Source organism: Pezoporus occidentalis, unplaced genomic scaffold (genome assembly GCF_034315485.1).
Source record: "Pezoporus occidentalis ecotype Australia unplaced genomic scaffold, CSIRO_AGI_Poc_V1 ctg50, whole genome shotgun sequence".
Taxonomy (NCBI): Eukaryota; Metazoa; Chordata; class Aves; order Psittaciformes; family Psittacidae; genus Pezoporus; species Pezoporus occidentalis.
Window position 1 is genome coordinate 2,258,094 of NW_026915836.1, and position 140,806 is coordinate 2,398,899.

The following is a 140,806-nucleotide window of genomic DNA, read 5'->3' on the forward strand; positions in this document are numbered from 1 at the left end:
GCAGTGTGATAGGCACAGTACCTCAGCAGCCAGTGGATATATATATATTGTTAACCTGATTTTGACTCTTCAGTCTAAATGAGTTGTTTAACCTCTTGAGTTTGGGCTTCCCTGGGTACTCATGTTTTTATTTGCATTTACGAATTCATCGCTGATGGCTGCAGAAGTAAAGCAGCACTTACAAGCCATTCTCAAGAGAAGCAGCATTTTACATTCCGAGCTTTGCTAGAGCAATGGTACTAGAAGCTGAAATGAGACATGTTAGTGGGACTCGTTGCAGGAATGTTCCCTGCATAACTAACCTACAAGGGCAGAGAAATACTGAGCACCATGTAGGCCACTGATTTGCTTATGCAAATCCTCCACTGCATACTTAAGCAATATTTATACCTATTGTAGAACAGTGTAAGCTGTGATGCAGTTTGCTTTTTCTTCATTACTGTAACTTGAGTCTATCTATTTGCCCCCCCCCCCCGCTTTTTTTTTTTGTTCTGGTTTGGGTTTTTTCACTGCTCTGCAGAAAGTCAAACCACAGGCAACTTTCCTCTACAAACAAATCCAGTTAGTTAAGATTGTGGACAGATTAAGATGTTCAGACTCCACAGAGATGCCTGGATGGAAATCCTTTAGGTTAGCTAGTTCTTATTCAAAGATACACAAACAAGAATGGAGGAGAGCAGCACATTTCACCTGGGGACCGGTGGGTGGAGACCACCACATAATTAGAGGTTTCTCCTTTATTATTACCCTTGGAAAGGCAGGGCCAGATAAGCCAGGATACGACCCATTACCGGCAAGGACAGGTATGTAGGTCAATGTGTCATATGGAAAGTCTCAGAGCAGAACTTGAGCAGCAACCTGCATGCTGTGGCCCAGATCAAAGGAGAAACTGGGGACACCTTCAAAAGGAGCTCTGGCCACAGATCAGGGAACAGCAAGAGGCCTGCAGTGCAAAGGAAAGCACCATGCCCAGCTTTCTCCTCCCTCCGGATGGACAGATGGCCGTCTCGGCTGCTCTCGGGAGATAGCTGATGAAAAAACCTCTGAGGATGAATTCCTGGCATTTTGCAGGGCTAAAAATAGGGAGGACAAACAGGTGCCGGGGGTATGCATACAGCTGCACGTACAGTGTGAGTGACTTCTGCTTGCTCCCATTCTTCCACGTTCTCTTTCATCCAGAAAAAACAGAGTCAAGAAAAGAGAAGGGAACAAAGATTTCTCTCCTAAGGCATAAAACACAAATGAGGCAGACAGCAGGGTGGATGCAGAGGTTTCAGACATTCATTTCTGGGAACGGGTTAGGAGAGATCTGAATCCAGCTTCAGCTGGGTGAGTCATCAGCTAGTCTGCAGCTCCGCTTGAATAGCTGCTATAGCTCTTGGAAATAAAAGCTGCCAGCACATAAATGCCAATAAAATGGGCACGGTAGGCTTAGAATGATTGCATGAGATCATCCTGGAGGATCAGCTACCCAGCAGGAGCCAGTGAGGGTCAGAAATGCTGACAGTTGCTCCTCCACTGCTTTCTAGTGATGACTGTTTAGATCCACATGACTCCAGAAGGCACCACAGTTGTCACCGGCCAGGCAGTCCCCTTGATTATATGGTGTCACAGAGCAGTAATAGATGACTATTTCCCCAGACCATGAGGTGGGTATTTCAGGACACAGTATTTTAAATAACTGTTTATACAGTAACAGCTTGCTGCAATGGAGTCATCAAGTGTTTCTGAGGCTACTTAGTGCTGCAGGAAAAGCGAACAAGAAACCACCTAAGCTCCCCAAGCTGCAGATCCCATGGAAGTAGCAAGGGCTCAGTGCAGCAGTAGGAGCAGTAGGAACCCACTTTCCTGCAACCTTTGATCTGAAGAGCTTGAATATTGGGGAGAGCCATAACACTGCAAATGTCTTAATTGCATCAGCTCTTCTGCCATCACCAGAGTGGTATTATTGTACCCAGTACAGCTGTTACCAGCTCTGAGCCAAGTAGCTCCGGTTTACCAGTGATACTTGCCACCAATAGGACTAACTAGAAGACAAGACCTCTCCTCTGTGAATGCTGAGTTTGAAATGTTTTTTCACACTGAAATGAAATCTGAATATTGCAAAACCCTGAAAAAGTTGAGGATTGATTGTAATGCAGAAGGATCTTTTTAACCCGCCTGTGGAGTTTTTATGTTGTGATGAAAACAAACATTTCACGTGGAAAAAAGGACATTTTTTTATTGTAAAAGGTCCCCAATAGTGAAAACAGAACATTTCACCACTGTCCAAAATTTGCAAATCATGAATTTCTGTGGAACTGTGGGGTTTTTTACTGGCCTGCATTGGCTGTAATTGGTTATTGGTTTTCTGTCCAATTCTAATCAGTATAGCAATATCCAACAAGAGTGTGTTGAAAAAATATATCACATTCTATCAGCAAAACCTATTTATAATGTATTTATGATGACAAAAGAATGAGGTCACTGAATGTGGTTCCTTTCACCCTAGGAGCTAACAAAGGAGAGCAGAAGGCAGATGGTGAGTACCAGTTGAGCCTATGCTAGGAAAACTGCAGGAAGAGCTCTGCCATCAGATCTCTTCTTGGGAGCAGTGGACAATATAAAAATCTTAGATTAGGAGCAGAGTGGTCATTTTGAACAACTTTGGATTTTAAAATGGCTGGCAAGAGGCAGACCAGGAAAACAAACCCAGGGTTTCCCGTATTAGCAAGTCAAATTGTGCACTGACGTCAGGAGCGCTGTGATGGTTGCATCATGAATTTCACAATATTTGGTGCTGTTTTATACAGCCCTTGCTCCTGCAACTCTGTAATTGCATTGAAATTGCTGTTCTCGTTTAAAAGGAGAAAATATTTCCAGCCTTGAAAGTTTAAAAGCCATGAACCGAGCACTACCACTGAAAAAAAAGGTAAATAGAAAAAGCACATCAAACTAATTATTAAACACACTCCAAACGCTCAGGTGTTCCAGCAGACAGCTCACGGTGTGTGATGGCCTGAGTCGAGCCGGTAGCTGCAGGCTGCTCGACTACAGAAAATTGAGTTTTCTTGAGAGAGAGGTAACGAGGAGGGAGTATCTGCTCTTAAAAGATAAGAAAGTAAAATATGGCTGCTGAGTGCATGGTAGGAAGGAATAGGTGTATTTTTCATGTGGCTTTTTGTGTGTGAGAGATGGACCTGGGAGAAAAAGTATATCCTAGCTAAATCTTTAATGATGGTCTTTACGCTTGCTCCCTATCTCTTTGTGTTTCAAACATACCACTACAGAAGTTTTCAAATACCTGGGAAATGCATATATGGGATATATATATATACACATGTATGTGTTTATATATATATATATGTATATATATATATATGGATGTGTGTGTTTTAAATGCCTGCAAGTCTTTAGCCACCTAAGGCCTCGAAGAAGCAACAGCCACAACGTGCAGGAGTTACAGAGTAAGAATGTAGCTGCCACAAATCCATCTCTAATCCTCCTTTTTAATTACACAGGCGAGTGGGGCCTTAACGCTGAGACAGCTCCGTGCTGCAGTCTGCTCCAGCAAGCATGAAGGAAGAAGCAGCACCAGATGACGCAGGACTGTACAGTACAGAGAGTGAAGCGAAGGCTATAATTAGGAAACTACTTTATTGTGAAGCCGGCAGTCTAATGAAAGCAGCTGATGGGACCAGCTGACTGCATCTATATTGACAGCAGCCTGCTAGCATCATTACTATCCGTCCTCTTTCCCCCCCCTCCTCTCCAGCACGTCTCAATGTATAGAGTGAGGTAATCTCCCCACACCATGAAGCCCCAAATCTTGAGTTAAATTGTTCCACTGAGATCTGCCCCAACTCATGAGTTACGATGGCTACTGTGCCGGGGAGGGGAATTTCACCTCTGGGCACATCTATGGCGATGAGCCAGGAAAGGATGGCTGCATCCTACTCTTGCTTCACACATGCTCCCTCATGTGTGAAGGGCGTAAAGGAAAATACAACTAGGCAGTAGTAGATGCAGGGGAGTAGCCTAGGCTAAACCCCAGCAGAAAGTTAGATGAAAGCAAATGCAAGGCACTTACACAGAGCTCCTTTTCACGGAGCTCAAAATGCTCTTACGCAGTGTAGTGAATTCATCACCCCCAGCTCTTGTGAGAAGGGGTCAAGATCCAGTTCTGTGTTGTCCAGCCAGGAAGACTGAGGTGGAGGAAGAGAGCAATGAGGCCTGACACATGAACAGAAAATGAGACTGCTAATTTTCAGTGCTTATTTCTGAAGAATTTAACTCACATGCCTCAAAGGAGACCCTTAGGTCCCTAATTCATCTGTCTCTCATGCCTATACTGTTTTTTCTCCCCGGAGCATTTTACGCAGGAGAAGCTAGTAACTTCTCTGTGTATGCTGACTGGACAAGCCCCTTGCTTTTCAGCTTAGCTGTTAATGCAAGTAGAGATACATAAAGGAAGAAGCTTGCCCTTTTGCTGCCCTTGACGCACCTAGTCTGAGCCTACAGGTTTTCAGATCTCCAGGGCTCTCCGTCTAGCAGCTTGTGAAAGCATTCCAAATTTACTACTCTCTTAACCAGCAAAGAAAATAAATCTTCCTTGCCATAAATGCTAATGTTGGTGCACTGAGAAATTCAAAGGGAGGCTGCAGAGAGAAACATTCCCCATGCGATGATTAAAGTGCCAGTTCATGAAAGCTGACATCAGCGCGTGCTTTCAGGGTGGCAGAACACTTTGCATTTATCCTCTCCTTGTTTGTGCTCCATCTGGATGGGCTCCAGTGGAAAAAAAGAGAGAAAAGGACAAGCTAATGCCTTTCTAATACATGTCTGAATTCCCTCAGTTTCACGCAGGGAGCAGGCTCTGAAGCACCTAACTTTTGCTTGCCCAGTTCAACGAGATAAAAGAAACCGAAGGCAGCTGGTGCTCGTGGCCAAACTAAGTTATAATTAGATTGTCATAGCAAACAGTCAGTTGGGGCAGCTCCAAGGGGAACCAAAGGAGAGCGTACTGGTAAATAGCGTTATCTAATTTACAGAGGCAACCCTGTTTCCCATCAAGAGGATTCATTCCAGCTCACAACTGCTTTCACAGAAAGTCACGACGGTTCGAGAACTAAAAAAGCCACATGAGTAAGCCACAGGTTTCTGCTAAAAATGGTCTGATGGGAAGATGCCCAAGAGCAGTTCCCCAGCTCCGTGGTACTGTTTGCAGGTTAAAGGATAAGCAGGGCCTACTGGTGCAGATTTCCCTTCCCTGGCATGGAGCAGCACAGGGAGTGCTGCATGCTCCCCCTTTCCATAACCCTTTGTTTCCTTCCAGCAGTGGCACCGCCAGCTAGGTCAAGCAGAGCATTCTGTTGAGGGTGTGAGCTGTGAGCATCCCAGCGGAGATGCTGCCTGATGGGAAGCAGCCTTATGTGGAAAAATACCTTTTCTCTTCTTTTTCCTCCTGTTTTATTTTGTTCTGTTTTAAAACTCTGGGCTGCTGTTGGAGTCAGTGGGAAAGGCTTACCCAATCAATATGGTCACACACATGCAGCAACTGCTGCAACGATTGCACTGCAGAGTTTCTTACTGAAGCTGGCTACTGATAAATTGGTTTCAGAGCTACACACTGGTACTGTCAAGCAGTGCGGATGACAGCTCGGGTTTGGTCTGTGGTCACTGTCATAGCTGGCACAGTTACCTGGCACAAACAGTTCATGCTGATCAATACAGGAGTTGGCTCTGCAGTGAAGCTGCCTCTTGAGCACTGAAATAACTTTGGATTTACTGGAACTATTCAGAAGAAACAACTTTTCTTTCTCCCCAGGCATGCTGATGGTTCAGTTAGTTCCCATTTCAAATAAAAAAGGATGGTATTATACAAAAATTAAGAGGTTCCAAATCGGTACTATTTTTCAACTATATGCTTTGGGCTGGAAAATAAGTCAAAAGGCAGACATCCTGCACTTCTGTATATTCTGAACTAAATAGTCTTTGAAATAGCTGAAGTGTCTTTTAAATAACATTTTGAAATAAAAAAATTTCACTTTAGGTCCACTTTTCCCCCATCAATTCTCTTCCACCAAGTAAAATAATGAAAGACAAACAGACCAGCAATGTGAGGAAAAAAAAAATCCCATTTCAGCAGCAATGAATTCTCAGTAGGGTATTTTTTCCCTGTTCTAAAGGATGTAACTTCACCATGTAAACAGACCCGAGATCCGATCCCCACAGTCCTGACCCTTCTTACTGTATGCAATGAGCAAGGATCCCCTCAGAGCTAGGTGAGGTGAGCCTCTCGCAGGCTGGAGGTGGAACCTGGTGAGCTAATTACTGGGTGTGGGTAATGCAAGTGGGAGCACGATGGGAGAGCAGTGAATTTCTCTCTCCTCCCCATTCCCCACCCTGTCCTAATCCCAGCCTGGGCTTTTGCCAAAGCACTTCCCAGCACCCAGTGCCCCTGCGTGGAAATGGAGCATCAGGGCAGATATGATCCTGATCGGTGAGCTGCACGCCGCAGAGCTTGCTGCTCCCCACTGCACTCTCCCCACTCAAACACACTGCCAATGTTTTGCTGCATTTGCATTCAAGCTAAGGGGAAAAACAGGCGTAAAGTTGGCACAGCTACCAGTCTAGCTATGTTAGCGATTGAGTGATAAGTTGTGTAGTGGTTACACAATTGGGCTGTGTCTGTGGAGCCAGGACTTCTGGGTTTAATCTCCTGCTCAGCCACTGACTCATCAGGTAGCCCAGGGCACATCACTTCTCTGCACATAAATTTCATCATCTTTAGTTGGGGGGGTAATAAGACTATCTCAGAGGAATGTTAGGATGCACAAATTGCCCTCATAAATATTTCTGAAATGCTTTAGATGATGCTTCAACAAAGGCATTGAGTATTCTGTTGTTGAATAAGTAACAGCCAGGGGAATGTCCTAATTGCCAGGCTGGCTCGCTTACTTACCTTGCACCAGAGGTTTCTGGCAGCTGTACCAAAAAGATGTCTCGGGTAGGGCAAGGGTGAAGAGGATGTTCAGGTTGTTCCTGCTGCAGCAGGAAAAGGTCAGTTCATGCCGCAAACCAAGTACATGACAGATAAATGTTATGCCAAAGGCTGAGAGGCATTTGTGTCATTTTCAGCCCAGGCGCTCAAAAAGCTTATGTAGGTGACACAGTGATGGAATACAGATGGCTAATCCTGTTAAGTATTACATGGTCACAAAGTCCTATGTCATTTCTTCAGAATACGTGGTCAGCTCTGCTTTCAGACTTGAAAAGGATTCAGATACCTGAAGTTCTGCTTTTGAATCTTTCCAGAGGTGCTGCCTTCTTGCCTACGGTGAGCATCTCACTGTCTGTCCTGCTCCTGAGGCTGACTGGCATTCACAACCTAGGTGTGGCAGTGCCTCACATCCCCAGAGGGTCTGGGAGCAATACTGAGGGATATTACATGATTCACATAATCACTCTGGTTTGCTGTGGGCCGCTAAGGAGCTGCTGTACTCCAGGCTGTAAAGGCTGTATGTGCAGATGGGTGAGCTTTCTGAGGGTCCTAGTTGTTAAACTGAACCACTGCTGAGCAGCCCTCAGTTTTAATTTGGGGATTATCTCCATTGCAGCCTAAATCCATCGGGCCTCAGGTGATGCTTCCAGTCACCTAAGCAACACAAGTGGTAGCCGAAAGGTTTTCTTTTGTGGCTATTTTTAACAGTAAAAGGGATTTTAAAATAACCCATGATGGTTATGATGCAGACACTTGAAAGTATCAGGTCACTTTCCTTCTTCATAGCCATAATCATTTTACACTGATGAGAAAGCACTCTTGGATGTTTGGAAGCAGCTGGTGTCTCCAGCTGAAATAACTCACTCCAGGGTCAGCCCACGGATCAGTGCTAGAAATTCCAGGCTGCCTCTCACTGAAGCATGTTCCTGCAGAGCACTAGTCCAGAGTGATTGTTAAATCCTTCTTGTAAGGAAGCAGAAGGCTGGGAAACTGCAGGCACCCTACCACTGAAATACACATCCCATACCCCATCCGACAAGGAGCACAAGCACGTTTCCATACCTGACTTCTACAGATCCTGCTGAAGGGAAACCCATACAGTTCAGTGAATGCCATTTTCTGAGTAAAATCCACATAACTTAATCTAAATATGACTGTGCTATGAGTGACTGTTACATGGGTCACAGAAATGGAAAGACACAGGGGAACTTCTTCCAGCCTATAGCAGTGAGTAGTCCCAACAACCCCTTTATTCAGGTCTCCTGTGTATGGTTGGATTTGCTGTCTAAAATGGCTCACACCCTGGGCTTTCTGTCTTTTCCCTTGGGTCACTGTTCTGTGAACTACTTTATGGATAGAATTTTGTGTTGCTTTTCCCCAAATCCCAGATACCTTCCTTCTAAAAAAAGGGTAAAAAACCCCCAAGTATCACAAACCTGAGGTCCTCCAATACCAAAAGTATTAAATACCTCAGGGAACATGAATCACACAAAGACAGAGTTGTAAAAATCCAGGGCTTTTCCATGCCCCTCTCTTTGTGATGGGGTTGTTTCACCTCAACATTTTAGTTAAATACCCTTCAAAGTAATAAAGTCCTTGCCCAGATGTCCCAATCTAAAACATACTGACCATCTATTAATGATGACCATCATTTGTCATCAGTATCTCTCTATCTTGCCGTATAGAAGCTGGTGGGAGGAAGCATTTAGCAATCTCCAAAGCCATACAAAGTTATTCTGTGCCGATGTTTTCCTGAATTTCCCCTCTCTTCCCTAGGTTTACTCAGCACCTAAACTGGGCTTTGGGGTGAACTCACCCTAGAGGAAACTCTTGTGTGCCATTTGGCCTTACAAAGCAAAAGCACACACTGCACCATGACGAGAGGGAGGTCCAAGAGCAACCACAAAGGAGAGCAGAACTTGAACTCAGCTGCTGCCAAAGCTGTAGACAAACAGTTTGCCAACGCTTGTCAGGCTCCATTACGTCCCTCTTTGAGCAACAGATTACTTCTCAAGGCCATGCAACAGCGTAACCCTTACTCTCAGTGCCCTTCACAACCACCTGAGCTGGGCAGCAAGGCCAGTATCCACAAAGATCCTTTGGACAGGGACTGCTCACGTGGGCTGAGCAGTAGCTCTTCTCCAGAGGAAGAATTCATACAGCCTGTTTTCTTAGAATATTAGGAAATCACTTTACATGGAAGAGGTGATTTTCAGTGGTGGGTGAGACCACCCTTGGCCAGAGCAGAATCCTAGGCTAAGGTGACCAGGATTTTGGCCACTTCATTTATTTTTCCTTAGAGACTTAAAGTTCCTCCTAATCCTTCTTTCTTTTGTAGGCATTCTGGGATTACTCAGCAGTCCACTGAGAGAAAACACCATGAAGGTATTTGAAACCAAGGGCCCGGACATGGGGGAAAATGGACAACTGACAAACAGGATGCACAGATTACTTTCTGATTTAATGTGTCACCGAATGCAGCCAGACTAAGATCCAGACCTAATCATTTGTCATTCACTCCAGCTTAATGTTACCTCCGCTTAATGAGCACAGAGGGAATGCTCAGCAGTAATATCTTCAAGGAAATAATTCTGCTTGTGGAGCAGCTGCATGATTCTTGATGTGTTTTTTAAATGTCAATGCTGTTCATCACATACTTCATTCTACGCCAGAAAGGTGCCAGAAGATACTTTCTTAGACTAAATAAGAAGCCCGCCAGTGTCTGCTCCAGCTCCTATCTGCTCCTGCTTAAGTAGTGCATTAGAGCTACAGCACAGCTACAGAAACTAGGGGAAAAGTCTTGTGTTGGAGAAGCAGTACAGAGCCAGCATAACTTGAGCTCGATGATTTCTTAGTTCCCCAAGGCATCAGTAAAGACAGCATTCCTTACAGAGCAGAACGCCGCAGGGAACTGAGGATCTGCAGTCCAAAGCAGAGTCACTCGTGCACAAGAATTATTTCCTCTCCAGAATCCTTTGGGATGGTGGAAGGGCTAAGAACCATCTTTCCCCTCAGTTCCCAACTGGCTGCACCTCTTATGGTTTGGCTTTCAGAAGCTCAGACCTTTTGGTCTAGATTTTTCTAGCTAAGTGAGGAAAATGGATGTCTAGTTATTCTATCCAGCATGAAACCCAGTATGCACTGTACCCATCTCTGATGTGAGAAACTGCAGTATTCTGTAGCTTTGATTTATGCTTTAGGACCCCCACCCCACCTCCTGCAGGCACACGATTTAGAAAGGTAAAGCAGCACTGGGCTTTGTTTTGAGTTTCCTTTGAAATACCTAATACTGATAAAGGGTTCTGCAGAGAACTCTATCTTTTAACTCCTCAAGCCAAGAGCAAAGGCTATCCCCAGGAGGGAAGAGGACTCACAAGAACAATATTTAGGGATAAGAGGAGATTGTAGCCTTCATGATCCACTGGGATATTTGCTCAGGCTGCAAGGCTTATATTTCCCAATGTGTCTGAGGTGAAAGTGCTGTGGAGTGGACTGGAATATGGTAAATCTTACCTCCTGCATTGCAGGTTTGAGGCTATGTATGCTTCCATTTACTGAGCCAAATAAATACCAGCAGTTGGGTTATCAGATAGATAGTTAATGACCCACAGTGAAGACAGGGACAGGAAGAGCAGCCTGTGCTGCACCAAAGCAAGATGCAGGTGCTTCTGTTTTGCATTACAAATATATCCCCATTTGGGGCTGCACGTAGAGCTCCTAGAGACGCATCTGTGCATGAGATTTAGGCAAATAAAGGTCCTGTCTGTAATAGCCCAGCCTTTGAGAGCAGATCAAAGGAGAGGTGAGTGGAGCTACAGCCCTGAAACCTGATTTGTAAGTACAGCTTGTACTTTATCCACCTCTTTTTATCTCAGCAAGGACAATGAGAGTGATGAAATGGAAAAAGGAGAATGCCTTCCGTGTGCATTCTCACTCTGCTCTCTGTGAGCAGATTTAGGAACCTCAGACCAGTTTCTTGTCCAAAATATTTTAATTTTCTTCTCATTTACATTTCTGGAGTGGAAACGTAGTACACCTCAGAGAAATTAGACCAGTACAAACCACACTTTGGCTTCAATAAAATCAAAATGCAAAGTATTTGACAGAGGAAATAAGAAAGGTGTTGGAAAACATGAGCACATGGAACCTGGGAATTATCTTCTGTGCTAGCAGACTGCATGAATTGGCCTGCAAATACAAAACAAGAACTGGATAATTCCCAGGAAAGATCTCTGAACTCCTGACTGGGATTTCTAAAGGAACCTTGCAAATTCTTCTTTGGAGAACAGCCACGGATCGTCGAGCCTGGGAGACCTGAACACACCACGGGCCCTATGAGGAGGGTTAAGCCAGGCTGATTTCCCAATCAGGTACCTCATTTGTGCTTAGACCCCTTACTGCGTGCTACAGAGAAATTCCTTCTTCACAGGAAGAGTCATGCTGGAACCAGCTGCCACACAGTGGTGGGCAGGAGGGTACAGGACTGCCCCTGGGCTCCTCAGCCCCAGAGGAGAAGTGATGTGCATGGCCCAGCTCCATGTGCAGTCCCGGATGGGCAGAGCCTGGAGTCCAAGGCAGTGGAGAGAATGCAGTTATTCTAGCTGTGCCACCCAGGGATACCACATAGATGGCCCAGGGTGCTCAGAAGTTATCTTAAAGATGTTTCCATGGCATTGTACTTGCCCGTGTAGAATCACCTTAGCACCTACCGGAATCTAACATGTGAAATGGCAACTTTTCTTTTTCATCTCACCTTGCTACTGGGGAATACCAGGTCACAATCACGAACTTGTATCTAGTATTCTATGTACAGTTTTATACATGTAAAGAGCAGATGTACAATTAAGGTGCCGAGATGCATGAACAAGTTTTCTTGCTTCGCTCAAGCAATTGACATCCGGAGTAATATTCATGAAACGGAGAGTTGCATCCCAGAACAAAAAGCTTTAACACTTTGAACTTCACCCCCCGCTTGACTGATGTGCGGAGCCTACCTTTACAGTACATTTCTGGTCAAGATTACTGAGCCTCAAAATCCCTGGCTAACCAAGAAGCTTCATTCATATCCAATGGGGTTTTCTTATTCTATAGCTTTCTGCACCACACCAGGGAGCAGCCTCAGCAGAGAAAGATGTTTGTTCCACTTGCTTTACAGGGGCGTCATTTTCGTGTTCTTTTCTGTGTCAGTCCCATGTTGGTACCTCTTTACTCTTCTTCTCAGCACTATCCAGATGAGTAAAGAACCCGCCAGGACTCCAGCTACTGCAGCCACAATGACAGCCCAGTAAGGGACTGAAGGTTCCATCTTACCCAAGTTGAGGTCTGCACTTCTGAACCCACTGTTTCTCAGAGTGGATAGAAAGGGTTTCTCCTACAAAGGGAGAGCAAAGGTTTTAGTGACCACAGACCACTCCCCAGGCAGCATCCAGACACTATGCAATTGCCCCTTCCCAGAGAGGAATTGTCTCTCTTTAGACAGACTATCAGCTCTTTCTACTTTTTGTCTATCTCTAGGTCAAACTCTTTCCTGCCCTATTGCCTAAAGGTTCCTAGAACAGAAAAAGGAGCAGCTCAGAAGTGGGAGTGATGGCATCATTTCCAAACTGGTTTGCCACAGATGGCCATATAAATTCGTGAAAACTGGCTTAAATGAGAAAAGTTTTCTACTGCAACGAGGATAATTTTTTCTTTCTGTTAAATCTTACATAGGTTTTCTGTGTGTAACAGAGCAGGAGTATATTTTAGCTATACATAAAGCCTTCACAAAGATACTCTTTTAAAAGAGCTTTACCAATAAGAAAGGAGAAAAATCAAAGTCATTAATGGAGAGAATAGACACCTTGGCCTTTACTTACTGGGCTTGGACACTTGAGTTTTGATCTGTCATAGGTGAAGTTGTTGTAAGTCTGCTTTCCAGCAGCTGGCTCCAGCTGAAGAAGGAAAAAGCAATAATAAAAATAATGATGATTTTTTTGCCTGCTCAGACTCTCCTGACTTGGGTGGTTACAACTTTTTATCCAATATTCTGGTGCTTGCAGCAATGCAGAAACATGGTGGGAGGGGCATCACAGGACAGTTTCCAAACGTTTTAACACTCATGAACTGAAGACATTGAGAAGCTGATGTCCTCTCTGCAGAAAAATGCTCTTGAAAGCAAGGGTCAGGAGAAGCCTTTCCTCCCTTTCTGCTGAGAAAGTAGCTCTGAATACCACATGTTCTGGTAAAACAAAGTGGTTCACTGTACACCCAGTTCTCCCATGTACACATCTCGAACGACAGTATAAACCACAAAGGAAACAAAACCAAACCCACATGACAGATGTCAGTCACGTTACTTAGCACGTTACAGAAAGAAAGATGCTTAGGTGTCGCGGTGATGGAAGTGACTTCAGAAATGATGGAGTTACAGAGACAGGGTGAGATGGTGCCAACCTTTCCAGTATTCACTCAGACAAGAAACTCCCTTAGAGGTTTTTGCTGCAGTTAGGTTCATGAGATTGCAAGAATTGAGCTAAATAAAGCCTTTTATATTACCAACTGTCAGCTAAGTTGCAGTAGCTGACCATAGGCTCACCCTAAGTCCCTTTCAAACTGAACACAAAATATATCCAGGCTAACAGCATAGCATTTGTGGTTGGCTAGGAGTGCACATACCATTGGTTACCATAGCTAAGCTAACAAGTAGAGGCTTGCTCAGTCATGTTAACTAAGAGTTTACAACTGTGTATGGACATGCCTGAAGTAATGACTTCAGGACTGGCCCATAGGGACCGCAGAGCTGTCGTCCAGCACTTCTGGGAGTACAGCACAGAGGAGTGCTGTTGCTTCTGCTGTTGTCCATATGTGCATTCACTGTCCTCAAGTGACTGCAATGTCAGCTGTATACTGGAGAGAAACAACACCACAACAAGCCCATCACAGTTCATAGGATTCTCATAGGGAAACACTGGAAATAGTTTCGAGTTCAGTTAAAAAAAATAAAAATAAAAGAAAGAAAAAAAATGAAGCAGAGACTGAAAAATAAAAAGAGTGAGATGAACCACGTCAAAATGTGATGAACCATGGAAAAACGCGCTTAGGGAAGGGACGAAAGCTAACAAGTGGAGAGAAGATGACAAGCAAAACAGAGTGTCAGGTTTTGCTGATTGTCATGGGGTCATGCTGGACTCATATGGAATCCTAATCACTTGGCCTGACCCGCAGCTAACGTTGTGAAGACTGAATTTGGTAGTTTTGATGCATCTTAGAGGGAACAGCTCAGATTCCGATGTGGTTATTTGTAAGACGTGGGGCTCACATCCTGCAGCATTCTGTCTGCCATACCACTGGTTATTTGTAGGTAATTGTAATACTTCCCGTGCCAGGGCACTTGGTAAGGAGTCTGGCACAGAGCCCTGACAAAGGATGATAAGGAGCAAAATTCTGTAGCCAGCCATGCCTGTTTCATCTCTATACAATCTGTTCCTCGGGAGCTTAACCTCTGAACTTAGAAGGTGACAGCATCCCCAAGTCCATAAGCTCACAGGACAGCTTCTGGAAGAAACACACAGCTCATCAACAGCATGTGGCAAACAAGCTGAATACACTGTCCATGTGCGCTTCTCCTGGGCCAGAGAGGGCTCCTTAAGACTGCAGAATCTTCTGACTTCAGAGAACAGGAGCATGCTTTGCTTTGCACAAACCAAAAAGGGCAAAGAACATTACGGTGAGGGAGAGGCTCCTTAAGCCACCCCTATCCCTGCATACCCACGCAGTGGCCAGGCACAGTCTGGCCCTTTATGTGTACTGACAAGAATCCATGTCATTTGGCCATAAGCCTACAGCCTGCTGAGCTTTTCAGGGAACAGGGAAACAATACGGCCTTACAGTAAAAGCTTGCACAGCCTCGCCGTACATGGACCGAGTGAAAAGCAGGGATGTGTTACAAGGACTAGATTTAAACACTAAAACCTTCAGTTGATCACAGACTGACATATCTGTGTGGAAGGAAATAGTTAGCATTGCTAAGAACCTGATCCCTGCAGAAACCTTTGTGTCTATAACCTTACACACGTAGGAAATGAGTGACAGTCTGGACAGAATAAAACTCCAGTGGCATATTAAAAGGACTGATGGTGGTTCAGAAATGAGTAACGGCTAATAGGAACGCCACATGGCAACAGAAACGCAGTTTAAGGCTACCATATGTCCAGTTATTGTCTCTTTTTCCTCTTGAAACCTGCAGCCATGCTTGATTTGAATGTTTTCTCCATTTGCCTGGGGTTTCTGGGCCACCATTAGCCCTGTTTGAGCTGTGAAGCACAGTGAAGCCTACCAGACTGCTGTCATCTGGAGTCCCAGACAGGGAAGCCTGATGGAAACCAGGCAGATTTGCTGTGCACGCACAAATCAATTACTCAGAGCATGTACGTGCACTGTACATCTACTGCTTTTTATAACCCTGGGCCTAATGCACATATGCTATGTTTGGCAGCTGCACAGATTTCTGCCCTGCATTGCCCAGTCCTGGTGCTCAAGCTGATTTCAGAGCATCCCGTAAGCTTCTTATCTTGCTCAAACTTTAACATAAATGGAAAAGAAATACCCCTCCATTTATGATTGTTCCTTGTACAAACCACGATACAGGATTTCTGCTAGCACAATATATTTGGGTACTGGTGTTTTTGAGACAAGAGGAGGAAGTGTTGCTGTGGCATGAAAACGGCATAGTCTTCCTTCCAACATAGTTCTGGTTCTGAAAGCAACTGTGACCTCGGAGTTATCAAGTCTAGCACATTCTTAGCATTACTCAAAAGCTATCATTTCTCCCAAAATGACAGAAGGGATGTGACTGCAAGCAGAGGCATCATAGGTGTGATTTCAGCCCCACATTAGCTTCAGTGACTCTACTAGAATTGCTTCAGATACTAAAGTGGGTGGTGTAACATGTCCACACTATGAATGGTAGCAAAAATTCAATCACATTTCTAATAAATCTAACAGAATTCACTCAAGAAGGGCAAGCTCATTCAAAAGACGTTTTCAGGAAGCCTACAGGACTGAATGCTTAACTAGGCTGGGTTTTATTGCTTTAATACGAGTTATTTACCAAATCAGAAGAGGATTTTTCATTACATTAATGTAATGAAAAATGAAATGAGTAAAATGCAATGAGAAATCTCAGGATTTCTCATTTTGAATGAGCTAAGGCTTACACTGTTTTATGCACCATGATCACTTTGGATTGTATTCCTGAGCAATGCAGAGTGAAAAAGAAGGGTCTCAGAGTTGAGCAGCCCCCTCCTGTTAGGATCTCAGTTTTATTTCTTGCTTATTGTTTTGTTTCAGACACCTTTCTCATGGCCATTTGGAGGGATTGCTACCACCAACACATGGGGATCTAGGTTGTAACCTCTTACCATATTATTCCAGAGAGCTATAGCCATCTCAGCATAACCTCTTCCACTGAAATGAAGGCAGTCTGCAGCAAAGAAACTCATATCTGGCTTGCTGTCCTGTGATAAAAGCAAAAATGTGTTTCTCAGCACATTTCAACCTTTGAGACCTGACATAATGTACTTGGCATTCCCACTTCACAGTTTTGGTGTCTTCCTAGAAACAATATGATCATATTTTGGCACTGCAAATAAACGCAGGTACTCCTAACTGTGCGCTGATCACTGCATCTTGAGACCTTCTGTGTAATGCAGCCTGCTCAGCTTCACACAGCAGCTTGCTTAACACACCTAAACTGCTTGTTAAGCCAAGAGTCACAGCTCTTACACGGACACTGCTGTTGATCCACACTCCACCTCGTACAGAACTGACAGAAAACTGCTTACTCTTGCCTGCTAAACTCCTATAACTCAAATTTACAACCTTTCAGGTGTTGAAATTTGTGCTGGATTTCAGGCAACATTAAAAAATGTGGTCTTATCCAGCTGTAGCAAATATCTGTCTTAGAATTTGCCTTATTGCTGCCTGCATGGTGACCATTCTTTGAACTCTGAAGGCTGCCAGAACAAAGTGGGAATGATATGACAGAGGGATCATAGTCATGCAGAACTGGGTGGCTTTGGCCAGGATTCACAATGAATATTTGTATCCCTAACTACACCGTGTATGTAATGCTAAGGATGGAGGAAAGGAGAATCACTGTTTGGCTTCAAAGGCTGCTTCCTGTTTCCAGGCTGGGATGAACCAGGCATGCAAGTTCTGGTCCCTGTGTGAAGGAAACCTGAACATATTCCATAACCTAGATCAGACAAAAGTTACGTGAATGCCAACCAAGTCCCCAGTGGGGGAAGCAACATGCAGTTAGAGGAAGCCAGAGGGTGCTTAGGCTTAATGTATGACACTACAAATGTTTCCTAAAGCCTTTTTGATTCACAGGCAGCACAGTCTTTCCTGTTTTCCCCTTTGTCACTTACTGCAGGTTCCACCCTGTGCCGCTAGACTGTGTGAAGAGAAGAAAACACAGTCCTTGTGGAATCAATCTTACTGACTCAGAGAAGTCAGGATACTTGTGCTTGGATAATGGGCAATCAGAAGAGGACTCACGGCATCCAGGGGCAACAACGTGTTTCGGAAAAACGGCTGCATGACAACTGCAAAGTCCTCACGCTCTTCGTACCGACCGCTGTTGATCAGCTGCAAGGCTTCAGCCTGTGCAGAGTTTAATGATTTGAAACATGAGGGTCTTCTAATATTTATCAGCTCTCAAACCCATGCATTCTTTCAATGTAGGAAGCCATATATTGTTAGTGGAAAGCTAGCTTTGAAAGCAGTCCAGGAAACAGCTAAGAAAATAACTTGGTTCATGAAGAGATTTTCACGAGGAAAATGCACAAAAGTTAGGATAATTTGAAATGTAAAATTGCTTAACGAAAAGAAAGCCATTCATAGCTTACAGAAATCAGTGCTGCAGTCACAATGAGATTGACATTTACAAAGAATTAAAAGGAATTAGGCCAAAATTTTTAGAAGTGACAAATGGGGTCAGAATGCCAACTTGAGGCCGAAGGACACTTGATTCTTCAGAAAGGTCATCTTGATGTAAAGCAAAACTTAAGCATTGAAAAGTTACCTACCACTTGGAAAACTATGGCCACGGACATTCAAACAGGTGATAAAAATATCCCATTGTTACTTGCCCCTTTATGGGTATAAACTCTGATGCTCCTGGTCATATCTCAAAACATTCCTAATCCAACTTGCTTAGTTAAATGGAAATGTCCTTTCTAGTAGGTTTATAGAAGTGTTTTTCGAGATGGGTTTTTGAGCACTGTTTTGAGATTCATTGGACAGCATCCACTGCCAGAGCCAGAATGGAAGGCTGGAGAACATAATGTGATCTGATACAGTGATTCCTGTATTCATAGGAATAATGATGGAAAAACTTAATGTTCCAGTAGCTATTTATAGCCTTTGTTAATTTTCAGTGAATCTTATGCCCAAGGCTATGATAAGTTACTCTTAGATAGCAAGCTGATCCATGGTAAGCTGTCTGTGTGCACGCTTTCAGCTTATGGCAAATGAAAGGAATATCAGGTTGGTTTAGTTCATTTCTTCTGCTAAGTTACCACAAAACAACTGATGCAAGGTGATTTGGCACCCTTGCAGCGACATTAATTCATATGAGCTACTCACTGGATTCATAACAAACAAACACATCAACACAACAGCCATCATCGGTAACTCCTCTTCAGCTGTTGAAACAGCAGCTGGAAATGGAATCAGGGTCAAATCATAAGGCAGTGTGGAAAGACTTGCCCTGCTGCTAGGCCCTTAGCTGGGTAGGGCAGACTGTAGCCAAGCTGTTTCCCAGTTGCCCCTCTCTGTCCTGCTGAGGATGGATATGCATGAGAATAAGGGCAGTAAGGGAAGCAATATAAAGAAGTGAAGGTGGCCAGTTACAGAAGCGAGGTATTACCTGAAAATCTCTGTTAACTCTCTTAATTTCTTGTAGCTCAGAAGAATTTTCCTCGGGGTTTAAGACACATGGGCAAAAGTTCCTTCAACGAAAGAAATGCTAGAATTAAAAGCCAATCTGGAATAGCCTATGCAACTCTTCAGCAATGTGCGTGTTTCACAACGCTCAGGATAGGTGCTGAAAGCTCACATGCAGAAGAATGTGATCTCTGGCTTAGAAATGGCCAGATACAAAAATCCCTACTGACTTCATTTTCAAAGTGAACACCTGGTAAGAACTTCAGGATCCACAACTTGTAAGTCAAATGCAGAAGTGTTCAGTATGCCACACATCAGCAGGAAATCACATGTGTTAGAATGGAAAAATACCCCTCATATACCTGGGGGTTTAAAGATACAAAAGACAAATTGTTCATGTAGTCTGACTCCTTAGACCACTGTGTTTTATTCTGTTACCCCCATATTGGGAGGCAATAACTTGAGCTTCACTGAAATGCATCCTCTTAGAATGTGCTTGGAATGAACATGAAAACATCAAGCCATTATTTTCCCTTCTAATGTGTTCCAGTAGTTAATCACTTCTAGTATTAAAAATCTGTGCCTTACTTCATTTGAATTCATTAGGCATCAGCTTCCAACCACTGGTCTTTGTTATACCTTTCTCTGCTAGACTAAAGAGCCTCTCACGTCCATGCTGACTCCTGTAAAGTCTCTGCTGCTGTCTAAAACAAGTCCCCCAACCTTCTTTGAGTTAGGATTCTTTTCTCTCCTCCATTAGGTGTGAAAAGCAGTTCCTGATTGTGCACTCTGCTGCAGGCAGCCCAGCCTGCATCACAGGTAATGCAGCACTGAATACAGGCAGAGGCATCAGTGATGTCAGCCTGCGCTGCTGACCAGTGAAAGGCTGAACAAAAAAGGCTTTGAAGTTCAGCAATACACCACTTCTGCGGTGACTTGTGCTGTGACATGCTGCCTTAGAGCTGGGGAGAAAAGTGGTAACTCTGCTATCTACAGGCATGTGCCTTTTAGCTGAAGTATTGGAAGAAGTAATAGGAAGTTGATGGGAACTAGTGTATCAGGTAAAGGCTGCAGTGCAAATAGCTTGGAAAGCTCAGTGAGGATGCCTACTGAAGAAGCAATTTAGATTGATCCAAGAAAATAACCCTTTAAAGCAAAGACCTGTTTTGCTCACTTACTTTGTTATCAAAGCACACGTTGAAGAGCTTGCTGCAATCTGACGCAGTCCAGAAACCTCTAGTATCTCCACCATGTTGACAAAGACCCTTGGGAGCTGCAGGGATTAGAAGAACCAGACATACCAAATCACAGAACTTGATACCACTACAAAGTGAGGAAGAAGTGCCATCCATAGGTCAGGGAGTCAGAGCAAACTGCAACCAATGGCATGTGCATAGGACGATGTATAGGAGGAGGAAGACATATGGTGGATGTCAGCCAAAAACATCCCAGCAGCTTGTACAACCACCTTCTCAGGACATTTTCCAACACAGTTGTTGAAATGCAGCGCTGAGTCTGACTCCAGCTGTTTGGAATATGGCCTTGTATGAAACATAATCACTGACAGCCTATCAGTGGTGAGAAAAACATCAGTGTGCTCACCAGGAACGGAGCTTGCTACGGTATCTTAAAAGCTTACCTCCTCGTAGAAAATATCCAGAGTGTCCTGAAGGTGCTTTACATACTTTTGCACTGAAAAGGCTTCCTGAGTAATTAAAATAAACACATAAATAAATAAGGATCGGTCTTCTTTAAGGAACTAAGAAGTTTAACCGTTTTGCACCTGAACAAAGGAGCGCAGGGATTCTGCAGTTGCAAGGCAGCCCATGAGAAGATAATACTGATGCATTGTTTCCTTAAACCTTTGTTGGCAGGTATATTTTCAGATCAAGAGGTTTATTGCCACATCGACCCAGGTTATACAGTGTTTGTGTTTCTATGTCACTAATACAGTCTCTTAATCTCTGTAGAAAATCCCAAGGTATATAACAATTCTTGGCAGAGTCTTTGCCTGATGAATGTCTACATAAATCACACCTTTGGATTTGATATTGTCTTTTATGGGATCCAGACAAGCCTAGTCTGCCTTATGAACAGTGATACCTTTTTATTGCTCTGCCAGTCTGGGGAAATTGCTATGGAGGCCCCAGAAAACCCACAGGCAAAACTGCTTTGTGACTGTAGTTATAGAGGTGGAGCTGTGGGGGCAAAGGCTCCAGGCAGCAGCCTCTAAAAAACAACAGCAAAAGAGAGAAACCTGAGAGAACAGCCGCAGTCATTTCAACAAGCTGTGGTCCAGACCCCCAGTCTGCATCACAGGGGCCTTTTCAGAGGGGATAACCACTGACAGCTGGATAAAAGACATCTTCAATATACACTGATGTTGTTTCTTCTGGTGTCATTCCGAAGCCAGAGTCAGGCATCCCCAGTTATTATTGCATGGAGACGCTTTCCAGAATAAAACCTCGCTTGTGTCCCCATAACAACATGCCTAAAACACCACACAGCTTGTCCAGTTAAGCTGGGAGAGCTCTCCAGTTTGTCCTTGGTGCTTTGTTCAGTATGGGGCAGGCTGCTGGTTTTTAAACAATGTGACTCCAGAGCTGCAATGCTCCGGCATTAAAAGCTGTGCACTTGTTTCTGATACAATACAGATGAAAGGAACAGGACTTCTAAGTGCTTTTTAAACAAAGAGGAACTTTGGCTCACTAAGAGAGAGAGAAAGGTTGTATATCCAGGGTTGGTCACTTGCCAAGTGCCTGGATGAGCATGCCTAATTCAGAGATACCAACCTTGTCCAGGCAGTACTGGCATAAGTCGTTGCCTCCAACGAGGACAGTGATCAGCTTCCAGTCTTCCTTGAAGTTAATTTTCTAGTGGCACATAAAGCAAACAGATTGCAGCATCCATCGCTTAGGCATGCGGAGGGCACATTCACAAATAGCTACAGACAGCATGGCAGCACAGAGAAAGGAGACGCTGAATTCAGCTGGTGAAAGGAAAGCATCTCTCCAGGGGGAAAATGCGAACTGTTTGCTAGTCCAGCTGCATTTCACCTTGGCTTTTGTAAGGAAATTCCCTTCAGCAGATGAGATCTGTCCGGGTAGCCAAGCATGGAAACATGTCTGTGGCAGCAAGTGTCCCTAAATGAATGTTAGCTTCAGGACAGGGATGGCCAGGGGAGATGGAGCACTGTGGGAGTGGATGCTGGAGTGACTCATGGAGCTGCAGAACCGGAGCTGCTGGGGATCCCTGCCAGCTGGGCAAGTATCACCCCTACGGGCAGGAGGGGCGAGGGGTGCCCCAGGGAGCAGACAGCTGGATTAAAATAGAAGAGTCCAGGAGGCTGGTGACTTCACCGAGCTCATATAAGGGCAGCTGCAGCATCCACGTCACCGCAACCTAACAATAGGCGCTGCTGAGAGCTGGATCGCATCAAAACATTTTGTAACGTTCAGTACAAAGAAAGGAATCTAAGGCAACTATTTTTAGGGTAGTGCATTTACGTAACAAACATCTGCGAAAGGATCCCACAAACAGAGGGAGGGCCTGGGAATCACCCACAGATCTGAATTCTGCTCCTTAACCAGCACTTTGCTCCGGAAGCCTTTCATGAAGAGGCAAAGCGTGGCAGGGACTTCTGCCCCCTCCTTTTTTAAAGATAAACAAAAAGCAGTGGATAAAACCAAGCTCTAGAGCCACATACTATCTTATTGAAGAGCCACGCCAGCTCCCTTCACTCTGCCAAAGAATCAGTAACATGGAATAACTGACAGTGGGGTGAGCATGCAGCATCCGTCCGGAGCACTGGCACAGAGAGGCACATGCTCCCACAGATCCTGCTTATTCAATACCTTCCTTTCCCATTCAGCCTGAGCCAAGGAGCACCAGGCTTTCCCATTCCCTCACAGGGTGCTCTCCCTGCACCAGCAGCTCACACCCAGACAGTCATCTGCTCAAATTCAGCCAAAACTTGGAACAAGGAGGCTTTGGTTTTCTCCCAGATATCCTCCCCCTCCCACCCCAAACTGCAGCAGCAGCCATTGAACTGAAAGGGAATCATCCTTTTAGTGCCCTCTGTAGCCCTCAGTGGAACTGGCACAGCAGTCTGGCCCTCAGTGCTACATTCCCCCCCTACTAATTGTGGGGTGACAGGGATTCACCCAACCCTGAGGTTTCTGGACATTGATCAGTCACTTGCCTGTTCAGGGCCAGAGGGCCTGGTCTCCTAGGAAGGCTTCAGTTGTCCCTTCCCAAAATTGCCATTTCCCAGACCCAAGAGTGAATGGCGCTATTCATGTTGGTCACCAGGTGCCTGCTCCAGCAATTTTACACCCAGCCTTTTTGAATGGTGCTGCTCAACTAAAGCAGTCCTGTGATCTTCCCATAACCTTCAGGTTTCTCCTTTTCTCACTACCCTCCTGGCTGCACTGCATCCTACATTATTCTCTGCCTTGTGTGTTTGCACCTACCTACATGGATTTCTATAGGCAAATCATCATCTCCTAAAGGCTGAACCCTGGCACATTCATCTTGGAAAGCACACCAGAGACAAGGACACTGACTTTTGTTCCATCACTGCTCAAGCATCCCATCAATTAAAGTCACGTCCCAGAGACCATGAGAGCACTGAGGGTGGCCCGAGTTCCACTTACCGAGCTGCTTCTCATTAGCTCCACCAATTCACGTGCTTGGGCTGACATATTGCTAGAGAGAGGACAGAAGCATTTTAGATGTGTGCTTTAAACACACATCATCTTCCTGACCTCCCACTCCTCATTTCAGGGAATATTAGGATCAGCAGAAATCAGTGCAAGGAAAGCAAATACCTCGAAAGGATGAGCAAACATAGGACAGAGATCAGCAGCAGTTGCACAAGTGAATAATCTGATCTGAAAGGGCTTCAGCGAGGATGACTGCCAAGTGGCAGGCAACTGGAATGAATTCTTCCCATCTCAGAGTTGGCTTAAGTGCATTTTGTTTGGAGAAAACCACTAATGCCCAGTTGCACAGAGATGTTTATTTGCATAACTCTCTTTGAAACCTGGTGGGGGAGTTTGATGCTTACGCAGAAGCTGGGCACCTAACCACCCATCCTGATCTGACCTTAAACTCCTACAGCTTGTCTTACGACTGGAAGACACTGCTTACGCTGTGGAACTGCCAGTCCCAGCCCGGCTCTGGCCAGGATGCAACGTCCATGGGCTGAAGCACAAACCATGCTGAGACACCAGCGGGAAACCTGAGCTCCTGGTACACTAGAGTAAGTCTGTGCTTGAGCTAATAAGTCCTGCCTCCCTTCAGCACCCACACAAATGCAGTTATAGTATTTGGACTCCCAGAACCATATTGATTGCCCTCAGTCTTTGCTCAGGGCACCCATGAAGTACTGAGTAGCTACACAGCCTATCCCGAAACTCTTTTGCAGTGAATTTACTGACTGTTAAAGGTGCCATAGAAAGTCTTGGAAACAAATTCCATGAGTATCCATAAAGTGAACACAGTGCACACAATACAAGCCCTTACACATTTTGGTTCTTAACATCCTATAGTAGAGTTTTTCTTAAGAGACTTGATTTCCAGATGCTCATTCTGTTCTATATCTTTGCACTGCAAACACAGATAGTTCTTAATGCCTTTAGGAAAGCAGTGGGTTTCTGTTTGGTCGCTTGAGGCACATTTCCCAGAAATCAAGGAATAAATGAGAGATTCTCATGTTTTTTTTTCTCATTACAGATGTGGCCTGATAGTGAATCAGGGACCTGCGCACTGAAGGCTGGGGAGAAAAAGGTACTGGTAGAATCAGAAGTGTAATTAAGGCATTGGCTTAGAAATTCTGGGCAGAAGTCAAATAAATAAAGTAAGTTTCTGCTCCATCTGTAATTTAGAGATAAAAATAAATCCCCCCAATACTGAATTTTATGAAATAATTTAAAAAACCCAGTGAAAATCATCAGGTCACAGAGATATGCTCAGTGCAAGCAGGTAATCAGTATTCACCCAGCCTTAACCTGCACTTCAGAGAGAGTCTGGGTGCCCATCAGTGCTCACCGCTTTGCCCTCTCTCGGCTGTGGCTGTGCTTACCGTGCTGTGGCACCTCTCTGTGCGACGTTGAATCCAGCTGTTTTCATGGAGCTGCCAGTGGAAAAGCCAAAGAGGTCCGGGTTGAATTTTTTCAGGATATCTTCAGAAGAAAAAGCACAGAGTTCACCCATGTGCAGTACAACCGGTAGCGTTGCCTCCCTCAGAAGCACAAGCAGCCGAGCGGTAGGAATGCGGACCTGGGTTTCCCCCTTGTTCACTATGACCTTACAGAGCTGCTTTGGAGACTCTACCTTCCAAACTTCACACTGCAACTATTTCTCTCCGTGGCCTTGAGGGGTCAGGGCCTGGCAGCCCAGGAGATGCACGTCTCATGCAACTCATGGGTATTGAATTTGAGTGCCAGTAATCGTGGTTACTTCCCTTCATGTACCAGGAGCAGATGCTCTGAATACAGTCCTCTAACTCCACTCATCCAGACACCCATCAAGATAATTCTATTTATTGCAGAGAAGTAAATTTTAGTCACATTTCTAGATTTCACCAAAACCCTCAGCAGGGAAGCGGGATGTTATTGTTACCATGTCTGTAGTGCTGTCTGAAACCTCTTCAGAGAGTTTCATTCATACTGCATAAGCAAAATGTACCTTCTATTTCTCTTTAAGCACAGCAATGTGCGTGGTACAAGACAAAGCATATTGGATTTTATTACCAGCAATGTCAGGTATTGTCAAACTGCTCCACAGCTTGGATCGCATGAAAATAGATGAACCACTGTGAACCAAGTCCCTTCCAATTTACAGTCACATTGACCCCTTAATAGTTTCTATGGCAACTACAAGACCGATTACACAGAACATAAGACAAGAAATGTATAGGATTTTTAGGTTGTTTTTTTTTCAGTGCAATGTAGCAACTTGAAACCATCAGGAGGAACCACAGCCTTGTCAACAACCCTAGCTAGATGGACCACTAGTTGTTTCATAACCCTTCATTTGCCCACATCCTTTTCACTCAGTCACTGAAAAGCAGAAAAATGAAACAAAGGAGGAGCAGGCCTGGACTTCAATCACTTTCAGCACATTTACTCCTAATTATTTCAATCAAAAGGATGATACAATCACATGGAGATCCTGTGACGTGGAGGGGCTGAATCTACAGCTACTTTACAAGAAGTCAGGTCAGTCTGGGTTTCAGCTGTGACTCACACGAACTGCTCAAATCCACAATAGATGGGCATTCCCCACTGTTTGCAAGGAAAGCATGACCATTTCCAAATGTTTCCTAGCATCCACTTAGAGTACTTTCAGAGTAATACTTGCCTTTTGCTTTTCTCACATTGATTTTCCAGGATACTCACTGGGTAAAGTAGTCTGTGTCTCCAGGGTGCCATCACCTCCAATGCTACAAAGGGAAAGAACAAAATCACCAAGTAGGATTAATCCTGCAACCATCTGCCTTATTGCCACCATATGTTGCTCTAGCAGCCCAGGAAGGGAAAAAAAAAAAAGACTAACTTCAAAGAGGACTAAGGAGATAAACCACAAGAATTCAGGGAAAGTACTGAAAGGAAATTTCACATTACATCAAGCAGGGAAGCAGCTAAGAGAGAAACTTCCAGACTGGGAACAGAGCAAACTGAGAGAACTGATTTTTTTGTAAGGATGTGCTGGGATGCCCATCACTGAAAGGCGTATTCCCTCACCAAAGTCGGTCCGTGTGACCTTGCTGAAGCTAAGCTTGTGTGCAGTTATGCACAGAAGAGAGACTGCATTAAACACTCACTAACCATCTATCTGCAGTTTCTACAATGCTGATTATGAGAAGAACCCCTGCCTCTATCACCCAAAGCTTGCTGTGTGCAGAGCCAATACATTCTTATACCCCTTCTGGCAGCCCCTCCTGAAAGTACCTAATAATCCAGTACCATCAGACACACCAGGCCATGCTTCTAGCAATCAGGTCTGGTTAAAAAAAGCAACAAAATCCCCACAGAAAACAAAAACAAACAAAAAAACACAACAAGAATCACCGCCTTTCTCTTCCAATCCTGACTCCTCCAGGGCCTACCAAGCAATACTTGCTGTCAACATCCTACTCCTTCATTTACTTGCTTAAGTATGTAACTACACAGCCAGGTGACCCACACTTTTAACTGTGCCTGTGGATGAAAAAGCAAAATGGAAGACTGAGCATTTTCACCTCCAGGAAAGTCCCCTCCAGTCTGAGTCAGATGCTTTGGCTCCTTTTGCAGTCTGGAAAGGATGGAAAGAATAATGTATAAAATACTAGGAGAAAAAATTGCTACAAGATTAGGTAAGACAGACATCGTGATTTCAAAGTGCAGAAGCATTTTGGTCACTTTACTCTGCATCCAGCCAACCTTTTGTAATATCCCAGTTTTAGCATAAATGATCCATGTCCTTATTCAGCAGCACACACTGGCCTCTGAGCGGACCTGCATGTTGTGTGATTCAGATTCAAGGGCTTCTCATTGCCCTGCGTGTTCTGTGCTTCAAATTCAAGGCCTTCACATTTCCAAAAGCAGCTCATCTAAACAGCAGACCATGGAACATCCAGACAGAATGCATCAGACCGTAAGGTCAAGGACATGAGCTTTAGAACTACTACTCTAATATCGTTTTAGTGATCCAGTGGGACCCAGATTAAAACCAACAGCTTTGTATTTGTTTGGATTTTTCTGATGGTAAAGGCTCCATCCTGGCATTTCCTGAAGAAAGCTGATTTTGAGAAAGTTAATAAACCAGGGGAAAAAAAAACCAACCCAAACACTGATTAAAAATTCCCAGCCAGTTTCAGCTGTAAATAAATCAGCAGAGGAGCTGCTTTTTAATCTGGCAAGAAAACAAATCTTTGGTGCAAAATCTACTTTTCCTCTGCCAGACCCCATCTGCCCGTCCAACACACAGACTCGACGAGGTGTAGCAGGGTCGGTTTTGCCAATACAGATAAGCATGTTGGCATAGCTGTTGCTTTCACTGTGCATTGGTGCTAGGGAGTCAGACAGATGCATTCCAGCCAGTGACATGACTAAATTCCTGAACATTTCATTAATCTCCAAGCACATCTGGCCTGAGAGCAGCTTTCCTGCAGTGTGAACTTTAATCTTTCAAAAACAAATAAGACATTGGAACAAAGCTGTGAGGAATTCGAGCAGCTGACAGGACTAGGACAGACCTCTAGCAAGGTCAACACCCTCACTCACATTCAGGACAGCAGTCATGCTTCTGCAGCTTTATAGTTTCTTCGTGGTTTCACTTCATTTTCTAGCCTTCAAAAAGCTGTGGTGTCAATTCAGCCATGAACACCAACTGCATTCAGGGCTCTTGTGGGAAATACCAGGAGGAAAAATCAATGTCTTAGTGGACCACGACAGATCTTAGCTGGGGCAGTCAGCTGCGCCAGGGATGGTTAGGCAGTACAAAGTGTGCACTGCTGCTGGCTGTATGGCACTTTGTACTTGAGGGGTACGTGTATGTGTACACACATGAGGGAAATAGTCTGCCATGTTTTCTGCCCTGCTCTTCCCCTCAATAAATCCCTTCCCAAAAAGCCCAATTACGCTTTGCTGTGGCAATAGAAACTAATAGGAACTGGATGAATAACAGCAGTATGAAAAACTGGCTTGCCCAGCTCTTGAGACAGGGAGCTCGAGCCTTAGTCTGGCCCTTATGAGTACATTTCGTGCACTAAAAGAATTAAAATGTAAAAAAGAAGAGATGTGCGCTAGAGCACATCCATAGCACTAAATGTGGGGGAGGAAATCAAGCAATTAATTCTGAGAGTCATGGCAATGGGTAGGAGGGAGACTTGCAGGGTCATTACTAAGGTCTTCTAAGGAAAGCTCAAAGCTCAGCAGCGGGGAGGAAAGCCGGGATTACATCAGGTCAAGCAAAATCAGTTTCGGAGCTAGTGAGGAGATGAAGATGTGCACGCCTGCCTGCAGATAAGCCTGATCATTTAAGGGCTTCAGTACCTCTGACTCCCTCTGAACTCTACAGGAGCTGAAGCTGCTAGAATGAGCACTGGTTTAGCTCAGGAGTTAAAATTCATGGGAACTGTTGACAGGAATGTTTGCTTTCATCCCATGCCAGAACAATTCTGTAGTGCTGTGTAATTCTGGAACTTTCCCTCAGAAAACTTTGACGCATGTCTGCAGTATTCCCTGCTATTCTTTCCTAGGGCTTCTCTTTGCTGTGCCTACCCTTTTCAGTTTGAATTTCTTGGTACATAGCAGAGTTTTAACTGGAAGATGCCTAAGCCAGGAAGCAGTATCTGAAAGCAGAAGTCTGAGATACAGACATATCAGAATCATCTCGAGTGTGAAACACTTTATTCTGCAATCAGTTATTTCCACTGGAATTTTCATCAAGATCTCTCAGTTAATGAAAAGTGTCAATTGCTTGCTCTTGGTTTAATGTCAGAAAAGGCTGTTCCTATAAGGCAGACAGTTCCCCTTTCAGAAACACTTGAATAAACTGCGTGGGATAGAGAATGTGATCCCATTTCTGTTCTAGCCTGAATTATTTATTACTGGATTACACAATTGCCGGTGTCACTCATATCCCTTCAGGTTATTCCTTTGCAAAGGGACACAGGCAGAGGGATTTTGCTTTGCCAAGCCAAAGCAATTTGATTTCTATCTGATGATGCCTGCCACGATCATATCTAGGCAGAAATCTGACAATTGCTCTTCTCATTCTAAATATGGGAATACAGCAGTACTCACAGTCAGGGAATCTCCCAGTGCTCCTATGACTTTGATATCAGCAGGTTGTAGCTCATGTGCTAAAAAGTAGGAGAAAAAAAGCAGGATTATTGACAATTGAGACAAAACACAGTTTAACAGAACAAAGTTGAAAGTGTCTTGTTCCAATCCAATCACATTTTTACAGTTTTTCAGGGAAAACAAACCTCAAATTCTGTGTCAGCTAAGCAAGAGGCATAACTTCTCGCCTTTGCTTGCAACAGTTTACTCAACTAACACAGAAATCAATGGAACTTAAAAGATCTTCAGAAAAAAATGAAAACAGATCAGATACATTATGGGGTACATACATTCAATCTCTTTCAATCGGTTTTCAGGTTTGGGTCATAGATCAGATTGGTCAAACTTACTGAGCCACTAACCTACCTAGGCAATATTAACCTGCCATGTTGCTGTATATGATATATATATATATATATATATATATATATATATATATATATATATATATATATATATATATATATATATATATATATATATATATATATATATATATATATATATATATATATATATATATATATATATATATATATATATATATATATATATATATATATATATATATATATATATATATATATATATATATATATATATATATATATATATATATATATATATATATATATATATATATATATATATATATATATATATATATATATATATATATATATATATATATATATATATATATATATATATATATATATATATATATATATATATATATATATATATATATATATATATATATATATATATATATATATATATATATATATATATATATATATATATATATATATATATATATATATATATATATATATATATATATATATATATATATATATATATATATATATATATATATATATATATATATATATATATATATATATATATATATATATATATATATATATATATATATATATATATATATATATATATATATATATATATATATATATATATATATATATATATATATATATATATATATATATATATATATATATATATATATATATATATATATATATATATATATATATATAATATATATATATATATATATATATATATATATATATATATATATATATATATATATATATATATATATATATATATATATATATATATATATATATATATATATATATATATATATATATATATATATATATATATATATATATATATATATATATATATATATATATATATATATATATATATATATATATATATATATATATATATATATATATATATATATATATATATATATATATATATATATATATATATATATATATATATATATATATATATATATATATATATATATATATATATATATATATATATATATATATATATATATATATATATATATATATATATATATATATATATATATATATATATATATATATATATATATATATATATATATATATATATATATATATATATATATATATATATATATATATATATATATATATATATATATATATATATATATATATATATATATATATATATATATATATATATATATATATATATATATATATATATATATATATATATATATATATATATATATATATATATATATATATATATATATATATATATATATATATATATATATATATATATATATATATATATATATATATATATATATATATATATATATATATATATATATATATATATATATATATATATATATGACTCTGCTGGTTTTGGCTGGGGTAGAGTTAATTGTGTTCGTAGTAGCTGGTATGGGGCCATGTTTTGGATTTGTGCTGGAAACAGTGCTGATAACACAGGGATGCTTTTGTCACTGCTGAGCAGTGCTTACACTGAGTCAAGGCCTCTTCGTCTCGCACCACCCCAGCAGCGAGGAGGCTGGGCTGCTTTGCTTTTGTGTGTGTGGCTTTTGCAACCGTCTATAACTCAACCCACAAATTTTGTCACTTTTACGCTTTTGATTCTCTCCCCATCCCACTGCGGGGAAGTGAGTGAGTGGCTCTGTGGTGCTTAATTGCTGGCTGGGTTAAACCATGACAACGATAAATGTGATTGTATTTATCCACAGAGGGCACATCTGCTGTGATGCAGAATTTACTGTGTATGGCAAGACAGACTTTCTCTGCTGCTAAATGCATCAGCTTTTGCTGTTTGCTTCCCATCTAGGAGAGGTTTTAAGAACAAAAAGTAGAATCTTTCTTATTTGTGATTTTAGCTTACAAGTTCTTTCTCACCTGATGCTGGGACACGACTGGATGAAGCCTGTTCGGAACACAACAGGTCACTGCCCCAGTTCTGCAATGGCAAGTTACAAAATTGGTTCACCATGATGATATGGAATTCTTATATGGTTTAATTGTACAGCAAAGGGCAAAACCAAATTAAGACACAGATCCAAGTTTGGTACCTATATAGCTCAACAGTCCTTTCCTCCTCTTTGTTGAATACTGTCAAAACGTTAATTACTTTGGATGAAATTTTCTCACCAAAGCATAAAACCTTTCCAAAGATGAAATATTTAATTGAGAAATATTGCTTATGGTAAATTTCATGAGGAGGATTATTTTTTCCCTCTCTTCTACAGCCTGGAGATTTTGCGCATGACCTAGAAAGTGGGGTCTCCAGGTTTTCCATCTCAAAAGATGTAACAACAAACAAAACAAAAATCAATAACAAAATCCTCTGCAAATCTATAATACTAACTTATTACGTTGTATTTTCCCCCATATACCTTGCTAGAAAACTATTCTTTTCCTAGAAACTTTCAAAAAGGGCTTGTTTTCACTGAATATAAAATGTGAAAAAGTTTGAAACTTCAAAAGTTTCCGTAAAGACAGCTATTAGCCTCTAAATAATTGCACTTTGCCATGCCAGGGGAGTTGGAACTATATGATCTTCCAATCTAAACCATTCTATGGTATACTTGTTGGTGATATCAGAGCTATTATGCTTATTCCACCAGTTGAGGAAATTGAGTGAACCACGCATTGCAGAACATCTTGGTTCACCAGCAGAGACAGCTGATGAATGTTCCACCCACACTTATCGATAGTGAGCAACAATATTGTTATTGTTGTAATGGGCAGTGCCTGCAAGAGCAAAGAGCTGCTTATGCTGATGCAAAAGCAGGCCCTGCTTGGAGCAGGAGGTTGGACGAACGTTATCCTGAGGTCTCTTCCAACCCCAATTATTCTGCAATTGCACTATCCTACCATTCAGAGAAAAACTACGTGGAGCAGTGTTCTTTAGAAAGCAGACTTAGTGTTAAAATCATCAAGACAAATTCATCTTTTCTCGTAAAAGAAGATGGCTCTACTATCAGCCATCTAGCTAAAGGCTGGTTGCAGAGGGTAGAAAGGACAGCTGGAGTTATTTTCAGATCAAAGAGAGAACTGTTTCTTTACTCTCTCTACTGTTTCTTTACTTTGCCCTATCACTTTAAAAGCTATTGCTGATGAGATTCAGTGGAAGTACAAGATAACCCATTAAAAGTATAACTCTGGCTTTACAGATAAAAATCGATTTCAGTATTGCAAACTATGTTTGCTGAAGCAAAACCAGCTGTTGCTCTCTGTAACCCTCAAGGCACATAAAGATTTTCATCATTTAGCTAAGCAGGAGGACCCCCAGTATATTGAACTAGACCAGCCCATTTTGACTGTCATCTCCAACCACACTTGGTCTGCATGCCTGCAGCCACTTGTCAAGATCAATTAAGTGCCCCATTTCTTCACATCCTACACAAAGTTTGTTTCAGCAGTTTCTTTAATGAACCCTGTGGTAGTTGCTCAGTCATTGTGGAAAATGAATCTCTTTGAAAATGGATTCCTATCACCTTTGTATCTAACCACATATCCAATATGTAAAGGTGACTGCCCTCTGCAGGTTAAGCTTACCTTAGTGCATGGAAGTACAGTGGCTCAGTAAGAGAATATGGAAACCTTCCTCAGAGCATATGGGGGCTCAGGGCTATACGTTATCTTCTTGCTACTGTTATAGAATCATAGAATAGTTAGGGTTGGAAAGGACCTTAAGATCATCCAGTTCCAACCCCCCTGCCATGGGCAGGGACACCTCACTCTAAACCATGTCACCCAAGGCTTTGTCCAACCTGGTCTTGAACACTGCCAGGGATGGAGCATTCACAACATTCACAACTGTGAGGAGCTTGCTATTAATGATGCATCCCAGGTACCCTACTGTTGACCAGAGTTGTGATACAATTGCACCTATTAATACAATTCTTTTTGTTTGGCTTTTAGGGAGAGTTTAACATTTGTTTACAGAGAAAAAAAAATGCAGTGCAAGATAGACTTCTCTTTCTAAAAACTGGTAATAGTTTATCTCATCTATACATCCGGGCTGATGTGTGAACAGTCACCAGATACAGCTTTGCATGCGTCACAGAAAACACAGCAAAAGATGCAACAATTACCTCTATTGGCTCATCAGTGGGCTCCACAGGTAGGTGTGTGTAGTTGCTATTCTTGTATGTTGCCAGGAATGGTTTGTCCTGGAGAAAGAGGAATACATAAGAGAAATTAGGCAGTAAGCGCATGGCACAGACCACAGCAAGTGATACCAGGCATCACTAAGAAAGTAAATACATAAGCTGCAAAATGGAAATCTGGATTTTGAAACCATGTTGCTTTCTTAAAATTCAGAAGTAAGATTTATGTTCAGCACCTTATGGCAAAAATGACATATACCAGGTCCTGATTGCAGTTTAACATCGTCCTCTCCTAACCTTTCACAAATTACTTAGATTTTGTTAGATATTTAATCCTTTTAAAAGATACCAATGTAAAGTCTAGAGAAACCTGACAGCAGAGGGGAGATGAAAAGACTGATTACTGAAAGGATCACTCCTCTCTGAGAGAGACTGCATGAATTGCATGGTTATTTTTGTTCCCTACTAATGCAACACGCGTTCAGGAAGACATGCACATTGTATAGGCTAAAAAATTTCACTGGGATGTCTCAATTAAGAGCCATTCCAGTGGCTGCATGAGGAGGTCTTACAAAGCACTAACGTATTTGATTGGAAGACTCACTATTCTTTTATTTGCAGGGTTTTACCCTACTTTAAGTTGCCTCAATACAAATGATTTTCCTTGGCTTGCTGGGCCCTTGCAGTCTGGCACACCTGACATTTTGATGGCCATGACTGCTTAAAGCAGATAGAATTTTAAACCTGCAGTGAGAAACTGTGGGAGCAATAAATGGAATTTGTGGGTGTCAGAATCTGAAGTAATTCACTACTCCCTTCAGTAACACAGGGGGTGAAATCCCCTGGAAACAGTTTATTTGTTCCTTTGTATCAGTGCCACAGAGCTTTCTGTGCAGGAAAAGCTACTGGCACTTCCATCAGTGACTTTCTCAAAGCACTGTGGGCTTACCATTTCTGAAAACAACGGCCACATATTCTTTGCAAGGGCTACTAAACTTTTCTGTGCCTACTTCTGAATAGGAGTAGATGAAGGGAAAGAAGGAGAAAAACCACATTATTTGGCACTGAAGAAGTTGCTAAGTTAATTTAAGCTGCCTGGAATGAATACTGGGTAGATCAATTTAAGTGAATCTGAGGACGTTTGAAACATGCCAATTAATAACTCTCAGATCTTCCTTTTTTGAGATGATGAATGTGATATGGACAAAATCCTCTTCTATGACCTGAATGACTGTCTCCAGACCTGAGATAACAACTCAGCTCTCTGATCTGTTCAGTTCCTTGGCCTCCTTGTTGAAACTGCTGAAGAGAGGGAGCCAATTATTGCTGACTGCAGTGGTTATTTCCACGTGCTGATACCTAGCAACTGTACTGCAAGTTCAGCAGCTTGTTTTGTAACTGCAGAAGCAGCTTCCAAAGAGTCTGAAGTATCCCTGTTATGGATCAGGCCAGGAAAACCAACCTGGTGCTAGATCAAGAGATAACAGATAGTGGCATTGATTCTGATGGGAAAGTTAATGCAACATATTCTGTTATTTGCTGTTTGACCTGCCTCTGTACTTCACAGCAAAACAGAACCTCTGCTACAACTAAACCCATACCAATCAGCGTGTTGTCAATTAGTATTCATGGCACAGTAAAAGGTTGAGGGACACCAGAGCAGGTATATGAGAGCACCTGCTCACTCACAGGTAAGCAGAGAACCAAAGTTTCCAGTAAACTTGTTCCAGACATCCCAAACCCCTGCTAACTGCAGCACTTCAAGCACACAGAGCCTCTTGATGCCCAGCTTCCACAGCATGGGTATATTTACCTGAGTTGGACAGTCAAGGACAATGTCAGCCATGAAATCAAACGAGTCAGCTTTCTGGTGTACAGGTTGTAACTAGAAAGGAAGACAACAAAAACCCCATTTTATAACCACGTTGGCCCATCTTACATTTGTGTAACAAGTCTAATTTAAAAGAACCTCAGAATAGCTCTCAAATTTATATAAAACTGCCTGTATTTACAGACCTTGATTTACCCAAGGCTGAAATGCGTCTGCTTCTCAAAAAGAACATGGCAACTGCATAACAACAGAACAACTCTTGAAAGAAGCTTAAAATGGGAAGTGGAAAACTACACTGGATCAGTTGAAACTCCTGGAGGCTTTTGGCAGGCACATGAAGTACCTTGGAATTTCGCCAGCAGGCAAGGTCATAAACTCTTTTCTCTTGCATAAAAGACAAGAGGCTAAGAGTCCCTCAGTTTTTATCACTAAGCTGCATGATGGCATCTCCAACAAAAGGCTGTTTATGCATAGAAGATTGAACCAAATTTAATCAGAGGTACTGTGGGATGATTGCAAGCAATCATGTCAGCTGTTAAGACATTACCCCAAAGTATATAAAAGTTACCATCCAGGATCCAAGATGCCTCCAACTGCATATTGCACTGCACTGCAACGCAACGCTAAAATGGGTTTGCTTAAGCAGTCTTTAACGACTCATTTTCATTAAGTTTTACTCACTTCCAAAGGTAGTAAAGCTAAACTGAATTAAAGCCACTTTAATTCCTAATGAGACATTCACAACGCATGGATTTAAAACAAACTTCTAAGTAATCCATTTTAAATTGACACATGCAGTTACAATTCTTTATTTGGTGGTTTCCCAGAGCAGCCCATAGAAACATCATCCTTACTGAATGCTACCCTGCCTTCCATGACAATGGGTGAAGTAGACTTGAAGTCACTCAGCTATAATCACGCACCTACAGCACCACTCTCCTCCCCACGCACTTTCAGAAGCGAGAGGTTCTAGGCTGAGAGCAGCACCAAATATGGAGGGTATGTGATGAGTTAAGAAACAAACACAAAGGTCCAGCAGTATGCAGGCTTTCATTGCAATGTTTATTACAGAGATTAGTTCAATAGCAGTAAGGTGTAGGTAAAGACCACATTATATGCAGAGCCTGTCACCTTACCAGTGAATTCCAAAGAGCCTTGGCAAGCTGAGCATGGCCTTTCTGGCTTGGATGGAAGCAGTCAGGCGCAAAGTAGGAGAGATCTGGATGCCCATCCTACAAATGAAAGCATAAAGGACACCTGAGTGCAGAAGAATCCACACCGCTCCAACTTGGGGTTGCTGAGGCCAAATCGGAGCCAGTAATGAGAGGCTCATGCTGCTTTTTCTTGCTGATCCAATACAGAATTGTCTCGTGATTACCTGGTGATACACAGTGTATGTCAGCAGGTCCATGAGCTGCCAGAAACACTTAACTAGAGATGCTCATGTGCCTCCAAGAGCAGATCCACCCAGAAATAGAAAACCCATCATTTTCTATTTCGTGTTTAGCCTCCTCTCTGAGCAAAGCTTTACTCTGATACAGATACTGGAGCATCTGAAGGAAATGGAGTTTGGACATTTAAGTATCTTGGCTTTTGTGTGAGTACTGAGATGAGGAGTTTAGGTCACAGATGACTGAAACAAGATTTCGTTTGGTCAGAGTAGCTCTTCCTCAAAACTTGAGCAGGTTTTGATTCAGTGTGTTTAGGCTAGCCTTATTCGAAGATTAGTACCAAAATTTGCATCTATATCTTTTGGCATGTTTAGGGGTAGAGTTTTCAGTTCAGGAACATCTGAATGAGACAAGAAGAATAGAAAACAGCATCCTGAACTCCATTAAAATCTGAACTAAGTCTTGTGAGACTATAAAATATTCAGAAATATTTTGCTGCTGCTTCTGTTTTCATTTCTGTGTTCTCTATCTCGGTACCAAACCAACTTGGGATGACTTCACAGGAACCAGCTTCACCAAAACACAAAAAAAACAAATCCCTGTCTGGTTTTCCTGTGAAGGTTTCCACCGGTTTTCCAAATTTGTCTGTAGCAGCATCTGAACTCTTCAAGCTTGTCCCTGGCTGTTGCTGGCAGTTTCAGGATCAGTTCAGTTCAGTTATTACAGAGCAATCCCAGCTCAATATTTTGCCCTGTCTACTCTTAGCTCCAGGTGAGATGAGGAAGTGCAGAGGCATGTGAAAATTTGCAAGTGGAGTTTCAGTTTCAGAGAAGGTTTCGGTCATTTTCATCCTTTATGAGGCTTACAACTCAAGGAACTGAAACATAACTGCCAGTAACAGGAAAAAGGGCTCACTACATAAAACTGCTATACCCACTAGATCATATGTAAACTTCTTTTTCTGTTGGACACAGAATAATGAGTTATGGGACATAAAGATGTCTCCAGTGAGCAGTGCAGCAGCGCTGCTTTTAAACTGTAACTTTGTACCTCTGGCTTTTATTAATCGTGTTGTATGTTCAGAAAGAAAAATATTTCTGTACCCTTGAGAACCAACCTCTTCGTTCAGGTTTTGATTCCTTTTCCCAAACAGTAATTCATATTACATATACTGCATAATATGTAAAACCAAGAGCTGCTGAGTATATGAAGAAATCTGATGTACTGTACCAGAAAGCAACCAGGTTTAAAAAGAAAAGGACAGAACAAGATGAAAGTATTCTCTATAGGTTAGACATGCACACTTAGTCCTTTGCATGCAGAAGTCTCCTTAGACTGTACCTGACCAAGAGAAATCTTGGGATTTTGGAGGAAAGGCTGGATGACCACTGTGAAATTTTCATGAGTGTCGTATCTGCCAGACTCCAACAGTCTCCGAATTCCAAGCTACAAGAAACAAAAAACCATCACCGATAATCCATCAACGTCTCTGCATCATAACTGTGGTTTTGGCTTGTTTTCTGAAAGCCCATGAATTAAAAGGAGGTTTTACTTGTTAACTGAAATAGCCACGGACGTTGGCAAATGTGGCTTGCAAAGTGGCTGAGAAGGCTGGAACACAACACTGCAACAATACTGTCGGGAACAGGATTTTGGTAACCAAACTCCCACCTATCCATCTGTACTAGGAAACAGAGCTCTTCTGAAGGGCTTTGCTGCTGGTTTTGGTCATATGGTGTTTTGGGTAGCATCAAATTACCTTCTCTTTAGCTCATAGGGCCCATATGGGTAAAATGCTGCTATAATGTGTTGCTTTGTAATCAAGAGCTTACCTCAACTGGAAATCAAGTTACTGCACCAACTCTTGGTAAACACACCTGGTAATCTCTGGTGGCTTCCTTCACCATTGATAAATTTTGTGAGTTTTCTTCTTCTGTGAGAACACAACTGCACAGGTAACTGTGGGAGAGGTTAGAGGAGAAAACAGGAATAGAGAGAATTAGAGTTCTGAGAATGCACAAGTCATCCTTTGTCACCCAACATCCTCGTGACATGGGAGTAATAAGGAAACATGTACAGTTGTGTTTCTGTGGAAACGGCTTATCATCCTTGCTGTTGTTCATCATTTCAACCCTTAGTCTTATGTTCTGCCTCATGTGAATGGTGCTGCTCTAAATCAGTTTGATTTCATTCCCAGCTATATCAAAGTAAAGTACACTGTACTTTACTTTGTGATAGTTTGTCCCTTTCATTACACCTTGGCATCCAAAGGTCCTGAAGCTTGACGAAGGCACATACCTGTCCCTCTGAAACTAGAAAATAGATCTTTGAAGTTTACTGGCTGCATTGCCTCTGAGCTGGTACATTTCCAATCAACAATTCCTTTTGCATTGCCAAAACACAGAATTTGTCCCTGTCTGGAGGGTCAGCAATGAATGCAAATTACCCATTGCAATAAAGCCTCTACAACAGGAGAAACCCGTCTACTCTGCAAATACTTCACGTTCTGTAAAAGGCCTGAAAATCCAAATGCTTGTGGGCTTCAACCCCACCTTGAGGAACCCTCAAGGAGGTGTATATTGTGTACCACAGGAAACCTTACAGCTCTGGACATGGACAAAATGCGTGGATTCTCTGACAACACTTAGGTCAAAGCCAAGAGAAGGCAATGCCATGAGGCAGGATGATGTCCACACTGCATGGAATGTCTGCAGGACTGTAGTGCTACCTTTGATCATCAGTTCAAATGAGGAGAGAAGCATGGAATAAGAACACGCTTTCTAATCATGGACAGTAAGCTCAGGTACAAAAGGAAGTCAAACAAGTCTTACTCTGCCATGTAAGTGGGGCACTGAACTTGAGTGTCCACAAACAACTGTCTCAGAGGGTGGAGGTCCATCACTTCAACCAGACTCACTAAAGCTTTCGGAACCTGAAAGGTAAGTTAGACTTTAGCGTAAAAGCAACTGATTATGCAGCCCATGCTGCATTTATTTTACCCTAAAGTCCAGTCATTTGACCCTCTCTTCCTTTTCTCTCCGTCTTCTTTTCTGTGTTTTTTTTTTTTAACTTCCTTTCTCCATTGCTGAAGGGAAGAAAAAAAAAAAAATAAAGGAAAGTAAAAAAGCAACAATTCCTCCCCAAACTCAGTTTTTGATCCTTCTCCAACACTGTGGCCCAGTGTTACTGTCTGCCATTTCAGACTGCATCTCACTACTCTCAGATTGACAACACAAAAGGAAATGCTTTTGTAGAAGTCGATGGAATATGCTTGGTGCCAGAATGGGAAACAACACAACAAAAGCAAACAGACAGAACAGCTAGCACCGGTCAGTCAGGTACCAGTACAAGCTAGAATGCAAGGACAATTTCACAGCACTTGCCTGCTCATGCAGAATATCAAGAGTTTCTTGAATCCTCCTGGTGAAATTCACAGCTGAGTAGTGATCCTGAGAGAAACAGAAGAGATTACTGCTAAGTGGAGACACAAAGCATTTGGGTTGGGAGGCTGGAGAATCAGATTAATTCACTTTCTTTTCTGGCACACAACACTGCGGTTGGTCTACTGCTCTTGCTTCTTTCTAGAGACAGGTATTTTAAGCATATCAATTAATTCAAAATGTAGACTGTCTGGGTGAAATTTTAGGTTTAAAATAAACCTTGTTGAGTAGTATATTTAACTCAAATCCACTGGGTCCTTCATGTAAAGATGCAGGAAGGAACCCAATCTGAATGCATGCTGAACAGCATAAACCAAGCAGCCATAGGTGTGCTCAGAGCCAGCCGATAAGCTCTCATAAAATGAGGTGAAATCCTTGCTAATCAAGGTCATAGCTATAAATAAAGCTATAAAACTTGGTGGCAGCAGCGAAGATGCCTAGTGAGGCTCCTGCAGGAGCAGCAAATTTCTCAAGCACAAGGGGGTACAGGAGAATTGAAAATGGTCACAAGAATTTAGCATTTTAAAGCAGGAGAGTAAAAGCTGGCCTCTCCTTGCCACCTGCCCACTCAGCTCCCATGATCTCCTTATGGCAGCCCTAAAGGCTTCTCTACAATCCAGAGAAGCATAAAATTCAAATGGCACTGGGCACTGCGCAACTTCCCTAATATGCACCTTCCCTAATACCCTTCCTAGCACCTCCCTACACTGTGAGTTATGGGGTAATGACTCCTGTAGGATTGGAGTGTCGGTAGTTCAAAGCAGTACAGGTCTTTCTTGGGTGTCTTAATGAGGCTGTGCTAGGAGTAGAACAGTTACCACATCAGAGGAGTGAAGCTTTTCTTCCATTTTTTGCTCATGGTTGAAAGACAGTAGCAAAGACAGTGATTCTTACCTTGGAGTAAGCCAGAGAGAACAAAACCATCCGATGCTGTAACTGGTTTTACATCAGGGCACTGCCAGCAGCAACCCCCATCAAAACATACAGCAACGCATATATAACTCATGTGAAGGGTCTAAGGATCCATGGATTTCCTTTGATGTGCTTCTACATTCACATCACAATCCCACTACAGTCTCAGTTAACCAGTTCACTACTCACAGGGTCTTTGCAATAGTTGCACAGATCGTTGCCTCCGATATGTACTGTTATCAGCTTCCAGTCAGCACTGAAGTCAATTCTCTGTGCAATAAGGAAAAAAATCACAAGCCTGAATTTCCTTGACTTTTTGATATGCACACGGTATCACTGCAGGTGGATGTATTGTGTGAAGCAACACGTGTTTCTTTTCGTGTTGTAAGATTAAAGGAGTCCCAGGCAACTTACAGGATCAGTTTGCATTAGTCTCAGAAGATTTCTTGCTTGGGCTGGTAAGTGCCTGAGGAGGAAGACAACTTGTGAGTGAAAGAAGCACCTGTATGGAAAACTCAATATTATCGCTCTCCAGACATCTTAAATCAAATTGTCAGATATCATAAGGGCTGAGTGAGGAGACAGTACAATACTCATGTTGCTGTGATCAAATTACAAATTCGTATCTTTGTGGAAAAATCAATATCAAATTGAACTTGAATCCTGATTTCTTTCTAATTCAATGATTAATCTGGAACCATAAGTTTAGCTGCTTTTACAGTGCTTAGCACCTAAACCAGCTGAAAAGCCAGACACAGAAACGTGTTTGTAAGCAAATGAGGTGGCCTGTTTAGAGCTAGGTGGCCACCAGTCTATTCCTCCTGGACTAAAACAACAAGGGGATCCCAAGTCCCCTTATTTAACCGATCTCTTGAGCAATGTTTGTGCATAAACCACACCTCATCCCCCTGCAAAGCTGAAGCGTTTCAGAGTTCACTGTGCACACCTCCCTCATTTCTGTAGCCTGCACCCGGAGCCAATACTTCCTTTTCAGTTATGTAAAGCATCTCTGTGCACGCTGCCTTTCAGGGCAAGTAAAAAACAAAGAAACTCTCCAGATTACTCAGGCAGGTTAAGATGACAGCCTTGCTGTTTTCCAATAGCCAAGTGAGCACTCCCTCTATCTCTTTTTTGTATATATACACACACATATACATTTTTATATATATATATATATATAAACTTCCATGAATTTTGAGTTACTCAGATTGAACGCTTCAACCTTGTTTGACTGCCCTGACACGCTGATCCTCAAATATGCATAGAAAAGAGAATGTGGTTGGAAAGCTTCAGCCTTCCAGGCAGCTTTGTCCTATGGTATGAGCTGCATCTCCCTTCAGGCTCTTGTTAGAAACACTTCACTGGCTGTCTATCATTTCTGGAAGCATTTCAGCTGACATTAATAAGCATGACGCTTGTTCTGTATGGCAACCAGAGCTTAGCTCTCCGTTGCAATACCATGTTTACTGGAGGAACAGGAGATCTCTCTCACCACCCTTCTCCAACGGAATACTGGTCTAATGCTAACATAAGTGTATTTACTGGGCAATGAACCCTGTCATACATCTACTTGTGACACAGACACTGTAGGCATGTAATAGTTCTGTTCACTGTTACCCTTGTCCAATGTCATAACCTACTTATTTACATCCTAAAGCTATGACAAACCACAAGTGCTCACAGTTTTCTTCTGTTCTTACTATGGAAACCCCTAAGCTAGGGCATCAACTTGAATATTGATCCAGAGAAAAACACCACTTGTTGAGCTGACTGCCTGCAACACCTCCATTTTCTCATGCAGTCACTGAAACACTGGTGCATCCTGAACCAATGCAGTCAGTAAGATCTAACATGAATGAAGCAGTGCCAGCAATCACCCATCCCTGAGCTGCACTTTCCACCAAATATAGATCCTGATCAGCAGAAACTGTTTGCTAAAGGGAAACACAGATATTTTCAGTTCTTATCACCTGTTCTCTACTCTCAGTCCTAAATTCTCAACCTCCTTCTTTGACACGTGTTGGAGATCTCAGCCAGGCTCTGCTTCAGCAACATGCTTCAGATCTATCCTTAACTCCAGCATGTATGTAAGCACTTTGGTAATGAATGCAGATAGGCTTAGATCTGATTCAGATCCTGCTGAATGAGACCTGCATTGCTACACTGCCATCAAGTTAACACAAAGCAGCCAGTGATTTCATTTTAAGACACCCTTACAGCTGGTTTCCAAAGGCTGGTAAGGGTGCAAAACTACCTGATTTTAGAAAGGTTCCAGTACTTCTGGAAAGCAGTTTCCAGACTGGTACCCAAAACCGAGAGAGGCCACAGAACAGTTCTGAAGTACCAGCATTAACTCCTGGGCTCTTTTTGCCCTTTGAATCAGAGGAAAATGAATATTTTTGGCTGATGAAGAATAAATGCTGGATTGCATCATCACTCCAGGACCAAATACCTAAGGCAGGAGAAACAGTTCCTTACATTTGAATACACTTCAGTGTTCAACTAGGATGCATTCATCTTCTCAGGTGCATCAAGAGCCCAAACAGAACAAAACAGACAAACAGACAGATGCACAGATGTGACAAAACAAAACCCCAAAAGAAGCATCTCAAATTTCAGGGATACTAGTGAGGTAGTTTACAGGACTTTACTTTTGCACACCTTTCTAGAGAGTCACAAGACAGAAACAACAGATGACTAGCAGAAATATGGGACAATTGTGGTCTGCATCTCCTTGATGGATGTTTACAAAGCACGGTCGCTGAACACAGATATCTCCACTTCATCATGTTTATCAAGTCCAGCTGCTTGCATGGGAAGAGAGAAGACTAAATGGTAGAGATGAAGTAGACAATTTTTCATTAGACTAACATGCATCAACTATTTCATTCAGCTAACTTTAACATCTTGGGTGCTACTGATACAAGCTGCTTGAAGTTTTATGGGTGACTTAAGAGGCTGTATATCCTGTTTCAAGTCTTCCTACCACTCAAAAAAAGCCTGTTTAGGGTTTAACTGACACAAAATACAAACCAGGCACCTATCTTATTCTTCCCTATAACAAGCAAAAGCTGAAACTAATCTGGATAAATGCTGTATTTAGAAGTATGTTAATAAATTCTCCTTGGTGGCTGAATCAGAGCCATAATTCTTGCACGTCTCAGTGACACACAGATACACTGAGTCATCACTAGGAAATAAAATGCCTTCTCTCAGGTATGGGCAGCTGTAGGATATATCAGGGCACCTAGCAGACTATGTCTCTCAGTAAATAAAAGCATTTACTGAGATTGCTGGTATGAGTCAGGATTACTCAAGGCCTGCAGGAGAGCAATAAATATATCCAATAAATCCTTACAATCTTTGCTTAGATATAACAAACTCAAACACCTCACTTAGCTTCTGAGCTTCACTTCCAAGACCTCTTTGGGAAGTAAGAGGGATTTTTTTTCTTTAAACAACCAAAATAAGGTCTGGGTAATGCCAACTAACAGTGTCAAATCCAGCCATGGGCTGCCAGAACCTGTGCCCAAACTATGACTGACTTCCAGCAGCCATCTGTTTTGTTAATTAAACAGCACTGACTCTTTCAGTAAGAAGCCAGGGATTTCTAGGATAAGAAGTACAGCAAAGCTCAACTCATGCAGCCTCCCAGGTGTGACTATAAGCAAGAAGCCAAATTCAAATGACTGCAGGACATTACAAACCCTATTATATTGGCAGAAGTGGTTGCAACTGCATCAGGTCTGCAATGCACCAAACCCCATATATGACCATCACTAACTTTTCAGATTCAAGACTGTGGCTGTTCTTTTTACTCTCTCTTATCCACTCCTGCTTGCTTATTCAGAAACCTGAGGCTAGAATTATGAAAGATTTCATCTACTTTTTCTCCTATTATCTCTTTAACATTTCACTACATGCTCACTTTCTGAAAATATCCATAATCTCAGAGATTTATTGACAGATAAATAGATAAATTAAGAGCTGTTCAAGAGGAAGAGTAGAAACCACCACCTCCAGTTTCTGCCAGTTTCTTGATTGTGGATTTCATAACCAGGACTGTTATCTTCATTTGAATGTTCAGCTATGAAATAAGCCCATACATTTAACAGGTTTTTGAGGGAATTTAAACCCTAACTAGTCTGGTTTTGCTTGCTCTTCAGAGCAAGTTGTGACAGCACATGAGACAGCTGAAAGTCAATTAGATGAAGCATCCATCACCTGCATATGTTAAACAAGAAGCTACATACTCAGCCTGCGCTCCAGGAACTGCCTGGTTAAGGAATGCATTCGACTCATTTGCACTCCCTGTACCAGTCGAATAGCCCACAGTTGTGACATTGAACTCTCGAAAGATGTCTGAAAAAGAAAGATAGCAACAAAGGGAAAGTTATTACACCTTCTGCCTACCCCAGGGACTCGCACACACCAGCACTGCTACAGCTCTGCTCTCTGACAGCACTGCCACAGCTACTGCAGCCTCCGGTCCTCTAGATGCATCCACCAAACAGTGGCAAAAAGGATCACCAGCTGGTAGTGATGCAGACAGCCCTGGGCTTGCTGTGCACTGCACTGTCACCGGTGGATACGATGAGCAGAATTAAGAATTGCTGTGTATGGTAATAGCTCATGTTGTGGTGGTTAAAGCCTAAAATAAGACCCTCAGTCATATGATGGTGGCTTTGTGAAGCAAACCTGAAGGGGGTTTCAGCCCAGCAGGAGCTCGTTTTCAGCCAGGGGATCTAGGTCTGCTTCATGGCTGTGCAAAATCTCTTACTACTGACAAATATGAAGATGAAAGCCTCAGATGCATGGCTCTGATGAAATATCATCTTGTTCTCTGTTACCTCCATAGTAGCTTACAAAAGGAAGTCAATAGAGTAATTCACAGCTGAGAGTGAAAATGGTTGCATTGTAAACTATAATCTCAAAGGTTGAATTTAACCACATTTCAAATAAAGGCTCTGTCAAATGTAATAGCATCCAGTGAATCCATTAATTGCTTATTCTGATTATATTCTTGTTACATTCTGCTTGTAATAATGGGCAACATACAGAAGGACAGTTTACTGTCCCTCGCCAAATAGAAGTTTATTATTAAAGCTGATCCAAACTGACTCTCGAGTGGCTTTACATTAACAATAGGCTGAGCTGCAAGAAGTTGCATGTTTCAGTGAAGAGAAAGTTAAAATTACTCCCTTCAGGTTACATGTGTGAGTAGTCAGCTATATTTACCAAAGAGGTCTCCTCTGTGCAAACATCTCCTTTTGGAAAAAGCTGCAGTGGATTATTTATTAAATGCAAAAGTTAATTGCATCACAAGCACAGACATAGCAGGCTTTTGTAGAGATTCAAATAACGCTCACCCAGCACTCGAGAAGGGAGGGGGAAAAGGAAGTAAGGGAATTTCTAGATGCTTCTCAGCTTCACTGATGAAGCCAGCTTTTTATTCATTAGTCCTATGATATTGTTCCTTTGAAAGGTAGCTCTTGTTAATTACTCTAATACAGCTTTGAGATACTCTGTAAACACATCATAAATTAGCCCTCTCCCTCTCTCCAATCTTGCCAATTAGATCTAGCAAAGCATTTACTTACTAGGTAGAGTTGTCATGTTCTCTAATGATGCATCTCCTCCAATACTAAAACAGGAAAGAGAAATCCTAATCACACATCTCTTAGCTGGACAGAGACAATAAGCAAAGTGGAAACCTACCACACATCATGAGAAAAAGGGGAGGGTGATTAATTTGGTAACTATCAATATATTGGATTACACGGAAAGGACAGACGTGGAAGCGCTGTTGGGGAAAATGGCTGAGGTTTCAGTCGTAAAGATGCTTGCCAGACGGATTTAATGGTCTTGCAGCTGTACAAGGGTGTAGTCAATCGTGAAATGGCAGAAAATGCCTGAGACAACTACATACTCGAATGGATGAGTCCTAAAGTACTGCAGATTAGAAGGTCAGCTTTGAGACCAGTTCTAGCCTTGTAAAGCCACTCAAGGCAGTACCAAACAGCCGGCCCATGGGAGACAAGAGAGCTCCAAGAGCAGCTCCTCATTCCCAGCTCCTGCATCCTGCACATTGGTGCTCTCTCAAGCTTTCCAAATTGGTGGGGCACACTGAGGCCATGCTCTGGCTTACGGAGAGGTGGTTAGGACAGCACAGAGCTGTTGAAATCAATGTCAACTGAGCTACATCATCACAGCAAACAAATTTAGTCTTTTACAAGTGTGTGCTGCATGTGGTGAAAGTTCTCCAGTTAAAAAAAAACATTTTCTGTGGTGCTACAGAAAGCTGTCAAATAGCAAATATTGAGAAGTCCCAAAAGCAGCAAGTTACGACTCGTTTGTGATTTTTCTCCAGCTTTGTAGATTTACAACTTGCCATCCCACCATAAGAATACAAACAGTCATGAGCAGCCAAAGATGAAAGTGTGAGAGAAGTCACAAGGCTAGCTTGAAATCCATTGCTTAAAACATTTTCTGTAAAGGCACCTTTTTGACAAATCCTGGATCTTGGTGCATCTTTCACAAGAAATGCTAGCCCAAAAAGCAACTTTTTTTTTTTCCTTTCAAATTTCTGACAGCTGAAAGACCCCAAAGGTGTGGAAAGGAATAATATTCTTTACAGGAGAGAATGCATCTCTCCTCGTCACTTTGAATGAAGACTTACCTCCAAGACAGTCCCCGATATTCAGTGCTCAAATCCAGGAGACTATCTGAGGCAATTCCTGTACCAGCCTACACATTAGTTTTCATTAACCAAATGAAATTAAAGCACAATTACTAATGCAATAGTCATACATAATAATTTCATTTACTTTTGAATGCATCTCTTCAAAAGCTTTGGAAAGCATCTGGTTTTCTAAAGTCTTCCTTCTGAAGAATGCTTCAATACCTTTTGTAATTATTTACAAGCAACTTATTGTAGGTGACACAAAATAAATGATGGAGGTGGGGAACAAAAGGTTTTTTCTCATGGGTCTAGAAGAGCTGAATAACTCATTTATGGTTGCATTAGTCAAGAATGATGAAAGCATCTCAAACAAACTTTCTGGCTAACGATAAGTAAGACTATATGAACACAACAGAGAAAACAAATGTATCTCAGAAGGAAGCACTGTGATATCTTTACACCAATTTGAAAAGCGTTTTGCTAAATGGAGAGTCTTGTAGCAGTACTACAGCAAGGAGGAAAGCACTCTACATTTATGCTAAACAAAGAGGCAAGCTAGCAACTACATCCCTCCTAAAATACCACCAAGAATTCAGAAGCAGGGTGCCTGGCAGCTGTGATACTATAGCTTCATACTAAATTTGAGTATGGGGTAGTACAGCACAAGACCAGGTAGACTGTTTGCTACTACCTCAGATTAAACAGCAATACTACATTTTCTTCCATGTACAAGCTTGCTTGGATTAATGGAAGACTTGTATTCAGAATGGCTATGCACAGACCAAGTGCAGCTCTGATACAGCAATGCACCACTGCACTGTCAATGAAAGCTCTATTCTCAGTTCCTACAGAGTATACTTAGAAGCAGAAACACCTGCAGGATCCTGGATATTATAACGTGGCAACCACAGCTATATACAGAATATTTGTCAACATTGCAAGTTTGCATTTGAAAGCTTCCATTTATTTCAGCAGCCTCCAGTGTGTAGGAGTTTTAGCAACATGCCTGCCAGAGAGTTGTAAAGGCTTCATGGTTTGTACACACAATATCGTTGTTGTTCAGGCTCAGATTCAGAGAAACCTATGTTCCAATTATGTCTTTCTGCCCAGTGTTTCCTTTGAGCTGGCTGTAGAGATCCAGTCTTTGACTGGTATGAAAACAGCAGGCAGAAGGACATAACTGGAACATACAATGGCCAGACCTTGAGACATATTTCTTTTAGACTGCCTCAGATAATCATTGCCATCAAGAGCTACATCTTGATAAAGAAATTAGCTATAAGTTAAAACAGGAACACACACACAAGACTGAATATCTTCTTAAATTGATAAAGTGAGAGGGCTCTTATCCTTGTGCATCCTTATCTCATTGAATAACATGCCACTATCCAACATCCCTTAGTCACACTCTGTTCCTGAAAGGAGAGAGGGAAAGGAACAGGTTCACCAGCCTGGTTCTGTTCAGAAAAACTCTGAAAAACACAGTAACCTAAGGCTGGTGCTGTGTCCCATTAGTTTCAACAGCATCTGATCGCTTCTGTCTGCAATTCAGACAGATATTTAGGCACCTCTTTAAAGGGTTTGCCTGTGTTTTGCCTGAGTTCAAAAGCATGTGAATATGTGCGTGGGGGAAACAGTGCTGGAGAACTGACACCTTCTTTCCTGTTCTAGCTGCTAGATCTATTATCATCCATGAATGAATGGATCTTTGCTTCTAGGTACAACAGCTATTTCCTCTCCACCGGCGCAGGCACATGTTTGCAGTTTTACCAAGAGAACAGTAAAAACCCTATCTTCTTACCGTCAAAGAATCCCCAAGGGCTGCTATAATTTTCACATCAGCTGGCTTTAGGGAATGCACTGCAAAGGAAAGAGAGAGACAGTTGAACCTGGATAGCAAATAGCTATTCCTTTTCACCACTGTGTGTGTGAAACATGCCATTGTGCATTCTGATGCTCAGACAAGGTTTTGCAATACCCAGGTGGTAAAACAGGAGGTCTCTCCAGTTCATCTCATGTGGTTGTAGCAGTAGCATACGTGTATTATTCAGCATGTCAGTGGTTAACATTGCTAGTGAAAAGACAGACCAGCAAGGAGCAAACAGTAAGTTGCAAACAATATCCAGCACCAAGCTGAAAGTAAAACAGCACAGTTTAGACAAAGCAGGAACAGGAAAGCTCTAAAAAGGTGGAGAAGAGGAAGAGAAAATGAAGTTATTTGAAAAACTGAATACTTGAAATACATGAAAAACATGACTAACATGCATGAAGCTGGATTTCCAGTTTCCTTCCCCAAGATTTAGGTGGCATCACTTACAGGCTATGTCAGCACCCAGATTTGGATTTTAGCATGGATATTTTGAAGTTCTCCACTGGCAGTGACTTAAGTGGAGCTACTTAATCAGAATGCTACCTTGCGTGACAGTATGGCGCTGTTTCTATTAAGCAGCTGCTGAGAAACATGACATCTTTTCTGAGCAGTACTTTTCACAGTCCAGCAGTCATTTCAGCAGAAATAAAAACCATCTTGAAGGGCAGTTGAAGGTTGTTCAGCCTCTTAACATAAAACAGGCAAGACTACCTGAAGTTGGAGGAGGGGAGGATGGAGACCTGTCCTCGCATAGCAGCTGGCTTCCATAATTCTAAAGAGAAGAATAAAGCTGAATAGCATTTGACTAGCAAATACAGTCAGTTGTAACTAGGATCTTCCTAGTAGAGGCCAGGTGGATAAACCAGAACCTCTTTAGCATGTAATTAACCAGACAGGTCTTGGCTGCTCATTCAATAGTCATATTTGGTATTGCTCAGATTAGGGTATCATCCTGCACTGATAACCTTGCTGTCCGAGCCTGTGTTCTTATAGGTGCTTCTGGATGTGTTTTGCTTAATTCTGGGGCTGCTTTCCTGTTCCATGCCATGCAGTCATCCTCCCAAGCCCCTTTGAACAAAGACTGATTTCACCTGCACTGCAGATCATGACTCATCTGGTTACCATACAGAAACAGATGCAGCAGAGTGGGATTATAATAACACAGTTGACACTTACTGGAGCTTGGTTAGGGTATATGTAATTACTGTTCTTATATGTCCTCAGGAATGGCTCAGCCTACAAAACAAGACAATCTCAGTCAATGCAAAACACCGGAAGAATATATGTAGATTTCCATTCCCCAGCTTTCAGTTCTCAGATGTCTGTAGATGATTAGCATCTTGATGCAAATGGAAACCCAAACAAACAAACAACCACCCCCCCAAAAAGGCATTTTTAAAATGCCTACAATAACAATGTGAGTATTTTCACACAGCCAGAACATACAGAATATGCTCAGGACCTCGCTGTGTGTGATTAACAAGAAGCTTGTGGTCTTACTGCAAGGCAGTCCCAGTGACCTTGGCAAAGCTATGCTGACTGGTGCAGCGTTTCTTTGCTTCTCTACTGAAGCTCTGTTATTCAGTGTGGATACTTGATGACCTTGACTAGGTAGGCCAAACACCCTTCCCTCATGTTTTTGCCAACCATGATGTGTGACTGTGAGGAAGCTTATTGCTCAGACAAGCTTGCTGCCCTCCATCTAACAGGGGAGCATTCATACTGCTACTAGTGGTAGGGGCACAAAATACATGGGCAAGTGCTCTAGGCAGTTGGTAAAGGCTCATGCAGACTCCCAGCCACCTATAGCACCTCCACATAAACACAGACACCTTTTAAACTTACCTCAGTTGGACACTTGAGAACAATCTCACGGTCCATTTGCTGATTATTTGTCTTCTCCCCTAAGGGTTCCATCTGTGGAAAAATGGGGGTGCACAGAAGCAAAGTGAATAAGAGAGAGCAGCAAGTAATGCTGTGCTACCAACCACTGGAAACCACCTCTGCAGCACAGCAAGACAAATGCAGTGTACTGCACCCATGCTAATGGCTGCCTCCATGCACTGCTTCTTAGCGTGCTGAAGAGGCTAATACACATACACCCCGAATGCGGTCTGATAATCAACATGCCAGGCAGGTATCATCGCCCTGAAAGAAGCCTCAGCACCCCCAGCCTTAACATACTCTGAGATTTACTAGCTGGATGTGACTGGTTTAACAGTTCAGGTGAGCTTTTTTCACATGATCTCTCTCTTCCTTTGTAAACACAATCAAGGGTTTGGAAGAGATAGGGTTAGCTAGATACTTGCTCCCTGAAGGGCTTTTTTGCTGCCAAGGGTAGGATGGAACAGAAAAGGGATGACCAATATATCCCTTAGAAATCTTACCATGTTGTTCCACAAAGCACGTGCAGCCTGGGAATGAGTCTTCTGGCTGAAGTGGAAACAGTCTGGGGCAAAGAATGAACTGTCCGGCAACCCCTCCTAGAGAACAGGATGAGTGCTGTTACAGAGGCAGTAAATATACAACAGGCTGTGCATTATCCCCTCTCTCTTCCAGAGAAATACTGCAGCTAACTTCAAACTGAAGTAGCTGTAAAGGCCTCTGAAGCCAAGAGAATGAAACTGGTCCAGAGAACACTAGTAATTCAGAACTAAGAAGCCTTGAAATCTTCTAATATAGGATTTTCAAAGTAATAAGGAATACAGGCCACTATGACTGTATGTATGGAATACCTGGGCACAGATCTTGATTGTATTGTTTATTTCTCCTGAGATTAATACACTATACTCTTCCGAAGAACATACTAAAAGTCAAACACCAAAGCACTGGAAGGGATTTGTGATGTATAGGGAAGATACGGGAAGTGCTCCCTGCTGAAGATTTTGAGCTAAATATCTACTGCATGGTTGTCTCATTGCTGTGGCATGGACTCAGTGTCCCAGATCATGTCTACAAGGTTGGTATTCCTGTTGCCCATTATCTACTATTATTCCATAAGCATTTTCTGCAATTTTAGATGTTAACTGAATCTTGAGTTAAAATTCATATAATATATATATATATACTGCACATAAATAATTATTAGGCTAGAAAACTGCTGGTCACACTTAAAGCCAAGACAATTTTAAAAAGCCAGTGGAATCACACCAGGATTTAATGTAGGGGCAGGCGTTTTGGTTGTTTTTACCTGTGTTTTTGGCATCTCGATATTCACTGAAAACGGCTGCGTGACCACTGTGAAATCATCTGTAGTGTCATACCTTCCACTCTCCACTAACTGGCGCGTTCTCTCCTAAAGAGTCAAAGAAAAGTTGTCACTGTTCCTCCTTTTACATTCAGCTTATTGAGTCCCTCCATCCATTTACATCTCAGCCAAGGCTTTCCCCTCCCTAACGCAGAAACCCAGACATGGCTGTGGTTTCCAGCTCACGCCGGGCAGCCACCACAGCTGTCTTTGAGGCACGCATCCCAGGCTTCTTTGCAGAGGCAGCCTGGGGACGGGTGCCCGACTGACACCAGCAATTAGATTTTCTGTCAAAAAGATGTTCTTCCAGCACCACCGAAGCGTCTTTGATTTGGCTGACGTCCCATGCCCAAAGTGTGTTCCTGAGTTATCGTGTTCTTTGACTTAATCTGATCTTCAAGAAGATAAATGATAAAAAAACCTGTGGGCTCTCTGATGTATTCTCCTTTCTTTGTCTCTTTAATAACCTTTCTTCTTGTCTGTTTTCCTGCTTTAATGAAACAGAGTCGGAAAGATCCTGAGCCTACTCCCATCTCCCTCTCACCCTTCTTTTGTTTTAATCACAACTACAAATATGTCAGTAAAATGAGTGGAAACTGTCCCCCATCTCCAAGTATTAGCTTCTCTGTGGTTGTTTGATCAACAGGAGGGTGATATTAAACCTGTAACATAATGCCGCATGTCTTACCTGATACCTTCTGTTAAAGTAGACCAACTTCTTGAACTCATTGGAGTTGTCCTCCAGGTTTAAAACACAAGGGCATTCGATCCTGTGGGATGAGAGCACGGTGCTGAGGTCTGCTCCTCATTTTATCACCATTTTTGAGATGACAAGCTGCAGGGTTAAAAGCTTCTTGCAGGGGAATTTCTCTCAAAGGCTGCTCAATGGGAGCATTAGCTCTCACCTCTGAGTTTCTCCACAGCCCTGATTCTTGAGCAGAAACACATTTATTAAGCATAAATTCATGAGGATAAAGTCAGGAAAAAGCTCCATGCAAGCAAAAAACACACTGGATGACCATGGCAATGTTTTGGCAGCAGGAGTGAACCTTTGTACAGGGAGGCCTGCACTGGACGCAGCCAGTTCTAGACAGCTTCAGTGAATCAAACACAGGGCACAGCTGAGCCTGTCAGCCAAGGTGGTGGTGGTGCCTCTGCCAAAACCTGTGTAAGAAAGGGCAGAAAACACTAGAGAGGAAGAAGAGGAGAGAGCAACAGTGGAATAAGGAGGAGGTGCTCCTCGGCAGAGCAGGCACCCACCCTGGAGGGACTGCAGCCTGTGGATGAGCCCACACGCAGCAGGCACATACGCCGGAGCACAGGACATGCGAGAAGGAAGAAGCAGCAAAGAGAGATCTTTATGTCCAGACCACAGTTCCCTGTGCCACCCATGCCTCACTGAAGAGACTGAAGGTAGCCTGTAGCAGTAACAAGGACAGAGGGAGAAGTGCCTGGAGTGAACTCGAGCCTGGAATGAAAGAGGATATGTGCTTCAACTGTTTAACTTGCTTGTCTGTCTGTTTCCCAATACCAGAATCAGTAACACTTATGGTAATGCAAAATAAATTCAGCTGCGTTCCCCAAATCAATTCTGTTCCGCCTGCAGTGGTAATCGGTGAGTGATTTCCCTGTCTTTATTTTGATGAGCTTTCTTATTCGCATTCCTGCCAAGCGCCACAGAAGCAACCCACCACAACACCCGCTCACATGAGTACTCCTGCGCAATGTGGTTTCCTTCAGCAAGCATCCCTCAAGGCAGAGCTCCCACAAATTCATTCTTAATCAACTGAGAGGGTCACAAGTTAGAGGATGTTTCACATGAAGGATGGCAGAGCACCAAAAGAGATGCCAAGACTGATGCGGCAATCTCCATCCTTCAAATCCATGCCAACCAGGGCCATTCTAAGTTCCTGTGAACTCACGTTGCTCACGTTTATCCTTCTCTGAAACCTTGATCCTTCAAGCACACGAGTTTTTTTCTGATGCTTCCTCATCCTGGGAATGCCTCACTATTACTTGATAAATCCAAATGAGAAAAAGGACTGCTTTTAAAAATACTGATCACAGTAAAGCATCCCCAAGACAACTCATAGAGAAATACCTCCTATAGAGATGCAGTTGACACATACAAAGTGCACAAAGACCCCATCAGCTCCAAATTTGTCTTAATGGAGAGCAAGCAATAAAACAATGCTTTATTTCTATGGTACTTCTATATGAAAGGCAATACAAACCTAGACTGTGTTTTGAGATGTGTTTCAAATAACATAAGCAATGCAAAATTAGCAGAGACTTAATCTCTTTTTAGGTGATTTGCTGCTCTCAGAAAAAAAAAGACAGACAAGCTTTCAAGACCAAAAGCTTTCTTCAGGTCCTTCAACTTGGTAACATGGCATCATTGTCTTAGGATCTCCTTAGTACCCTATAAGCTTAGCTTGCTGCCATAGAAGCGAATGTTAAATTCAACACGGCACCTGAAATGAAGGGAAAAGGTTAAAGGTATCTTGAGATAATCTAATCTTAAAGGGTCCACTATCACTGTTTAATGATTAGGGTCTTGAGATACTTGTGTGCTCTAGCCAGTAACCTTTGTTAAAAAGAAAACCTACAACTGATTATCAGAAGCACCAGCACTCTAAGTCTAAAAGCTAATTTTCCACCAACAGCCACCAGAGAGCCCTTAAATCAGAGTAAGAGGGTTGCATCTATGTTCCTCCTGTACAAGCTCCTTCGATGGCTGCCTGCATTCACAGAACAAGGATATTCTGCCTGCCTGTCTGTCCAGAAGAGCAGAGACCTGCCACCTCAGTGGCAGATTCTCTCTGATGTGGGAGGACTCTTGAGCCACAAGGCAACACTCAATGTGATGAAGCATCCCAGACATCTACTTGAGAGACTAATTAACCATAAAACTAATAATCAGCAATGAGATTACAGAGATCAGAAACTGCAGAAGCAAGAGGGAGAGTTTTAACTGCAGAAAGGTAAATCTGTAAACAAAGACAGTTTAAAGCGATCAATGACAAAACCCCTGTGTCTTAGTCTCTTCTGTCTTTATCCAAAAAGAACACAGCTGAGCTCTTTCTGCTCCGGCTTGGACGCCCTTGCAGTCTAAGTGATGAATCATTGAAATGGCACCTCCACAGAAGAGTGGTAACAGCAGGGCTCATCAGATACAGAGACAGTGACAGACAGGTATTTCTAAATGCTGTGTTGAAATCAATGTGTGGGTACGTGTGCATACACAGAGGAAGGGTTTTAGTGGTCTGAAATACTAGAACCTTTCCCCTTAAAGGAAAAGGGTTGCCGAAGAAGACCTTGCAGCCTTCTGTGAGCAACAGTGAGAGCTGTAACATAAATCATCTTCAAACCTCATGAGCAGCTTCGGGCATGTATTGTTTGATGTGTGCAGCTCCCGGAGGCTTGCTATGTACAGCACTGTCACCAGGTTCACAAATGCCCGTGGAACCTGCCAAGAGAACAAGCAAACCTGTAGTCATCACCCAGAGCACAGAGTGCCATCTTGGCCCTTATACAGCCACAGCAGACCTCAGGTAGCAGCCTGCTGATTCATGCAGCTTGCATTATTTATAACAGAGGTGTTCAAAGTAGCTCCTCAATAATTAATCCCCCACATGTACAATACTAAATTACAGCCCCTGTCTGCGCTGCCCAGTTCTATTTTAGATGCTGATGAATGGTCACTTGAAAATGATGACTTTAGAAAGGTCTCAGATTGGCTCAGACCCTCAAGTACTCTCATCATCCTCACCCTCATCTGGAATATCAGAATCTCTCTCTTAATGACCACAAAAATACACTTATTTGCAGCATAATGAATGAGCAAAGCATCTCCTAGCCACTGAATACCACAGGTTTGTTTGAATTCATTGCAGTGCTTTTTACACCATTTTTCTGCAGCACATCAGCTAGAACTAAGCACATCCCTATGCCTTTGGTAAAATACTTCTTTAGCCCTTTCTGGCTCTCACAAGGATTTTCCTGCAAGCACCTGCATACAGCAGTGCTCTGCAGATGAAAGCAAGGAACTCAACTCTCAATCAATAACCAGTGACTGCTTTACAAACAGAACACGATCCCCACTCCCATATACTGGAAAAGTTTGTTTTACCTCTCTGTGAAGTATGTCCAAAGATACTTGTAGATTGTAGGTGTAGTTTTCAGGAGAATAGCGTACCTGTTGAAGCAAGAGGGTTGAATTTTGTTACTGGTTTATTCAAGCAGGCCCAACGCTGACTGGCTAGAGTCCCTCACAGCAGGATTGATGTTTCTGACTCTCGAGGTCAAGAGCAGCAGAGTCTTAGGCAAACCTGTCCTGCCTCTGCTTTTCTTCTTTCCCATCACAGCTGTCTCACAAGAAAAAACCTAGTGGCCACTAGGTATCAGTGAGGGAGCAAATTCAGGGGGCATTATCAGACATCACAATATCCTCCATCCCCAGGCTTGCTTGGTTTGGTCTTAAACGCATGGGTAGCAACAGGGACCAGCTTTGGGAGAGATCAGTTTGTGTAAGTTTGTTTTTACTGTATGCAATATTACCAACATGCCTCTCCTATGCCTGCCACAAATAATAACTGGCAAAGCTTAGGCGTTTATCTGGAAATTAAATCACTTTATATACTTGCCTCTCAGCAGCAAAATTTCCCTGTTCCATTTGAGTGGCTTAAACCCTCTAATTTAATTGTCTCATGTAATCCAACTTTTATTTCTTCACTTACGGAACTATTCCACAATCAAATAAGCTTCCCTATGAGGAACGCCTGCCTTATTTTCAGCCTTAATTCTCTTTGATTTAATTTCAAGCAGAAGTTCATTGAGAGCCCCACTGGCCTACTCTACAAAACTAGACAGCTCAGTTTCCTTATTCATTTCCTAAAGCACAGCTCACCAAACACATTGTGGCTGGCACTGTTTGTAGCTGTACAACATAAGGGAAGTATCACTTTGATCTTTGGATGCAGAGGTGCTACCTCCTTGCCACCCACATGCGTGTGCAACTACCATTTCATGTCTGGGTCAGGAACACTCCTCACCAAGTGAAGAGACTGCCACAGCTTTTCACCCCCTGCATACTCACACATAACAAAGGCTACATACAGTATGTATGTATATATATTATACACCTACACAATATATGCTATATTACATGTAATTACATCAGCATCAGCAGTGGGTAGAACCATTCCCATAGCACCAAAACTGGTAAGTGAACACCAAGTAAGACTTCGGAGTGTGACTGTGCACAGGGCAAAGAAGAGCAAAAACCCTTGACCTTTTATCTACAGGTGGCAAAGTAAGTAGATAACAGAAAGCTATCTTAGTTAATAGCAGAACAAAGTAGGGACAATTATGTAATTCAGTCTAAAGATATCACTTCATTTATCATAACATCAGGTTGAACAACCTGAAGGTCTCAGTACAGTTACATTCCAGAGCTGTGCAAATAAGACCTAGCTTATTTTGGTCTCACCCACTGAGTTCTGACCTCTCACCCAATGCAATGCATAGAGACCCTTTGCTCAGGCTGGCCCACTTCACACTGTAGGCAGCAGGGGACTTACTGGGTTCCTGCAGAATCTGCACAGGTCATTTCCTCCTATGAAAAGTGTTATGAGCTTCCAGTCAGTCTGAAAATTTATTCTCTGCACACAGAAGGAGATAGAATGAGAGTTATTAATATACAATAAAAAAAGGGGAGAGTGGCAGGCAACATAAATGAACATAAATTTAACATTTCTCAGGGTACCCAGCTATAGTTCTCTCTGCATCCACAACAAAATGAATTTGTAGTTCTGAGTGAAGATGTAGAAACCGCTACAATCTTAATAAGGTTCACAATATCAGTAGCACCATGCAAAATTGTTTGCTTCCAAAAAACTATTGCTCAAAATCCACCTGGATGCTTTTCTTAATACTATCCTGTGTATACATTGAGTGACTATTCCTGCAGTTCTTAGGATACATCTTCATTGCAAAAATGATGGTATATCTTTTTACTGTGCTATAAATAATGCAGCTATCTTGCTGGAAAACCCTGGAGGGTGATACGTTTCAGTCTTGCTGTGAGACAAACTGCAAAGAATAGAGGGGAAATATTAACTCTATCTAAGAATACCAGTAAAAAAACAGCACTTTTTCCTCTGGAAGGATTTTGCAGAGGGACAGCTAATGCAGGGTAATTGCATTAGCTTTGAAGAAAGGTTCAGATCTGCTCAGTGTAATGTAGTAGATGTTGCACTCGGTATCTTCAATTTCAGTGCAAAACACCACTAAGAAAAGCAGCAATAGTACATCAGCCTCAAGTGGTTTAAAACATCTATCTTCAGAGACAGAAGGCAACATATTCCAACTAGTAAACACACTGTTCAGTAGGCTGGTCTCAAAATGTACTTATCTAAATTAAGAGAGGGGAAAATTTCTTTTCCTCCCGTGCTAACCAGGTCTTTTAAAAAGAGGAAAAGAAAGCTCTTAAACCAAAGATCTTCACATGATCTTTAATATGAACAGGCTTTCTAGTCAGAAAGAAGTTCATTAGTTAAATCAAAGGTGTCTGCATTCATTTCTGTTGTGTGTTGTTTCCAAGGCAATAGATACGAGGCAATATAAGTATAGTAATACTTACAAGACTTGAATGGTTTGAATTAAAACCCTCCAACTGCTTCATTGTTAGCTGCTAATCCTTTTAATCTCATTTCAGATACAGACATCGGAGTGAAATCTTGTTTATGAGAAAGTGAACCAAAAAAGAAGGTACTGCAAATATTTTTGCCAGTATGAATATTTACCAGCGTACTTATACCAGACACACACACAGAGTTAATCTTGAAGGCCTTTTGGCTGCTTTCCAAATGCACAAAGACAAAATAATATAACGTAACACGTCACTGATTGCGTAGCACATTTGCCAAATTACAAATAGCAGACATTCAAAGCACCAGTGGAGGTGAAAAACATGCAAGTGGTCCCCAGCCTAATGTGTGTTTTAGAGAACATAAATCGAATAATTCCTAACACCAAACCTGTAAGTCAAAAATCAGCTGATGACCCAAGAAGGGACTGCATCGTTTTTAAGGACACAAGTCTTTTCCTCATTTCCATGTTCACTCCCCATGATTCGCACTTAAAAAGCTTTCCCTCAACACCCTAGCATGTATCATTACTGCTGGAAAACCCATGTGCTTACAAGATAATTAATAGTACCAGAGGCAAATCCTAGCACAAGTGAAGTTCTGTCATCTTACACGGTGACATAGGCTGGGAGGGGAAACGACAGCAGGGAATTTACAAGCCGCTTGTCGTAAAAATGATAAGAAGATTACAATTATCTGGGTTTGATAGTAGCTATCACATGGTGGCGTTTAAGACAAAGCTATGGATTATTCTGTGCTGACTCACCCTGCACTGGGGAATATTACACTGTACACTGCTGTAGCTTTCATGTTTGGCATCTGTCCGAAACTAATGCTGCCAAAGTAACTTCATTCTAAAGATATTAACAACATGTTAAACTCACAGTATCATTCTTCATGCGGTCCACCAGCCTTCTAACCTGCACGGGAACATCCCTAAAAATAACAGAAAAATAAAGCCCTAACAAATCAAATAATAAAAATGAAAACGGAATCCTGCATAGAGAGCAAGGCAAAGAGGAAAGCTGATGAATGGACATCCCTCACATAATGGGTAAAAAACACGGGAAAGTCCAAGTTTCATTGGATGAAAACTATACTTTGAGACAGTGATGGAAAAAAAAAAGAGAAAATAACTAGCATCCAACAGCCACTTGACCACTTTGCAAATGCTGCATAGTTACACGTTTACAAGCTATATAGAAAATGCACTGTGACACCACAAAATAAATGCACTTGGTTCCTTTCCAGCTTCAGGCAGATGCTATTGGTACGCACATCGCTGAAGCACCCGTGTATGTATCAATGTTATTACATGGCCTCAAGCCACTGAGGTGTCTTATAAGAAGTGCTTCTGAGAGAAGAATATATGATATGACTTTCACTGAAGACTGAGCATAATGGTCCCTAGTTAATTCCCAGCTCTACCACAGAGTGACCATAAGCAATCCACAATTTCCTCTTAGCTCCTCTACACAAACTCTTGACAAGAGGCTTTGAATATACCTCCTATTAAATGGAGATATTTTTCTCTGCCTCACAATACAGATGTGAAGCTTTTTGAGTAGTGCTTGTAAAGTGCTTTGGGCTTCTTGATTGAGGATACTAGAGAAAGCATTGCTTTTGCTGCTAATTTGGCATAGGTTGGAAACAATCACATTTCTTGGCCTTCACGCTAGAGTTGGGCTAATGAAATGTTTTTGGGTCTGCCTAGCAGCCTTTTATTATGCTCCTGACGAAGTCCAGGTTATGGGCCCTTTTTTAGTTAGACCTGAGTTTTAAAGAAAAATTACTTTCTGTTAAAATTTAAAGAGTTTTCCCCTTACTCAGCACAATCCCCTGCCACAGCTTGGTTGAGTGCAGCGTTATCTGTAGTCTCCCTTCCAGTGCCAGTGGAATACCCTATCAAGGATGGGTTGAACTCACGAAGAATATCTGCAGAAAAAGACAGCACCCTGAAATGTTGCTTACTGCAGCAGGTAGCGAATGAGGTTATAAAGATTAAATCTTAGTAAAAGACCATTAAAAAGCTTTGAGAGATCCTAACAAAAAATTAACTTTTAAGTATAATAAACATGTAGTCTCATCACCGTACAACTATTTCCTTGCCTTTAAGATTTCTGAATTTCACGAATTCAGATATCTCATGACCTTACACGATCATCCTGGCTAGCAAAGCTATTTTGCCTGGTAAGCGAGGCTAAGTAACCCTACACTCAGGCAGGAGGCTCCCATGCCATCATACTCTAACTGCAGATGAACTGGAATCAAATCCTTTAGCCTGATCTCCCCAGATGTATTAACTCCAAAGACCCAAGATTCCCTTCTACATCTTAGGTTACAAACCAGCCTTGCAAACACCCAGATCTGATGCCCTGACCTCTAAAAAGCATGTAAAATCTGATCTTGTAATGTGATTCTTCTCCTGCCTAAAACAACTTGCCCATACAGTTAAAATAGTTTCTTTAGGCTGTGATCTAAGATCTTTGATTCATCTATCCCCAACACATTTTGGACAGAACTATAACCAACAGAAGAACACTGAAGCGACCAAACCCCTTGGAATTACAAAATACATAGTTAAGTCATGCACAGAAAATTAGTGCCTGGTTGTTATGCAACTTTTACTCAGCACTGGGCATTGAATACAAAAGGATTGATTCTGTCATGCTACAAATTTTAAATCTTTATGTCTTATTTTGTAACAACAGTTGTTTTGATAAACAGCTCCAGATATTTATCAGGTTTATGGAAAAAGGCACTTACTTGCTAGTGTCGTGACCGTGCTTATGTTTTCATTTCCTCCAACACTGTTAAAAAGAAAGAACAAGAAAAAAGTGTTCCAAGATACGATGGGCTTGGTAAGGCAGTGGACTAAGTAAGAGAGCTCCCCCTTTTGGGGTTTCTACACATGTACACAGCACATTTTGTGGTGGTTGTACTAAATCAAAGCAAGCTGTTTGCGTGCATACCAAAGGGGTCACGAAATCAGAGACTCTGTCATAACCATAATAATCATAATTAAAAGCCCTGTACACTAGCTGCCCTTTCCATTCTCGCGTGGTTTGGCAGATGTTCAAACCTAGCTGAAAGAAATGAGAATTTTGAAAAGCTGCCATCTTTGCTATTGTTGGCCCTATTAAAATATTTATTACTGCCATTTTTAGTTAACAAACCCTTCGTATCCATAACAACAAGTTCTAAAAGCATATATTTCAAAGTGCTAAGTAACTCAATACCTTTCGCCTCCCCATTTTACCCAACTGGAAGAATACTACTAGACTGCTAAAATTCACCATATGTCTGTGTGCTCTTTACTCTCCTTCATGCTGTAGAAAATGTTAGGATACTTTCTCCTCCATAATGTCAGTAGACTATTGTCGAAGATCAAAATACTGTAAAGGTGTTCAACTTTTTGTATCTCTTTAATTTGGAATAGAATACTTTGAAGTGCTCTCATACCTGTTTAAACTCATTGGAGCTGCGGTAAGAAACTATGAACAGAAAATCAGGCTAACAGGTTTGGTATTAAATGATATAGTTGCAGAATAACAAGTGAATATGATTGCCTTTCTTCAGGGTGGCTTTTTGACACGTCTAATAAAATCCTGCATATGTAAAAGTTTGTTCTGATTAATTGTTCTGTTCTGATGCACGCAATACTGGAAAAAAGTGAAGGAAATAGGTACTGCATATGAAGCAACAGCAGCAAAAAAGGATCCTGTTTTGACTTCTTGTAGACCACTGATTTTAAATGTGGCAAATGGGTGGTGTGGGGCACAATGTGGAAGAGCAGACAGGGTACAGAAAGAGCAGGGAGAGAAACAAGTGATCCAATGGTGCTGGGATCTACAGGTTTCCTTCACATTAGCTAAACCATGAGAGGAAAAGAGACCATCTTAACAAGGGCCCTATTTCATCTGAATATCTAGGTCTATTCCAGCCATGCTACATTGTACTCTACATAGCCACTAGTTTGGATATTTTCTTTATCATGAGTAATACACCACCATGTGCCTCCATGCAAAACTTAAAGTCAAATTCAGTCTCCACAAGCCCCCATTTGCTACAAAAATAACTACATATATCAAAACCAGAGAAAATGGATTCCCTTCCCTCTGTGGTTGACTGAGGTGGTAGAAAGTCTTGGGACTCACCTCCAAGAAAGACCTCGGTATTGAGTCAGGACATCCAGGACATCATGAGGTTTGGATGCTGCCCCATTAGCTGCCTGGAAGCAGAAGAGGAGTTCACCTTCAGAAAATAAACACTGCTACAGTAACTAGCTCTCCGACTGATCTTAGTGAAAATAATTGAAGAGTACATTAATGAAGCAAGCTACGTCATGTTCCTAAAATAAACCAGATCCTTGTTCTCAAGAGGATCAAGGGCTGAGGGTAGTTTAACTCTAAGCCAGTGAATTACCCTCTTCTATCAACTTCATTAGATTAAGCAGGGAAAAAAATGGTTGAGAATGTTCAAAGTATTCATATCCTGAATTTACATGAAGGATAAATAAGATAGCAATGGTCCTGAGTGAATAATTTGTTATAATGCTCCTCATATTAAAAAGTGCTACAGTGATTTTATTTCTTCCCTCCCCCAGTTTCCCTAAGAAAGAAGACTACAAGGATTTAATGTGGCAATCAGCACAGAACAGGGAGAAACATGAACTACGATATGAGCAGTGAAACGGTCATCACTGATTGAAGAATCACAGCCCATTTACAGGTAATGAGTTTACAGAGTTCAAGGAACAGCGTCAAGAAAAGTTCTCAAGATAAGTTACACTTGACACACCTGATGTTGTATCGCAGTTTTACTCCAGTATTTAGTTAGTATAAACGGACATGGCTTTGTAGGCTTTGATATTATCATATATACAGATTTATCATAGACACACACAGTTATCTGCAGAATTTTTTTTCCTATTTACGCTGCTTACTGATAGCTTGGGAGCTGCCTAAAATCAATAAAGAAAAGCAATTGGTGCAAGCCCACTCCAATTGCTGCTGCGCAACCTATTCTTGCAGCTCTTCCTTGTGTGACACTCTTGTGGACTTTAAATGGGAACTGTGCACTCAGATCTGTGTCTCGTGATCTGTCTCGTGACCAGGTGGAGTGTAGGAAAGACTATGTGACAAATGTGTTTAGCTCAATAGGGTGTAACTGTAGGCATTCTATTTCTCATGTTAGAAATTCAGAAATGCTTTTTCATTACCTAATGATGGTTACCCAGGGGCCTTTACTTACTGTGAGAGAATCTCCCAGGGCAGCAATCACCCGAATATCTGCTGGTCTCAAATTATGAACTAACACATAAAAAACAAAGGTAGTGTAAGGAAAAGAGGAAAGACAGAAGACTTCAAATTGTGCTGGTTAGCATTGCAAAGACAGTGTTTTAGTATTCATGACAGCATCAGCTCAGAATTGCAGGCATGAAAGGCATCAAATCAAAAATGATTCTTGGTACTATTGGTGGGTATACCAATACTACAGCGACAAGGGAGGCAGTAAGATTTCAGTCTTGCATCTGTGGTTACTCAAATGTTTTTTAACTGGTGAAAATGACTAAAAAGCAGGCACAGCTTCTGTGCTAACACAGGCTGAAAATTTGGGGACAATCACAGCTTCTGAGGGAAAATGAATCCCACCTGGTGACAAAATTCCATGTGGCTTTTCGCACCCCAGACTGACAGAAGCCCCCATTCCATACATACAGTTTTTCCACCCCTGAACTGAAGAATAAACCCAACTACCTCCTGTCTTTTCCACTGTCATTTTGTTTGCACATGGAAGGTGCAGTTGCACAAGCTTTCACCATCCTTGAGGGAGAATGTGCGTCTTGCTATACAACCACTTATGTAGTTCCAAAAAGGAGCAAAGCCACAGAAATAGAGTGCACTGCTTCAACTAAAAGTGTACCTTTCCTAACTGCACCCAGTTCCTCTTCTCTTTTGACCATTAAATGAAGTAGCTCTACAATACAATCGCATAGGGGCATACCTGAGACTGGAGCTGTATCAGAGGGACCCCGGCCTAAACAGGGAATACTTGTTCCGTAAGTTCTCTCCTGCAAAGACAGAGCACACATCAGGGCTTCACATCAGACTCGCTATACTGTGGTCATGATAAGTGATTTATGTCTCCGAACATTAGATTAACAAATGTCCTGCATGCTTTGTATACCTCTACTCAGCTCACCCTGTCCTCAGGCCATGCCTACAAGTGCCCCTTGAAGGCAGACACAAGCTCAGACTCCTCAGAAGTCGCATGGCCATTTCAGTGCAATGCAGTTGTTGCCTACCTGTAGGGCCAGGTATTTCAGACTCTGTGGCCGTGGCTGCATTCAGCTGGGCATCAATTCTGTATTCCCATACTCCAAGTGAAGTGAGCTCACATCTCCTTGTGAGAAAGTGTTTGAATGTCCCTGGAATGCACCAGCACTAAACTGTACCTTTGTCAGCAGACTGTGAGCCTGCCTTCTCCACATGCATCTCTCTGTGTGCAGCCAGGGTTTTGCCCTTCTGGCTCTTTTGGATTGCAGCCTACTAATGGAAACATCCCCAAGGTCTACTGTTAGTGAAAGCTGACCATCAGTACGCCACACAGCAGACCATTGGATAAGACTCGAGGATATGTGTTTGCTCCAGGTGTCTCTACAGAACTCTTTAGGTAGACTAACTTGCCTAGGGAAAAGACACTTGTGTGTCTTGTCCTATTGCTTCATTTTGGTTTTATAATTTTTCATAAAACCAACCAAAAACCAAAACCCACAAACATAACGCAGTGTTGCTTCTCACCTCCTACACCATAGCTACTACCGAAAATCAGGGTGGTACATACCACTGCCGAATGCAGAGGTATATACACCCTGAGTAACTAACAAAACAGATGGCAACATTAAAATGAGAAGAGAAACATGGATTACTATTCCAATGATATACAGGCCATTTTGAGTGCAGATATAGTCTAGACACTATGTTCTGGGACATGAAAATGAGCGTTATCACCTCCCTTGGGAGCACCAAGTTCTGCTCAGAATCAGAGTACCATGACAAAAAAGAAAAGAGCATGACTGTTGATCTCCACACATCTCATTTGCAACCATCTCACACAAAAAGAAAACTGAAAATTCCATTGTTCTTCATTATCACTATGGTGTAAACGAGACAAATTCAGACTCACACAGTGGTGTGAGACTGATCTGAGCTAGTTTCCTCCACGGTAGGACTAAATGGCCCCATTTTCTCTCTCTGCTTAACCCAGGGAAATTAACATTGTTATCCAGGTGTTTAAAAAACATTCTTAACTGTGAAGGTAAGATGCTCTTTAGGCTGGCTGAACATGTTTACCTTAAATCACACTCTACAAAACCCATGTGCTATTAAACATCTGACTACTTAGTCAAGCATGGAAATAAAGAGCTGGAGTTCTGTATTTAGTTTTCTCGGGTAGCATTGTTTAATCAGGCTACAACACACTCTCACCCACCTGCCCTACTCCCTGGAATACACTCAGTCCATATGATGCAAACAAACAGTCCTACTATACCTGAGATGTTTCTTTGGTGTTTAACGTCTCCGGGGAGGATGAGTAGTTACTGTTTCTGTATGTGAACAAATATGGATTTTCCTGCAGAGTGAAGAGAGTGGAAATGCTAGTGGCAACACAGTCTGCTTCTGGCTAGATTTTCCAAGAGGAGAAAATCTTTACAGTATTAATTTTTGGATGACAATGCACCAGTGAAGTAAACCGGGTTAGACCTGAAAATGAATCCCTGGTATGCTCTAGGCACAGCACCAGCTCTTGCCTTAAACCTAACATCAAACAAAACAGATAATTGAATTTCTTTGATGTTTTAATTGCTGCTCAGTGAGGCTTTTGGGTGCCAGTAATATTTTATCACTATCAAATTACTGAAGTCAGAGCTTAAATGCAAAAAGCATTCAAGAACCTGTTCTTCGAACCAAAGATGCTCAGAGCCTGAAGATATTACTGTGCTACTGACAGCTCCAGGGGCCAAAATCGTTAAACCTGACAGCAGACAGTCAAATCACAGAAAAGGCAAGTTATATAAAAATACATAGACTTAGTTTTATTGCTGACACACCTCTGATCCACAATTAACAAATTCAGGTTAGCCAGTTATATTTTGAATAAAAAAGCCTGACATGGTAAAATGATTAAACTAAGTTTTGTCAAAAGTTTTTCATTTCATAAAGATAAAACCCTGAAAAGAAGACTCTGCATCAATGAACTTTAAGAACACTGAATTTTTAACAGCACAATGCCTTGGCCAAGTGCGTGTTCCCAACAGCTTCAGAAAATGACAGCACCATTTGAAAACCTGGGATTTCTCCAAAGAGTAAATAAAATCTCACAGCAATAAGGAAACCCTTTTACCTGAGATGGACACTGAACCTGAAACGTTTTTGTGACACCGTAAGGTTGCTTCTGCCCAACTGGCTCCATCTGGAAAAGGAGAGAACAGAGGAATTGCACACACTCTGCGTGTGGGAGGTGCGGGAAGGAAGGGAGAGCAGCAGCAACCCAAAGGCTGTAGTGCCTGGAGTTTTTCCAGCATGCCCATATATATGTTTAAAACTTGTTTTGCCTATGATAAATATTTATGTATGTATAACATACCAGATGAATACCTATAAAGTAAGGAATTGAAAGAAAACAAGGCCTCTCACATGATTAGACTGTCATCCCACCACAACCATCCACCCATAAGCTCTGCTCTTGGGAATGCCGACCCTGTTAAGTGTGTTTTCCCACAAGGCATAGATCTGATACTACAATATTCAGCTACTTGCAGTTAAGTTGCTATTTATCAGCTCAACCATAGTAACTGTAGACAAGCTCTAGATAAGCAAAGCTTAAACCATCCTCATAATTAGTTCTGCCTCCCCCTGCCTTATGGTACACAGCTTAAACTATACTGCCATTTGCAAGCCAGTTTTACTTCCCACCTGGGCTGGGTATGACAAAGCAAAGGGTGGGTTGCCACAGCTCAGCTGCCCGGTAACAACAGCACTCTGCCCGTCCTCCCAGGACTTACACACCACATATCTTCTCGCAGGCAGTGAAACCATGCTCACAAGTGCTTAAGAAAGGCACACTTGTGAGTTTAGAGTTTTCATATGAGAGTGTAAAGAAACACAGAAGATTTTGAGTGGGTGGAAAAGCAACTTCGAGTAGACTGAAAATCTGAAGTAAATACAGTATTACTGAAACTGCTTGGAAAATGAAGTTTAGGCTCAAGATTATACACTGAAAGCTTGGGTAAGTCCACACTGCTGTACCTCAGAAGCAGAAAGTACAAAACCCCTAATACAAAACTAAAAGTCTTCCATTTGGTGATATATTCATGTTACACTAACTTCTTTCCCTCTGTCTCATGAACACTGTCTTTAAGTACTGCTGCTGCAAGCTCATTTTGCAGCAAAGTCAGAACCATGGGGTATAACACATACGTGACATATAGTCACACACCAATCCTATGGTGGCTGTAGCCCATGCAATGAAAAGCTTGCTAATTTATCCCACCTTCTCTACATTTTCATACACCTTAGACAACATCAAAAGGTGACTCTAACTCTGCATAAAGGGTTGATAATATTTGTATTTGTTGGCCACCTTTAACAAGATGGAGAGGGGATTGTTGTTAATGAGAAATTATGGAATGATTCAATACTGACAGCACAAAGAATCACTGCTGGGTTCTAATTAAATAGCAAATCACACCCAAAGGAGCTGGCCACTGGTTTAGATTCCTCAGTGAACGTCTGCTCAGCTTGCACCACCAGCAGCAGCTGCCAGAAACAGCAGGCTAAAGAAACAGTATTGAAGGGACTAGAAAACACAACAATAGCAGGCTTAATGTCACCAATACATTCTGAGCAGGGACGTTATATTCTGGTCTGGTTGTTCCATCAATGAAGATAATGGGAAAAGTCAGAGAAATTGAGGTTTATAGAGTTGATATTCTTTGAAAGAAGCATTTGAAGAAAGAGTCTGTGCTTTTTTGAGAGACATAGGAATAAAAGGAATGTATCTGAAACACACAAAATAATGAAGCTCAGAGAAAAGATACACTGGGAGCTGGCACTTTCCTATCCTCCTAGGACAAAACAGCATAGCTATTTAATGACATTCTTAAAAGAATGTCTTTTGCTTCCAGCACAGAACCATCCCACAGGACATGGGACAACAGTGCAGTTTCTTGGCTAGGAATGAATTTCAGGCAAGTATTAGACACTTGTATGTTGTTGGGAGTTGGGTGATGAGAATGAATTTCCCCAGGAGGCAACTAATTCCAGATGGCTCAGAGACACTGTTCTCCCAGCAAAGACACACAGCTCCCATGCAGTAATGCTGCAAGGTCCTGCTCAGGAAATTGGGCACCAAGTCTGTATGGTGGTCACCCAAAACGTTCCCTGAATTCCAGCACATTTGTCGTGCAGGTAAACTAGTGTGGAGGTCTGCTCTGGTGCTGTAGCAGTTTCTAAGTCAGTATAAACCCCTGAATGCAGAAGAGGGGCACAGGCAGTTTCCTGCAGTGCTGTTCCCATTCAGGTTCTTGCCAGGTTTGAGTTTCCATCTTGGTTGTGGGATAGAGCTTCTGTTACAGAAAAGAATGCCAAACACAAAAGCAAGAACTCCTTGACTAAATTCTTAACACACATGAAAGCTTTGCTCCTGGATGTATTTCCAGAGATAAAATCGTAGGCAATTGGCAAAATTAATCAATCAGGCTCTGTAGCAGATATTTAAGGCTGTCCAAGTAAACAATCAACCTCTCTCAGCTTTTCCTATCTACCCAGTGTCATTTAGCTACTCAATGTCATTTAGCTGACTGTTCTGTGATGTGTTCAGCCTAAGAATTGATTTCCTCCTAGCTAGCTAGTAATGTTACGGTAAAATATCCAGCCATGCCTAGGACAAGTCCTTAGCGCTTGCTAGCTCAGCTAATTCTCAGTCAGAATGAAGTGCAGTCCTACTGCCAACTGCCACTAGATTTTCAAGGTTTTGCCCTTTGGCCAGTAAGCAGGTAATCATTTCAAGAAAAAGGCTTGTCCCAAGCCTCAGAACAAGGTAAGGGCAGCCTGGCAGACAGCAGGAGGAGGAGGAGGGGGGAAATTCTCTAAAGGCACCTCATTCTGCTGTGTTTGCTGCTTGGCAAGTCTTGATTTCCTACCAGTTCCAAAATACTGCATTGTGGGTGGGTTGGTTTTGTATTTAAAGCAGTCAGCATAAATCATTACCTGGACTTCCCAGAAGAACTAGAGTGACCTTTACCAGGTAAGGACACCTGCCAGTGCTTTTTACACTGAAAGCATCTGCCGTGTTGTCTGCTTTTGCAGCATGGCAGAACACCATCACAGGGAGACAAAGAACCAGCCCAGAGAGGTGTCTTTCTGGTGGTTGCCAGCTGCATTAAGGAAATTTCACAAATCAAAGAGGAGGCAGAAAAACAGAGGGGAATCATAGAGTCGGTCATAGAATACCAGGTTGGAAGAGACCTCAAGCATCACCTGGTCCAGCATTTCTAGGCAAAGCACGACCTACAGTAGATGTTCCAGAATGCTGTCCAGCCCTAATGCAGTCATCTTTAAAAGTACCACTTTATTTTGCTCATAGTTTCTCACCTCTGCTCTTCCAACAAAATGCTCCCAGCATTTAAAGTGGCAAGAATAGTGGCGACACACCAAAGAACGAGATTCTCAAGGACAATGCCCAGGAGGCAAAATAAAGTCTATGCAGAAATAGGTTTGGGACATAAAAAAGAAGCAGAGGGAGAGACGAAGACTCTTGCTAGCAGAAGATGCAAATAAAATATAATCTGAAAGGACAGAGGAAATTTGTTGCAAAATAAGTGTCAGAATTTGAGAGGCCAAGAAAGAGAAATCAGTGCTGAGCTGACTATGTCTGCATGAGTTCTTAAACTTCAGAAGACAAATCCTGGCCCTCTCCCATGATACAGAGTCTGGATTTGGAGGAGGCAATATACCTGTTTCACACTGGGGATGATGCTCCATGTAAAGAATATTCAAGATGCCTAGTATTGGATTCTGCATAAACTGAAATCTAAAAAGCTGGACAGTAAGAGGCCATAGGAAAAAAAAAAAAAAGATAAATAAGAGATATAGTATAGACTTGGAAAAAAAAATGAATGCAAAGCCCATAGAAGTACATGAACGCTGACAAAAAGAAAGGACATTACTCAAAGCTGGAGGTCAGCTTTGGTAAGCCCTAGGAAATACATTAGTTCAGGCTGATCTATTGCCACAGTTAGACGGATCTCAGAATCCAACAGATTTGGTTCAGTTGTCGCCCAGCAATTCCTGCTGGAGAGGCACAAAGTTGGGCTGGCAAACTGGTGGCACTGTGCTCCCTCTACAGTTGGAAGCGTTCATTTTCTGCGTAAAACTTATTCAGCCTTTAATTTCAATAATTTGCTGATGGAAAAAAACATGCTAAGCAGATGTAAAGTGCCACTTTTCACAACAAATTGTATGTCCATGCTTTGTGTGGCTTGCTCTAAACTGGTTTCAATTTATTATCTGGAGGGGATATGCCACTGCTTTCTTGTGTCTTACAAATCATGTTTAGGTGATGGTAATTTTACAATCTAGGTAAATATCTCCAACACTGATGGTGACACTGAGGCATGGGCAGATAAGGGAACTCAGTTTCTTTACAAGGAACTGCCAAAACCGGAGACAACGTTAAATTCACACTTCAGGAATCTGACTTTGAGTGTTTGCTTTGCTCATTCGACTAGCAAAACCGATTGCCAAGTGGAACTAAGGCAAAAGAAAGATAAAAAAGACAACATGTATCTTACTACAACATCTGTTTTATGGTAGAAGAATGGATGTAGGAACTTTGGCATCATCATGAGGAATGCCACAGATAACAGCAAAGGAGATATCTGAATGCAGCATGGTTATTTCAAGGCTAAAGCTTCAACAGCTGATCAATTTTTAACTCTTTGACTCCTACTAACTAACCAAATTCCTACTAACTTTAACTAAAAGATAAAATCTCACCTCAATGCTCTGCAAGGTCATGGAGCAGATCCTTGGGGAAACTATGTCAAGGCACATGGAAAATAAGGAGGTGACTGGTGACAGCCAACATGGCTTCACAAAGGGCAAATAACGCCTGACGAATTTGGTGGCCTTCTACAATGGGATTACAATGGTGAACAAGGGAAGAGTGACTGACTTCATCTGACTGGACTTGGGCAAAGCATTTGACACTGTCCTGCATGACATCCTTGTCTCTAAACTGGAGATGCATGGATTTGACAAGTGGATAAGGAACTGTCTGGGTGGTCAAACTCAGAGAGTTGTGGTCAACAGCTCAACATCCAAGTGGACACCAGTGACAAGTGGTGGTCCTCAGGGGTCAGTTTTGGGACAGATGCTGTTCAACATCTTTGTTGGTGACATGGACAGTGGGATTGAGTGCATCAGCAGCAAGTCTGCCGATGACATTAAGCTCTGTGGTGCAGCTGACACGCTGGAGGGACGGAATGCCATCCAGAGGGACCTTACAGGCTTTAGAAGTTGGCCTGTATGAACTTCATGAGCTTCAACAAGGCCAAGTGCAAGGTCCTGCAACTGGGTTGGGGCAATCCCAAGCCCAGATACAGGAGCGTGACCAGCAGGTCAGAGGAGGCGATTCTTCCCCTCTACTCCACTCTTATGAGACCACACCTAAGTCCTGTGTACAGCTCTGGAGCCCCAACACAAGAGTGATGTGGGCCTGCTCGAGCAAGTCCAGAGGAGGCCACAAATACTATCAAAGGGATGGAACACCCTTCCTATGAAGACGGGCTGAGAGAGTTGGGGTTGTTCAGCCTGGAGAAGGCTCCAGGGAGACCTTTCTGGAGAGGAGCATTCTACAAGGACACGTAGGGATAGGACAAAGGGCAATAGCTTTAAACTGAAAGAGGGAAGATTTAGATAAGATATTAAGAAGAAATTCTTTACTGTGAGGTTGGTGAGACACTGGAACAGGTAGCCCAGAGAAGCTGGGGCTGCCACATCCCTGGCAGTGTTCAAGGCCATATCGGATGGGGCTTGGAGTAACCTGGTTTAGTGGAAGGTGTCACTGTCTGTGGCAGGTGTTGAAACTAGATGAAATTTAAAGTCAATTCCAACCCAAACCAGTCTATCTTCAGTCTAACTTAAATGGCACTGGTGAACCCAAAACCACACTCCTGCTTTTTTGTCCTCGTCTTATCGAAAAGCAACTCCTGTTTCTTCACTTGCTCCCACCATCCATTTGAAAATACAAACCCCTGCAGCTGTATGTGCATCCACTCAGTGATACACAGAAGTGCTGTGTGTCAGCAGCTCAGGTGGGCAAAAGAAACAGCCTCCTACAGATTTGGTCATTGCGTTCAAGGTCAAGTGGAGAGTTGGAGAGTCCCTGGTCCTTTCAGACACCCTCTCCCACCCATTAGAAGGCATTGTTTATTTGCTTTCATCAGCTGGGTAGGATACCCAGGATGCCCAGCTCTTGAGGAGGTAACGGGAGGTCCTAAAGGCTTTCTAGCACCTTTTTGCTATGAGCAGCAGCAGGTGAGGCATGCTGGTTAAGGAGGCAATGTTAAGAGACTTGTTAGTAAAGGCAGTGGAATGGATACAGGACAGAGTATATAAAAGAGTATTATCACTATAATTTCAGGTTAGAATGAGCCTCACTTGTCACTGTGCTGCCCTGTCACAGCAGTTAAACTAGCAAAAGAAGGGATTGTCACAGCTCATTTACTCCATGAGACTTCCCAAAGGGCTACTTTGGAAACCTTTCTAAAAAGCTCTTCATAGTAAGTAGCAGCCACAGAACAGCAAGAGATTTGTCTTGAGGGCATAAGGCGTTTAGCATTATTCAAGATCAGTCTCCCTGTACAGCTTAGGATAGCACTCATGGGGTGTTTTCTTTCCTATATTCTCCATTCCCCTGCCTATTTGCTACTCGAAGCCTGGCTAGTGCGAAGCAGCTACCAGGCATCCATACTAAGTCCAGTAAGTAACAGTGCCTGTGGTACTACTCACCATGTTGTTCCAGAGGCCCAAAGCCATGATGGTATAAACTTCTTCCAGAGTTTCCACTTGTGTCTTTGAAGTGGTAATGAAAGCATCCCTGCCCTGAAAGAGAAAGCATTTTGAGCGCTAGAAAACACTTGAGAGTATGGAAAGATGAGATATTCCATAGCAAAAGTCTCAATCCATAAAATAATATTTATATCCACAAGAATATCAATCTCTGGTACTCTCATTAAGCCACTTATTGCCAATCTCAGTTACTACTGGTGCATTAAGACGGAACAAATGGTGGTCTTGTAAACGGCTGCTGTACCTACCACCATAAGGCAGCAGTGAGGGAACTGCACATCATCAGGACAGGACAACCAGAGCAATGACACAGCAAAATCACAACAGTGACATACAGGTGATGGGGGAAACATGCAGATATGATCACATAAGTGATTTGGAATAAACAACACTTCCTATAGGTAACACTTGCATGCATATAAAAAGTGGAAGCAGGCAGAACTTGTGTTAAGAGATCATGCTTACTTTTAAATGAAAGTGACTGTTGGAAGAGTTTGGAATCAGAAGAAATACAGAATTTACCTATGACATAACCTTAATCTTCCCCCCTTTCCACACACCCCCATTTATAAATAGTTCCTGTTACCCACTTTCTGCCTTTGTTGCCAAACACACATGAGCATAATCAGGGATGAACTACCCTTGTCTTCTAGCATTACACACAGCCTCGACAGGAAAGAGCCAGCTGAATAGTGCACTGAATCTCAGCAGGTACAAGCTAGAAAGAATGGAGCAACTCAAGTTTACTCACTGGTCTAAGCAGCAGATTTCTTTCTTGGAGAGAAGGCTGAAGAATGACAGTGAAGTCATCCTTTTGATCAAACCTCTTGGACACCAGCAGTTTTTCCCAAGCATCCTGAATAAACAAACATTTAACCAGATAAGTATTATCAGGTAGAGAGTGTAATATGTGTGCAATTTGCCAGGCCTTAAAGATTATCCCCATTCCTAGTAAACCACAGTAATAAAATTGTGTAATCCAGAACAAAGACAGTATTTTAATGAAATCTTTTTAAACAATAATTGGAAACTCCTTGTGGCTATGAGAAAGCTACACTAATATACTATAATCTGAAAGGCTTAGCAAGGCAATGAAATGTCATGCTCATTGCTTCCCTGTCATTTTTAAAAGGAATTCCAGCCAGCTCTATTAGTCTTAACAGAAGGTTTCCCTTTTCTAAACCATGTGGCAGGTGCCTGGACAAGATGGATCATTTCTTTGATGGGATATGACAAATCCTAGGTTGCCAAAAAGCTATATAGTCATTAGAAACTTCAACAGATACTAAGATCACTCAGGTATAGAGAGAACTTATCTCCAATATTCCTGATTAAAGAAATGGGGTCAGGATTGCTATGGACTCATGGTAAAAAGGCTGGTACTCAACTTCCTCACTGCTATTCCTCCCTTAACTCTTCACTTCAGTCCAATCTGGAAAATGAATAGACATATCTGTGAGAACTAAACAGCACAGAAGATGCCATACATACGTAATAGGACCACCTCAATATGTTCTCATCTAATGGGGGGTGTTCACCAACACAGTTGCACTGATTCCTGCCTGGATTGCTGCAGAAAAGAATAAAAAACATGAACGACATTATGAACCTCTGATAAACATGCAACATCCTAATTTTTTTGATATAAACATAGAATAATCTGTATTTCTAAACCCAGAGGTTTGAATTACTTCTTGATTTGAAAACCTGTTCAGATGACAGATACATCAGACTTGGATTAGCACAGGGGCTTACAAACTAGCAGCATGCTCAGGCTTAAAATAGCAGCAGCAGCACGTTTCAAACATTTCCCTCTCTGTAGTCACATAGGAAAACTGAACACACTCAAAGTGCTTCCACATGAACTTTTGCCTTAGTAACAGCCACAAGACCTTCATTTAGAAATGTGAATGGAAGCTCAATGTTGTAAAAGCTTATATATGCTAAAGGATAGCCAGGTGCTGTCAGGCAGCTAACCAGTCTCAGCCAGGTTTCTAACCTACAAGGCAAGATGTGCATGCGAGATATTTCTGCAGCTAGCTGGAAAACCCAGACCTGTATACAGGAACAAATAGGATACATCTAAGAATAATATCCAGCAAAGATATACTCAGTTGAAATTGCCTGGATGGTTTGGAATCATGGAATAGTTGGGGTTGGAAGGGACCTTAAAGATCATCTAGTTCCAAACCCCTGCCACTGGCAGGGACTGACAACACTTTTTTGTGAGTAAGTTAGTAAAAAAATAATAAAGGAAGGGACTTTAAAACCCTATTATGTTCCAGACTTCAATACCTAAAATTAGGTACTGATATGGGGCTGGGAATATCAGCCACTGCTGTCCTCTTGGACTCTTGAAATCTCATCTTTTGGCACTTGGTTATGTTTTTGCTCAAAGTACAGTTTGAAATGAGGTCTTGATAGCCAAATGCCAAGCCCTTTATCTGGGAGACAGCCTGGGTCTGAGGCACAGATGAATCCAGGAGTTTACCAAACCATGAAGTACAAGGCTTGCAAACTGGTAGAACTGTTCCACCAGATAAACACAGCTATAAGACCATGCTGACAGTGAGAAAGCAAAATGCCTTCAGTTGAAAAGGAAATGTAAAAACTGCTCAGAGGAAAAAAGATTAGATCTATTTAATTTTGTTTTTTAAGACCTTCAACATATGGCAAGGCCCATATTCCTAAATCTCTCTTATCTACCTGTCTCACATTTTCCCCCTTATTGCAGGAGATATAAGCTAGAATGCTGCATGCAGTCACTCTTGAAAAGGAAGGCTTCAATTCTGCTTATACTCGTTGCTAAGCACATGGTTATACAGCAGCCAGACCCGTTCCTTGATTAACGGAATGTATCCTGGGTTGTATACATGCAAAGCTTGTGAAACACTTCAGAACGACTATATTAGTACATATGGTATCTTATGCCACAGGCACAGGAATAAAATTACTGTGGAGTAAAATGGAGTGGAATCTATCAGCTGTAAACTACTCCATCATAACTGTCCATGTGGACACTCCTACTCCATACTAAATTGGGGCGTAAGCTACTCACACTTTTGTTACAAGAAAGGAAGATGGATGAAACCATCTGAGCGTGCAGTTACCATAAGGAACTAACAAATTGGATGTTCACCATCCTACAATACCCTAAGCCCTAGCAGTAGTTTTCACATAACCTGACAACGTGCTTAGACCAATTGTTAGTTTTGCAAACACTGATTCCTAAACTTTTAAGGCGACTTTAGAATTTTTGAGTCAAGAGTTACAGGGCAGAATTAGCACTGACTAAAGAGCTGGGGGTAGGTAGGTTGTGCAGACTTGTGACCATAATCACAGACAGCACTGGGTCTGTCTGGGACAGAGTTAACTTCCTTCACAGCAGCCCATATGGTGCTGTGTTTTGGATTTGTGGCTAAAACTGTTGACAGCACACCAATGCTTTGGCCGTTGCTGAATGGAGATTGTACAGCATCAAGGCTTTCTCTTCCCACCCTCAATTCTGCCCCCAATATTTAAACATACACTATCAGACTTGGCAGGATTAAAGCACCTGCTCTTCCTGGTAAAAATATGCCTTGTAGAGAGAGTTTATCAGAAATGAAGTGGAAACAGAAAATCTTTAATCATACTTATGCTTTAAAGGCAGAAAAACTGTTCAGAAGACTCTACCTCAGTTATAAAATCAATACGTATACATAGCTATGTGCCTGAGTACTAGCAGGAAGCAGTGTCAAGAACTTAAGGAAACCTCTATTACCTGACATTACTGTAATCTTGGCATGCAAGAGATGAGGTTGTAAGCTCACTAGAGTCCACTAGATTTACAAAGGCCCTGGGAACCTGCAGTAGCAAAGTAATAATTAATCACATTATATTTACAATTGAAGATCAGCAAGTAGAGATAATGATAAATTACATCTACAGCTTCACATGTATTACCTCTGGCCTGAGATTCTGCCTGCATAAAATCAATGATCTACGTCTTTACCACTTCCATTCTGAACCCTACTCCTATGCCTGCCACCCAGAATATTGTTGCACATCATTCACAAAGAAAACTTGTGAGCATGACTTCTTGACCGAGCAATTCATTTTACACAACTAAAGTGGCCACCAGCCAATTTAACTGAACTCAGATGATCTAGGAACTACCATTTTTGTGGCAACATACCAATGCAAAGCTGGGGATGAAACGTCCTGTGTAATAACGCAAGTACTTGCGCATCCCACCTCACCTCTCCCTGAAGCAGAAAGCGGTTTTCCGTTTGCATAATGATATTTCACTTTTACAAGTGCACATAAACAGACTCTGGATGTAATAGTGGAGAGAATCTGGAGAGAATGTGTGGGTGGAACATCACCCGTACACAACATTTGTTGAAATCAATCAGAGAAATGAGTGGTTGTGGCTTAATGCAACCAAACTGCAGCAGGTTTAGAGTACCCTTTAGGCCTTCAGTCCAGCAAAACAAAATTCTTGGAAAATGCTATTGAGATACTTCATGTAAACAGTTCATAGTCTGCTTTAGTAGTGATATATCTGTATTTAGTCTACTATTCATTGGTAGACTAAAACGCAGAGCATTTCCTAGAAATCCTTCCAGATAAGCAGATAATCCTTAACTCTCCCAGCTTGAAAACCTTTATCTTAAAATGAGCACATAATAGGAAAAAAAAAGATCTATTAAACATATTTTTAATGGGCGTTTTCCCTGGTCCATTAAAGTCATCACCTAGTTAGCAGCCTGTACACTGCCTAGGTAGCTCTACACATCCAATAATTAGATATCAATTCTTTTTACAACCAGGCCCGTTAAACATGAATGATTTTCAGATCTAGACAGATATACTCCATTTTTCATAGAAATAACTTTAAAAAAAAACAAAAAACCAAAGAGGGAATGGTACATCAGCTTGTGTTGCAAAGTGAAGCTGTTACCCATCTGTTCTTATAAAACACTTAGCGACAATGAATGGAGCCAGTGGACTGGAATCAAAGAGGCCGGTGTTTTAAGTCAGTGGTGCAAGCCCTAGTCCAGCAAGACCTGGAAAAAAAGCAAAGGATTCAGGTATTCAAGGTTGATGAATAAATCTTACCTTTTTATACAAAAAATCCAAGACAGTTCTAAGCTCTTCCAGGGTGTCCAATATGCAGCTCTTCTGTAAATGAAATAAGAAATGCCATCACAACTAGTACAAAAACCAAAGTTATCAATCTGCCAAAAGTCACAAACCCTATGTGTTGAGCTGTGTACTGCAAGGTTACCAACAACCACTATATTCTGGATTCAACCTTAGTCAGCACCAAGAAAAAAAAGCATGGAACCAGTTTTGCAATTTAACTGCCTATAATTAGACAACATATTAAAAATGACACGGGTGGGGAAGAAAAGCATCTATACTTGAAGGTAGGTAAGAGTTGTTCTCCTAAGGCATCTCAGACTTGAGATTACAAATTAAATGCAGATGTTTACAAATACAAAGCACATCATCCCAGGCAGTTTCCAAGGCCAGGTTGGACAGGGCCTTGGGGAACATGGTCTAGTCTGAGGCATCCCTGCCCAATGCAGAGGGGTTGGAACTGGATGGTCTTAAGGTCATTTCTAACAGTAACTATTCTATGATTCTATGTGCAGGGAGCTGAAATCACTGGATTTTAATTCCATCATCCCAAAAGTAGCTGCTCTTTTGGTTCACTATGGCAGAGAGCAGACTTTGGGGAAGTGTCTTAATCACCTCCCTGCTAAACCACCCTGTTAAAAGCTTACCAGTTGTGTGGAGGCACAGGAAGAACATTCAGCACTAAAAAAAACTGTGATCAGTTTCCAGTCATTTTGGAAGTCCATCATCTGGGAGGAAAAAATAAAATTGAAGGAATAGGACAATAAGAGACCTGTTTGGTGTTTTCCTTCCTCACAGAAGATTTGTTATGGCTTTAAATCAACAAGACCAAGCAGTAGTCCATGGCCCAACCCTGGTTGTCCTGATCCCTTCCATTTGACAAGCCGTCCAGCTCTTCCCTAGAGACAGCAAATACTGCAATTAAAGCTGTCAGCTATAAAAATGTCAGGATAGAGCCAGAAATTCCTTCTGCCATCAGGGAGTCTATTTGAGAAGTTGAGCACACACAACTCAGCGCAGAGCTTCATGCTGCTTCTTTCCATCAGTGTCACAGCTTGCTGACAGGGTTAACATGCCCAAAGTGCTGAGACTGGGTCACACTAGTAAGATGAAGACTGGAGCAAGAATCTGAGCGCCAGAGCCCTTCTCAGCTGTTTATTAGGCCAATCCTAAAGAGCGTGGGTTCAAACTACTCAGCTCCCCAAATGTATGCCAAGTCCATGTACAAACAGTCCAATGGGCTCCTGTAGAGCAAGGAGGCAACAGCAGAATCGCCTTGCCAATTACATTTTCCCATTATGTCAAGGCCATTTTACAGAATAAAGTGCTTCAGGGTTAAGAATAAAAGAAAAAAGAATGCATAAAACTGCAGGATGGGATTTACAAAGCACTCAGCCATGAGTAATAATTCAAGGTCTCACCAGCGTCAACCACTGACACCAGCCAAAGCGTATCTAGGTCTTTTCTGTCTTTCTTGAAAATATGACCCTAAATGATCAAGAGGAAACTGAAGAGACAAATACTGAGAATTGGCTTTGGGTGTTGACTTCTCAGAAACGCTGGCACCATTAGAGAGTGTAGCTAGCAGAGGTCTCGCATCCTTAATCAAAAGAAAGCAAACGTATTGGCTCCCCTACCAAGCTCTTCAGCCACTGATAATCGGAAACCAGGTGGGACACTTTTGAGAACAAAACTCTTTAATTGAAAGGTACAGAACTGATTCTTATTTACAATAGAAAGACCAAAGTCCATTAACCCCAAGAAATGGCATTTTCTCTTTTGAAGAGACTTCTGAGTGCTGTCAGAGTATTTAATCACATTTCTCCCTTTATTCCTGCTTCAACACCAAACTCTCTGAATTGTCCTGTGCTTTAAACAAACCTGATTCTCTTTCATGAGCTTCACTATTTCTTCAGCTTGATGCAGGAGGTCTCTGAAAAGCAGAAAGGAAAAGAGAAACTATGAAAGCATCGCTAAATGTAAAGCTTTGGCTGATTTTTACCATTAAATCAAGCAACATTTGAGACTTCAGGTGGGACTAATCTTTGCTCTCCTAAATGTGTTAAGATTAGGCACTTGTCTGTGCTACACAGAGAGCCTGGAGTGATTAGCTCATATTCAGGCATCTCACTTTCAGACATGCGCTCTTAGATGAAAACAGCAGGCACGGCTTGGTAGGCACATCTCTAATTCTATTTGATCCAAAAAAAATTGTTTTCCCAGATATAAAGATGGAGGCCTTTAGGTTAGATGATCCAGACCCCAAATTGCACAGTGGGCTTTGTCCCTTTTACCTCCGAGAGGTGACAATTGAGCCACAGTGGGAGGGTCTGCCTCTGGAGTGTCAGTGCAGCCTCTGCCACCACTGAATATATTGGGTGTCCAGTGAACTGCTGCAGTGTAAAAGGCTTCCATCCTACCCTTTGCCAGCGGCAAATCAACTGCCCAGTGAAATACCCTCAGACTCACATGGCTTGACTGTCTGGTGTCTCTCCCTTTGTGCCAAGCAGAGGAGACTGGTGTAGGACCAAGGGATTAAAACTGCTAATGAGAGCTGAAAGACATACACAGGTTAGGCGATTTCTGCACACAAGGGACTGTTACTCTGCCACTTCACTATAAACACAATAGAACTAAAGCAGCCAGAAAATATAAAGTCTGAGGATATCTTGGCAGGCATTAAAGCCCCTCTGCAACTCTTCTTGCTGGTTTTGCTCCTCACCTTCTGAAGTGGAGGTTTGGTGCCTGATTTTGCCTTCAGACTCAGGTCAGTCAGAAACCTCCATCCCCCATCTCTCATGTCAGCTGCAAGTGGTTTAGGTGGATTTAAATACAGGCAGCTCTAGATAGAAAGGTACTGGAAAGGTCTACCTGGAGAGAGCCTCCTGCAGTGCTGAGCTGCCAGGTTTTTAATCCCTTTCAAAGGGAAATGGAGGTGATGTGAAGACACCGAGAAGCAGGTTTTGAGAGTCAAATCCTTGAGCTATTGCAGCTCAACATTTCAGTGGACCTGAAGGTTTTACTTGCAACACCCTTCAAGCAAGTCCAGGCTGCCTTCAGAGCCAGCTGGAACCAGCTGAATGATGAATAATTCGTTTATGTGGTGCATCTATGGCAGCCCCAATGTAAATCCTGAACACAGGGCAGCAGGAAGAGTACTGGACAGACAAACCCACACAAGATTTCTCTGGACTAGCACGTGCAGCAAGCACACACCAGCAGAAACTGTGGCATGGGTAGTAGCAGCAGCCCAAAAAATCCCTGTTGGTCATGTAAGATTCCTGCAGCACACGGCAGCACCCCTTCCTCACTGCTATTTTTGTACCCAGACAGCCTCTTTAAAGCCAGCACAGGTAACCCAGCCTGACTATACTCATGTACCCCAAGCACACTGTCCCTTAGACTTCCCTTACACCCCTGTCAGTGAGCTGTTCAATCAATTGGCTCCGTTTTCGGTGTGGCAGCAAGACGCACCTGCTAAAGTTTCCACGCTCACTTCGAGGAAGCTCTTTCCTGTGCTATAGAAAAGGAAGAGAAAACAGGAAGTTGCTGTTATTCCATTTCTCAAAGAAAAAAGTCACATTACAGCACAGCCTCTATTTCTTATTAGCTACGCTACAGCTCAGAATGAGTGCTCACTGCAGCTGCTGAAATTAAGAATGGGGACTCTCTTTCCCCAAAACTATCATGTCATCAGCTACTGCTGAGTAAGAACACAGCGTTCGAGCCCAAATTTTGTGTCTCTACACTAGGCATGTTGCAATAATTGTGCTTATGCATAGGCACAAGTAATGCAGGGACCTCTCTGTGGGCACCCACATACAAGTGGGCACAGATGTTTATGCAACTGTTTGAGAAAAATAGTAAAATAGTCTTTTAAAGTTCATCTGTGCAGGGCCAAATCCTCATCTGGAATGCTGTGACCCACAAGAGATAACACAGCCTTGCATCTACAAGGTTTAGCTGTATATTCACTCGTTGATCTAGATCTTCTAAGGGGACATGAAAGATGAAAATGGGGTAAAGCTTGTCCATGAAGCACTGGGAATAATTCAAGCAGAGGACAGGGATTGGACTAGATGATCTTTTGAGGTCCCTTCCAATCTCCAGCATACTGTGATACTGTGTGATACAGGGTGTCAGGACTCCTAGGTGCTTTCTTTGCTATAATAAATCCTTGCCTCCTGGTCTCTGACTAGTGAATGATGATATTTACTACTTAGGATTCATCATGCAGCAATGATTCTTAATCAAAGTTATTGCAACCCTAAGGTAGTTCTATATCTTGCAAACTAGAAAGGATTTCTGTTATCCAAGGATTGAGAAAGATCCGGCATCCTAAAATGCTTTATATCTTACATAGTCTTTCTCCTCCTCTCTAGAAAACAATAATAATTTTGCTTGGGCATAATTCTTGCACTGTGATACTGTAAAATTAGTATCATGACATTTGTCAATGCTAACAAATGATTGTTACCTTTGGAGTAAATCCTCATGATGTACATCAGAACCCGGAGCCTGTGAACAAACAAGCAAGAAGAATAGCATTAAGCAAAGGGCAAACTAACTCTACGTACGCTACATGTATACATACCCCTACCATAACCCACTTCTGTATAGGTTGCATCTTTTTCTACATAGTCTTCTCCATCGTGTTGTAGTTACTCACACACTTATTTTCCAGAGCTTCCTTAGTACAGTGCATTTCCACAGCCTGGTAATCCTTTCTTAGTTACTACTTTCATTAATGAATGTATTACACATGGCTTAAAATTAAATTTGCCTAGCTGAACACAAATTCAGTCAAATGAAATGCTGCTCTAAACTAAATTTCTCAGGATCTACTCCTTTTCAACAAGGGACATTACCAGAACTCATTTAGCTAATTTACACGGATGGTACTCAGCCAATATGGTGTCTATTTAAAAACCCCTGAACGTAACAGAGGAACATCACTGATTCCAGATGGTGTGTGGAGAAGACAGTGGCAGAAATGTTTGCTCTAGGAAAGCAGACGTTCCTTAAAAGAAGATCATTTCTTTGTTTTTCTACGGCACCATCCACAACCAATAAAGACAGTAGTGCAAAAAAAGACCAAACCCTTGCTCTAAAGGACCACACATCTGCGCCTCTGCAGTTAAGACAATTATTTCCTTTCAAAGAGAGAGCTACTCACAAGGAGTTCAGGAGTGCTGAATTTCTAATAGGAATCGTTTATCCCAAGGAAAAGTATGAGGTCTTGATGAATACCACCTCAAATCTGAAAGTTGTTTTGTGATAAGGCAGAATCTCCCCCACTTCTTTGCAGCTGTAGACTTGCAATGGCTACAAATTTTTGTCCATTGTGCATTTCTATACTTCTTTAAAGACTGAGAGCTGTGGTTAGAGGCTTTTAACTGGGCCTCAGATCTATTTCTGATATTCATTTCCAACTAGTAAGGTAAGTAAAGATCAACCAAATCTCACTGTAATAGAACAGGCAGGAGAACTTTACCCACTGATTCATACATCAGAAATACATCTTTGTGGTTCTTATAGACCTTCTGCCTTCTAGGTAGGAAACCAGTTTCTATGGAAAGCATTTCAACAGGGTGGAAAATCTACTGCAATTCTTAATAATTTGTTCTACTGGTGATCAGCAAAATTATTCCAGTTTGAATTTTCTCAGCTTCTTCTTCCAGTCAATTGATCTGATATGCTCATCGTTAGGAAAACCCAAGCACTCTAATCAAATATTATGGTTCTCTGCAAGAGCACTGTGATCACATTTCCTCCTGCACGAAGTCAGCTGGCTGTTTTTAGTCTCAGGTTATACTGGAACACTGAACAGCACGTATTTCCAGTCATTTTTCACCAGAAGCCTTTGATGTTTGTGGAAAGATTCAAGTCCTGAATGCCCTAACTGTGACCCCAAACTACATCATCAGCTCTCTTCACCATCATAGGGGAGGAAATGGGTCATGTTTAGCACACTTCCTGCTTGTACTTACTCTTTGCAAACTTCCTATTGCAGTGACTGTTTTAATGTCAGCTGGCCTCAGAGTATGAACTGTAGAAAAGTGAAAGACATCAGGTTAAAAAAGAGCTGTAACCTTAACAGAAAAATCACATTCACCAGTATATTAAAGCAACAAAACTGATTAAAACTTTAGTCTATACTGATTGTTTCCACTGGCAGTTTTAAATCAGTCAGAGAGGATGAGAAACTTTACTCAGGTGTTCAATAAATACTTTGGGTACTTAGGTGCACTGAAATGCTCAACCACCAAGCAAGGAGAGGTCACAGAACACTGCTGTGAATAACTGAAGTAATCGTAGCATCCTCAGTTAGCAGCTGAAGAAACTAAGAAAAGCAATTATGATTAGAACAATAACTATGGAAATTGTAGAATCTACCTCCACTTATACCTCACATCCCACATATATGCATCCCCTCAAACAGCTGATTTCTCCCCCAGCCCATTCTCAAATGATTCTGGGAGGGAAAGCCTCTACAAGGATAACATCAAACACAAACCTGAAGATGCAGGGGTCTCGGGAAACATCACCTGCTCACATGAAAGCTGGAAGTTTCTTATAGCCTTTGACAGAAACAAAGAAATAGGGTTGATTGTTTAGATCTAACAGAAAGGGTCCCATGGGCTCCATTTTTTACACACTACCAAGCTTACCTTTAGTTTCCCCCATTCTTCCAGATGATCAGCATTACCTTAAAAACATTAAAAGAATTAGCTGTGCTGCCTTGCCTTTTTTTTTCCCCCCCCTTTAAAAAAGCAGTTCAGAAGATTTAATACACCTAAAACCACAGAATCTTGAGAGGAGCAACCTTGCTCCTCTGCCCTACTTTCCAGAGGTGAGACTCATCCCAACAAAGGTATTTTCTTAGTTTTGTTATACTAGAATAAGCTTTTAGTTATTATAAGCAGGTGAGATCTGTTGGAATCAGTGGAATACAGTGAAGTCATACACACAGGTGATGGATTGCTTCTGCATCTCCTCAACCAACCTCATCCTCCACAGGCCTTTTCTACCAGTTTTCCTCTTCAGTACATTCCATATATCACTGTAGTCTTATTCTGTCCAAATTTAAAGACACTTGGACATGTACAAGGTGGAACTCCTTAGAAAGAGCAATTCACATTAATCTTCATCTTCCACATTCAGGCAGTAACATCACACTGTTGTGAGTGCTGTAGCGGTACAGAAACATCTGTAGTTTCTTCTCCAAGAGTCTTGACAGATGAAATGGCTACAGACCTGACTTCTGGCTCCACAGGCTATTTCAGCAAATATTATTCTCTTTCCTTGAGTACACACTTGGATTTATACACATATATTTTGGTTTATCCTAAAAATCTCCACAAAGGTAACCATGAAGTCTGGGTCTGGATCCTCAGCTGACAGCTGTGTCCCTGCCTATGCCACACTGCAGCCATCAGCATCCAGCAAGTCTCATAACAAGTCTTGCTGTGCTTGGAACAGCTGCCCTTTAGTACCCAGGAGCTACTTCTGGAACATTTTGTCTTGCTGCATACTTCTGCTTGTACATCTTTCTTTGCCAAGAGAAAACGCAGAGGCAGCTCAGAGCAGCACGTGAGATATGCTTGGGCATAGGGCAGCTGGCAGCACTCATGCTGCAAGGAGGTGGCATGCCTGGCCCAAGCAGGACAAGGGTACCAGTGCACACAGAGGTCAGCACGGTAGAAGAAAGCCACTACTGCTCCCCATGTCCACCTCAGCCTGTCTCATGAGTCACACTACAGTTACCTTTAGTAACTGTCAGCAACTTCCATATATTTGGGGGTTATCCCCGCTTGTGTTTCAGGCATGAGCCATTTGGAAATTTATATACCTTTTACTGTACTCGATAGAAATTTGGGACACTTGTTGCTGGCTGCCATTTAAAATGTCATTTAAAATTTGTGCTTGTTCAGTCAGTGTTTCTAGATGATGCTTTACTCAGGACGATAACCAGAGCCCCAGCTCTCATATTTGAGATACTAGAGACATGTACAATGAGAGACTGGCCTGCATCATGCAAATCTGTTGCAGAAACTCAGCATCTTTGAGAACTTTAGTTTCAACTATATTTGAGAATAGATCCACGGGTTGTTATCAAGGGAAAAAGCGGGTTCAATCCCAGTGTCCAGGACTAGAGGGAATCTTGGAGGGCATGGAACAATCCCTCAATATTTCAAACATTTAAGTATGGCTGTACTGTGTCAGAATGAAGCTCCATCCAATATAAGATTCTGCCTCTGACAACATCCAGATGCAGAAGTTTAAAGAAAGAATAAGGAAAATACATTTGTACTTCCATGCTTTATCCTCTCAACGATCAATGCTACTGGTGTCCCTCAGAAAGCAATTACCTCCTGCTAGAGAACACCCTGAGCCTGCCCTTTCATGAATTTGCTGTTTGTTCTTCCTATCTTTTTTTGCTCTTTTTTGCTTCCCCCAAGACCTGTGGCAAAGGCGCTTCATAATTTAATAGTGCTCAAAAAAAGTACTCTCATTTGTTAATAACTTGATCTGTTTCCTTGTTCTTGTAAAGAGTTGTCATTTCCCCGTTTCCACAAAATTTACCATTTAACATATGTGTGTGTATCTTTATCGTACACCTCTCCATCCTTCTTCCAAGCTGAAGTGAGTCTGTTTGATCTCATGTGGAAGTTGTTTCATAAGTCTGAGTACTCTTCCCCTCTATCCTCCTCCTAGCTTTTCCCTCATGCAGACAACTGTCAAGATGAAGTATGGACCCATACATAGCAGCAGAAGTGTTTTCTATCCTGTTCTCTCCCTGACTCCTGAAATCGTTTGTCTCTGACTGTTTCTAACACTGAGCTGATGCCTTCAGACAGCTATGTTCTGTGACCAAGCAGTATTTGATTTAGAGTTCACCATGGTGTACACATAGCTAGAGTAAGTTTTCCCTTATGCATTACTTTTAAGTTTTCATTCTGAGCATCCTAAATAGTTTTACATCAGCCAACTAGCATGACCCTTTATTCAGATCATTTCTGAATACATGGAGAGCCCACATCCCCGTGCAGCTTTTGCAGGTTCACTCTCCCCTCTTCTCACAGATTGAACCTGCAACCTGATTGCTCAGTCGCCAGCTTTTAACCATGGGCCTGCAAAGGTGCCCTCACTCTTAGACCATGACAGTTGGCTTCCTTAAGAGCTCTTGCTTAAAAGGATTTGTGGAAATACAAACACAGCCCAGCTGAAGAATTAATCCATGGGTATATGCCCATTGTAATGGATTTTCTTCCTCCACAGGGAAGGTCCCCGTTATATCATATTTACCCCAAGTCAGTTCACTCAGTTCTTTATGCTGCTATCACCAATTTGTTTTGTGCAGAAGACAACCTTGCTGCTTTTGTACAACTGCCACTGCAGTTCTCCAGATCCCCTAAAACAGAGCCCATTATAAAAACTGGTTTCCCACTTGCCATCTTCCATTCCCAACACCAATACTGATTCAAGAAGTAGTTTGCACCGCATACAATGGACAGGTTCCTATTTCTGCTTGGCTCATCCCCTTGGGTGGGTATCATCTAATCTTGGCAGTTTTGATTTTGTTATCAATTTGTTCAAGGATTTGACCCTTTCCCCACTTGTCCCATGCTGAACAGCTCTGAGTGCAAGGCTGTTTTTAAGCTGGGTGCAGAGACACCAAAGAAAAGAAGAAATTAGTTTTTCTGTTGGGCTTCAGCTTTCTTCCACACATCAGTCACCCCTACAGGCTCCCTGTTTCAGATGTACTTAAAAGAGGACTTATTAGCTGTTATTCCTTCAAAAATGATTCATTGTTTCCCCTCAGATTCATTTTTGGCTTGGCTGATTAAATTTTAACTTCATTTGCTTTCCATAGGATGATTCCTTTAACTCCTGCTGTTCCCAATATTACAGTTACTCCCTTACGTTGCCATTTAATACTTCTAGTTTGTATTTTTAATTTTCTCAACATCACGAAAGAAAAAAAAAAGTGAATTATTTTTCTGGCAATTCTTCCAGATTGAGGAGAAAGATTCTACTCCTTCCTCCCTTGCTCTTGTAGTTAACCTGTTTCAGCTAATAATTCTTATGGGCTGCTCTCAAGCAACTTTTCCTCAACCAAATTTTCACAGAACTGTAGTCACCGTGCTTCTTTTCCTTTAAATTAAAAGGCTCAGCTGAAAGCATTTCTGATGTTTATTTTAGGAATCAAAACCTCCTAACAGTTAGTTATTTATCAGAGCACCTTACAAGCCTCTGAAGATACTTACCCGCTCGTAAAGTAAAGCATTATCACTATTTATCATTACTTCCTTGCATTCAGAGAGCTGAAGCATACAGCCAAGTAGGCCAAAATATACACAACATTTTTAGTCCCAGAGCACCTATAAAACTGACTTCTGGCACCAAACATGGACTTCACAGACCCAGTACAGAGAACAAAGACTGCTCGCTACCCTGAGACTTGCAGGAATCTGCACAACGATGCCCTGAGTACCAGGATGCTGCCTGACCCATTCACACAATCTTACATCACCAAAAAGTCGGTGATTATAAATATGAATTTAGGAAAAGCCTCTGTCCCTTTCTTGAATTTCTGCATTATTTTGGGACAGATCTCACTTTTAGTCTAATTACTTGATGTTTTTCTTAGCAGAAAGCCTTCATGCCTGCCTAAGATGCAGTCCATCTCCAGAACACTACAAAGGCATATATCTTCATTGAAAATGATCAAACATACCCAAAATTACATACAAGATCACAGTTTTACTCACAGATTTTCTTCATCCTGCTTCTAAGGCTCCTGCTATATACCCACCTTGCAACACCTAAAAATATAGGTTCCTAAATACTGTGTAACTCAAATCCAAAGGCCTTGCAAAACTTACCTTCTGAGAAGAGCAATGAAAGGAACAACAGGCCTAACAATAGCTTCATGATAAGTGCCTCTATGAACTGATAATCCTGGAGTGCTCTCTGTTAGACGCTAAGGCTGCGAAGAAAGAAATTCTCTTCTTTTTCCTCCTTTATATTGTAACAAGCTGATAAACCAGCAGCCATAAAACTTATTAGCCTCTTTACCTTTGGAAAGCAAAGTGACAGTGATATCCAACCTAAAGAAACATGCAATCTCAGTTTATAAGTTACCCCATCCAAGGGTCAAAGGAATACAGAAGTGGCACAGCTTCTCTCACCTGCTCAGAGAGGACTGGCTGCTTTCCTGAGGGACTACAATCACGTGAGTCAGCTTCCAGCAGGGTCAAGGCTCTTCTAGTCAATACAGAACACATTAATTTGGCATTAGTTTGTCTCTACCAGGCAGGGAAGGAGCCTCTGCTCCTGAGGCAACAAGGGCAACCAACTGTGTAACAGCTCACACCCACATGAAGAGAAAGGCTGTGCTCTTCTTCTTGTTTCCTTCCCTGCCTCTGCTCCTTCCTTGCCTTCAGCCAGCCTCATCTCTCTTCCACTAGCTCCAGAAGCACCAGTTCATTTCCCAATGCACCATAACTCCAAAACCCTCAGTTTGACTGGCTGACAGAGGGTCAGGAACAACACCCAACACAGCACAGAAGAGCATGGGAGGGTTGTGACCCAAGCAAGGAGAGTAAGCCTCCACATATTGCAGCAGCAAACTGTGATGCAGAGCAGCACAGGTCTGCCTTGTGCTGTGAAACCTTGTCCTAAAGTGAGACAAAGTAAGGGATGTGTCACTTGAGACCATGAAGTTCCTCAACAGCGAGAGAAGCAGAGAGGTTTTGAGGGAAAATAACACAAGCCATTGAGTACCACCAGTCCTGGCAGCAGGCAGGTTAAAGACCACCTCTACAGCTTCAGCCCATAGGATGCAGGCAGTGCTTCCTGGAAGTTTTCCTTCACTGAGGCATGCCTTACCAGTATTTGCCAAGACAGAGAACTGGTGGACAAGCAGGATCAGTAACTGTGCCCTCATTCTGCAAAGGGATCTCCAAAACCCTTGCTACAATGCTATTGCAGTAACCTGGGCACTTTTGCAGGGTCAGAGAGTGTGCACTGCGATGTGATACCCCCCCTTGAGACTGTTATGCCTTAATTACAGGATCAAACCTCTGAAGACCAGCCTGCTGCCCTCACACAAAACACCAGAGTACCCTCTGGTCTCCCCAAAGCCCACTGACACCCAGATAGAGCTCCTACATGAATAATGGGAGGCTGCTTAAGTAAATAGCTTTAAATGCCACCGACACACCCAGCTCAGGCAGTCTAACCCATCCTTCAAAGGGCTGTGTTTATTTTGGCTTCCTGTTGTTTCACGACTAAAATTTGACATTCTTGGAAGGAACACATTAGAAGCAGATCTTATGCCCACTTTCCTTTTCAAAACCAGGAATGCAATACTAATTCTGGACACAAACAGCCCTTGTTCAGTGATATGCAAGAAGGAATCTGCATAGACAGGGGAAAGCGTTCCTCCACCCCCTGAGTCTCCAAGCTCATGCCAGGACAAACATACCCCAAACCTCACCAGTGCAAGGGGCTGCTCACCTCAGACACAGCAAAATGATCAAGTCTGAGAGGTATGAGCTCATTCCACTCGTGGGTCTCACAATCTGAAGCACAGTTGAGCACCCAGACTCCTTTGACCAGCAAGGTAATGAAAAATTAGAAGCTTACTCACTGTTAGGACACACCAGTCAACAGCTCCCCTGTCTGGGCTGAGGTGAAATGGAGCTCCCAGGAAGATAAGCAGGATGAGGGAGGCCCCAGGTGAGGCTGGTCAGGGCTGTTAACGCATGTCAATCAAAGTGGCACTGCACAGTTTCAGCATGGATGGGAGCTACCTTTGGTGGGTTTTGTCATTACATGAAAGGGTTTGTGGCTGATTCACTCCTTGACAGAGAGCTGTTGCTGTCAACAAGTCTGAGAAATAGACTTAATGAGCCAGAAGTGTTTAAAATCCCAGAAAGTGTCTTCCTCATTGTACACCAACCAAACACAGGAAGGAAGACAGCATTAATCCATAACATTTGCCATAAACCACAGCTCCAAGACTTAGAGTTTAGCCTTTAGACACTGTGACACGCTCCAGAAAGAAAACAGCATTAACTATAAGGCTTGTAAATCTTCTGTAAACACTCCTTCCCACCACTCAAGCATCAAAATAGCTCAGAGATTGAACAGCAAATAGCAAGTGGCAGCAAAGATCAAAGAAGTCTGCAAAAGAGAGAAGGGACAATTTTATCTTAGATGTAGAAGGTGTCAGAGATAAATTAAAGCTTTTGCATTAGTATAAGAGCAAAGCTAGATGCTGCTACAGAAGGCACGGAGAGCTCCAGGCCATGAGACAGCCCTCAGCTGATGGTACTGTTGAATACCCTAGGGAACCACAGCCATACAGCTGATTACTGAATGATCAACCTACTGCTGCTCAAGCCGGACAAGGAGCGAGCTGGACCTTGGAGCTAACCCTGCTTGAGCTGTGCGAGTCTTCTTAGCACCTGCCCCGGGTGGAGAAGGCTCAAAACATAATTGGCACAGTAGAGCTTTGCATGGGAGCTGGTGGTGAAGAGCAGAAGCTTTGTGCCTTGGTGCAAGAGAAGGACCTGTTTAATACATCTAGGCTGAACAGTGCAAAACACCACGAAAACAAAAGTCAGGTCCCAGTCTCAGCTTCAGAGTAAGCAACACCCAGATACTCAAACATATGCATTCAGACATATTAGCCAAACTTCCTGGCCCATTGCCTCATTCTTAGGTGGCTTATAATAAACCTAGAGCTTTACCTCTCATACCTGCTATGGGAGTTACAGCTGGGAAAGCCAAGGGATTTTTCTACCTTGTCTTGAAGATTTTTCTTATCTGCTCACTGAAACAGAGCTCTTCCTTGCATTCCTTTTACTTAATACAGAATATTGAGAACCAGAAGCTCTGCCAACCTATCTGCCTCCTCAGCTATAGAGCCAGTGTTTTAAAATACAAATAGTGAATCTATGGCTGCACACTAAAAGAAAAAAGGAAAACCAAAACCCAGACACAAAAACCCACAGTACTCAACCACTTGTAATTAAACACATGGTGTTTATCACCATGAGCACAACCTTTTACTGAGTAAGTTAGGGAGGCAACTTGCTCAGCATCTGACAAGCAGAGGCCATATAACAGAGGATCATGTAATTGTATCCGCAAAACTATCCTATTACACAGGCATAACAGAGGACATGGTGGAAACACAAAGGCAGACTGATTCTCGGTTTCATTTGCAGATGCAGCCTGTCTGTGACCTGTCAGTGCTTCAGCCAGTTCTACTGCCTAGCCAAGGCTTTAGATGGTGACTCTGGATGTATTGTATTGTTCTATCTACAAGACCCTCGCATGACAGTGCTGTGAAATCATCGGGAGTAAATCACATACAACTGCGAGACGTTTCTCATTTCTTCATGCTGTTGTGCCACCGCCTCCTGTCGCTGCTCTTCACGTTGTGAGCGCTCCCTCTGTACCTAAACAGCAGATCTTCTTGGACAGGAGAATCCAGGCGTGCAGCTGAGGATGACACAAGCGAGGCCAAGGACAGCCAAGGGACGTGAATCACGGGGCAGCAATGCCGCAGCAATAAGCGGGAGGGCTGCGCAGCTTGAAGGAGGCTGCTACCACCTGCTGGAGAGAATGCAAGTACTCAAAGGAACACAGGAAACCAAACGCTAATTTAGCCGTTTAGGGCAGGAGTCAGCAAGCACCGCCCTGCGAATGGCCAGGTTACGGAAAGCGGGCAAAAAGCCTTGCACTACTTGGTGCCCTTCTTAAAAACACCCCAAGTTTCTGGAGTTGAAGACGAGGAGGATGTAAATTGTTTGTAAAATGGCTTTCAAAAAGGCATGCCTGTAAAAAAGTGCAAACACAAAGCCTCAGATACACTTCTGTAATGGTTTTTTCTAAGCTCTGCACATGACTGGAGCACTGGACTCTTCACTTGGGTAATTGGGACCGGCAGAGCTCCTATGGAGACCTGAGATGTGGCCATAAGCAAGCAAATAAGCAAGGTCACTGCTGAAGTTATAGCCATGTTTTGGATGAGCTACGAGGCAGCAGCCTCCTCCAACCACCCCGCAGTAGATGAAGGCAGCAGTATTACAGTGAAACCTCACAATAACTGAATGAAACTGAGAATTTCTTCCTTGTGCCTGCAGGAGGGTGCAACCTCCCCCTGTTTGATTGCTTGACAAGGGCACAAGCCCTTTAGCCACTGAGCTGAGGCTGGCACCAAAGTAAAGCACAAAGTCCATCTCCACAGGATGTGCTTGGCACTGCTGGGAAGCTGGTGGTACCCCAGCCTGCCTTTGCAGCTCAGACAGCTGGCACAGGTCCCTCATGTCTCACTACTTGTCCTAAAAACATGATGCACCCACACAGCAAAAGCCAGATCTGCTCCTCACTGCCTTTTCTAGCATCTTCTGGGCCTTTTATATAGGTGAGCTGCAGATCATGGCATAAGCAGAAATCCCCCCTGCTCCACAAGGGCAAATGCCCCAGGGTTGTGGGAAGGAGGGAGGGGGTTCTCCTGCTAGTTGTTAACCTTCTGTAGGCCAGCTCATGCAGGCTGCAAGCCAGCTGAGGGCTCTGAACACACAGACAACAGCAGAAGTCAAGGCTTAAAGATCATCTGCTAAAGACTTTTTGCTGACTTTTCTATAGCGTGAGGGTTTGTTTTGAGTCTGTAAGCAGGAAGAAGACGGGGACCAGTTACTTCCCCTGTCCTCATGTTCAGCTGGCCCCTCAGTTATCAGATCAGGAGATAATGCTCGCTTCTGGAGAGCACTGTTTACAGCCACAGTCTTAAGAGAGTCCACCAGTGCTACCACAGCCTCGAGAGAGCAGCGCTGGCAGGAAGGCAGATAGCTAAGGGAAGCAGTTTGTCTGCCTCTGATAGACAGTGATGGAGTTTTAGAATAGGGACCAGAAAATGTATGCTGTCTTCCTGTGAGTCTCTGGGTGAGCTCACTGATGCTTGCACCCAAAGTAGCTAATTCTGAAAGATTTGCATGGAAATCAGGCACTAAATAAATACATCTGTGAACTGCAGCCCAAGTCTCAAAGTGCTGTGTTTGTTTTTTTCCTGTGAAATGGAAGCACTAGTATTCCCTTTCTCCCATTCTTTTCCATTAAGCTATAAAACTCCCAAAGCAGTGCCAGCTTTTTGCTGTGTATTCACGCCACAAAGGGGCTCCGTTTACAGCCAGTGCTGTAATTGCAGCAGCTGTGTGGGAAGCTCTGGACTGTGCTCTCTGAAGCTCTTCCCACATGAAGGTACAACACGCAGACTCCGTGGGGTCAGCCTGTCTAGGTGCCGTGGTGTCCCAGACTTGCCAGTCCATCTACCCACACCCCAAAAGACTCTGTTTACCTCACTCCACTGCAGACGTTTGTCTCTCAGCCTGCCTCTACATGTCAGAGAACGTATCACTTTGACCTCAATGAGCTAGCCCCAGGTGTGCTATATTCCTTTTGTATCATTAATACTTGTGTTGTCCTTAAAAAGGGCTAGCTGGTGATAGCACAGTGGATGAGATGAGGAGAGGAGTTAAGGCTCCTTTTTGTCATAAGGTTGGTTGACGCTTCTGGCTGCAGTCACACCAAACACTTACAGGCTTTTAACCTCCAAGGTCCTTGATGTTGATCAGTTTTCATCCATATCCAGCAGAAGCACCTGGAGGTTATGGCTCAGCATGCTCCCTTTAAGTACTTTATACACCACAAATTGCGGCAAAAGTCCTCCCACCGTACTGTTCACCATCTATGAAATGCTCTGAGCTGCTCTCACCTGTTTTGTGGCTAAAAGAGCCAAACACAGGCTGCCCAGGTGCTCTGTGTCTTCTTGCTCACCAGTTCTTTCACCCAGTGAGTGTAGCCACACCGGGGCAAGCCTGAGGGTGATAGATTAAGCACTGGAAGAAGTGGGTTAAAAGGTCTTTGGACGTAGGCACACCTATTTTACTAAGGGGCCATGCAAGGGCAATCGGCTAAAGCCATCGCTAACTGTGAAGAGGTGCCTACAGAAGCTAAATTTCCTTTTGTGAGCTAAAGAAATCACAGGGGAACAAAGAGCAAACACCATCAAGTCAATCTTGAACCCAAAGTCGCAGCTCCAGAAAGGGGAGCGGCTAATCAGGCAGAAAATAAATAGGAGGGGTGAGCATACAGAAACCACAGAAGCCAGCCTGGACTAGAAATATTTACAGTGCAGGGCGGGAAGGAATATCACTGCTCTGCCCAGAGCACACAGCTAGTGACCATTGACCAGAGACCATTGGCCTTTGGAAGGTCACGCTCGCTTCACCAACTGTAACTCTCCCAGTTGCCACGAGAGGACACCAAATTCCTGCGTTTTCACTCCGGAACACGAGGGATATCCGGACCTTTCGGCTGGAATGAGGGAAAAATGTCATAGCAATGGAGCTGTAGCCCCAGTCCTTAGGAGGGGAAGGTCAGGCCGGGGGGATTCGTGATGAACCTGTGGTGGTCCAGGTGTACCATCACACAACAGTAGCTCCATCTCCTTACAGGCAGAAGCCGATGTCAAGCTTGCGTGTTTTCAGTGACTGCACGCTTTGAAGATCAGTAATAATACAAAAAATATTAGTGACTCAAAGCAAACGCTAGATGACTGGAGACCAAAAGCCACTGCCAGCTGAACAGATGCTCTTATTCCATATCTCCAGTGGAAGAGCCTTCCAAAATCCACAGCTTTGCCAAGCTTCATCCTGACATTTCAGCTGAATGGTGCAAGAATGCCATCGAGTGCTAGAGGCCTTTGTTTTTAAGATGGAAAGGCTGGGCTCTGGAACCGGCTATGGGTGCAGGCATGGGCCTGTGCATAGGATTTTCTGAACAATTAATCTGCATGTTATTATTTCAAGTGATCTCAATAAATTGCAAAAGCTGCTCAGAATCAACTGGATAAAATTCAATAAAAACACAGCAGAGTACTATGATTGGGAATGAGAAATTAAGTGCACAAATGAATGACTTGGAATAATTGGTTAAGCAGCAGTACTACACAAAAGGATCTGGAGGAATTAGAGTGGATCATGTAATGAGTCAACTGAATGCTGCTGTTGCAACAAAAAAAAACAAACCTTTCTTTTGGGATATGTTAATGGAGTGTCATAAGTGTGTCACAGAAGGTCATTACTACTCTTTACCCCACAAGAGCGCTCACTGATGCTAGACCTTGTGCCAGATTTGGGGCACCAGCGCAGCGTTTTCAGGAAGATGGAGTTCAGAGCAGCCCAGCCAGCCCAACAATAAGCTTAAGAAACACTGAGGAGAGAGAGCTGCAGGGACTCAGGGAGCCTTTTCCAGGAGAAAAGAGGAGAGTTATGGTGGCTGCCCTGAAAACAGGGGCCTGTTCTAGCCAGCAGCAATTACTATCATGCATTAGTTTTCCCTGGCAGAGGAAAGATGCTCAGAGGGGTCCCAGGTCAGTGTGGAACAACGACACCAAACCCATGGCTAGTTTGGGTGTCATCTCAACAGGCATCTCCGCTCTTACCTAAGAGGGAAGGCATGCAGATGGGTGTTGGGAGGGGCCACCAGTTTTGATGTGACTGTCATTGACAACCTGGAAACTTGCTTTCAGTTGAGGAATGGTCGTTTTAACACAACAAAGTGGCACGCCCAGGAGTGCATACACAGACCACACCTACCGGAGCCAGCTTCCACAGGGCTGTTTGTACAGCAAGCAGAGGAAAAAATAAAGATTGGAGATGGAACTTCCTTTTTGCCCATTCCTACCCCAGGTCAACGTGACCTTACGAGTACCGTGGTAAGGCTGTCCATGTATTACTGCTTTCTGCAGCTCCTGGGGACCTTCATAGTCTGGCTAGCCTCACAGCTGCTGGTAGACTCCCACCCCTTCGACCTGGTCTCCACCAAGCACCTAAACAAATTTGGGTATATCCCCATTCAGTGAAGGCCTTAAGCACATGCTTAAATTTAAGCATGAGCTGCCAAAGAAGTACGCGTTCAACAACTTCTGCAAACAAGGCCTTAACCTTTAAAAAGATGATAGAAAAAAAAACCCTAGCTAGGTTCAAACACTTTCCTCAGACTCCTTCAGGTTGAATCTACCACCTCTCTGACACTGAAATAGAGGCCTTGCATAAGAAGACTCTCTTGCTTCCTCCGTGCTGTAACTCATCAACCCTTCCCTGCTCCGGGGCACGTACCTCTAGGGACAGATGAGATCTGTTCCTGTTTGTTACTATGCAGAGCTAGATCTCAGCAGCAGTGATAAAGGCCCTTGCACATCCTAGCTTGCTTTCTGATACTTCCCTTTTCTCTGGAATTCATACTCCTCACCCGCCCTCGCTCCCTTCCCCCTTCCCTGTTTGCTCATACTTCTGGAAAGATGACTGAAGGTAACTAATGAGTAAGATGCTGCTGCACGTCATCGCCTGTCTGCTGCAAGAAGGGGTGAACAAGTTCGTTTGTCCACAGGTTAAAGTGAGGTTGCCATCCAAACAAGGATCATGTAATTGGGAGACCAAGCAGTGGGAAACCTGCCCTCTCTCCTCTCTCGTCTGGAGTGTTTAATTTCTCTTGTTTTCTTCATTGCGTACACCACTTTATGCCTGCACAGCATCTTTCAAGCAAGGATCTCAAAAGGCTTCACAGACCTTAATTAAACCTCATAAATCCCTAATTGATAGATGAAAATTCTGAGTCACAAAAAGGTGAAGTGATGCTCATGGTGAAACAGTGAGTCAGTTGCAGAGCGTGGAGCAGGGCTGTGGTGATCCCAGTCTAGTACTCGGCATCTTTACAGAAGACACAGATCTCCTTGGAAGGCGAGTTCACCAGCTGCCTGACGGAGCTCCAGTGGCTGTTGAATCACTGGTGGGGAACAAGCGTTGATGGCATTTGGTGCTGTGGTACCCAGAACTGGCTACGAGTGGAGGCCAGGCTGCAGGAGTACCCTATAACCTGGGAAGAGCCCCAGCCATGCCGCTCCCCCACCGGCTGCAACCCCAAAGCCTGCCTGGGGCTCGGTACTTGGTTAATGGCCAATCCCAAACCCCCCAGATGGCAGCCACGGGACAAGACCAGCCCTTTCACCATCCCAAACCAACATCCTGGCAGCGGGAGGGTCTTCATGCCATGATAAATGCCTGTAGGAGCAATGTCAGAGCTCCGGGCTGGCACAGGGACCACCATGGACCAGAGCCAGCTCCTGGCTGTTGGGTGGCCCTGGGCAAGTCCCTTTTCTCCCGTGTTTCCCTCCCCAGCCTTTGTTTTCACACCGGAACATGTAGGCTCAGCAGGGCAGGGACTCTCCCGCCTGGGCGTTTGCACGGAGCAGCCCTGGCCATGCCCGGCCATGCTGTCGGGACAGCAGAGCCCTGCCCAGCCCTGCCGCCCATCCCGCCTCGGAGCCGGGCAGCTGGGCCCTCTCGGTGGACATCGTCACAGTCTGCTTTCCAATTATAGCATTTCAGGGCTGCGACCGTGTTTAATTGTCTGAGCTTTATAAACACTCAATGGCCTTGGCTGACGCCCGAGTTAATGATCCCCTGCAGAAGCGACTTTGGCCGCCCGGCTCCCAGCCGGCCCTCGCCACGCCTGGCAGAAAGGGTCAATTAAAAAAAGACAGGAGAGGATAAAAACGTAGAAAGGAGCCTTAAGAGATGATGGTGCACCTGAGGAAATGACACATAACCCCCTCCTGTCTGTGCGCTGAGCTGGGCTTTCCTGAAGGCAGCGCCTCTGCTCCTCAAGCCCACCTGCCTGCAGTGGAGCATCCCTTCCCACCATCCCAGTGACTGCCCGGGTAGAGGACCTGTAGCAGGACAAGCAGTTCGATTCACCTACTGTGTCAAACCTATGTCTTTTGCCTTTGGGTTTTCCCCCCTGTTAATATCCACAAAGAAAAAAAACCCAACACAACCCACCTCAAAAATGCAAACAGCATGAAAAACCCCACAAGAGTGAATAGCCAAGGCTTTTATGTTAATGAGAGAGCCGCTGACAGCATCAAAACAAAGGATAAATCTCTGGGTCAAATTTGCAAGTGATGTAAATAAGCCTATTGGGTTTCAGTGAGGAAGAGCACCGACTTTCATAGAGTATGCATATACGTACATACGCTCCCTTCTGCTAAATCACCCCAGCTCAGTGGCACAGGGGACAGCGGGAGCACATGACACTTGGGTATAATTTGTCCATACGCACCTCTAAAGCTCAGCATTTCTATTTCAAAAGAACAAAAACCCAAAAGGGGCAAGCGCACAGCTGCAAGGCGGCCTGCGTAATTGTGCAATGCTGGGAACTCTTAGGTAGTTAATAATTATACTCAACCTTCGGTCTAGTTCCTAACAACACCCCTAGGCGTGTCGCTCTTACAGAATAAGGGCACACGCCCTGCTGTGTCTCCTTGCTTAACAGGAACACAAAGTACAGTAGTAGGAGGTGTTTCCTTGAACTCTGAACAATTGGACATTTAAGGATTAATTACTGTTAAGGAGCTTTGGACTGGCAAACACACTAACTCAGCTCTTGGCTGCGTCTCCCAGCCAAGTTCTCTCAGTCATCCTAATTAGACATTCTGATACCATCTTTAATTATATGATCTCACATGCTATTTTTTTTTTACTTCTTCTTTTCTTTTTCCCGTCTTACACTGAACCCCTGTCTCGTGCAGCACACAGAGCAGGCAGAGCATGGAGGGAGAACTGCAGCTCGCAATCACTCCCCCGACTCACTCAGTGCAGCAGCAAGACCATGAACCACTGAGACCCAATGCGGCTGGGACCTTAGCTCCCCGTGCTGCTGAAAACACCCTGTGTCTTTCACAAGAGAGAGGAAAGCATCGAGCCTGTCACGGCTCCCTCTCTGCTGTGGGCAAGACAGGACCTATACTGTATTTGTCAGTATTGACTGCAGCCCGGCTGGAATAATCCTGCGCCGAGCAGCATCCCGCGCCAGCCGCAGTGAGTGCGTGTGTGCTCACATGTATATACACACACGCTCTCCTGTACGCACCTTGATCTTGTTGAAACAACAGGAGGAGCATAGTGCATGTTGTTAATGTTTTTCACCTTTGTAAACACTTCATTGCTGGGGCGACACTCCTGCGCCCCGACTTGCAGCACCCAGTGGTGCTGAGAGCCTGGCACCCTCCCATCCTCCTCGCTCCAGTGCCTGCCAAAAGCTGCTTCACATTCAAGCCGGTCCTGTGGGTCTGCAACATCCTTCCCAGGATGGGACCTGGCTGCATCCAAGAGTCACCTGGGTGAAATCAGCTTTGCTTCTGCGTGGTGCCATGTGCTACCCACCCTCCCACAGCTCCCCCGTTCGCCCAGATGCAAGGAGGGAAGTTTTGGGTGGTGTGCTTTCAGCTGAAACGCTGCTCTGATGAGCTGGAAACTCAGTATACCCCGAGGTCAGCTGAGGTTCACTAAGCTGAGGAACTCCTTAAATGGTATAGTCTAAAAAGCCATCTGCATTCGTCTTCACGAGCAGCACGGGGATGAATGCGTGCATTCCCACCGGGACCCTTTTCTAAATGCTGGACCCCAAAACCTTGTGTGAATGGGGGGGCAAGGAGGCAGCTGCAGCCTTCCTGCTTTCCCCAGCGCCAGCCTGCTCCTTGGAAATGGCTCCAAGATCCACCCCTGCCTCTACCTGCCAGCAGAACTGGTTGGCCTCCATTGGGAGGCTGCGTGGCACCCGTGCTCACACCACATCCTGGGACTGGCGACCAGGCACTTGTCCCAGCAGGTACCCCTCTAGGGTCTTAGCCTGTGGGCATAAGCACCACGGAGCGCTTCCTTACCCCTTCCAAAGTCAGGGCAAAGGAGGACCAGGCTGTCCCAGGCAGGCAGCGGTGCCCCACACAGGGAGGAGCCTTCTCCTCCCAGCTCCGCGGCGTTCCTCCCTGATGCAGAGTCAACATAATGGGGCTGAGCTGGCGCCATTGATCCTGCTGGGCTGGCGGAGCAGCTGTGCAGTAGGGATTAGCAGTGGTTTTCTTCCCTGTGGCACCGGGTCACAGGATTCAGCCCCCTGTGGTGGAAACAATCTTCCTCCTTCCCCACTACCAGAAATGTGCCTGTGGAGCAGGCAGTGGTCCTGAGGAGCAGAGCTATGGCAGCAGCTACACACGGAAATTAGGAGTTGGAGCCAAGTGAGAAGAGAAAAACAAAACAGGGACCAGACCGACAACATGGGTGGATAATAGACCTGTCCTGCCAAGCACACTCTTAAGAGCCATTGCCCGGGAAGGTCCTTCTTCCAGCCCCCTAGGACTGTCAGGTCCATACAGCCAGGGACTTCCTACAGCCAAGCTGTGTCTTGGAGGACCTTGAATTACCAAGAGCAGCTCTCGCTGTGGGGCAGCCACACCACAACCTTGCCCTTTGCCCCTGCCTAGGGAAGGCGTATGAGGGACTGTGGCTCCAGCAAGATCCCACCTCCAGCAGGATGACACGAGCAGAGGGAAGGAAGAGCCTTGCTCCACAATGAGTACACATCCCAGCTGCAGGTGCTGACAGAAAAGCATGCACAAGGTCATGGGAAGCACCTGAAGGTGGTGTTTTGAAGGCATCACTCTCCTTTCCTATTCCCTCCCTTTCACCACAGACAGTGTCACGGCAGATCTTCATTTCCTAAGCTGCCAGAAGTAGAGAAGGTAATTAGATACCAGTATGGCCTCAGAACATTGCTCAGAGTAGAGATTTAATCACTGTCCTTGTGGCTCATAAAGACAAAGTTCAATTGGAGGCTACAAAAGGCAGCTAATGTCTCCCATCACCCCCATGACCTATAGCAGCCCTCTAAGTCAGCATCAGCCTAGAACGAAGGCTACAGTGACTGACTGCTGCTGTGTGAGGCTCTGGTGCTGCTCACTGCTGGTGCTGACACCCTGCCCTAAGCCCCGGCTGTGAGGGGTCGGAGCAGGGCTGTGCCTGGCTAGAGCACAGGGAGATCTTAGGTGTGTAAGGATCATGAGCTCATCTTTCCACCTATATTACTGCAGACATCCATGGGCCTCTGGCATGTAACTTTTCTTTCAAGCCCACAGGCTGGTGTCTGCTGCTCTACTCTCATTAACACAAGATAAACAGTTTCAAAACCAAGTGCATTTCAGAGCAGTATTATGATGTAAGCAAGTGAAATAGGAATTAGGTGAATTAGAGCATCCAGTGCTTGAACAACCTGAGCTACCCAAAGGAAAAGAACTGACCCATTTCTTCCCTTTGTCCCAAACCAACATCATCTTCTGCTGTGGCCACTCACATCAGTAATCACCAGCATGAGTGTGTGTCATCACTGGGAGCCTATGATGAATTTGCCTGAGTCTGGGAGCCCCAATGAGGGCTACAGAAAGGGGGTGGGGAGGTCACGGGGTGCATCTGTGCTCAGTTGATGGATTGTGCCTGACCCATGAGGCTCACCAGCCCTAGATCTGTATTTATCTTTCCAGGGAACTCGAAAAACAACTGCCTCAGAGAGGAAAAATGGTAGGAGAGCCTGCGAAAGGCAAGTGGGCAACAGTTCCTGGCACTGCCTGTGGATTTGCAGAGCTGTACAGTCATTTGTGGGATGCAGGCTCTAGATCATGGCCATGTAAGTCCTGTCTCCCTCTCTTCCCCCACACTAGTCTGTGGAATGGAGCATGCAAAATAAAAAGGGAAATCTGAGACTCGCACTGCGGCAGGCTGAACGGTTTACATTCTTGTCTGCCATGATATCCTCCTCCCAGCTTAGTCCTTATCTGCTTGACCTTGCATAGCCAGCATCAAAAAAGCTGATATTCAGTACAGAGGAATTCTGGAGTTCAAATGGGATAGGACTGCAAGGAGGAAAGAAATACGCTTGCAATATACTCCTTCTGGACTATGTGGAATCAAAAGCAGAAACACAGAGTGACTGAGGTTGGTAGGCACCAATGGAGAGTGTTTCATCCACCCCTCTGCTCAAGCAGGGTCAAAGGAGGCTGCTCAGAGCCATGCCAGTCAGGTTTTGAATGTCTCCTAGGATGGAGGCTCCACAGAGCTCCTTGGGTGACCTGTGCCAGTGTTTGACCACTGTGATTTTTGTGTCCTTTACTGCAAATTGTGGCCATTGCCCCTTATCCTGTCACTTGGGACTATTGGGAAGAGTCTGACAGCATCTCCCCTGCTCCCAGTCCGCATCAGGTATTTACACACCTTGGTAAGATGTTCTCTGAGCCTTCTTTTCTCAATCCCATCTCTCCCAACTTCTCCTCCCAGCCTTGCCCTGTGTTCATCAGGAAGAATCTTCCTGAGGTGTCTTGGATCTCCCTACACTGGAACACACACAAACCCCCTTCTTCTTAAACCTCAGCCTTATGAGGGAGTGCCAGTAACTCCCACCTAGGTCAATAATCCATAGGTATTGCTCCTTGCGCTGACACTGGCCAAGCACTGCTGAATGAGGACCTCACTTGTGCCGCATGAGACAGAGCATAAGACACCGGGCTCTTGCAACTGAATTAAGGAGCTTGCTATGATGACATGAAACTTCAGGGGGTCAGGTCATAGGCACGGGTCACAGACATCAGTAGGGGTAGGGCCGTAAGGTGATGCGTGTTTTAAAATAAACATACATCATTTGTTCCACTTCGGGGTATCTGATGCAATAACTGTGTCACAGTTTTCCTCTGTCACATCCTTCCCACATGAGAGGGGAAACATCACTTCAAACCAGCATTCTGGATGCTCTCCTTTCCCCCACACTCCCACTCCAGCTCTGCTTGCCATTAAGCTTTCTTCAGGTTTAGCACACGCTTATTCTTTCCATTGGCTGCAGAATCTCTACAGTGTTCCTGTAGCTGCTCCTGCAGATTCTAGACCAAAATTTAAGCAGCAAAGGTAAATAACCACCACAGGCCTTCATCTGACAAATTGACGCTTCTGGCATGATACATTAAGGTCACTCTTCTAGGCTTTTTCTTCCCACAAAAGCTCTGCCCCAGCTAGGGGCTCCCCTCCACTGAATAGGTAGGAAGACAAGGCTGCCCGCACATGGTGCCCAGAGAGGTGAATCACTTCTTGGTACTTCACTGAGAAATGAGACTGGGAGGAAAGTCCAGAGATGAGTTTCACATCATGGGAAGGGGACAGCAAAAGAGCGAGGAGCCTTCTTGTACACACTAAGAACCCTGGGATGTATACTGATCCTGACTGAAGGGCTTTCAGTGCAGATGCCCCTCACATCCTCTCATTGCAGAAGGGCTGGGTGATCTCTCTTCCAGCATGACTCTGCCCGCCCCGTGGTAACACACAGATCCCTCCCTTGCACGAGAGCAAGGTCTGGGCATCGCAGGGTGGAAGGAGGGTTATCTGTTTCAGAAGGAGGGGAAATTCCCTGTGTGAAGTGGAGATCTAAACCAAGATGAGGATGTTGGGGAAAAACACACGTTCCATGTCAATGTGGTAGAATTTGGCCTCCCACCGCTAGAAGGCTGGTGGAAAACAGTTCGCTCCGCTGTGTAGTTTCATCCTTCAAAACCTGAATTAGAGTAATCGCTGTGGACATTCCAGCGTCTGCAAGCTAATGATGATAAAAGGCAGTTGCAACCCTCCAGTGCTGGGAGGAAATCAGGTGGGAGGCCTAAGCCTCGCAACCAGCATTTGCAGACAAGCAACCTTAAGCCTTTTTGAAGGGCGCTGTCAGCAAACAGGAGCTTAGGGAGCGCTTCAGGTTGGCAGGAGGCAAGCAAGAACGTATCCTCCTGTTGCCTTTTTTTTTGGGAGGGGGCGGAGGGGGGGATATGCTGCCAAAGGAGCCAGTTTGACAAAAATCGAGGCTGGATGCCTCTGTGCACTGGTGTAATGGGAAAGCCCTTCGCAAGGCAGGAAATCCTGGAGGCACTCCCCTTAGAGAAAGCTTGTGTGCAGGAGATCAAATGGGGACTCCCGCATGCCCGAGGCCCCATTGAGATGTATATTAAGTGATGATGCTCTTGGGTCCTTTGGTGTATTTGCTTATAATTGCCATGCCCCCCAGAATACCTGCTTTTTCCTTTAGCCCCATTAGGACAAGTGCATTTAGAAAAAGCCTCCCAAAGGTTCCCCCTCATGCTCTGCATCATCCTTGACCCCATGGGGCACCCTAAGGCTGTCTCCAGCTCTATAGCCCAAACCCTCCTATGTTGACTTTGTGTCAGTGCTCCTACAACATGGATTCCTGACTGCTGAGCTCACTTCACACAGGCATGTGCAGGTATTCCCCGCTCCGGTGACTGATACCTTCAGCATTCCCCATGACTTCACAAATACTTTCATAGAGCAGCCACAGAACTTACTCCAGTATCTCCCATCTCCTTCCCCATGGCACTAGGAGGATGCAGGGGTTAAAAACCAAAAACAACAACAACAAAAATAAAGAAATAAAGAAAAAAAAGAAGGGGGTATGAAAAAAAAGAGGGACAAGGAGCAGCAGGAAGCCACAGCAGACATTACTCTTAAGGAAACCCATGAGTAAGGAGCAGCTTGGCCTGGCACCAGCTTGGCTAGCCATGACTCACCCAGTATCTCCTCCCTACCACCGTTTCTTTTTTAACTTGGATATGACATCCTCCGCTCTCAGCCTGGTGTACCCAGGTTCCCTCCACTCCAGGGACTGCAGCTTTTCCCAGGTGAGCAAGGGAATCCCATCTTAACCTGCCTCCTTACTGCCTAACCTAACACTAGCACTACCCCTTTCCTTTCTGAAGCCAAGATGAAAGGATTACTGCATTATTTGCCTTTTAGCCCAGGTGGTCTGCTCAGCTAGCCTCTGCCTCATTTGCCATTGTTGCAGCTAACAGATGTCTGGATTGCAGCTGCTCTCCATGAAAGAAGCCCTGAGCCCTGCTACAACCGGGCACCTGGCAATGCTGTACCCATTTGTTCATATTGAAGGAACATGCGAGCTTTTAATTGGTCATGGCAAAGGGAGCTTTTTAATAACTTCAATTAACAGAGAGAGAAGAACTCCAGTTAGCTCTTGCTATACAAAAAGTGTCCACAATGTCATTAAAACAAGATTTACAAGTGTCATAATTCTCAGCAGCATAGTCAACAATACAGCCAATCATTACAACTGAGCACCAAAGGAGAAGGGGGGGGGGAACATCACACCACCGAGGAACGGGAGAAAAAGAGAGGAGTGTGGGGCGAAGAAAGTGCAGAGGAAAAAAGAAAAGTCATTTTTTTCTTTTCAGTCTAAATTGATTTTATTCTACAAAATGCTACTCAGTTAAAATTGTAAAAGCAGAACAATTTTAATGTGTTTTCTTTCATAGCAGCAAGCTTTCTCTAACAAGCTTTTTGTTTTAGTGCAAATACTGTAGGCCTGTAATTCAGTAAAATAACAAGAACAGGAAAGAGACAACGCCAGAGAGAATGCCTGAGAGCTGATTCTCCAGGACTGCAAGAACAGCATTAAGATCACGACAAGCAAAGAAGGGTCCCGATTCAGCAGTCACCTTTAAGAACCAGCTTGTGGCAGAAACTATTTCACTGCAGACAAACAAGAAAACCCAACCAAACAAAACCCCCATGAGCTAGAACTTTAGAGGGAAAAAAAAAAACCCAACAAAAAAAAAAAGAAAGATAATGGTGCCCCCAAACCTTCAATAATCCTCATGGTCACCTATTAATCACTGAGGCTTGATTCCGCCTCTGACACCCGCTTTGCAGCAGCAAAATGCTACTGATGCTCTCAATGTGCCCCCAGGAGAGTGGAATCAGAATCAGGCCCTTTCTGTATGTGAGGATCTTAAAGTAGACTTTAGTGACACTAGTAACTTATCGCCCTAATAAAGATGCACTATCCCTTATTGATGTTACTTTGAACTACACAGTATATCAAGATATATACAACAGTTTATTCTCTCACTGAGCAAAAACAATTGGATACCTATTTTCTACACATTTTAATATGGTTTTAATATCAAGTAACCACAAACAAGAAAGTGGAATAACCCTTTAATCATACAGGATAGGAGGGGAACAATTAAGTAAAACAGGATGGGATTTTATTATTATCTTGTATTCTGAGATTCGTCCTGAACTCAACCTACTGTTCACAGAGGAATGATAATGCATCTTTAGAAACACATCTCTTTGTACATTTTATACAGACGACAACAAAACCCAGAATCTTTCATTTAAAGAATCAAAAGAAAAACAATTATTAACCTAAAAACAGAAGAAGATTGGAATATTTTTAATGCTTTCTTTATTATATCCAAGTCTTGAACAAAAAAAAAAAAAAAAGATGTAAACATGATAAATAAATAAGAAATAAAATGCAGATTGTTCCCCCCACCTCTTAAAATGTTTGACTTGGCCTTCCTAATGAAAATGAACCTGTAAGTGTCATGATAATAAGATCTCTTACATTTCAGAAGTCTGTTTTAGAACGAAGAAACGAAACAACAAACAACCCCAACAACAAAAGGCAAAAAAAGAAGGCAACAACCAAACAGCAGGAATGTGAGTTGAGAGGATGTTAAATTAATGGTGGGCAGATCTGCTGGAGCAGGCACAAGACGGCTGCCTGCCAATAAATAAGATACCAGGGAGGACGGGGGGGGGGGGGTGTCTTAGGTTTGCTTTCATTTTGCTTTTCTTTTCATTTAGGATGAAGGCCAGGTGGATCCTACATACAGTAAGCAGCAAAATTAAAAGGTTCAGATGAACTAAATAGATCATTTAAATAATAATTATAAAAACAGACAGCTACTGTCCCCAGCATGTTGGTCCCAAATCCCATCACACCACAAGCAGTTTGAGACTCACCCAGTCTCCACACCTACGAGAAAGGAATGGATGAAGGCAATGCCACAACTAGGAAAGCGGAAGGAGGAACAAGGGCAAAACTGGAATGGCAAACATCACCTGGAAGCTGAATGTTTCCTTCAGAGCAGCTGCTACTGCTCCTCCCAGTTTGGCATTGATTAATTTAAGATGTTTCCTTGGGCCAGTCACTAGGGGATTAACCCAATACCAGCTACAATTCCCTGGGCCTTTTTCCATTGACTCAAACAACTCTTGGTCAGACACTAGTTATAACAGCTCCCACATCCCCATTACATGCAGAACATGAAGACTACGTTTAGGAATTGGCAGGGAATGTACTCACAGAATATACCATTTGGGGGATGAAGAAGACAGTAATTTCCCAAAAAAGCACAGTAAACCTGAAGAGAAGAATGCGGGGCCAGACCAAAACAGCAGAGGAGCTCAAGTTGTACCTGTCTGCCAGAAACTAAACAAGAGTAAGGCTGACCCACAAAATACAGAAGAGGCAGGAGACCAGCGATCCCAACACAGACATCCTCTGAGAGATTTAAGGGACAAAACGGGCAGGCACAAGGTATTCAGGGCTTTTTCCAGATAGTAGAAAATAATCCTCTTCTCCAGGCAGTTTCAAGTGGCTCCCATTAGTATCAGAGGACAGGAAAGGGGACCATCCTGTCCCTGAGAAGGTCAATGCCAAGGCAGCAGGCAGTGGGCAAGGGCCAGCTGCAGATCCTTAGCTCCTTCTGGCAATGATTCAGTGATGAAAGGTAGGTTTTTGTTGTTCCACCAGGAGCTGGGCTTATTTGGGTTTGAGGATGCACCTGACTTCCTGAAACCCCAAGTAGGAATGCTCCTAAATTCCCAGGAGACAGCAATCCCGATCAGCTAGCCTCAAAAGTAGCTGCATCACTTTAGGATTCGTCACTTGTCAGTGCTGTATTCTGCTCAAAAACGAGTGGAAATGACAGGCAGAGCCATGTTATTGAGCAGTTTTAGATTCTCAATCCAGACTAGCACAAACAAGCAACCTGAAGTGATGTCATCCTCATAAACCCCTATGAGAACAGGACCCTCTGTGCTAACTACGGGAAGTTTAGGGTCTACTTTGTTAAAAAGGAAGTTCTGATGTTCATGTAAGGACAAGAGAACTCCTTCATCAATTTTACTTATTGTGCAAGCTTCATTTGAAACCTCCGGCAGTGGTATAATGATGGAAGTGTTTTAGTGATAAAGAAAAAGCCTGAATCCCAATCAGCTTTAAAAAGCAAAAAGATCACTCATATTTTTCCATTTCTGGAAGGTTTGGTAAATATCTGTGTTTAAAAATAATAGTAATAACAAAAAAAAAACAAAGCCTACCTTTAGAGCCAAAGTAGTGTCCCTTTGAAATGACTCATGGAACGGACAGTGGCCAGGGTTTGAGGGAAACCAGCCCTGCTGAGGAAAGGTCCGCTTCCACAAGACTGAACCCTATTAATTCCCAGTGGAGCTGGTGAGGACTGCAGCAGTTTAGCATCTCACAGGACTGGCCCTATAATTGTATATTGCATTTCTTCAGGTCCAGCCTGACCAAGAAATATCCCGGGTTCAGTTGATTAAAAAAAATATATATAAAAGAACAAGAAAATCTCACACCAAAATAAATAGCTGCCACCACAGCTTCAACAGGCAGGACCAGAGAGCTATCCCTCAAGTGATTTAGCTGGCAAGCAGAGCAATCCTAGTGTGCACATAGTCATGGTTTGACATCGATAGGAACTGAGCTTGGCTCCATGCAGGAATAGGTTATACACATTACTGTTTTCAGTAGTGAACAGCAGCGCTGGAGAGCTTGTGCCCTCTGTGAGCACTTAGTAGTAGCAGCCAAGCCCACAGGTTGGAGAAGACAAGGACCCAGGGCTAGGGGGAAGAGCCCTCTGATTTGTTTTGTCTTCAGGCCAATCAACCCCAACACAATCAGATCAATTACAACGTAAAAACCCAGAGGCCAAAGATCAAGGTGCAAACAATCGTAACCCATTTTCCTCTGCTGTCATTTGTCATTCATAACCAGAGGTTGTTGGAAGCTCTGTTCTAGTTCAAATAGGTCACCACTTCAACCATGCCATTCCTGCCTGGTCAGGAGCACCCTGTGGCCTGTGCTGTGCTGGAGGTTGGACCACTGCCTTCCTCCCAGCCTCGGAAATTGGGAATCTCTGGGCAAACAACACCCACTAGTATCAACTGGTGGATGTGCACTGCTTTGTTTCCCAACAATGAAAAGGTCAGCAAGGGTACAGACAGAAAGGTAGTTTCACCATCTTATCCACTGCCAGTCTCCATCCTAGATTTATAGGCACATGGTGCCACCTCTTTTTCGGTAGCATGTTTTACTAATATGGCCAAGGGGAGGATTTACTAACAGGAAGAGAACAGCCTCTGAGTCAGAAGCCTGGATGGGGAGGAAGATGCAATACTCCCTAGATAGCAGGCAGCCCAGGAAAAGTAAACAACAAGCAGCAGATTTGATATCCACCAAACTGGGGTAAAACCCTGCCAAAGACACTGGTAAGTACCAGCCCAGCAGCTTTTCTGGTGCTACTTTGGCCCTGAGATGCTAACTTGTGTTTTGAGGAGCCCAAGGGGATAAATATATCTACACTTTTAAGAAGAAAGGCTTCTGCATGAGGCTACTGCTGTCTCTGTGCCCCAAGCCAGAGTTCTGAGCTCTGCCCTTGCTGCTGAGCCCTCAGGCTCCTCATGTCCCCCATCCTCCCTCATTCCTGGACCTCCTAGCCATCCCCCCCTGCCTGGGCAACCCTATGTGCTTCCCCACAGCCTGTCCTGAGGGGAAAAATCCTAACAAGCCTTTAGAGTTCAAAGCAACTGGATGAAATGTCATGGGATCGACAACATTGGAAATGATAAGCACAGAGAGAGAGAGAGAGGGAGAGATTGAAAGTGAGAAGTTGTAAGATCAGCTAACCAGAATGATCTAAGCACAGAGCACAACCGATCAGATCCATTCACAAAGGAAAGGGACGACTAGCAATTTCTGCAGCTCGCCTTCAGTCCCGGCCACGAGTGCTCCCCAAGTCCACCACGGCCATAAAAAGGTTTCCATAGGCAGTCCCTACAGAGGGGACGTCACCCTCTCCAAACAGTCCTGGTGCGTCAGTCCCACCCTTGCCATTTCCTGCCTCCGGGGAGCTGGCGTTGGTCCTCACTCTCCTTCCCGGAGCTGCAGCACTTCCCCATCCTTGCTCCTGCTGCCCTTGTGCTTGAACGATCCTGTGCCTGTCTCTAATCCCACAGAGGGGGGCTCCCCCCATGGTGCTGGGGGGGATGTAACACACTGGCAAAATGGGGGGCCGCAGGGGGATTACAACGCCAGCAAGGTGGGAGAGTTCAAGGAATCCGAGGACTGGTCACCGCTGCTGCTGCTTCTCCGGTGAGCTTTGGAGCAGGACTCGGACGGCGAGAGAGGAGACTCCTGATCCAACACGTTGGGGTAAGTGAACACCAAGTTGGAGGAGCCAGGAGTGATGGCTGGTGTTGAGGTCACCACGATGGGAGTGTTGAGTGCCTCCTCCCCATAAAAACCTCCAGCAATGCTGATGGGCTTAATGACAGACCTCTGGGCTTTGTCAAGGACCAAAGAGGAGGAAGGGATCTCTTCCTCCACAGGCTCCTGCTTCACCACCACCGCTCCGCTAGCTCCAGTCCGAACACTCTGGAGGCTGCTGGATGGAGGGCTCCGACGCTCCTCAGGGCTGATCTTGCACACGGGGCTGTGAGCCACCAGCATAAACTCCAGCTTCTCCTTCTCCTTCTGGAGCTCAGCAATCTCCTTTTGCAGCACTGACTTTTCCTCCTCCAGCACTTCAGTTTCCTGCAGAGAAAAGGGGAATTAGTAAATACCAGAGGCTTTGAAACTGCTCCTCACCTGGAGCATGGACATCATGTCTAGTTCCCACCTGGCATGAGCAGGTACCCCCTAGGCTCCTTATGACCCGAGCAGGCATCAGGTCATTGCCAGCTGAGTGTCTTGTATTTCATGTGTCTGCCAGAAGGCTGTTCCCAAACTTCACCAATATAAGGGTTATAAATAGTCTCCTCATGAGTTCACCTTCATTTTCTCATGGCCAGCTTCTACCACTCTTAGCCTGTGACTTCACTCTTCTCCTTTGCTGTCTGTCTGACAGACACCGTAGCAGAGAGGACTCGGATACCCTCCCATTGTTTTTTTTGCATTAGGTAAGTCATATTCTTTTCACTTAAATAAGAGGTAGCATACGACAATCTCTAAGCTGTTTCCATTTTTTTTCTATAGTGCATATTGTATGTATAATATATACAATATATTGTATATAGTGCATATATTTTAGTGTGAGGTGTCCCTGTCCATGGCAGGGGGGTTGGAACTGGATGATCTTAAGGTCCTTTCCAACCCTAACTGTTCTATAATTCTATGGTTCTACATTCCAGGTTAGGTCTGACTCTTGCACTCCACTTTCATCTCCATTGACTGCCTCCTAGGATATACACATATATCTTTCCTGTGGTCACGTCACACTGATCATCATAGTCAATCTGTGAGCAATTAATACCTTCCTGTGTGAGGAGCTCACCATTTCACAAATAACTTGTCCTCAGTCCTTCAAGTTATGACCTCCCACTTTGCACTCCTTTCACTTCTATTACTTTGGTCATGACAATCCTCAGATTCTTCCTACAGGATGTCCTGCTTCCACTACACTGGGAATACCTCCCAAATTTGAGTCAGCAGCACATTCCACTGGTACGCTTTCGCTACTGTTCTTCTTAATAAGATCATTGAATAAAACCAGCCCCAGCATGGTTCCTGACCAGGAGCGCTAGAGCCTTCCCTCCAGCCTCCTTCAACACAACCCATCCTCTCCTCCTCTTCAGTCCCTTACCCACCCCCTAGTTCTTGTGGTCATTCCTACATTCTCCAGCTTAACTAGCTGTTTCCCCTGTGGCATTAGACCTTTCTTGCTTCCTTTGTGCAGGAAATCATTTATCCCCACCAAAGAAAGGTTAGCCTAAAGGATGTAGCTTTGACAGGTACATATAACATCTGCTTCTTTTTCTACTGCTTTCAGATGATCCTACCGTCTTCAGTGCTTTTGTCCTTAAAGTCTGCCTTTGAGGCATACAGCATCTTTATTTCCACTTATGGAGGAAGGCCAGAGATAGGAAGACTCATGCTAGTTGGGAGGCTAGAGGGAAGGGAGCTCCTAGGACATTTTGGGCAGGCAACAATGGGAATTCAGCCTCCTGAGCTCTGAGTCTGAGCCCTCACCACCACTGTTGTAGGAGTAACATCACTGGGCAAGCCTGGAAGGGGAAGACAGCGCATGTTTTGTAGCATCTTCCTCAAACATGCTAGCTGAGGGAGAGCAGTGCCCTTCAAGCTGGTCCAAAGGGCAGGTGACAAGGAAGGAGGAATGTATGCAGAGCACGTACCGCCTGGAGTTTCTCTGTTAGCTCTCGACGCCTGTTACGACACTTAGCAGCTGCCAGCTTGTTCCTCTCTCTCCGGATCCTTCGCTTCTCCTCTTCCTCAGGAGACAGCTGTAGGCAAGTGCCAAGAAAACCCACAATCAGATCTGAGCAAGGCATTCCTTGAAGTTCTCAAGGATTTAACCACAACGCAAAGGAAAAAGGCCTGATCCAGCAGGATGCTGAGCACTCCCCCTCTTCACCAGTGTCAGCAGAAGATGAAAGCACAGTATCTCTCCCTGAACTGGGTCTTAGCAGAAGGGTGAGGAGAAGATGGAGTTGGGAGCAGGGGGAAGATTGTGTAAGAGGACAGTGAATCTGCACCAAGGCCAAACAGATAAAAGATGCTCTGATTGTTTCACAACTTGGGTGGTACATTAAGCAAAACCAGAGCACGATGTTGTAAGTGCCTCTTTCTTGAAAGAAAATAATCTGCTGCTTCCCACAGAAAAAATAGTTGTTAGCTGGAAGGGGGAGACAGGAAAATCAGCAGAGCTCCCATGAAATCCATGAAGCAACAATGATTTATACCACCCAAAAATCTGACCTCAGATTTTCGAGCACTCAGCAAGATAACACACTTGCAACAGCAGGCAAGGCTCCAGTGATATCAAGGGCTTCCTGACATCCTCACTGATGTAAGTCAGGAGCAAGTCCATAGAAACCCATTGAGCGACACTTGTGAAACCAGAGGAAGTGAGCAGGAGCCCGCAAGATCTGGTCAAGTCAGGCCTAGCTTTTGGGGGTTTGAGAGGAGGTTTGTAAATCCCAGCAGCAGCAGATAGGCTTGTACCACCGCCAAGGCCAGGGAGCTGGTACAGCAGCGTGCGAAGAGGGCTGGCATGGCTCAGCTCACAGACCACGGGGATTCACGGCACGCACTCGGCTGCGCATCCTCCTCCACTGCAGACTGACCTGGTGCCCTGCACTTCAGCCTCACCGGCTGGTGTGTGCAGCCAGGGCTCTAGCCCAGCGACTGCCAACAGCAGTGAAACGAGCGCGCTGCAAAGCGCGACTCAGAGCTCACGTAGTGCCAGCGGAGAATGGAAAGAAAAACCTTCCCATGAAAGCTTTGAGTTTCAGCATCTCCAGGGGCTGTCAAAATTGCAAATGAGACATTCACCCTTTTACCATGTTTTTCTTTTTTCGTGTTAGTTTTATGCTAACCTCATTCTGGTTCGTTTCAGTTTCCTTTATTTCCCTAATTTTCACCTTCGCAGTTCCACGGGGTTTACCTCAGCCTCTGGGCATTCACCTCGCTTGGTTCTGCTTTCTTTTTATCAGGGTCTGTGCCTGTGATTTCACCTGCACACAGCGTGAGCTGCACACCGAACAATACGAGTACTTCTAGGACTTCAGGACACAGGTTTTGGGCCTGAAAGCTTTTCCATCAGCAGATCACTGCGCTCCATCTCTGGATGCCCTTGCAGGCAGCAGTAAGGAGCCCCTACAAGCTGTCCCTGCTACAGCTCTGCCTTTTCACCTTCCAGCTTGTATGTGTGCAGGGTGAAAATGTATTTGCACACAAGTATCTGCAGTACAGCAAAGCGTTGTGCATGCACGCAGATTCTGTGCTGACTTGGGGCCTTTGTGTACAGTTTTCAAGGGCCCTTTCATGCTCTGGGAGCACAGACCTCATTGAAATATGTTGGGATCGAAATTTCTCTTCCCAGGAGAAATTATCTCTCTTGGAGGCCATGGCTTTGCAAACATCTCATAGAGGGGGCTCAAGCCTCTAATCTGGACGTGCTTAATGTTACACCAGGTCTACAAAGGACTATTCTGTCAGTGGCCGCTGGACTTGTTTGAAAGCAGTTGGATTTGGCACCATTTGCGCCTCTGCTGTATGTGTTATCTGTAGCTTGTCCAAGCCCAATACGTGCATTCACTGGCAGAAACGTGCATCAAAACAGGCTCTTTTCACGAAGCGTTACACAGTGTTTTCCAAAAAGGCACTCCGATGTGGTGTTCAAAGCACCAACAGTGGAAAGCTGAGCCAAAGAGCTACGGTAGAGCGCCCGGGTACTGCCTTAGCACGTGCCTAATCAAAAGGACTTGGCTTTGAATGACCCACACTGAACGACTTGCAAACAAGCCACAGGCCAGGAATTGCTTGGCAGGCATCCTTCAGCAAATAACTCTGAACAACAAATAAAGCGGAGAATATGGTGATCTCTTCATGGCCAATTTGTGAACACAGAGGCAGCGGTTGTCAAACAAATTAGTTGTTGCTAATTATTGCCCCAGTTCTCGTGAGAGCTTCCCTGGCTTTGGACACCAGCCCTGCACGCAGTGAACCGGGAGGTAGCTCCGGCTGGTGGAAAGGGCTGGCACATACCCGAACCAACACGACTGCCTTTCCTTCCTCCCAAAAATGAGTCCTCAGTGCACCCACCCCAGCTCCTCAGACTGAGGCTTGTCTTACTCTGGACAAGTGACTTTAACCCCTTCCCTCCCCTTTAGGTCTACACCAGAGAGCTACTTCACATAAAATAATCAGACAATGAATCAAAACAGACGACATGGAAGTAGAAGTAGGGCTGGTGAGTCTTCTTGGAAACAGACCTCACGCAATGGTGTGTGCTCGTGCACCGAGGCTGTGCAGCACATCTCATTACACTGCTGTGCAGCGACCCACACAACTGCTGCTTGGGAACAACACAGAGAGATCTACACTATTCAGACTGCTGTTGTTGTTCTTTAAAGAAATCAGCCTTGCACAGCGGATAGCTGTTCACCAGACAGCCCTGCAGAAGGCTGTTTCTTAATAAGAAGAGACTGACAGGGCTGAAAGGATTTATAGAAGATGCCTGCATCTAGCCCACTACCCTGTCCCAGAGCAGGATCCATCCTCCCAAGGGGAGGTTCAGCACAGAGCAGCACTGGTACAAGTCACCCCATCCCAGCTATGAAAATGCTGCTGACTTGGGAGCATAAAACCCTCTGCTTATGGGATCGTCACCTCACTCCTGTAAAGAGATCAAGCGTTTGCATGTTCATAGTGGGAAGGTGGATTTAGACATCCAGAAGGTTCTTGCTACTACAGCTGAGGTGCTCTAAGGAAGCTATTCCTCCCTGCACGATGCTGGCTAGTACTGGTGGTATCACCCAGAGTGAGACCAGAGCAGTGCTAGCTGCCACCGAGAGGACACAAACCACCAGCTGATGTAATTTGGGTGTCAGGTTTATAAAAGAGCTATGAAAACGCTCCTCTGCTTGCTCAGAGGTTTCCTTCTGCCTGCAGTGGCAGAGACACTCAAACCGAAACCCAGGGCTCAACTTCAGAGTTTCACCTGCTTTGGAAACCGAGCCGCAGTGAGGCCCAGTGGTGCGAAGTGTTTGAGAGAGATCGGGTAAATCTCACTGTACGATGAGGAGGCAGCAATTAAATCACCCTCTGGCTCACACCCTCTGCCACCCTGAGAAACCCCAGCACCTGTGCAGCACAGGGGACGGACCTCAGCACTCCCCATGGGGCCAGGAGATCCCAAGAGAGGGGGATCTCTTTACAAGTGGTTTCGGGACACCCCCAGCCGCTCTCCGCGCTGTGGTTACCTGCTCGTCTCTCCGTCTCCGGCCCACGGTGGTCCCGATGGTTTTGATGACACCGGGTCGCTGAAGGGCTGTGTGTCCGGCCACTGAAGACAGCGGGGGCAGTGGGTGGCTGTAGGGGTGCGAACGGGAGTAAGGGTTTGACATGGAGGTGATGACGGTGGGCTGGACCATCCACTGCAGGTCTTGGCTGGTTGTGATGGCGTTGATCGTAGGGATAAAAGCGCTGCCTGATCCTGGCATATCTACTCGGAATTTCTAGGAGGAAAAGCAGGAGATAAAAAGGGAAAGAGAGAGAGAAGAAGCCGTCAATGAAAGCAGAACATAAACAGTTACTCAGAAACCAGCTAGGCCCTCAGGAGTGGCACCAGCAAGGATCAAAGCAGCACCTGAAGCAAAGGCATAGGCTGCAGTGCCTCTGCAGCATCCCAGGCTGCCCCTGCCCACCACAGCCCCCCGAGGAAGGCATTGGGCTCAGGCACTTCCCCTCCGGAGCAGCCCTGCCCTCTCCCAGCCTGCTTCCTCATCCCCCCACACCTCCTCAGCATCCCCTACACCAGCCTTCCCCTGGGGCAGCATCCCCACCAGTGCCTCCCGCCTGTGCCCACCGCTCCTTCCGGTGTGCAACGAAAGGGGAATTGAGGAGTCCAAAGAAAAGGAAGAGAAACTTCAGTTCTGAAACGCCATTGCCAGGCAGAGCAAAGCCTTCTCCTACCAAAGGATTACCCTGAAACCTGGGCTCGGTCCACACTGGGTTTGGGTATGGCGAGAACAGCAGCTTGCTTCTCATTCAGTGGCTCTGCGCTTGCCACACACACACAGGGCGAGAAACCCGGCCCCGGGATGGTTACGTGCAAGGATATGTATTTTAATAGCAGCCTATAAAATAGATCTTAGGATTCAGATCGGACAAGTTCCCTGCAGCTCTCTGCACTGTCTAGACAAAACAAGGCAGCAGTAAAACCGAGGCAGCAGCTAATGATCTCCTCCAAAATACATGTACACCTTGTTTCAGACAGAGGTAAACCCATCTGGATAATATGCTGGCACTAAATTGCAAGGAAAACAATTGCTTGTCCCCGGAGGGGGAAGCAGGGGAGAAAGAATGCTTTTGTCTATGCTGAGCAACTTCAGGAGGCTTCCAATGGTTAGACTTGGTTTTACAGACAGACAAGCCTTGCTCCAGCAATCACAGTCCAAGGGACAGGGCTTGTAAGACCAGCAGTCATCATTACCACTCATTTTGTGAGCATTGAGATGATCCCACAAAAAAACGCACATTCTTGGGTCAACAAACCAGCTTCCCAGAGAAAGGAGAGCCCTTGCATCAGCCTGACCTCAGCTCAGGTAAGCGTCCCAGATAAGGGACAGCACTTCAGCACAGATTTCCTTTTCAGGGTGTGCCTAGTCAAGCACCCTAAGTGCTTTGTTAAACCAAGGCTACTGCAAATAGTATTTCACATTCTGATAGCTACAGCATTTCGGGCCAGTATTAGCTGCAATAAGTCCAGCTGCCAACGCCTCGAGACCAGGAGATCCAGTTTGAATACTGATCAAAGCTGTAAGTTGGCATTTGACAGCTCAATATCTAGCAAGAAAGGAAGAGAGAAAGAAAGAGTGAATCCAGTTAAGCAGGTGGGGGAATTACACAGGCAGGATGACACCGGCACCAAGACCTTGGCAAAAGCCCCACCAGAACCTGAGAGATTCACCTGGAGCTCGAGCCCCACACGGCCTCAGCATGCCCCACATTTCAGAGCACATGCCATCTTTGTGACCTCTCCCAATTAACTACAGAGACCCAGAGATTAAAACTGTCAACACTGCAAAGGAATTTAAGGGTGCGGATCCCCATCTTTGCTCTGCCCAGTGCAGGCTGTGACCACACGGCATGGGAGAGGATGCCTTGGTGCATCCAAAACCATAACACAAAGGACCTTAACCTCCCAGAAGGGAGGAAGTAAGAGACTAGTTGAACCGCAAGTGCTCAAGTCAAGGGACGCAAGTTCTGCTTCCAGCTCCACAAGTGGCTTCTACAATGACCTTTTGCCTACCTGTGCCACCATCCCTCCTGCACCCAAAATGCACAGAAGAGTCCTGTCTTCTTTGCAGGGACACTAGAAAGCTATGGCTGAAAACCTGAGATCATTTATGTGAAGATGCCATTTGTATTCCAGAGCAAACAACCTTTGCCTCTGACACCCAATTATGTGTTAAAAATTCCCATCAGAGGTCAGGAGAGTCAGTCCCACCACCAAATCAGCCACATAAAGATGCAAGTTCACATTTATAGATGAAGCAACTACTCCACTCGCAGTCAGCCCTGTATTTAGCCTAGGACTCTTCTCTAACACCAGAGGAGGCCTCCTGGACAGCAAGGGGGAGCTGCTCAGTCCAGCCACAACCCTCGGCAGGCTTGCTTGCTTGCTTGCATCCTTTCATAGTTTTTGCTTGCAGACTGGGGGAAGAGATGAGTGGGGCTGCAGCCCCTGCCTGTGCACGCTCCATCTCTGTCACCAGCTTCCTCTCCAATCCCTCAAAATATCTTCAAGCAATTTCTCCCAAACCCGTGTTCTGTATTTTCCCTTGATAACCAACTCAGGGACACGCTGCTGTGACAGGCTGAGTCTTCAGATAAGGGTACTCAGGCTACGACCAGGTTTTACAAGCACTGCTTCCTGACTGCTCAGTCTTTCCCTGCTAGGACACCGCACTGGATTAGATTAGCTATGCTAAAATGCTGCTGCCCCTGCTGCTGCGCCTGGTGGCCATCAGCTCTGACTCCTGGGACACAGCTGCCTTCAGAGGCAGGCCCTGCATAGCCCTGTTGAGCACCGGCCTCCCCACTTTGGAGCTCCAGACCTTTCCCCACACTGCAGCCCCAGCTTTGCTCTCCTTATTCCTCCTCCCCTCAGAGAGCTTGAATCCGCCTGGCAGCACCACCTGCCCTGACCCACATCCCCGTTTCTCTTCTTTTCAGACCCCTTCCTGCTATTTCCTCGCCCAGGAGACCCGTAGCTCTCCTCTCCCGATCCGGGAGAGGCTCCTGGAGGCACCTCTCTGCCAGGCTCTTGGTTTTCCTTATCTGCAAGGAATTCACAGCACTACGGCAAAGATGTGGCGATAGTCAGATTGCAGGGCTACACACGCAGCACACGCTCAGCCGCCAAGCCACTGCTCCCCTCCTGACCCAAGCGACACGCAGATGAAGGTAGCATTAACAAACCCCAACAACTAAGCAGCAGGCAGCAACAGTCCTGTTATTAGGAGTGCCAAGAACTGAGGTCAGTCTCTGCTCTGCCTCAAAAATATGTGGTGGGATGGGAGCCTCCCCCAGTCCATAGCCAGGGAGTCTCCAGTGAGTCCTTCCAGGGGCAGGCTTGGTTAGCAGGTCACAGCTGAGGAGCACAGGAACATATCAGGCTTTGGCTCCATGGTTTCCTTCTCCGTCTTAACAAGGAGCTTCCACACCACACCCCACCACATTTCTGCTCCCCTCCAGACCTTCGCGTACCTCTGTAACTGCAAGTGCTGAGTAGCACCAGAAACTGGTCTAGAAACAGGTACGGCGCCCACGGAAAAAGACCAAACCCAACAACAAAACCACCCCGAGGACGTTTTACAGCTACTCAGTTATAAAATACAGGGTGTTTAGGACACATCCTATAATAAATACAAGTGCTCTGGTGGCTCTCCCAAGTTGAACACCTCCTCGAAGGAAAAATGGACATGCTGCTGGGATATCAGAGGGGAAAGTCGACTGGTCTGAAAGAGTACACAAACTCCTCCCATGAAAGTCTATGTTTACCACATGGCAAGTCAGTGATTAGGAAAATAGCTTGACACGCAACTTAAAAGGAAAATGTTCCAGTGCTGCGTTCTATGGGAAAAATAATTAAAAAGCATCAAAGTTTTGGCTCAGAGACACGGTTTCCAGTTAACCATGTGACTGATGCATCTTTTCTTGCTTTGGGAAAGGAAGACAAATAAAGACACGAAAGAAAAAATTCCTACAATGCATATTTTCTACAGTGATAAAACTGCAGATCTCCAAAGACCAGAATCAGCAGAACAGCCCGGCTGCTAGGGTAAAGGCAACGCTTACATTTGATCCTAATCTACAACATCTGTAAGGATCAAGGGAGAGACGACGTACAAGCCTTGAGAAATCTCCCAGATTCTTAAAGAAAACATTTATGTTCTTGCTAAGCCGGTGTCCTGCTCAGAGCTCCGTTTCAGATAGTAACCCTAGAAACTAGTCTCCAGCCCCTGTATCATAAAGCCAAGAGCACCAGCTGCCTGGGGAAGACTTGCAGCCCCCGACAATGAAACGTTGTGGGTCAGACCTCACTTAGCTCAGTATCAAGGGGCTCAGGAGTTTGACGACCTCCCGCAGCAAGTGCTTGAATCCAGCGAAGGGAGGAAAGGGAGAGCGGAGAATTCACAGCTTCTTAGCCGAGCGTTTCCAGCTTCTCAGCTCCCCTTCCCGCTCCCACAGCCTTGCTCTAGCATTCAGTGTAAAACGGGGGATAAACCGGAGCCCCGCTACAACCGCTGGGAACCTCGGTGTGCAGCCCGCAGAGGGCACCAGCGAGATGCGTTTGGAGCAGGCGGGGAGCGGCAGCGAGTCATTTCTGGTAAAACTTCTTTTATGCGAGGAATGTCACGGGCTGGTACGGTTGGCAAAGTTTAAGAGTGGACGGGTTTTCCCCCCCCCACCCCTTCTTCTTTTATGATCTTATGACTTCTTGATGCGAGGACAGCGATGTGCTCCCGCTGCCAGGTCGCTCATACGAGCCACACATGAAATAATATTAGGGAGGGTTGGGGGCAGCCCGACTCTGACTTTTCAGAGGCAAAAAAAGGGAGTGAGGCTGGGCCAGCTGATGTAAACAAGTTATGAAATAACCCAGGTTTGTATAACCGGCCCGATTGTGTAACGCCTTCCCCAGAAGTGGTGGATTTAGTACATGTAGGCATCTAAGCCATTCCGAAACGTTTTCTTAAGGAAATGAAAAGGTGGGGAGGGGAAAATAAACCAAAAAACCACCCGGTTCGGCTTGCAGGTCCGTGAGCTCAAGCCGCTTCCATAAGGAAGTATCTCCCGTTCCCTAAGCGCCGCCGGGCCGCGGGAACCGGGCTAGGGAACGCTCCACCGACTCCCAGGAACTCCCGTCCGGGAAGAGGCCGTGGCCAGGCAGAGGGCGGCCGGGGCTCGCGGTGGAGCGGCAGAGCGGCGGGCCGGGCAGAGCGGCTCAGCACCGGCCTTTGGTGCTCACGGTGCGCAAGGCAGAAAGCAGCCCCGGAGACAAAGTTTGGGGGGAGAGAAGCGGGGAGACTACTTCGGGCGCTTGGAGAAGCCGGAGCCCGCTCCGAATCCCGTCCCGTCACCCCCCACACTGCCGGCTCTGCGGTAGCTGCGGCAGCGCCCTAAGAGTAATTCGGCGGCAGCTCCCGGAGCTCCGGAAAGAGCCATCCCGAACTGCTGCGAGCGAGCCAGGGCAGAGCCCGGGAACGGGCGGCGAGCGGGGCACGGCGGAGAAGCTCCCGACGAGAACAAAAGCGGGATGAAGAGACACAGATGCGCCCGTGTGCTGCCGGTACCGGCAATTGCCCGGAAGAGCCCTTCAGTTTCCGAGCTAACCCCAGCGGGGCGCGGACAGGGTCCCCTCACCGACACCCGCGGGCCACTCTGTGCCCGGTGCGGGGCGGCGGGGCAGCCGCGCTAGACGCTTCCTCACCGCTCGGAGCGGACATCCCGAGCCCCGACCGACGGGGAGCTCCTCTCAGCGTCCCTCCCGGTAGGGTCGCGGCGCCCGCTCCGGAGCGGGCGGGGAAGGAGGGAAGCGGCGCTGCTCCGCCGGCGGGGACGGGACAGGACGGCGGCTGCGGGCAGCCCGCGCCCAACCCGCCTGCGCCCCCGCGGCCGGCGCCTCTCCGCCGGGCGCCCGCGCCTTCCCCGCGGAGGAAGCGCCGCTCCCCGGGTGTGGCGGGGAACTCCCGTGCCCGGAGCGCTGGCGGCAGCCCCCGGGGGAACCGAGGGAGAGGGGCAGCGCCCGGCCTTACCTGCTGGGCTGCGCCGCTGGAGTAGGTCTCGGGGTGTCCCGGGGAGCCGCTGCTGCCTCTGGAGGAGGTGTCGAAGTTCCCGGGGTAGTCCTGGTACATGGTCCGAGGTCGGGCCGGGGGAGCCGCGTCCCCGCCTTCCCGCACCGACACCCGCCGCTCCCTCGCCGTCTCTCCGCCCCCTTCTCCCTGCCGACCTCTTCGGCGGCTCTTGCGTTTCGCCTCTCAGCGCTCGCCGCGGACAGCGGGGGGAAAGGGATGCAAAAAAAGGCTTTGGAGAAGGGGAAAAAAAGGTAAAAAAAAAAAACTGAGGGGAAAAAAAGAGAGGAAAAAAAAAAAGAAAATCAAGATGATGGTAATAATAATAATAATAATAAAATAAGCGCGGGCAGCAGGGACGCGCCGACGGGACGGGCTGTCTCGGTGGGAGCGGAGCGCGCAGGCAGCGCGACGTCCTCTCTCCGCGCTGCCCGGCGAGACTCACCCCGCCGGCGGAGCGGCCGCGGCCCCGGGGGCTACGGGCGGAGCGGTTCTCCCCCGCCTCCCCCCCCTCCCCTTCCTCCTCCTTTCCCCCACCAACCACCACCAGCACCGGCCGCCCCTTTTCCCGTCGCGGGGTGACTCAAGCGGGCCCCACGCCGGTTACCGGAGCGGGAGCTGTGCGCGGCCGCGGTGACTCAGAGCAATGGCATCGCCGCGGCCCCACTCGCTTATTATCCGCCCGCCGCCCCGCACCATGTGCACTCGCACACGTCAAACCCGCGGCGCACCGGACACACCTTGCCAGCGCGGAGCCTCCCACCTGCCGCCGCCGCGGGGGGGTGGGACGGGGACATGGGGATGGAGCCCGCCCTCGCCGCGCCCGCCGCACCGCCCCCGCCGCTTTGCCCGCCCCTCCCGGCCCCGCCGCACCGCGGGCATTGCGCGGGTCCGGACGGGGCGGTCGGAGCGGCGGGGGCGGCGCGGAGCCGTGTTCCCGTCAGGCCCCGCCTCCCCCCCCGCCCCACTTGGTCCCGTCCGTTGTCGCACGTTGCCAAAAATGGTCATTTGCGTCGCACGACGCGAGCGCGGGTTTCCTTGCCGCGGATGACGCGCTGCGAGAGGGATTCCCTGGCTCCGCCGCCGGGATTTAAAGGGACAGGCGCACCGCGGGGCTGGGGGCAGCGGGCAGCACATCTCGGGGGGTGTGGGTGGGTGGGTGACACACGGGGTCCGTCCTGCACTACCGCTGCGGGAGCGGGCTGCAGACAGCGGCACCCCCGTCCGCCGCCCGCTTCTTCACAGCATCGATCGAGGAACCTAGCGCTGGGCTCGGCTGGTTCTCAGAGCAGCGTTACCCTAGTGTTGGTTTTGCTGTTGTTTTAATCTTTACTTACGTTTTTTTATTCACTTTTCCAATTATTTTATCTTTGTTCATTTCTCTTCTTTTCTCTTCTTCTCTTTTGTTTTCTATATTATTTGTATTGCTACTTTTATGTTCAATTTAATTTTTTCCTCTTTATTTTAATTTTTAAAATATTATTTACTTTTAATTATATATTTTTCTCTCTTTATATACATTTATCTTTCTCTTTTATTATTTATTATTCCTTAATTTAAAATATTCATCATTATTTTCTATTTAATTGTTAATATTTTTATTTTAAATATTTATTCCTATTTATATTTTCTTCTTTTTTTCCTCTTATTTTTATTTTTTTTCCGTTTTACTTTTCTACTTCTTTTTCTTTTTCCTCCCAGGACCCAGCCCCAGAGCCTCCCAAGGCCTCCAAAGCAGAGTATGTCATGGGCAGGGCAGGTGGAAGTCCAAAGCTTCCCTTCAGTGGAAACTCACAGGGAAGGGCAGTCACAGCCGGCCACTGGTGGCAATGGCATCACAGGGTCACTGCCCAGCGCAGGCTGAAAGGTGGCAGAAGTGGATAGAGCAGAGACAGTGAACAGAGAATGGGGCTCTGGGGTGACCCATGGCCAATACAGTGGGGATGCTGCCTTATACAGTACTGCTCTTAGACCCAAAATGTCCCATTTCACCTTCTCTGGGGGATTCACCCAGCCCTGAGTGTGTCGTTTTTGGTGGTGAGGAAGGAGAAGTCACCTAAATTCAAGCTGTAAAATCCCATTTAAGCTGTCTTGTGGACAAAGTGTTTTCCCACAGGAGCTCATCTGGGAGTAATGGGCTTTCCTCCACCCGCACGGTCCTCCCTGTGAAGGGAGAGCCAGCACCTGCCTCAGGCCCAGAGCCTTCGGGCACCTCTGAAACCAGGCAGCCCCTTGGTGCTGAGCCTTCAGCACCAGATCTTTATTCAGCACTGAGCCAGGCATTTGGGACTAAAACTCCCACTGACGCTGTTTGGTTTCCAGCACCTTCGTTTTCCAGGCAAGTGAAATTCTCCCTCCAAATCAGCCAGCCTATTTCACACAGCACCTGACTTCAAGGGAGGTGGGAACAGGGCTGGGGAGGGGAGATGCACTTGAGCTGGCACCACAAGGCTGTACCGTGTTTTTCCCCTTGGGTTGCACATTAGGCAGGTGATCTGCATGTGCTTCCTTTTGCTGGAAAGAGAATTAATTCAGGATGTGAGAGGAGCTGGGCTGAAGTTGTTAAAGAGATGAAGAGAGACAGGGGAAAACACGCATTGTAATAAAGCAGCTTAATGAAAGGGGTTGGGTTTTGGCTGGTCCCTCCTTGGCTGTGCCGCCAGCTCTCCTCAGGCAGAGATGCCGGGGTTCACCAGGCACTGGGAACTGCTGCTGTCACTGGGGGCCACCAGCCACGGCTTCAACCACGTTCGAAGGCAGGCTGGTGGGCTTGGAGAACCCGCACTACTGTGCAGCAAGGGATGCAAAAGTATTTGGTCCAGAGGAGAGAGAGGGCCAGAAACAGGGCGTGCAGAGAGGGGTGTGTTAGAGTGTTAGTGCCGAGGCATTTTGTGAGTGGAAGAGAAAGGGGGTTTCTCGTGCCTCCTCTTTAGAATTGTTTCTATAGTTTTCCTCCAACACATCATTAAACCTAAGCTACCTGCTCCTGTGTCTCAGCTCAAGCAGCAGCATTTTCAGCCCTGTTTTCAAACATTATTCCAACATGATTTTGGCACATCTATGCCATCCTGCCGAATTTACATGAGACCTAGTCTGGGAACAGCTTGTTTGAAATGACATTCAAGTGCTGTTTTAATATTTGGCGGCAGTTAATGTGGATGCAATTAGTTGACACTTGTAAATCCTCTGGTTAAAAGCCCTGTAAGAAGTGGAGGAAGCTGGAAGCGCACCTGAGGCCAAACCCTCAGCTCTTGTGGGGTGAAGAACCTCTCTTCCATGGCTGGACCAGCACCACCCTGCCCTCCACCAGCGCCTGACCCATGGCCCCCAGGTGTGACGCTGAAGTTCTACCGTGTATTTACGCCGGCTTTGTGAGAGTTTCTTCTGGCCTGGGAGTGCAAAACCCCTCTGGCCAAGAGGGGCTCCCACATACAGAAGTGATCCCTGTCTCCCACAGAGAACAAAGTAATCAGTCCCATGGAGCCTCTTCATTCCCATATCAGCCCTTTGTGATTCTTTTCTGGGTTTTGGGGTCAAAGTAATTCAGACTAGCCTGGCTTGCAGTGCCCCAGACACATGCATTTTTAATCCGCATCCAGACCAAGCTTCATTGTGCAATAGGCTCCCTCCTTCCAAAAAAACAAGAGATAACATGTACCTCTGCCTAGTCCATTCTTGCCTGAACCATAGACAAATTAAGACCAGCCCAGGTTCCAGGGCAGGAGAGGATCATTGTAAGGCAAATGAGACCTTGGCTCCTCGTGCTTCTCGATTTCGGCAGCAATTAGGAGACTGAAACCCAGACCTGGGAATGCTTTTCACTATGTTTTTACAGGAGCAGAGGGTAAGGGCACTCTGCAGTGGCTGAGACTTGGCCCTTGGCAAGCACGTGGCAGAGCCTACAGTCAGGACCTCTTTCTCCAGCCTTCCCAGCAGCACCACGCCATGACACATGCCTGAGGGCAGGATCACTGATTTTTGATCAAAAATACATTTCATCCACAATCCTCTTTCTCCTCCCTCCTCTTTTTTACGCCCCTTTAGACACCTCACAGGAAGAAGCCTGCAGTAACCACTTCACCCTAAACGTGCCAGCCGGCAGTGAAGGAAAGCTCAGAGGTGCTGTGGTTGTCCCTGCTGCGGGGCAGGAAAGGGCACCCACCTCTTCTCCCCAGCAGATTCCCATCTCCTGTTTTAAAACCCACACCGGTGCTATCTCGGTCGCTGTTCATCAAAAGGGACTTCTATTACAGAAGCAGCTCTGTTGCTTCCCAAGACCTTTTCCTCGAGCTCCCTGAAGAAGCAGTGTATGTGTGTCTGGGGCTCTCCAGCCTTTTCTGACAACCCTACTTTCATCCGTGCGTGAAGTCTGCTTTCGTATTGCCTCTCTAAGTGCTAAGAGCAAGTGTTTTGATGTTAACTTCTGGGAACGAGCTCTTAAGCTACCACCTCACACTTAATTACAGTTATTTATTAAGTACTGCAGCATATCCAAGGGAGAATGGAGGTTTCCTCCTTCAAAGGGCTTCAGGACGTGGTTCAGCAAACGTACCTTTCGCCAAGCAGAGTAATTTTCCTACCCACTACTGTCCAGCCACAGAGCCCTCTCTCCTGCTGATAACCCTGTTGTTTCAGAAGGGTGGCCATCAGGCCTCCCTCCAGCAACCAGTGCACTGTATCTTTAGGGCAGGGAGTCGTTCCCTCAACTCACTCTCAGGTGACGGCCAGGGTGGGTGCTGCCATATGTCCAGTCCAGGGTAATGACATTAATCCTGCCACCCTCACTGCTGCTGAGGGATGAGGTGACATTGTTTAACTCTTTCCCAATCCCAGTGCCAATAAAAGCCCAGCATAAAGCCAGATGCTGTGACGCTGTTCCTTCTTTTGGCGCAGGGCTGGGTGATGCTCAGGTCTTGGGATGCCTGCAGGGTGGCAGCAGGGCAGTCCTGCATCCGCATGGGCACCAAATCGCTGCACAGCCATGGTGCAGTGCTGCAGCGAGCAGTCCTGCTGGCTCCACACAGGGTCAGCTCTGCAGAGATCCCAGACGCCGACAAAGCCAAACGCTACTTCAAAGCACAAACAGCTTCAGCCCTCTTAAAAGTGCTCCAGATTAAAGATCCTCCCAACCCACTGAACAGCAGGTGCAAAAAGTGGATTGGGACTAAGGTCTTATTAAAAGTGACCACAACGCACACTTTATGGCATTTTGCTGGTGTAGGGAAGCATAAAACAGCTCCAGGAGATACCAGCCTAGGGATGAGAGCTCTCTTCTAGCCCTAGAGTACACGGGATGCGAGAGATGGGAACTGAGATCCCACGAGCCGAACTCTAGGCATCTCTTGGCATGAGATGAACGGTCTTATCTTGATACCTGTGTTTGTTTGCCCAGCTCCAAACCTGTCTCAGCAACATGAGAGCCTGCCTTGCCCCGCTCCCGCCTCTTGCAGAGACACCACCTCTGGTCCCAGCAGCCAAAGGGCCCACTGAAGCTCATCGGCGCTGGTGCCCAGGGGCTTCCCCACAAGAGCCCAAGCAGGGCTGGCAGTGCTGCCTGGGCAGACACTGCAACAGGAGGGGATGAGAGAACTGCCCTGCAGAGCATGGACCCAGCTTTTTTCCCATTGCCTAGTCTGGTAAGGGACTTGACTATTCTCCTGCTGTATTCTGTGAGCAGGGCCTCAAAAAAAAACACATTTTCTTGTGTCAGAGCAGTGGAAAGGACCAAAAACCTACCTCAGGAGCAATAAACCCCACTCCTGTTAGCACCCCCATAGCTCACCTGAACTTTGCCATCCTTGTTACAAGAAGGGGAAGCAAAATGTCCAGATAAAAAGCTGTTTCTTACATTTCTGACAGGAGGAAGAAATTCTTTACAATGGGGGTGGTAAAATACTGGCACAGGTTGCCCAGAGAGGTGGTGGATGTTCTCTCCCTGGAGACATTCAAGGCCAGGCTTGAACGGGGGTGCTTTGCAGGACCATTGCAAGGGGGCTTGACTAGATGAGCTTCAAAGGTCCTTTCTAGCCCAAACTGTTCTATAAGTCTACGACAGCATTTTACCTGAAGTGCCCATGCTAAGGCACGATCAGGATCAGGCCAACAGCCATGCTGCTGAGGAGCACCGAGTGCTGTGCCCTGGCAGCCTGGGCTGGCAGGAGAGGGAATAGTCTCTCAAAACTGCAGAGTTTTGGACCTTAACTATCTGAAGCACTTGATGCAGGCCAAGTGGATCACCCAGCTGAGCTTATCAGACAGCTCATTGTTCCTGCCTGAGTGATTCAGCTCCTCAGAAGTACTCCCCGGCAGCATGGCAGCAAGGAGGAGGAGGAGAAGGGACGTGTGTGGCACACAGAGATAGTCCTGATAGCAGGAGGCAGATAAACACACAGGAGTTAATGGCTGAGCTCAGATCTCGTTGAGGCAGTTTGACCTTTCTGGTGGTGAGCCTCCCTTCAGCTGACATGAAGGGTTTGACACAAGCACTCAGGGGAATGTGTGGCCAATAAGTGAGACTTACTTTTCCCAGCAAGTAATATTGATCAGCGCAGCGCCTGCAGACACGGCTCCAGGCAGTGCTGGGACTTCAGCACAGCTCACTAGGAGTGAGCAGAACAGACGGGCTGAGAAGCAAAGGTAAAGTTAATTGCTGTCTGAAGCTGTGAAGTGTCCTTTCTGTCTCATAAGGTAGTGACCTGTGCACTGCTCAAAGCCCTGGAGGGAGGGAGAGGCTTCGCAAGCTGGGCTGCTGTCCCCGTGTGGACTGGCTTTTCTCCATCACAGTGGGTGTCCTTGTGATCTAGAGCCTCTTTCCATCTTCCTGGGATACTTCATCCTTTGATACCTCTGGCAAAGAAATATCCATTAGGAGCACTGATGCTTTCTGAGAAATTGGGCATTTAGGGCTGAAAATGGACCAAGGATCCATCTGGGAAAGGCTTCTTCCTCTCTTGCCATCCAGGACAGGCTCTACCCCAGCAATCCACCCATAAGGATGGCACAGGACTGCCAGCCCATGAAACCAAGCCCAGACCTGTGCAGCCTCACTCAGGGAAGCAGTATGGCAGCATTCCCACTGGGCTGAGGTCCCTGTACCCTATGGACTTGTGGACACAGGTCTCAGTGATGCTGGTGGTTCCCTGCTGGCTGCAGTTACAAGCTGCTATGTAGCACTGAGTGTCTGGCACTTGGCTTCTCACTGCCCCAGACGTCTTGTTGGTGGCACCAGGAAGCTGAACCAGGTCATGCTGCAAAGTATGGCTGCCCAGAGCCTATAACTGGGGCCACTCTCTTCATGGGAGCATATCTTGAAAACCTTGCTCCTATCCATTTGTGCTTAGTGAGAGCCCAGTCCATGCCTGAGGAAGTACCTTGCTCTTTGTACCCAAGCCCCTGGAAAACCTACAAGAGTCACAGCAGGAATATACAAACTACCCTGATTTGTTTTAGTTCTGTATTTATCCTGATGACACTTAAGTACCAGAAATACCAGCCAAATTCTCTGGGACATGAGGTGGAGACTGCTATTATGCAGTACTTCTTAAATGCCCCAGTCTAAACACCTCCCATAATAAACTGCTGGCTTGCTCAGGAATACAGAACAGGGCTTTTGAAAGCAGCAGGATGACCTAGAAGCTCAGGTTGCACACAGCCTACATGCAAAGGCACTTTAAGTTCTTTTAAAGCAATGCATGGTGTCATGCCAACACAAACACTGAGTCCAGGAAAATGTACCAAGCTTTTATAATGCTGGGCAAGCTTTAGGAGGGTTACAAGGATGCTCTCCCCCAGGATGTTACTGAATCTTTCCACCACGGCCTGCACTTTTCTTTCCTCCGCCTTCTTCCTCTTGCTGCTGAGTACAGAAAGATGAATTAAAAGCAGAGCTTTTCCACCTCAAGTCTCAGGGACGGACTAGGAGGTGGCTGCTCTGGTCAAGTGTTTGCCCACCTACCATCCCTCCGGCTAGGATGTGATCCTAGGGCTTGTGGGAGCTTCCCAGGAGCTGGGATCAGTGAGGGCTTCCCCTGCCCACAGGCAACTTTAGACGGGGATGTACTGGGAGAGCACTCCCAAAGCATGAGGCTGAAGCCCAGGTAAACACAGCAGGGGCACCCTCAGGAGCTGGCGGAGGGGCATGGGACAGCAGTTGGAGTGGTCAGCAGGCTCAGCCTGGGCCACATTTGTGTGCATGTGGCTTCAGGCAAACACATCCCACCCTTCTGCAAGCCTGCTTCCACAGCAGGGTTAGCGACATGCACTAAAATACCACTGAGTCCACAACAAGAGATGGCGTTTGTGGGTGCGAGTCAGTTTAAGAGAACTAATGCACATTAACTTACACTGGGCTGCGAGCGTGGACAGGTCCTGGGCTGCCCGCGGGCACCTGCTGCCTTGCCCCTGGTTGGAGTGCAATGATCCAATCCAATTCAATCCAACCTGATCCAATCCATGCAGGAAGCTGCAATCCCGCAGCCCTCCCACCAGCAAGGGTGAGCCCTGCAGGCACTCAGCACAGCTGGAAGTGTTGGGACCCTTGAGCCCCTGGGCTGGTCCCTTGCAGGCACATCCAGCCTGCGGGGCTGCAAAGGACGGCAGGCAGAGCAGGCTTGCTCCTTGCCATTGTGCCATCCTCTGTCAGATCATACTGTGCTGGCAGTTTGCAAAGCTGTCTATTATCAGCACGTTAATAACCTTTCACAATGTTTAATTACTTGGAAAGGTAATCAGTCCTGTGGTAGTTCTTTAAAAAGCAAGCCCATTTCACTTGCTCTTGGCAGAGGCTTCTGCTTTTTGTCTTTCATTCTCGCAATAAATATGTTACAACTGATCCTGCTTCCAAAGGCAATTCGTAAAACAAAGAAGGCCACTGCTCCCTGCCTTTCTGGGTACCAGCTCTGCAGCTGGGTGCTGTGCCACAGAGCTCTCCCACCGACACCATTATGTGTGGCCAGGGACACTATCTGCACTTTGGCCTTTTCAGTAGCTTCTCATTTAAGATGCCTGGCTTGACATGCACAGCCAGGTACCCAGGGGCACACTCTTTACTTCACTGGCAGGGCTAGCCCCACCGCTGGTTGCACACAAATGAACAGCCAAGAAGCCATAAGTAAGTAGCCCGATCCCCACTGCTCTCTCCCTGCTGCCTTTCAGACAGCAGTGCCAGTGCAGGCTGCGACAAGCTGCGATGCCGGAGGCTGGGGCTGGGAGCAGGAGGACCCAGCAGCTGCAGGAAGAAGACAGGCAGACTGGCTATGTGGGCAAGAGAGCCAGCAGGCTCCCTACAAGGACAGCTTGTAGGGACATTGTGAGGGTCAGGGGATCAAGACTGCCACCAGTCACATCTCTGCTGCATTTGGTACCCCAGAGAAGTGGCAGGTTGCTCTTCTCCCATGCAAGGATGTCACCACTCATGACATGAGGCAACTTGTGCACATTGCCTTGGGCTTGTAACCCTATGCTGGCAACTGCAGCAACCACAGAGGTTTGGACCCGTCCTGGAGTCCATCAGCTGATGGCTGCGTCCTTCTGAAGGAGACTGGGACCACTGCTGGGTCCCCGTGGCTGTCCCTTGCCACCCTGGTGCAGCCCTGGGGCTCCAGATCCAGCCCAAGAGGGGATCTGCCTCACCACAAACATCTTTTGGCTCTTCTATGGAGGGCACACACATGTACCCACATGCATGTCCACGCATGTATGCACAGATGCCTACCTACGAGCCCATGGGGACCTGGCATGCAAGAACCTGCTCCATCCATGCCAGGGGCTGGCCCTGGGGAGGGTGCATAGCCTGTCAGGTTCAGGTTCCCACCAGCCACAGCCTGCAGCAGTGGAAAATATTAGACTAGATTGACTAAATTTGCCCTTTTCCACTGATGAACACTGTCCTGTGAGCCAACATGTTCCACTTCAGCCAGGGGGTAACTCATTTTTGGGGAGAAAAGCATCAAATGGTCTTCATTATTCATGAAGGCAGCAAAAGCCACTCGCATTTTGTTCCTATCTGCTTAAGTACAAGCTTATCAAACAACCAAACAAAAGCCCCCAGCAGCTTTTAAAGGGCCAGACTCAGCCTGTGGGTTCCCCTACATGGAAGCACAGTCAGAAGCCTGATCCCAGTCCTGCAGCCCATCCACACTGGTGTTTTTCTCATTTTCTTGGAAGCCTTGACAGGTTTGTTTTCTTCTTTCTTTCTTTTTTTCTCCCCCCTGCTTTAAAAAAAGCAGCTTTTAACAGCCCTGGGGCAGAAGGCTCTCACTTGCTAAATCACAAGGTTTGCCACATTGAAATGTAGGGACGTGCCTGCAAACGGGAACTGGCTGTCTTAGCTTTTGTTCTTGACTGTTTGCCAGAACCCTTAAAACAACAGGAGGAGGTTCAGCCACCTAAACATCCCTGTGCTCTCTCGCTCGGGGGAGCCTGTAAACGCGGGCATTAACACATCAGACACCATGGATGGCTGTGCTGGCAATGCAGGTAACCCCACTGCCAGGCGGTCCTGGGACAAGGACCCCTGCACTGCCAATGGCGTGTCCATCCTGGCATGGGTGTTACTGGGATGTACTGACCTGGGATCCCGTGTGCCTGCAGTGCCCGGTGGTTCCGGGTGGGAGCGAGGTGGGAATGCCAGAGAACACCTTTTGGTGATGGGATGTTAGAAGTAGGGTTATCCTAGATTTTAGAGCTAGGTAAGTGACGATCCCAGCGCTGTCCCATCAGAGACATCCTAACAACTGGATTTGTATCAATGAGATGATCAGGCACATTTTTCCCCTCCTAGTTTTTTTCTGGGAACAGCGATAGGAAGGGACCAAAACTTGTAGATTGGAAGAGATGATTAGCAAAATGCTGCCCTGAAAGACCTGAAGAGCAACCTCAAGTGCAGTCAGTGATGGTAGGTGCTTCCTCAGCACAGATCTAACCCATAGCTTTCCATGCCATTCTATGGCTGTATATCCTCATTTAACTTGGAGAGCACACCTCAGTCCTCAGCTACAGATATAGTTAGATTTCTATTTCAGTCATAGGCTTGGAGACAGACAGGTCTACACCTCAGACCTTGTCTGTAGTCATTCCTTGGCCACCTCAGTGTTCTGCCAATGTTTATTTAAATGGATGAAGGGTGGAGCATGACCTTGCAAGGGGTTAAGAAGCTCTCCTTATGCCTCTCCCTCAGCTGGGCTCTTGTCAGCTACCTTGCTCTGATATTTTAACATGTGAGGTCTGAAGCAGCCACACATTTGCCTCCAGGCTCCACCCCAAGGTGCTCAAGTCCCCTCTTCTGGCCCCAGCTTCCTTCCCGTGTGTCCCAACAGGGCCACCTCAGAGGGCTTTAGGGTTTCAACAAGCTGCACCATTCACCTCAAACTCTGCCCATTACAAATTTTACAACAAGAGTCCCACAGCCTTCACCTGCGGCTCTCAGCACCACCTTTTCCTTGGGCACACCTTTGTATCCCCGGGGAGCTCAGGAGCTCCAAATTGCCCTTTCCTTGGGCTTTCAATCCCTGTTTAGGCCTCTCTTGGAAAGTAGATGGGATGGAGCTCAGCTCCCACAGCCCTTAGACCTTTCCTCTGCTGTCCCTAACAATCTCTTCCTGAATTACCACCATCACCTGGCTGCCTCCCAGTCAATAAATCTCTGCCAGAGCAGGGACACCCTCCTCACACCATCAATCAGGGGAAGGCTAACGAAGCCACGGAGGTGGGTGCTCACCCTGGTCACACGAGGTGGGTGAGCCAACCCCTCTTCCCTCGCAATGTCACGGCATTAGGTCATACAATTCAGCTTGTCAGTAAGCCGATCCCACCCACGACTTCTTTCCACATAATTATGGTTCGCGGATATACCAGGAAAAAAAGGAGAGCCCCTGCCGGAGATGCTGACGTCTTTTTCCTTTCAGGTTCAATGGCTGCTTTATTGCGGTCGGGTTTTCTTCCTCCCCTCTGCCCGGTCTTTCTCTGACTGGAATCGTTCCCCTCCAAAAAACAGCGGTGACTTTTGCTGAAAAGCAGTTCTGCCACTTCTGTAGCGAGGCAACTCTCACGGATGGCACAGTAGTAGTTACGGGATGTGTGGTTTACCTCAAGACGTCACATCTCCTCCCCCTAGAGACATCAGAAGGGTTATTACTCAAATTTGGCTTCGATTGTATAAAGGAAAAAGGCCCTGTGACTTTCACTACTACTTTTAATCTTCTAAGAAGCCTTCACGCTCTCTCCTCCAGGCTGCTTCAAAAGGCAATTAGCTGGGGGACAAGATGCTGCCTTTTGGTAAACATACACGTATGAGATGTGGTCTAAAATCCTGTGAGTCAAACTGCAGTATCTCCTACCCAGGGAAAGGAGAGATTGCTTTTGTTTGGGGATTTTTCCCAGGTGAAGACTGGCCAGAAAGCAGGGCTTTTAGTAGCAGAGATTTGTGCTTTCTGCCCTTAAACACTTCCAGAGAGCAGAAGGGTTGAAATACCCAGCGTGCCTCTGTCATTGCTGGAGCTGTGATGCTCAGGTGGAAAATGGTACCTGAGGAGCCACTGCCAGGAATGGTCATGGTCTGTGCAGGAGAAGGAGGGCACCAGGGCTGGGCTCACCCTGCAGTATGCTGTGCTCTGCTGAGGCCAACACCAGCCCAGCAAAAGCTGGGCACCCTCTCTGCAACAGGAAAGCTGTGAAACAAGAGGAGGGCAGGCTCAGTCGTGCCGGACATAGGCGGTTTGGGGCTGGGTTAGTGCACACTGCGAGAGAGAGCACAGAAAGGAAACCACCAGCAAACCAGAGCTCCCCATCCTGGCTTACAGAAAACCCATGCAGAAGGTAAGCAGATACCATCACCAGTGGAAACGCAGCCATTCTTTCCTCCTTCACACAGGCAGTGGCAGAGGACTGCCCAGTCAGGCTGCTGGTGCTTCAGCAAAGGGCACTGGTGCTGACGCAGAGATGCACTGCGATGCAGGGGAGCCCAGGTTTGGTGCTCTCCCTGGTTTTACTGGCAAGGACACCCCCTTTTCCCACAGGCCACCAGGTTTTAACAACTCCCCTCCTCTGCAGACTCATCATGAGCTGAACTAGCACACGCACGATGCTGTGAACCTGGGGTGGGACGTTCTGCCCATACAGCAGCTGATGTGCTTTTTGTGAGCTGTTCTGGCCTTGTGTGAGCCACGGCAAGCAGGGTCTGGAAGCACCACTCCAAAGAGCTGCCCACCTGAAGCTGTGAGGGTGCATGGAAGGGCCAAGTGTGCAAAGGCAAACTGTGCCGTGGCCTTTTGATTGTCTCAGCTTTGAGAATACAGCTGCAGTGTCTGACCAAGACCAAAACCAAAACCAAAGCTCCCCTTTGCTAAAATAATCATTTCTGATTTCTCATGCGGTGCCTGAGGATGGGGTCCCCAAGGGAGGTGCAGGCTTCCCCTTATTTTCATATCAAGGCACTGTGTTACACCTAATAAATGCAGGGTTTACTCATAGGTGCCTTCCTCTCATGTGCAGTACCACGCCGTGACCTGCCCAGGAAATGCAGCTGATTTCCTGCCTTGAGCTGGGCAGCACCTCTTGCACTGAAGAGCTCATTCACCTGCCTGTGCCTCCAGTGCCAGCCTCAGGCTCCTCCAGGAGCAGATGACAAGGGCTTGCCAAGGGGATGAGAGGTGCTCACAGCCCTCATGTGTGGAGGTAAAGCAACCTGCCCGAGCTCTGCCAGGGGAAGCTTGATGCCTGCCTCCCTGCTGGCTGGGATGTGGGATCCCAGGAAGAGGGAAATGGTTTCAACACAACCATTTGGAAGATGAGTGTGTATATGTACTGAAAGGACATTATCTCCCAGCAGTGAGATGTGAATAGGGAAGGACCTCAGTTCAACAAAGCTGCCCCAGTGAGGAGAGGACAGGGATGGACACCTCCATCCCAGCATTCTGTCTCTGCTGGGGCTGGCAGGCTCCTGGCACAAGCTAATTAACCTTTCAATTGCTGAGGAAGCTCAGCAGACCTTAATTTGACAGTCACCATAAAAGTATTTTGTCTGTCAACAGAGTCTTTCATCCAAGGATCTCAAAGTGCTCTATGAGTATTAATTAAGCTCACCAAGGTAAGAATGAATAATTATCGTCATTGAACAGCATGGGGAACTGAGGCCACGCTTGCCCAAGAGCATCTGTGAGGCCCCAGGGACCAGCACAGAAAAGGAACCATTCACAGCTGCAGTGGCTAGAACCCCTCCTGAAGAGAAGAGCTTCAGTCTGAAAACTGGCCAGGTCTGCCTGCTCTGCTCAGGGGTGTCTTCCCCTGTTTGAAGGACAGGAAGAAGAAAAGTTATTTTCACTTTGGAATACAATACAATCGATGTCACAGTAAAACACGTAGGCAAAATGACACGAAAATATGGACTCCCCATATCAGTGTGAAAGCTGAGTAACAGAAAAGGAATGCTGTTTCATTTATCCCAGGTGTTGTGTTAGTCCCTTTCTGCTGTTTTATGTGAGTAGTTTCTCAAAATAATGAATAGTAAATTGGGTGTTGAAGAATTAGGGACAGAATTTAAGGTCTATTTTAAACCTAAAATGATCAAACATTCATTTATACAAACTTGCTTATTATTTCCCCTTCCTATTATGAATCTCAGGGCTTGGAGCGCTTTCATTTTCCTATGCCTCTAAGCATCCTGTATCAAGGAGTCTTAGATCAGGGTTGCTTAGGTTGCAAGTTCAGGTATATTTTGAAGTGATAAAGACTCACTGCCATCATCTAGTCTGAACTCTTGCACAGCCCAACCCTAAGCAATTTAGCTACTTACCTTGTAGATAGCCCAACCACTTACATTACATTATTTGGTTAAGTTTCATGGATGTGTCTGTAACTGCTGAAGGTCTCTTAAATTTCCCCACCTTCCAAAACCTGCTCCATGCTTCATGGAGAAGCTCCAGTATTAGGCTTCTTGTTTGCAGATTCCTTACCTACAGGAATGTTGTGGGAATAGAATATACAAATCTTGAGAGATTCGAAGATATCAGAGCAATGGGGAGTGGAGTCATAAATATACCTCATGCAGATAATAGCGGCTATAAATTCTATTGCCTTGATCTGGCTTGGCACCAGTGCTCTGCAGAACTACTCGCTGCGCTCGTTCCTCTCTTCATGGCAAGCTTTGCTGTTTATTATTGATATATAACTACAGCATTATGGTCATCTTCTGGATGGTTCTGGATAAAAGCAGCCTTTCCAGTTTGAATTAAACACTTTCTAAAGCAAAAGCAGCTCAGCTGAAGAATATCCATGATGATTTGTCTTATGCTAGCACAACTTTCCTGTGCAAGTATCTTTT

The 140,806-nt window shown here is 44.8% G+C and overlaps 2 protein-coding genes and 1 long non-coding RNA gene across 4 annotated transcripts; 1 reads left to right on the forward strand and 2 right to left on the reverse strand.

Annotated features, from left to right (window-relative positions):
• Positions 1–2,943: 2,943 nt before the first annotated feature.
• LOC134173194 (uncharacterized) lies at positions 2,944–3,695 on the forward strand. The gene is made up of 2 exons (XR_009968164.1): positions 2,944–3,061; positions 3,501–3,695. It is a non-coding gene; the product is annotated as an uncharacterized LOC134173194 (long non-coding RNA).
• A 7,259-nt stretch (positions 3,696–10,954) lies between these two features.
• Positions 10,955–100,897, reverse strand: PLB1 (phospholipase B1). Its single transcript, XM_062636966.1, has 58 exons — positions 100,648–100,897; positions 87,214–87,251; positions 87,060–87,123; positions 86,533–86,591; positions 85,020–85,060; positions 84,017–84,060; positions 83,012–83,096; positions 82,424–82,475; positions 81,190–81,270; positions 80,519–80,581; positions 79,179–79,261; positions 76,907–76,985; positions 76,167–76,271; positions 75,356–75,448; positions 68,685–68,753; positions 67,833–67,913; positions 66,285–66,351; positions 65,532–65,590; positions 64,436–64,509; positions 63,045–63,088; positions 62,105–62,213; positions 61,163–61,214; positions 59,211–59,291; positions 57,761–57,826; positions 57,000–57,097; positions 54,317–54,398; positions 53,572–53,676; positions 52,769–52,864; positions 52,227–52,298; positions 51,558–51,617; positions 51,093–51,153; positions 50,313–50,371; positions 48,509–48,576; positions 47,430–47,473; positions 46,083–46,191; positions 42,244–42,295; positions 42,019–42,099; positions 40,861–40,926; positions 40,309–40,409; positions 39,355–39,436; positions 38,819–38,923; positions 37,223–37,318; positions 36,069–36,140; positions 34,241–34,318; positions 32,040–32,100; positions 29,704–29,762; positions 27,156–27,208; positions 26,314–26,357; positions 24,996–25,095; positions 23,566–23,617; positions 21,703–21,783; positions 20,550–20,615; positions 20,089–20,183; positions 18,894–18,975; positions 17,522–17,626; positions 16,381–16,476; positions 12,838–12,912; positions 10,955–12,353 (listed from the first exon to the last, which is right to left on the reverse strand). Exons 1-58 carry the CDS (start codon positions 100,895–100,897, stop codon positions 12,132–12,134), a joined length of 4,617 nt encoding a protein of 1,538 aa, XP_062492950.1. The 3' UTR covers positions 10,955–12,131.
• Positions 100,898–108,456: 7,559 nt separating this feature from the next.
• FOSL2 (FOS like 2, AP-1 transcription factor subunit) lies at positions 108,457–125,711 on the reverse strand. 2 transcript variants are annotated; one of them, XM_062637041.1, is made up of 4 exons: positions 125,455–125,711; positions 119,392–119,646; positions 115,801–115,908; positions 108,457–114,202 (listed from the first exon to the last, which is right to left on the reverse strand). In XM_062637041.1, the coding sequence occupies exons 1-4, from the start codon at positions 125,551–125,553 to the stop codon at positions 113,693–113,695; spliced, it is 972 nt and encodes a 323-aa protein (XP_062493025.1). In that variant the 5' UTR covers positions 125,554–125,711; the 3' UTR covers positions 108,457–113,692. The 2 variants fall into 2 exon arrangements, with proteins under 2 accessions (XP_062493025.1, XP_062493026.1); XM_062637042.1 differs by lacking the exon at positions 125,455–125,711 and adding an exon at positions 123,735–124,416.
• Between the last annotated feature and the right edge of the window lie 15,095 nt (positions 125,712–140,806).

Bases quoted from the DNA above. Each gene is read 5' to 3' on its own strand.
- PLB1 (XM_062636966.1), bottom strand. From the start codon at position 100,897: ATGGCCGGGCATGGCCAGGGCTGCTCCGTGCAAACGCCCAGGCGGGAG. The intron at 80,582-81,189 runs GTAAGCTTTTAA...TTTCATTTACAG, and splicing joins CCTGTGCCTCCACACAACTG to AAGAGCTGCATATTGGACAC. The intron at 65,591-66,284 runs GTATGCCCCTAT...TTTATGTGTTAG, and splicing joins TGATACAGCTCCAGTCTCAG to TTCATAATTTGAGACCAGCA.
- FOSL2 (XM_062637041.1), bottom strand. From the start codon at position 125,553: ATGTACCAGGACTACCCCGGGAACTTCGACACCTCCTCCAGAGGCAGC. The intron at 119,647-125,454 runs GTAAGGCCGGGC...TTTTCCTCCTAG, and splicing joins CCAGCGGCGCAGCCCAGCAG to AAATTCCGAGTAGATATGCC. The intron at 115,909-119,391 runs GTAACCACAGCG...ACTTGCCTACAG, and splicing joins GGAGACGGAGAGACGAGCAG to CTGTCTCCTGAGGAAGAGGA.